This window comes from Phocoena phocoena, chromosome X (genome assembly GCF_963924675.1).
Source record: "Phocoena phocoena chromosome X, mPhoPho1.1, whole genome shotgun sequence".
Lineage (NCBI taxonomy): Eukaryota > Metazoa > Chordata > Mammalia > Artiodactyla > Phocoenidae > Phocoena > Phocoena phocoena.
In genome coordinates, this window is record NC_089240.1 from 26471087 (window position 1) to 26611078 (window position 139992).

The window sequence follows — 139992 nt, forward strand, 5'->3', positions numbered from 1 at the left end:
ATGATACGCAGTAGAATAAAAAGATACAGAATGCATAGCATTGAAGGATAAATACGGTTTTGGAAACATTTAAAATATATGTAAAAATATATAAAATGTATTTATATATATATGTAACTATATAAATTATAAATAAATGCGCGCCTGCGCGCGCACGCGCGCGCACACACACACACACACACACACACACGTCGGCACACAGGCTTGGGGTTGTTTTGTAAGCTATTTCTCACATTGGGTCTCGGTCCAGACTTTGAAAACTCCTGGAACATAGGATCTAAAAGAATCCAGCAAGGTAAATTCAAGGTCAAATAAGCAGGACTCTTTTCTCCTTTTGCTGTCCACATCATTTACCGGAGGGAGAAGAAAAGGGCCTGTGAGGGAGGAGACACCAGACTGAGGCCAAACGAGGGGCAAGGGCGCATCAGGACAGGGAGGACCCCGGCGACTTCTTTCCGGATAGTCTACTAATGACCCCAGGAGGTTGATTTTGAGCGCTTCACTTAAACGCTAAACCGAAAGAACTAACTCGTTCATTATCCCTGAAAAGCCTCCAAAGGCGAAGGATTCGCGCTGCTCCTGAAGGTGACACTACGTAGGGTCAGTCCCAGTAGAGAGGATTATTCTTTTCTTGGACAAGGAACCGGGAAGTGGGCGGGGCGTGGGAAGCGCGGGAAGGCCCGGTAGGGTCGGTCCAAAGAGTGACTCACGTCTTGCTCTGCACAGCCCACCAGAGGAACAAGCAGTTCTGCCCTTTGGGACCTATCCGCGAGCGGAAGCCCCAGGGCGCTGGTAGGGTTGTGCCCTTTCCGCGGGCCAGAGACGCTCCCTGACCGTGGGCACCACCTGCCCCAGCCCCGGCCCTGCGGCAGGCCGACTTGGCCGCCTGGTCGCCGGGCCCACGTGACCTGCCGCGCCGGCCACCGCCTCCGCCGCGCCCAGGCCCCGCCCCCGTGACGTCTAGCTACCTCAGATTGTCTGAATGTTCCTTCTCTTTCCGCTTTCGGTAATTGGTCGGCCAGGCAGACAGCGCCCCCCCCTCCGCCCCGCCCCCGGAGTCGTGGGGAACGCTGGTGGGGGCGGGGCCTGGGCTGGAGGGGCGGGGTGAGAAGGCTCCGCGCCGGTAAAGGGGCCGCCCGAGCGCGGTCCGAGCCATCTACTGCTGCCGGTCCCCCGGCCCTCCCGACTCGCCGCCCGCCCCTTCGCCGCCCGCCGCCGTCACTCAGGGAAACGGGCTGCGACCGCCCGCCGACCCCAAGCTGGTTTCATGGCAGCCACGAAGAAAGCAGTTTTGGGGCCGTTGGTGGGAGCCGTGGACCAGGGCACCAGCTCGACGCGCTTTTTGGTGAGCCCGGGGTGCCCCTGAGTAGGTGATGAACCGGGGCGGGAGCCTTGGAACGCCGGGGCTGGGTGTCGCGTCCCCATCCCGTTCTTCCCACGGCCCGGGGCCCCGGCCGCCAGGCAAGAGAAGGAGGCCAAGAGCCCCGGAGCGGGACTTGCCACGCTGGAGCTGCCCCGCCCGGGCCTGGGGGAACGCGGCCTCTCGCGACCCCCGCGGCTGAGCTGAGCAGCCGTGGCCTTGAAGGAGGAACCGGGCCGCCTTCTAATGGGGGACTCCTCCCCCGAAGGGAGCTAGGACTCGTCGAGCGTCCGTGCAGAGCAGCCCGCCTGCAGCCAGGGACAGGTGGCCACATTGACCGCTGCTGCAGTCTTCCCCAGAAGCATTTGGCCTGCCGGGGGCAGGACGTCCTTGGATGGGGGAAGCTGTGTCACGGCTGTGGTAGCCTAACAGCGTCCTTTGGAGCAGTGGAACGAATATAGTACTAGCGTGATGATGCCTTGTCATTCTCTCCCACAGACATTGCAGAAGGTAGAATGCTAAGGCGGGGGGCGGGGGCCGGCGAGTGGCAGAGCACATTAGGAAAAAGTCACACTACACTGCTTTTACCAGAGTCTTTATTTAATTTCGAAGATTCGTAAATTTCATTTCTGATACTTTGCCCATTACAAAGATGACTGTCCTCTCTGCGCTTCACAGCGTAAAGCGGCAGGGAAATTCTATTCCTCGTTTTATTTACCATGTCTGACAGCAGAGTTTTGCCGTAATGGAGTGCTATTTAAGTGACTTTCTGCTGATTAATTTGTTTTGGGCAATTAGGAAACTTGCTCTTAAAGTGATCTAGCACTGACTTCAGTAAGATAATTTAAAAGTAATTTTAAAAAACTATTGTTGTTTAAGAGCCCATGCTTTCAGTGGACATTTGACTAATCTGGCAAGTTGATGTAAATATTTAATGACTACTTAGCTCCCTCTTCACTTCTTTGTCTCAAATCATGTTTTCATGCATTATTTAGTATGTATATATACTGTATGTATACATTGTACATACAGTATATATATATTTTTCAGAGCTCTGTTTAGTTGACCACTTGACCAAAACCTGCATTTGCACCTTCATTTTTTTTTCTTTTAGTGAGTGAGTATTTTTGTTTTTTTTTTTAATTAATTAATTTATTTATTTTTGGCTGTGTTGGGTCTTCGTTTCTGTGCGAGGGCTTTCTCTAGTTGCAGCGAGTGGGGGCCACTCTTCATCGCGGTGCGTGGGCCTCTCACTATCGCGGCCTCTCTTGTTGAGGAGCACAGGCTCCAGACACGCAGGCTCAGTAGTTGTGGCTCACGGGCCCAGTTGCTCCGTGGCATGTGGGATCCTCCCAGACCAAGGCTCGAACCCGTGTCCCCTGCATTGGCAGGCAGACTCTCAACCACTGTGCCACCAGGGAAGCCCCTGTACCTTCATTTTGATACTCATCTCTCTTGTCTAAAGTCAAAAGCCTTCAGTCCAGTTTTAGCTTGGTTATTTAATGACTTACCCTGGTTTGAGCTGCCAAGACATAATTCTACCGTCTCTTACATTGTTTACCTTCTGATCACCCAGGGCAGGTTTCACTATGTCTTATTTTCATGTAAGTGTCTATAAAGTAATCCAGAATCATAAGTAAGAAACTTAGCCTACCTGGATTTGATTAATAAAATACACAATCATCGCTACCATCTTCCCAAATTAAGAAAGACCATTAAGACAGTGCACTGTTCATTGAGTTTTGAGGCCGTATTCAAGAATTGCCCACACAAATGCCTCCAGGGGCCAGGCAGGTAGAGGGAGGAGGGCAGACTGGAGAGCAGACTCAGGCTAAGGGGAAACCTATAGCTGCCAGGCAGGAACACTAGCCCCGTGCTGCCAAATCTTCAAATTCTTTAAGAAAAGCTGGTAGTCTAGAGTTTTCAGTGAAATCTTCCTGTTCTTAAATGTTGGCAACTAGTTCCTAATGGATTGTACGGGCCAAACCAAACATGGCAGTTGTTCTCAAGTTTATGCAGCCTTTGCCCTCTATGAAAGTGGGTAAAATATTTCATAACTCTGTAGGCTGCCTTTTTAGTTACCAGCCTGACTGTGCCTGTCTTCCTTTTGACTTTTCACTGTTGCTCTCCATATAGCCCAGCAATCTTCTTTATCTACTGCAGGTTGTTCCTGGTCCCTCAGATTTTGTTGCCCAAGAGGCATCTTTCTGCATTGGTGGGGAAGGAATGAAAACTTAGTATCATCACAATCAGTTGTTCAGTGTCATGAGCCTTTAAAAAGTTGGGTGCTGTTTACTGTGGCTTGATCTCAGTGAGTAAGCTAAGGTGCACATTCAAAAGGTTCCTGTCCTGCTTACAGAATGATGTTTAAAAGTTGATCAATAGGGCTTCCCTGGTGGCGCAGTGGTTGAGAGTCCGCCTGCCGATGCAGGGGACACGGGTTCGGGCCCTGGTCCGGGAAGATCCCACATGCCGCGGAGTGGCTGGGCCCATGAGCCATGGCCACTGAGCCTGCACGTCCAGAGCCTGTGCTCCACGACGGGAGAGGCCACAACAGTGAGAGGCCAGCATACCGCAAAAAAAAAAAGTTGATCAATAAAATTTCCTGCTGCTTGAGAAACAACTATGCAAGAAAGCTTCAGAGGTAAATTATAAAAGACTACCTGTGTGAAGGGATCCTGTGTGAAGTAGAGAAAAACTTGGGAATGGTTTAGAAAGGGTTTTTTTTTCCCTTGGTTATAAGGAAAGAGGTTTGCTAAAGCACTCCCTACAAAATACAGGTAATAGATTTGCTGAATAAGTGCTTCAGTCACAAGGCGATTCCCAGGAGTTGTTCTAGTCATATTGTTCCACATTGTAATTATGACTCAAAAATATTTGCTTACCTTCTCAGGAAAGAATACAGCGGGTAAGGACTGTCATAAGGAAGCTTATAGAGTGAAAGGTGTTAAAATAATTTCCTGACCATTATTCACTGAATTGTCATATCTCATTCAACATTCACAAGACCAATAACCTTGCTAAGTTTTCTTTTCCCTTTTTCTATGCCAGCTATATTGGCTTTCTCCCGTAAGGGACACAAGATTTCTTTATTCATGTTCTTTCATCCAAGGGAAATGCCTCCTCCCTGTGAAAATTTCCCATATCTGCTTCTTGAAATTGCGCTCTACCTCCAAATTTTACCTCCAAATTGTACTCTCCCTCCAAATTGTACTCAACTGCCATCTCTTGGTAGAAGTCTTCCTCAAACCCTTAGTCAGAATTTCTCCCCCTTCCTATAGCATTCTTTTTTATTTGTTAATAGCTCTTAGCACCTACTTCGTGTCATTGTATATCTGCTGTACTTGAAAGCAGGAACCTCCTTTTTAAGACTTGTTCATCTTTGCATTCCTTAAAACATCTTGGTCAACATGACAAATGAACATCTGTTTTATCTACAGGAGCACTTTTTACATATTTGTTGAATAGATTTTTATAGGTCAACTGAATTTTAAATCTGGTTTTCTTTTTTATCTTGTCAAAAAAATGTTAAAACTCTGACTTAGGTATGTTTGATTACTTAATTTCTTCTCTTTTAGTAGTAGACCTGCAATTTTAGAACATGTTCGTTTCTTCCTCTAGTTGTCAAAGACTTAAATCTTGGGACCCTATGCATATGTTTTGTACCAAAGGAAAATTTCCAACTTGTCTGATAGGAAAGTGAACTGGGCTTGGCATGTGTTTACCCAGATTGCAGAGTAGGAACTTCTTGGAAAGAGAATTAGTGTAACAGGTTTAAAGGAGGAGCCATTTCTTCGTAAGACAAAAGCTTCAGCTTAAACAGTCAACTTCCTTCTTTAATTTGGTAACTTTATTTTTTCCCCATTAAGTTGACTGCTAAAAAAAAACCCAAAAAAACAAAAAACAAAGGATTAGAATGTGTTGTGACTTGCAATGTGTCAGGCACTGCATTGAGGACTTTTCCAGCGTTATCTCATTTAATCCTCGTAACAAATACGATGTAGGTAGTATTATTAAGCTCCTTTACCCAGATGATTAGACCGTGCTGGAGAGTGTGCCCAAGGCTACAGAGTAACGTGGAACTGGGATTCAAGTCCAGGTCTGTCACAGTCAGAAACCTATCCTCCTAACACCTCCTGCCTTAGGCTCCCGAGCTACCTGAGTACAGTCAAACCTGGGTATCTAGGAGACTGGTTCCAGGACCCCTGTGGATACTAAAATCCTAGGATACTCATGTCCCTTGTATAATAAAATGGTGCATTATTTGCATAAAACCTATGCACATCCTTCCATATACTTCAAATCATCTCTAGATTACTTAAACCTAACACAATGTAAATGCTATGTAAGTAGTTGTGAATACAATGTAGATGCTATGTAAATAGTTGCTAGGCCCGTAGTTGTGAATACAATGTAGATGCTATGTAAATAGTTGCTAGGCCCAGGGCAAATTCAAGTTTGGCTTTTTGGAACTTTCTGGAATTTTTTAAAAAATATTTTTGATCTGTGGCTGGTCGAATCTACAAAAACGGAACCGTGGATATGGAGGGCTGACTGCACTGTGAAGGGAAGATGGGAGGCTGGGGAAGGCCATTTACCAGTTCTGATTATGGTCACAGATGAATCTTCACCAAGAAAAACATACTCACACACAGGTTTCACAATATGTAAAAGAATGTTGCCTTTGAAAAAGTCCTGCTGGTTTGGATCATCTTGTGGCTCAGATTAAGCGGGGCCTGGGCAGGGCTTAGGTGTAGTCACCATGGATAATGGTTGCATAACCATTTTGTTCCAATAGCCAGCATCTATGAAGAATGACCTGAATTGTAGCTCCGTGCTTATTTTGGCAAGAAACATTGCCTTGACCCCGGCTGTCTCATCATACTTAGAGATCTCAAGGTTAAGGGATAGATTTCCGCTTTCTTTTTTCATTCATGTATCCAACACATAAGTATTAGGCACCCATTAAGGGCCAGGAACTAATGAACAGTAAATTTGGTAAAACTAATTTGGCTCATAGCTCGAATGAGGCCCCTCTTATAATAAATGTAAATGTGACTGTTTTGTGTCCCCCCCCCCCACTAAGCTGGTTAGTTTTCTTGCCCATAACATTACAGACAGGGCAAGAACATGTTCTCATCAGAGAGCTGCCACTCTCTCTTGTCCTCTTGTCTCATAAGCATAAATGTTTAGAGCCTTCAGTTTTGAGTTCCTTGAGGGGCAGAATGGTGTCTTTTTTCCCCCTCTCCAAAGCCTAATACAGCATCTGGCGTCTGGTCGGTGCTCATTACATGAATAGACAACAGCAGAGAGAGGCCTCCAGGGCTTGATGTGTTGACTAGAACTCTTGGACTGAAAGACTAGAAAGGGAGAACTTGCGGGGTCTTGGAAAAAGTTGAATTTGGCAACTATAGCTATGTTAGATGTATGAATATGCTATTTAATATAATTTCCTTTTTTAAGAAAAATATAACGCCATTTGCTGTGTTTACTTCTGTGGCTTGTTGGAAGATGCCATTATGCCTTCTGTGGTCAAGTTTGCAATGTAACATGTTTGTAGCTAATATTTTTATTTTAGGTCCTGCAAATTTACATAGTGTTTTAGAGACGGAGTTTATATTCCTGAAAAATGTCTTACTTATCACACAGTAAGGTTGAGTGTGGCATGAGTAGGCTAGTGGGGAAACCACGTGGGGAGGGAAGTGAATGCATGTTTATGATGGGATGGCTGAGTTAGTCATAGGGTGAGTGAGGCAAGCGTGAAAGACAGTTACTTAGTAAGGACTGCATTTCGTCTTCATCTCTCCACTACTCCCCTTCTGCTGAGACAGAAGGCATGCGTTGTTTCAGAAAGTCCTTTTAAAACAATTTTTATAGAAGTAATTTTCCTTGTTTCTTCAGCTTTTTAACTGTCCCCCTCCTCCAAATCTGGAACTGACCATGATTTAGGCACAATGGTAAATATAGAGCTAATGACTTCTAATTCTAATTCTCCTCTTATAATAGAAGTAGTGAGAGTAGCAGTAGTAGTAATAATCATAATAAGTAGCAGGAGTAGCAGTAGTAGTAGCAGCAGCAGCAGTGGTGACATCTTTTGGGCTTATGCTATGCTATCTTTGGGTTTTGGGTTTATGCTATGCGCCTGCACTGTGCTGAATTCCTTTCCTACGTGAAGTTGTTTCTTCAGTTTTTAATTGCCCTCCCCCACCAAAAACAAAATCTGGAACTGAGACAGGATTTGGGCTTAGAGATGAATACAGAACTGGTGATTTTTTTTTTAATTTATTTATTTTATTTTTGGCTGTGTTGGGTCTTCATTGCTGCGCGGGCTTTCTCTAGTTGCGGCGAGCAGGGGCTACTCTTCGTTGTGGTGCACGGGCTTCTCATTGCGGTGGCTTCTCTTGTTGCGGAGCACAGGCTGTAGGTGTGTAGGCTTCAGTAATTGTGGCACGCGGCCTCAGTAGTTGTGGCTCGTGGGCTCTAGAGCGCAGGCTCAGTAGTTGTGACATACGGGCTTAGTTGCTCCGCGGCATGTGGGATCTTCCCGGACCAGGGCTCGAACCCGTGTCCCCTGCATTGGCAGGTGGATTCTTAACCACTGCGCCACCAGGGGAGCCCACTGGTGACTTTTTGAATCCTAACTCTTGTCACCTATCTGCTGTGCTGGTGGTAGTAGTAATAATAGGAACAGTAATAAAAATAGTACCAGTTGTAGCCACAACAGTAATGGTAACATCTTTTGGATACGTGCTGTGTGCCTGCCCTCTACGAAATACTTTTCATACATTATTTTTTTTATTATATTCTATATATTTTCGATGTTTTAAATGAAAAAATTTAAAACACACTGAAAAGTAGAAAGACAAACGTAATGAATGGCTGTGAATCTATCACCCAGATTTAACAATTATTCATACTTGTCATACTTTCTTAATGTAGTTTTTTGGTGAATTTAAACCTGGAGTCAGCTATTTTTCCAAATATTTCTCCAAGTTTTCCTTTAGTGATTAACCATATTTAGAGATGAAATTCTGAGTTCTAGTGTTGGTCACTGTCACAGAGATGTCACTGTTTCTAGGCTCTTTCAGGGGACGGATTTTAAAAGCCTCAGTTCATATTGATATTTCCAGTTCTAATTAACTTTACGGTTCACTTAAGTTCTTTCATTTTATATTTATTTCCTCTTGCACTGAAAAATCTTGGTTCCTGACAATATTAGCATACATTATTTTATTTAATCCTTTTACAGGTGGAAAAGTCCAGGCTTAGAGAAGTTAAAGTCACACAGCTGACATGGGCAAGGCTGGGCTTGACCCTCAGCCCCAGCTCTCCCAGGCCCATGCTCTTTGCCTCCATGTTACACCAAGCATAACGTTCTCAACTGCCTTTTCCGGCCCACATGAAATTCTAAGACTGGATCTCTTTTTTTTTTAATTGACATATAGTTGACATATAACGTGGTATAAGTTTAAGGTGTCCACCATGTTGTTTGATACATTTGTATATTGCAGTATGGTTACCACCATAGCATTATCCACGTAGCTCTACCGTGTCACATAATTACCATTTATTTTTCTGGTGGAAATAATTAAGATCTACTCCCTTAGCGACTTTGAAGTTTATGATACATTACCATTGGGTATAATCACTCCGCTGTGCGTTAGCTCTCCAGGACTTATTTATCTACTAGTTCCAAGTTTGTACCCTTAATGGATCTCTTTCCTTAAGCTTATGACCTAAAACATAAGCAATTGACTACTGGGTATCTCCACTTCTGTGCCGAGTTACACCTCAAACACATGTTATCTAAAATGAGATTTGCAATCTCCTTACCCCCTTCTGTACCCTAACTACTTCTCCTTGCCCTACCTTTGTCTTGTAAACACTGCCTACTCTAACTTGTAACCTGTAACCTGTCATCCTTGAGTATTCCTCCTTTTTTGTCACTCCTCCCCATCCAAGCCCTTGACGCATCTATTTGCTTATACCTCCTAAACTGAATCTCTCTCAGCAATGCACTTCATGCAGTCCCCACTGCTGCTGGCCTCCAAGTGGAGCCCTCTAGGTGTCTTACCTGGGTCACTGCAGACACATCTACAGCTGCTCTCCCTGCCTCAGCCTAGCTTCCCCACCGTTCCCAGTCCCACTCGGACTCCCTTGTATTCAGCCTTAAGTCTTAGCCTGGAAGTTACCTCTTCTGAGAGCCCTTCTCTGAGCCCACCAGTCTGGGTTGGATGTCCTACCTCCTCGTTGTAGCATAGGCAGCCCTGTGTTAGAAAACTCCTTTGTATTCACTGCCACTTAATGAAAGAAAAAGTCCTAATTAGTATCAGTCTGATTTTGTACTGGAAAAGCTCTGCATTGGTATTTAGAAAACCTAGAGTTTAGCCCTGTTTTGTCAGTATTATCCGATCTCTTGGAGCTCCCTTTGCAAATAAGAGAGCATTCCATTAGGGCCATGGGTTTCAGTGTGTGTTGTCATTTTGTTTTTTGCCTTGGAACTCCATCGTTAAGCTCTCTTCTGGAAGCTGAAGTCAATAAAATGTGAAATCTAAGGGAGGGCGTGGTCCAGAGCTCCCTGTCCTTCCCTCTCAGCTTCTGAAGGGTCCTAGAGATGCGGGCAGCACACTTTGAAAACACTAGCCCAGAGGAACTCTAGGATCTCTTCTAGATCCCATAGACTCTTGTGTCTTAAAGTATTTCTTTAAATTAATTTTCTTAAAGAGAGTTTTCTGTTCTGTGCCGTTGTGCGTCTGAAGTTTTAACTAATTTTTAAATTAGGTGAATTTCAAACTTGGAAAGGGAGAAAAACGAGGAGCATCTGTAATTCTGGGGTGTTTCTTCCTTGCCATCTAATGATTTTTAGACAAATGACTGTGCTAGACCTTTTATAAAGCAAACTCTATAGCCACTGCCATCTTTCATAGACAAGGGCTTTTGAAATCTACTTGAAAAGAACCGACTAGCACTCTCGCTACTCGGCAATGTGTTCTCATATGGAGTGTCTCATACTCCAGCCATAGAGTCTTATGGAAACATCATTAGCCTGCTTTGTATACTTGTCCGTCTGCAGACAAATGGATAATCAGGAGGCTTCACTACAGTTCCTCGCATGAACCTAGATATATGAGAAAAGCAGTACTCCACAACTTCACTGTCCAGTATGACAGCCACTAGCTGCAGGTGGCTTTTGAGCACTTTAAATGTGGTTAGTCTGAATTGAGGTGGACCATAAGTATAAAATCTGTACCAGATCTCAAAGACTTAGTACTAAAAGAGTGAAAGGTCTAATTAATTTTATATTGATCACCTGTTGAAATAATTTTAGCTATATTGGTTTAAATAAAATGTTATTAAAAATAATTTCACCTTTTTTTGTGTGTTTTTTTTTGGCTTCATTGGGTCTTCGTTGCTGCGCGCGGGCTTTCTCTAGTTGCAGCAAGCGGGGGCTACTCTGTTGCAGTGCGTGGGCTTCTCATTACGGTGGCTTCTCTTGTGGAGCACGGGCTCTAGGCGCGTGAGCTTCAGTAGTTGTGGCTCATGGGCTCTAGGTGCACAGGCTTCAGTAGTTGCGGCACGCGGGCTCAGTGGTGGCTTGTGGACTCAGTGGTGGCTTGCGGGCTCTAGAGCACAGGCTCAGTAGTTGTGGCGCACTGGCTTAGTTGCTCCGTGGCATGTGGGATCTTCCCGGACCAGGGCTCGAACCCGTGTCTCCTGCATTGGCAGGCGGATTCTTAACCACTGCACCACCAGGGAAGTCCCCATTTCCCATTTTATTTAATAATATTTTCCTAATAAGTACCTGATAGACCACAGTTTTTTAGATATTCAGCAAATATTTATTGATTATCAAACCCTATGCCAGGCACTATTCTAGGCCCTAGAGATGCTTCAGCAGATAAAATGGGACAGTTGGAGTGGACATCCTAGAGACCTACCCAATGCTAAGTTGTAAATTACTGGGCTATTACATGGGCTTCAGCCAAGTGCCTTTTATTTATGATGTATCAAATTAACCTTTGCCGTGTAAGATATTTTATCTCCTCAAAGGACTTGAGAATTTGCCTTCTTGCTTTCATTATGTTTATTACTTCCTCCCCCAAAAATGATGTGTGTGGTGGGGAGGGAGGGGAGCAGCAACCCGACCCACTGTGTGTTTTCCCTTATTACTTTCTTCCTTAGTCTGCATTCAGCAAGTAATTTTCTCCCACAGGAAACCTAGGCCTGGAAACACTTTCTTAATTGGATGTGACTTTACTGCTGCAATTATAGTGATTTTGGAAGTTAGTTTTAATTAAAACATGAATCCTTACTCTGAAAGACTAAGTAATTTGATACTTAAATATAGGTACACCCAGGTGAGAAATAAATATATCTGAAAAAAAGGTTGCTAAGTTTTTAAGAAGTGTTGTTTTAGTGGTTTTAAATTTCTGGAGGCTTGTACTGCACTTCTTCTCTGGTAGCTTTCATTCATTGGTTTTAATGTTTTATCATCAAGGGTCAGCAATTCATGACAAGCGTGTCACAGAGAGCACTCAGCTTGATGCCACGGCACTCATCTCCCCCTGCTGATATGGCTCTACTTACCTCTCCTAAGAGCTAGATGCATTGTTACACTTCCCTTCAAAGGAATTTACACAGTATACTTTCCTGCCTGGGCGTCTATTGACTCCTGTCTCCACATCCAAGGTAGATGCAGAATGGAACCATATACTATCACTATCAGCATTTGGCCAGCTCTCTTTTATTTTTGGTTTTCCTATTCTCTAAAAGAAATCCATACTATTAATTGGTTGATGTATTAAGTTTCCTACACCTAGAACCATTTGGTTTTTTTTGTTTTTTGTTTTTTTTTGTGGTACGCGGGCCTCTCACTGTTGTGGCCTCTCCCATTGCGGAGCACAGGCTCCGAACGTGCAGGCTCAGCGGCCATGCCTCACGGGCCCAGCCACTCCGCGGCATGTGGGATCTTCCCGGACCGGGGCACGAACCCGTGTCCCCTGCATCGGCAGGCGGACTCTCAACCACTGCGCCACCAGGGAAGCCTGAACCACTTGTTTTAAAGAATGAGGAATTGCCTCTTTAGCTTTATCTTTAATAGATTTTCATTTATCTAAAGAGAAGTTATTATTTCTTAAGCTACCTTATAACTTACATGATTCTATCTGAAGAGAAAGTAGAACATCTTGTAAGGCATTTCATCTGAAATGATTTTTCTATCAGTGAATAAGACCTTCAGTTGCTAAATAACTTTTTTTTTTTTTGTGGTACGCGGGCCTCTCACTGTTGTGGCCTCTCCCGTTGCGGAAGCACAGGCTCCGGACGTGCAGGCCCAGCGGCCATGGCTCACGGGCCCAGCCGCTCCGCGGCATGTGGGATCTTACCGGACCGGGGCACGAACCCGTGTCCCCCGCATCGGCAGGCGGACTCTCAACCACTGTGCCACCAGGGAAGCCCACTGAATAACTTTTAAACATCTTTGCTCTCTACCTGCATTTTTACCCTAATATCGCAATATATTTTTCAGGTTTTCAATTCAAAAACAGCCGAACTACTTAGTCATCATCAAGTGGAAATAAAACAAGAGTTTCCAAGAGAAGGGTATGTTTCCTAATTTAATATGTAAATGTACATCATGTTTATTAGTCCATCTCACCCCACCTGCCCTGTGCTTTTGTAAAGTAAACTTAACCAAACACCCTCCTGAGAAGACGTGAGGGATAGGTATTAGTCAAAAAAAGAAGCAGTAACTTGGTAGCTCAGCAAAAACATGTGGATGATTGATGGCTTAGGAATTCAGTGACAAAAGGAAGCGATAATAAAGTAATAAAGCAAAGGAGTATTAGATATCAGAAATTCCACGTTGACTTTGAAATCATTTAGTCCTGTGTCTCCATCATTGCCAAACTGCTGCTTTGCTGATTTGCATGTAAGGGTTTTTTCCTTAAATAAAGATATGTTTTTAAAAAACATTCATATATCTTATCATCTAATACTAAAATCATCCTTTTGGGGAATAATGTTCATATATAGTAATTGTGATATTACTACTTATATATATGTATTATATAGTACATATACATATATTATACAGTATTTTATTTAAAATTTGATATTCATAATACAACCACTTTGAAAAACTGTGTGGCAGTTTCTTATAAAATTAATCATACATCTGCAACATTCCACTCTTAGGAATTTATCCAAGAGAAATGAAAGCATATGCCTATAGGAAGACTTATCTACATGAACGTTTATAGTAGCTTTGTTCATACTAGCCCAAACTGGAAACCCCTCAAATGTCTGCCATCAGTAGAACGATAGCAATGAAATACTGTTTGACAGTTTTTCAAAAGTGATCTGATACATGCAATGACATGGTTGAATCTCTTTGATATCCTGGAGAGTGAAAAAAACTGGCCACAAAAGAATACATCCCGCATAGCTCTATGTGAAATTCAAGAAGAGGCTAAACTAATTAGGATGATGGAAATCCGAAAAGTAGTTGCCTGTGGAGTGTGTGATTGACTTGAAAGAGGCATGAAAGAACTTTTCTGGAGCAATGGAAATATTCTATATCTTGACTGGGGTGTTGGTTAGATTAGTATATACATTTGTTAAAACTCAACAAACTGTGCACTTTCAATCTGTTCATTTCATCATAAAATTTACTTCAATTTAAGAAAGAGAGGGAAAACAGTGTGTTACCAAATTTTCCGTTAAAAATTTTCTCCTATGTTTTAGAGAATTCCTTTGTTTAATAATAAAAGCTATTGATATGTTAGCAGCATTAGAATGACTGTCCACAGGCCTGATCCCAGGGCAATTTAGAGAGAGAATAGCTAGACTGGGAGGGACAAAAATTAGAAATATGTGGAAGGAGATTGGGTTTTGGAAAAAGAGCATTTAGAGGCAGAACTCAAAGCTCAGGAAAGCCAGGCAGACCTGAGGAAGGCAGAGAAGAAAGGCATTTGGAATTCCCTTGCTACTTCCAGATTCTAGCATAGGATTCTTTTAACTTGTGTCATTTCTACTTTTGCATAGAAAAAGTATGCCATTTGTTTCTCCCAGGTATTCTTCCTTTTCATTTATTATGAGCCATTCATCCTTCTGAGGTCCTTGTACCTTAACCACAATTGCACTGGGATTGGGTCTGAAAACTGGGACCAATCACTTGTCTACATGAAATAGTTATTGGAAGGAATGTACATTTTTCCCCTAAATTCTAACAAAACATTTTAGGAAATAAAATGACAAAAGAGATTAGTATACTTATTTGACTTCTTAGAATTTGTTTTGCTTCATAAATAAGTAAATACACAGATATATAAGTAAGTAAATCAGTGTATCAAAAGAATAATATCTATATCTAGTCTGTTTAAAACTGACTAATGACTAGTGAAACATAAAGATAGTATATCAGAATTCATCACACCCACAGAATATAAAGAATTGGGGAACCAGTTTCTTACTGGATTTGAAAACTAATTTTAAAATAGGTAGAATATTTGCCGTTTGTGGCCTGGTATTACTTACCTCCTTTCAAATAATTAATTACTATATGAAGAATAATAAAAATGTAAAGTAAATAGGCTCTTCTTTAAGTCATTCCTTTAGAATATTGGATATGCTCTGCTTATCTGTTTTTCTTCGATTTGTGCAGCCACTCCCTCATAAGTGAACATCTCTAGAGAAATAAATTATATGTGTCTTGCTCTCTTGTGGACTAACCAAATACATTCTTTTGTTTGAAGATGGGTGGAGCAGGACCCTAAGGAAATTCTGCATTCTGTCTACGAGTGTATAGAGAAAACGTGTGAGAAACTTGGACAGCTCAATATTGATATTTCCAACATAAAAGGTATTTTTCATATTTTACTCTATGTACGATTATCTCAATTAACTTCATTCATCCAGCACATACTTGAGTGCCCATGCAGTGGCAAGCATTTCTTTGAGAACTGAGGATACAACAATAAACAGGAAGATTAGGTCCCTGTTCTCATGAAGCTTTTATTTTGGTGGGAGTGAGACCAACAGTAAAAGTAGATAAGTACCAGCTAATTTCAGATGCAGATAAGTTCCATACAGAAAGAAGTAAAGCGCAGTGATATGCTAGAGTGTGCACAGAGAGGCTTCCTTTAGATTGGAAGGCCAGAGAAGTCCTGTCTGAAGAGGTGACACTTTTGCTGCGGTGTCAAAGGCCAAAAGGGGCCAGCCATGCAAACATCTGGGGGGAAAATGTTAGAGGAAAAGAAAGCAACACGTGCAAAGGGCCTGAGGTGGGAATAATTTTGGCCCATTCCTGGATCAGAAAGAAGGCCAGCATGTCAAAAATACAGTGGAAGAAGGGTGACAGGTGAGGTTGGGTGGGTAAGGGGTTTCAGAAGGAACTGAAATCTGAGAAGTGGACGGGGCCTTGTCGGCTACAGTTAGGAGTTTGGATGTTATTCTCAGTATCACACGGAGCCATGAGAAGACTTTAAGCAAGGCCATAGGGGATGACAGGATCTGACTTGCAGTTTAAAAACAACTTCCTGACTGCTGTACGGAACACTGTGGAGAGTGAACAGTAAAGGCGTAAGTGTGGACACAAGGAGACCAGTGTGGAGGCCGCCGTGGAAGTCCTGAGAGAGAGGACGATGACTTGATTGACAGTGGTAGCAGTGGAGGTGGGGAGAAAGGGCCAGAGCTTGCTGATGGATTGGATGTCAGGGTAGCAGAGAGAGTAGTGGGGTGGGGGAAAGAGATGGGTCACAGGTGAGGCTTGGGGTTTTTGCTGGAGCTCCTGGATGGATAGGGATACCCTTTACTGGGGAGAGAAAGACTAGAATAAGGAACAGCTTGGGGAGGGGGGAGGTTGTTTGAAATCAAAGCACTTCACTTTTGAAATCTCCCTTAAATAATTGTCTGAGAGTGTTAGGTTATTACAAGTATCTCCCTTATAATTCCTAGTAGTTTTAATAGAATATCTACCTGAGTTTGGCTTTGCATCATTCGTAAGGGAGAAAAAAAATAACCCAGTCATCTAAAATTGATACGCTACTAGTGTAAAGGGTGGAAGCATAATGCGGTAATTGCCATCTCCTTAGAGTTTAAATTTTTCAAGCTCACCATTCAAGGACTACTTTTTTTTTCTTTCTTAGGTAGTTTGACTCTAGATACGGGGAACCATCAGTTGGTGGTGGTGGTTCCTTAATTCATGTCATCTTGGCTCTGAAATTTACCAGCACTCCTGAGTTGAAACATTGATTTTTTTTCAGACTTTCCCTTATTTGTATAAATAAAACTCACTTTAAAATAGGCTAAGTATAATCAAAACCAGTCATTCAGCAAACTCGGAGTGCCTACGATGTGCTAGGTGTGCTAGGGAAACAGTGGAGCACAAATAGGGTCGTGCCGCTGTCCAGTGGGGGAAACATGTTAATCCAATCACAGATTAATGGAAAAATGTAACAGTGACATTTCCGTTACTGCAGATTTTTACAAGAAATACCCATGTACGATTTGATACTTTGTTAACAGTTTTTTAATATCCTACCTTCATTTTATCCCTACATCTAAGTGAAGTACTTCAAACTTCTTTTACAGTTGCATTCACCAAGTTTTAGATGAGTCCTCTGTCAAAGTGATTGTTGGTCAGTTTCCTTGAACTGTCCTCACAGCTTTCATGGTCTAAACAGTGTAAACATGTAAGAGGCATTCAGTAGCACACTCTGTTGTCGAAATATCCATTACCAGTGATGTAAATAATCTAGGTGGCGGAATGCCATGTTCACGATGTAGATTCCAGAGCCATTGGCCATGATTTTGACCTCATTCTACCTCCCTTTCAGGTGAGGTAGGCTGCGGCATGTTGGCCTTCTAGACCCACTCAGGTGGCATTCTTTTTTCTCTTGTTTTTGTGGTGGTCGTGAAGATGACACATAACCCCAGTGCAGGTCACTTGTCTTCCACTTGCACTGTCTGTAAGAGTACTGAGCACACAGCTCTCTGCTCTACGCTCCTCTCTGTCTGGCCAGTGTGAAACCCATACCTGAACCAAAGTGACCCAGCACTTCCTTCTCAACAACTACCAGCCTATGGCCAAGGAAGAGAACGTTCCACAAGCCCCTCCATACCAGGCCAGTTGTGTTAAAAAAATTTTTTCCCAGGTAATTTATTGAATTGGCCACTGTCAAGGGCCAAGCTTTTGCTTGCCTATATAGAGCTCTAGGTCACAGAACCCTAATGCTGTAAAGGATCTTCCATCACTTAGACCTAGCTGCAAATGAGAGAACAGGGACCCTTTGCAGGTCGTGTAGCTATTTAGTGGTGGTATAACATGAAAGCACAACTGCCCTGTCTCCTGGTCCAGTGCTTTCTTTCCTGAGCCACACTGATAATAACCTCAAAAACCACTTGAGTTTTTGGTTCCAAAGTGGCAAAGAAATGAGTTTTTTCCAGCTAAAGGGTGATTCATTTATCATCTTACCTGGTAATCATTGAGTTCATCATAGCTGGCTGTATTTCTTTGGCAAACTCCAGTTTCATTGGTTTTAGTTGTCCTCATCTGCCAAAGTTTGTTGATTTCAGGTCCCTATAAACAATGTCTCCATAATTAAAGTTCACTTTCCAGTTTAACAGCTCACTTGAGCCCAAGACAAGTAAATAGGCTGCTTCTTTCCATCTTGGCTTAGAGAGCTGGGCCGCTCTGTTTGCCTGTCACTGGACTGAAGGAAATACAAACTATAAAGAGATACAATACCACATAGTCTCATTCATCCTCCCTCATGAGATCCAAGCAAAATACAACATACACTGTTACAAAGTTGAGAACATCAAGTCCTCAGCGATTAGGTTAGATAGTAGTTCTCACACCCTTAGAGGACAGGGAAGCCCGCACACCCGCTGCCTCGCCCTAGCCAACACATCCACCCACCTTTCCTTCGCCTCTGAGGCTCGGCCTCTCAGAAAGGCACTCTTTGTCCTAAAGGGCTTCCCAGCAATGGCCATATCTCCCTTGCAAGTGGTATAACTTGCCACAGGCACACGTCTGCCAGACATGGAAGCTTTCTACCTCTTCCCAATGGCGCTTTTAGTAGCCCCAGAGCCTTCCTCTGGGGCTCATGTTGTTTTGCTATGTGCGTTTATTGGGTTGTTGTTGTTGTTTTCTCCAGAAATGTGTTCCAATTAGAAATTATAATTTTATTTTTAAATAAGGGTGCATGTCATCTATAATTCCACCAAGGCAACAATGATAACATTCTGGAGTATTTCCAAAGGCTTTTTTCGAAGTAAATTTTCTTAACTGCGATTATAACTTTTCACAGGCAATATTAAGCAAAATTTAACCCGATTTTGAATATAGCATTTAACTAGTTAATTGTACTAGTGACACTCAGTTTTGAGGGAAAAAAAATCCCCTGAAAAAGAATATATGGATGAAGCATGGACCTGCTAGATACGAGAGTAATGTGTTAGGTTTTATATTGTCCAGTGATTTTAGTATCTCTAGCTAAAAGACTTGCACGTCACATTCATTTGCTCTTATGGTAGGTGAACTAGGGTGGAGGATTGTAAAACCTAAACATGTTATTCTGAAAAAGAAGGAATTAAAATTAGGAACTATTAAGAGAAGCACATGTGCTGGGATTAGCAGTCAGAAAAGTTTTCTTTAAGAAACATAGAAAAACATAGAGGATTTTAGGGTAAAAATGCCAAGAAATTAGCACAATTAGAAGTTCAGAAGTTCAGAGGCAATGCATAAGGCCTGTGTCGGGAGAAACCGGTACTAGACTTGTTTGTGGCTGGAAGAGAATCCTGAGAAGCTGGTTCACTGGACTTCGATTGTTTGCAAGAAAAGCAATTTTGCTTGGCATGAAGGAACCAAATTAAGATAGAGGGGAAAGAAGAAGCGGTTAGAGTGAAACCCGTGACTAATGAATCAGATCGAAATAGCTCTAGATAATGTTCTGAATACCAGTTAGAATGAGCCAATAAAGAAAGGTAGCGTGAAGGGCATAGAATAGAAACTCCAGGCTTGGGACTTCCCCGGTGGCGCAGGGGTTAAGAATCCACCTGCCAATGCAGGGGACACGGGTTTGAGTCCTGGTCTGGGAAGATCCCACATGGCGCGGAGCAACTAAGCCCGCGAGCCACAACTACTGAGCCCACATGCCAGAACTACTGAAGCCCGTGCGCCTAGAGCCCGTGCTCCGCAACAAGAGAAGCCACCACAATGAGAAGCCCGCACACCTCAACGAAGAGTAACCCCTGCTCGCCGCAACTAGAGAAAGCCTGCGGGCAGCAGCGAAGACCCAACGCAGCCAAAACTAAATAAATGAAATAAATAAATTTATGTATAAAAAAAAGAAACTCCAGGATTGCAACTAAGGAAGCAGCCAGCTAGTTAATGGGAAATTAATGCAGTGGGGAAGAATAGGAGAGTTTAGTAGACCATGAATTCATTGTGAGCCCTCATTGTAAAGTTGTCACGTATCACATTCACAATACTCCACCTTAACAACCGTTGCCAAGGTCCCGCCGAGGTCTCTGGCCTCTGCTGTGCCCACAGTGCTGCTGCAGAATTCCTTTATGTGTCCCGCTTAGCTCAGTCCCATTCTTGGCAACTGGTACTCCAGTGTCTGTGTAACAATGATGACAATGAATGGCAGCAATAAGTGACACTTATGGAGTGGTTACTATGTCCCCGCCACTGTTTTAATATGCATTAACTTAGGTTTTCCTTTTTGTAACCCTGTAAGATAGGAACGTTTATCATCTCCATTTTACAGAAGATAAAACTGAGACCCAGGATCATGCTGCTAGGAAGCAGAAGAGTTGGAATTTGAAGCCCAGCAGTCTGGCTTCAGAGCCTGAGCTCTACTGAATAGCACCCAAGCTTCACAGTCCCTGTTTTCACAGATAACCTTGCGCTCTACTTCACAGAGAAAGTTGAGGCTCTGGGGTCTAAATTCCTCAACTTCCTGTCCCAGTACTTAATGTCTGGATGTCCTGCCCCCTTCCCTCCATCACAAGGGAAGCAATAGCCTTCCGCCCTACTGAGGCTCCTCCCTCCACCTGTGTATTAATCCCATCCCCTCCTGTCACTACAACAATCAGGACCGTGTCCCATTCATTTCCAGACCCCTTTCCCCCCACATTCTCCTTTCTCTTCCTTTATTCCTACAGACCTTTTGGCCTTCTATTTTTTAAAAAACACCCTCAAATCTCATCCTTTTATCCTATGCCTCTAGGTTTCCTGGTAGTAGAATCTCATTCATCTTTATACCTCTAGAAAAGGTGTTAAATAAAGTAAGTATATTTGCATTGGATAAAGATTATTTAGAACAAGGGAGCTGCTGGTCCCCTTCAGCTCTCTGTTGGTCAGAACATTCCTAGTATGTCTTATTCTGGGTGTACAGCTTGAGTAATTTGGACAGTTAGTTGCATGTTCCTAGGAGAGGTGGTGAAGGGACTTTAAACCATGCCCTATGGAGGTGGGGCAGTGGAAGGAAATTGGGCTGTTTAGCTTAGACAGGGGAAGAGAAGCCTGGAGGGACAGAATAGCTGCTTCAAGTGTGAAAGACTGACATGTGGAAGAAGGATTCACCTTATTCTTTGTATCTCCAAAGAATGTAACAAAGATCTATAGGTGGAAGCGATGAAGAAACGAATTCTTTTTAAATAGCAAAGCTGTACAGTAGAGATTTGTTTGCCTGGAGAGAGGTAGTGAGTATCTTGTCACTAGAAGTGCTGTCTGAATGGTCACGTAACAGGCAATTCCAGAGATTTGAGCATAAGGTGGGTTGATTATATAGCCTTTAAGGTCTGTCCTAATCTTAAATTGTGGAAAAGCTCCATCCTTTAGCCCAGTGTGTGCAACTCTGCACAGGAGAATCACCTGGGGAGTATTAAGAAAAAATACCAATGCTCAGATGCTACCCCAGGTTAGTTAAATCAGAAGATTTGGGTCAGGGCCTGGGCACCGGTATTTTTTAAAAGCTCTGCAGTTGATTCTAATGTACAACCAAGTCTGAGAACCTCCAATTTAGCTGAATCAAGCCGAACTGAGTAAGATGGTATGGAATAGTGTTTTACTTATAGTAACTTACTGTAACTATAGCCCTTGAGTTGTATATAGGTTAGTATAATGTAATTGCCATCACATACTGTACTTATGCCTGATTCAAACTCTATGTCTTTTGTTTGTTTGTTTTTTTTGGTTGCGCTGGGTCTTAGTTGCGGCTCACAGTCTCCTTAGTTGTGGCTCACCAGCTCCTTAGTTGTGGCACATGGGCTCCATAGTTGTGGCATGCGAACTCTTAGCTGTGGCATGCATGTGGGATCTAGTTCCCTGACCAGGGATCGAACCCAGATCCCCAGCATGGGGAGCGTGGAGTCTTAGCCACTCTGCCACCAGGGGAGTCCCTCAAATTCTATGTCTTGTAACATATTATTAAAATACATGAAGAAAACTGAATTTCTAACTAAGCATAATATGAGTTTGCCCAGCATGAAGGATTTTATCTCAAAATGAAGGACTATTTTCTCAAAATACAGGCATGTGTGCACACACACACACGGAGGGAAATTTCTTGTGGCAGTTAGTAAATAAACGAATGAGGTTATTGTTGGTCTCCTCAGCATGATAAATTGGGTATCGTAAATTTGGGAAGTTATTGCATTCCCTATTTATAAGGCAACCTGCGAGTCTTTTATTTGGCTATTGATCTGGGTCCATGTTATGGTGTGCTGGTAGTGAAGCAGGAAGAAGTCTGTAGAAAGAAAAAGAAGTAGTTGACATTGGTGGTTCGCTTTCCCTGGGCCAGTCAAAGAAAATCAACTCAGTACCACCACAGACGTTCCAAATGTTTTTCTTCAAATTTTTATGTTTAGTTGTGCCTGTAAAAAAAAAAAAGTGAGAACTTTCCTCAGATTTCTGCTTTTTTTTAATCCTTTCTGTTTAACTTTCTCTTTAAAGCTATTGGTGTCAGTAACCAGAGGGAAACCACTGTAGTCTGGGACAAGTTAACTGGAGAGCCTCTCTACAATGCTGTGGGTAAGCTCTTGTGCATGGATGTCAAACTCAAGGCCTTTCTCCACTTGCAGGAGTTGTCATACTAAAACATCTGGCTAACAAAGCATGTAGTCACGTTCCCTATAATCTCATGGGTTGGGCTGAAGAGTCCTCTAAGAAATGAGTTGTTACATATTTACCATTTTCAGATAGTTATTCCCAATTTGAATTAACTCTTTCCTATGCTTGCCCCTTCCTGATAATTTGCATTATACAAATGAGTCATTGTTGCCAGAACTTTTTATAATCCCTGCTGTTTCTGACACCTGAAAGGGATCTCGCCTCCTCCTCCCCTCGAAAATCAAGATTACAGATGTCCCCATTCCCTTCTCTACCTTTCCATAAAGTACTTGTATACTTGTTCTTCCCATCTAGAAATTTGAATCGACTCTGTTGAGCTTATGAAAATAAAATGTCAGAATTTTAGCTCCTCCTGCTACAAACTTGGCGATTTCAGCAGGGGTTCAAAAGCTCAATCTCAAATATACCACCTTTAGATATCACATCTTATTAAATGTAAATAACCATGGGTATATCTTAGCCTCACTCTTAGTAGCACATGACAGTTGAGCACTGAATGACACTGTCACTTGCTAAAAGGAAAGTTTTGTTCTAAATATACAGTCGCTAAAAGGCGTTATTCTGTCACAAATAGCAAAGCACAATTTTTTAGTCAATAAAATAACAGGTTGTGGGTTGGACAGTGGAGGCAGAAGTTGTCAGAGGTGGGATGATTTATAGAGTGAGCTCTTTTTACTTTACAGTTACTTTAGTAATATATTTAGTTACTTTAGTATTGATTGGAAAAAAGTGATATTCAAGCAGAAAATATACTAACAAGGTTCCTTGTAAGAGTAGTGTGAATTCCTTTGGAAATGATCTTTACAAAAAATGAAGGTCTTTAATGTTATTGTGTTATAAGAAAGCATTTAGTATGTCTTCTGTATCTGTGATAAAAAGTTCAAGATGCAAAAAAGGTCAAAGAATTGCAGCCAAAGGTTCTCTTACACAAAAGTACCTCTTTTAAAGCTTTATTTTGTTCTCATTCTCATGAGCAGCCCATTTTGAATATAAGCAGGGTATTACAATTTTAATGGCTAGTATCTAGGAGAGTATTCTTTCACAGACCAATGTTAGCCGACTTCTTATACTAGTTAAGGTTTTACTTTTTGTTTTCCCCCTCGTGAAAGGAAGGGCCTACTCACAGGAACCAGAAAGTTCCTGTTAAACTCTAAACTTGGAATTGTAAAAATGCAGCTTTGGACTTTGAGTTATCATTTTAAAATAATGCAACTAGGTTAGCTGAAGTTATGCATAAGTGAAGGATGTCAGTAAATATTTTACTAGAAAAACTTTTTGAGATGTGCTTATCTACTCATTGCTTTTTCTTCTACACTTTTTAGCTTTCTATTTAAAAAATATCAGGCATTCAAAACAGAATGACTGAAAACCAAAAGAAACAACTGACATTAGAAGCAGGCCAATAAGAAATCCTGATATTAGAGTTATCAGACTTTAAAATAACCATCATCTACACGTTCAAGGAATTCACTGAGATGAGTGATAATCTTAGCAAAGAAATGGAAATTTAAAGATCGAAATTCTAGGACTGTATTAAATTCAGTTGATGAGTTTTACATCGTATTAGACACAGCTGAGTTAGGGAACTGGAAGGGAGATCAGAAGTAAATATCTAGACCAAAGCACAGAGAGACAAAGGTTTAGAAAATACAGAAAAGAATCTAAGAGAAATATGGGGTAAGGTAAGAAGGTCCAACATATTTGTAATTGGAGACCCAAAAGAAAAGGAAAGAGAGATAGATGATAAAACTTTTTCAAAACTGTTGAAAGATATCACGCTACAAATTCAAGAAGCGCTATGATTCCCCAGGCAAGATAAATACACATAAAGCCGTATACAAACATATGCTGAGACCTGAAGATAAAAAAAAGGATTTTGAAGTAGCCAGAGGATATGACCTTCAAGAGACCAACACTAAAACTTTCAGCTGATTCCTCAAAGAAACAGAGTACAATGGAACGAAATCTTTAAAGTGCTAAAAGACAATAACGTGAACCTAGAATTCTATATTTAGTGAAAATATCCTTAAGAAATGAAGGTGAAATATAAAAGCAAAGACAAACAGGGACTTATAGGAATCATTACAAGCAAACACCGACTAAAAGAAAAACTAAATGGCGGAAGAGTAAGACACGGAGATCAACTTCCTCCCCACAGATACACCAGAAATACATCTACATGTAGAACAACTCTTACAGAACACCTACTGAACGCTGGCAGAAGACCTCAGACCTCCCAGGCAAGAAAGTCCCCACGTACCTGGGTAGGGCAAAAGAAAAAAGAATAAACAGAGACAAAAGGACAGGGACGGGACCTGCACCAGTGGGAGGGAGCTGTGAAGGAGGAAAGGTTTCCACACACTGGGAAGCCCCTTCACGGGTGGAGACTGCGGGTGGCGGAGGGGGAAAGCTTCGGAGCCGTGGAGGAGATGACAGCAACAGGGGTGCGGAGGGCAAAGCGGGGAGAGATCCCCGCACAGAGGATCGGTGCTGACCGGCACTCACCAGCCTGAGAGGGTTGTCTGCTCACCCGCCAGGGCGGGCAGGGCTGGGAGCTGAGTCTCGGGCTTCGGTCGGAGCGCAGGGAGAGGACTGGGGTTGGCGGCATGAACACAGCCTGCAGGGGCTTAGTGCACCACGGCTAGCCGGGAGGGAGTCCGGGGAAAAGTCTGGACCTGCCAAAGAGGCAAGAGACTTTTTCTTCCCTCTTCGTTTCCTGGTGCGTGAGGAGAGGGGATTAAGAGCGCCGCTTAAAGGAGCTCCAGAGATGGGTGCAAGCCGCGGCTAACAGCGCGGACCCCAGAGACGGGCATGAGACCCTAAGGCTGCTGCTGCTGCCACCAAGAAGCCTGTGTGCGAGCACAGGTCACTATCCACACCCCCTTTCCAGGGAGCCTGTGCAGACCGCCACTGCCAGGGTCCCGGGAGAGCGCACGGCGTGCCTCAAGCCGGTGCAGCATCATGCTGGCCTCTGCTGCCGCAGGCCCACCGCGCACTCCGTACCCCTCCCTTCCCCTGGCCTGCGTGAACCAGAGTCCCCGAAGCAGCTGCTCCTTTAACCCCGTCCTGTCTGAGCGACCCTCCCATGACCTACACGCAGAGGCAGGGCCAAATCCAAAGCTGAGCTCCGGGAGCTGTGAGAAGAAGAGAAAGGGAAATCTCTCCCAGCAGCCTCAGAAGCAGTGGATTAAAGCTCCACAGTCAACTTGATGTACCCTGCATCTGTGGAATACCTGAATAGACAACGAATCATCCCAAATTGAGGAGGTGGACTTTGAGAGCAAGATTTATTATTTTTTCCCCTTTTCCTCTTTTTGTGAGTGTGTATGTGTATGTTTCTGTGTGAGATTTTGTCTGTATAGCTTTGCTTTCACCATTTGTCCTAGGGTTCTATTCGTCCGTTTGTTTTTTCTTTTTTTTTAATTTTTTTCTCAATAATTACTTTTTTTATTTTGATAACTTTATTTTACCTTACTTTATTTTCTTTTCTTTTATCTTCTTCCTTTCTTTCTTTCTACTTTTTCTCCCTTTTATTCTGAGCCGTGGCGATGAAAGGCTCTTGCTGCTGCAGCCAGGACTCAGTGCTGTGCCTCTGAGGTGGGAGAGCCAACTTCAGGACACTGGTCCACAAGACACCTCCCAGCTCCACATAATATCAAATGGTGAAAATCTCCCAGAGATCTCCATCTCAACACCAGCACCCAGCTTCACTCAACGACCAGCAAGCTACAGTGCTGGACACCCTATGCCAAACAACTAGCAAGACAGAAACACAACCCCACCCATTAGCAGAGAGGCTGCCTAAAATCATAATAAGTCCACAGACACCCCAAAACACACCACCAGACGTGGACCTGCCCACCAGAAAGACAGGATCTAGCCTGATCCACCAGAACACAGGCACTAGTCCCCTCCACCAGGAAGCCTACACAACCCACTGAACCAACCTTAGCCACTGGGGACAGACACCAGAAACAACAGGAACTACAAACCTGCAGCCTGCAAAAAGGAGACCCCAAACACAGTAAGATAAGCAAAATGAGAAGACAGAAAAACACACAGCAGATGAAGGAGCAAGATAAAAACCCACCAGACCTAACAAATGAAGAGGAAACAGGCAGTCTACCTGAAAAAGAATTCAGAATAATGATAGTAAAGATGATCCAAAATCTTGGAAATAGAATAGACAAAGTGCAAGAAACATTTAACAAGGACCAAGAAGAACTAGAGATGAAACAAGCAATGATGAACAACACAATAAATGAAATGAAAAATACTCTAGATGGGATCAATAGCAGAATAACTGAGACAGAAGAACGGATAAGTGACCTGGAAGATAAAATAGTGGAAATAACTACTGCTGAGCAGAATAAAGAAAAAAGAATGAAGAGAACTGAGGACAGTCTCAGAGACCTCTCGGACAACATTAAACGCACCAACATTCGAATTACAGGGGTTCCAGAAGAAGAAGAGAAAAAGAAAGGGACTGAGAAAATATTTGAAGAGATTATAGTTGAAAACTTCCCTAAATGGGAAAAGAAATAGTTAATCAAGTCCAGGAAGCACAGAGAATCCCATACAGGCTAAATCCAAGGAGAAATACGCCAAGACATATATTAATCAAACTGTCACAAATTAAATACAAAGAAAACATATTAAAAGCAGCAAGGGAAAAACAACACACAAGGGAATCCCCAGAAGGTTAACAGCTGATCTTTCAGCAGAAACTCTGCAAGCCAGAAGGGAGTGGCAGGACATACTTAAAGTGATGAAGGAGAAAAACCTACAACCAAGATTACTCTACCCAGCAAGGATCTCATTCAGATTTGATGGAGAAATTAAAACGTTTACAAACAAGCAAAAACTGAGAGAGTACACCAAACCAGCTTTACAACAAATGCTAAAGGAACTTCTCTAGGCAAGAAACACAAGAGAAGGAAAAGACCTACAATAACAAACCCAAAACAATTAAGAAAATGGGAATAGGAACATATATATCGATAATTACCTTAAATGTAAATGGACTAAATGCTCCCACCAAAAGACACAGATTGGCTGAATGGATACAAAAACAAGACCCATATATATGCTGTCTACAAGAGACCCACTTCAGACCTAGAGACACATACAGACTGAAAGTAAGGGGATGGAAAAAGATATTCCATGCAAATGGAAACCAAAAGAAAGCTGGAGTAGCAATTCTCATATCAGACAAAATAGACTTTAAAATAAAGATTATTAGAAGAGACAAAAAGGACACTACATAATGATCAAGGGATCGATCCAAGAAGAAGATATAACAATTGTAAATATTTATGCACCCAACATAGGAGCACCTCAGTACATAAGGCAAATACTAACAGCCATAAAAGGGGAAATCGACAGTAACACATTCATAGTAGGGGACTTTAACACCCCACTTTCACCCTTGGACAGATCATCCAAAATGAAAATAAGGAAACACAAGCTTTAAATGATACATTAAACAAGATGGACTTAATTGATATTTTAGGACATTCCATCCAAAAACAACAGAATACACATTTTTCTCAAGTGCTCATGGAACATTCTCTAGGGTAGATCATATCTTGGGTCACAAATCAAGCCTTGGTAAATTTAAGAAAATCGAAATTGTATCAAGTATCTTTTCCGACCACAATGCTATGAGACTAAATATCAATTACAGGAAAAGATCTGTAAAAAATACAAACACAAGGAGGCTAAACAATGCACTACTTAATATCTAGAAACAAATGACAATGGAGACACGACGACCCAAAACCTGTGGGTTGCAGCAAAAGCAGTTCTAAGAGGGAAGTTTATAGCAATACAATCCTACCTTAAGAAACAGGAAATATCTCGAATAAACAACCTAACCTTGCACCTAAAGCAATTAGAGAAAGAAGAACTAAAAAAACCAAAAGTTAGCAGAAGGAAAGAAATCATAAAAATCAGATCAGAAATAAATGAAAAAGAAATGAAGGAAACAATAGCAAAGATCAATAAAACTAAAATCTGATTCTTTGAGAAGATAAACAAAATTGATAAACCATTAGCCAGACTCATCAAGAAAAAAAGGGAGAAGACTCAAATCAATAGAATTAGAAATGACAAAGGAGAAGTAACAACTGACACTGCAGAAATACAAAAGATCATGAGAGATTGCTGCAAGCAAGTCTATGTCAATAAAATGGACAGTTTGGAGGAAATGGACAAATTCTTAGAAATGCACAACCTGCCAAGACTGAATCAGGACGAAATAGAAAACATGAACAGACCAATCACAAGCACTGAAATTGAAACTGTGATTAAAAATCTTCCAACAAACAAAAGCCCAGGACCAGATGGCTTCACAGGCGAATTCTATCAAACATTTAGAGAAGAGCTAACACCTAACCTTCTCAAGCTCTTGCAAAATATATCAGAGGGAGGAACACTCCCATACTCATTCTACAAGACCACCATCACCCTGATACCAAAACCAGACAAGGATGTCACAAAGAAAGAAAACTACAGGCCAATATCACTGATGAACGTAGATGCAAATATCCTCAACAAAATACTAGCAAACAGAATCCAACAGCACATTAAAAGGATCATACACCGTGATCAAGTGGGGTTTATTCCAGGAATGCAAGGATTCTTCAATATATGCAAATCAATCAACGTGATACACCATATTAACAAATTGAAGGAGAAAAATCATATGATCATCTCAATAGATGCAGAGAAAGCTTTTGACAAAATTCAACACCCCTTTATGATAAAATCCCTGCAGAAAGTAGACATAGAGGGAACTTTCCTCAACATAATAAAGGCCATATATGAGAAACACACTGCCAGCATCGTCCTCAATGGTGAAAAACTGAAAGCATTTCCACTAAGATCAGGAACACGACAAATTTGCCCACTCTCACCACTCTTTTTTTTATGTTTTTGTTTGTTTGTTTTTGTTTTTACTTGTGGTACGCGGGCCTCTCACTGCTGCGGCCTCTCCCGTTGTGGAGCACAGGCTCCGGACACGCAGGCCTAACGGCCATGGCCCACGGGCCCAGCTGCTCCGCGGCACGTGGGATCCTCCCGGACTGGGGCACAAACCTGCGTCCTGTGCATCGGCAGGTGGACTCGCAACCACTGCGCCACCAGGGAAGCCCATCACTCTTATTCAACATAGTTTTGGAAGTTTTAGCCACAGCAATCAGAGAAGAAAGGGAAATAAAAGGAATCCAAATTGGAAAAGAAGAAGTAAAGCTGTCACTGTTTGCAGATGACATGATACTATACATAGAGAATCCTAAAGATGCTACCAGAAAACTACTAGATCTAATCAGTAAATTTGGTAAAGTAGCAGGATACAAAATAAATGCACAGAAATCTCTGGCATACCTATACACTAATGATGAAAAATCTGTAAGTGAAATCAAGAAAACACTCCCATTTACCATTGCAACAAAAAGAATAAAATATCTAGGAATAAACCTACCTAAGGAGATAAAAGACCTGTATGCAGAAAATTATAAGACACTGATGAAAGAAATTAAAGATGATACAAATAGATGGAGAGATATTCCATGTTCTTGGATTGGAAGAATCAACATTGTGAAAATGACTCTACTACCCAAAACAATCTGCAGATTCAATGCAATCCCTATCCAACTACCACTGTCATTTTTCACAGAACTAGAACAAAAAATTTCACAATTTGTATGGAAACAAAAGACCCCGAATAGCCATTGCAATCTTGAGAACAAAAAACGGAGCTGGAGGAATCAGGCTTCCTGACTTCAGACTATACTATGAAGCTACAGTAATGAAGACAGTATGGTACTGGCCCAAAAACAGAAATATAGATCAATGGAACAGGATAGAAAGCCCAGAGATAAACCCACGCACATATGGTCACCTTATCTTTGATAAAGGAGGCAGGAATGTATGGTAGAGAAAGGACAGCCTCTTCAATAAGTGGTGCTGGGAAAACTGGACAGGTGCATGTAAAAGTATGAGATTAGATCACTCTCTAACACCATACACAAAAATAAGCTCAAAATGGATTAAAGACCTAAATGTAAGGCCAGAAAGTATCACACTCTTAGAGGAAAACATAGGCAGAACACTCTGTGGCATAAATCACAGCAAGATCCTTTTTGACCCACCTCCTAGAGAAATGGAAATAAAACCAAAAATAAACAAATGGGACCTAATGAAACTTCAAAGCTTTTGCACAGCAAAGGAAACCATAAACAAGACCAAAAGACAACCCTCAGAATGGGAGAAAATATTTGCAAATGAAGCAACTGACAAAGGATTAATCTCCAAAATTTACAAGCAGCTCATGCAGCTCAATAACAAAAAAAACAAACAACCCAATCCAAGAATGGGCAGAAGGCCTAAATAGACATTTCTCCAAGGAAGGTATACAGACTACCAACAAACACATGAAAGAATGCTCAACATCATTAATCATTAGAGAAATGCAAATCAAAACTACAATGAGATATCATCTCACACCAGTCAGAATGGCCATCATCAAAAAATCTAGAAACAATAAATTCTGGAGAGGGTGTGGAGAAAAGGGAACACTCTTGCACTGCTGGTGGGAATGTGAAATGGTACAGCCACTGTGGAGAACAGTATGGAGGTTCCTTAAAAAAACTACAAATAGAACTACTATATGACCCAGCAATCCCACTACTGGGCATATACTCTGAGAAAACCATAATTCAAAACGAGTCATGTACCAAAATGTTCGTTGCAGCTCTATTTACAATAGCCCGGAGATGGAAACAACCTAAGTGTCCATCATCGGATGAATGGATAAAGAAGATGTGGCACATATGTACAATGGAATATTACTCAGCCATAAAAAGAAACGAAATTGAGCTATTTGTAATGAGGTGGATGGACCTGGAGTCTGTCATACAGAGTGAAGTAAGTCAGAAAGAGAGAGACAGGTACTGTATGCTAACCCATATATATCGAATTTAAGAAAAGAAAATGTCATGAAGAACCTAGGGGTAAGACAGGAATAAAGACACAGACCTACTAGAGAATGGACTTGAGGATATGGGGAGGGGAAGGCTAAGCTGTGACAAAGTGAGAGAGTGGCATGGACATCTGTACACTATCAGGCGTAAGGTAGCTAGCTAGTGTGAGGCAGCCACATAGCACAGGGAGATCAGCTCGGTGCTTTGTGACCACCTGGAGCGGTGGGATAGGGACGGTGGGAGGGAGGGAGATGCAGGAGGGAGGAGATATGGGAACATATGTGTATGTATAACTGATTCACTGTTATAAAGCAGAAACTAACACACCATTGTAAAGCAATTATACTCCAATAAAGATGTAAAAAATAAATAAATAAATAATGTTTTTCTGGGAGAAGGAAAAAATGTTCTCAGGTGGAAATTTGGCAATGCAGGAAGGAATGCAGAGGCCTAGATAATAAATCTAGGTAATAGATTTAAATCTTTTTAAATCTAAATAGATTTAAATCTAGATAATAAATCTAGTAAATATGTAGGTCAATCTAAATGAATTTTGACTGTATAAAGAAATAATGTATTGTGATATTCAAAATGTATTAAAATTTTAAGTATTACATGGCAACAGTAGTACATGAAAGGAATATGGGGTAGATGAGGTTAAAGTGTCTTGTGGTCCCAGTATTGTCAAGGATGCATATTGTAATCTCTAGGGTAAGCAGTAAGAGAGTGAATAGTGTGTAAGTCACAGGCTTATAAAGGGGGAAAATGGAATGACTGTGAAAAAGAAGGAAAGAAAAAGGAGTAGAAACAGGAAGGAAGGACAAATAGAAAGCATTTATATCCAGACATGTAAGTAATTATATTAAAAATGACAAGATTACTCTCTTCAGTAAAATCTAGCAAAGGAGTTAATTGAGACTGCTAATGAGCTAATGGGATTAGAGTGTAAGAATGGAGAGACAACTTTGCCAGACCTTTCAGAGGAAAGATGCAGCTGGTATGTTTGGAAATTGAATAGGGCATAAAGATGAGGGGAAAATAAAACAGGGCTGCAAGATTTTTAGCCTGAGAGAACAGAAGGAAATTAAGTAATACTGAAAGAGTACCAACGTGGGAGAAAAATGGCTTTCTTTCTTGGACAAGGTTAATATTGGACTTGCAATCAAAGCTCATTTCTGGACAGTTAGAATTTGTAGCTCTGTTGTAAAGAGGTTGTTCAAAATGTAGACTTAAAAGTTGCGAACTTAGATAGTCTCAGTTTATTACAGAAGAATTCACCATAGGAATGAAGGTAAAATTAATTGATTCAACAGAAGTTTAGGTACCTTTCTGTAGACAGGTTCTGTGATGACCCCTAGGCATATAGTGACAAACCAGGCAATCACCTTGCTTGCCTTTGTGACAGAGAGGCTAGGGATAGGAATTTGGAGGCTAGATTAGGAAGGGGCATAGAAAAGGAGGACAGAAGAGTAATTAGCTGGGAAGAGAAGCCACTAAGTAATGACAAGGGTAGATTCCACCTCCAGTTTTATTCCATCTAGGAAAACACTAAGGTGTCATATCTCCGTGCAAGTTTTCAGTTGAGAATATCAACACAATAATAAATCTTTAGCAGCTTTATCTTAAAACAACACAAGGTGGGATTGATGGAAACAGAATCAGATTTTTACATATCTTTGTCTTTGAGCTTCTTTGTCTTTTTTCATATCAGAGTCTGTGGGTTTTCTCCTTTTACCCCCCCCATGTTTTCTTTCTTCCTTGTCCCTCTCTTGTAAATCTCTGTCACTGAAGGCCTATCCTGCTCCTCTTCATTCTTCTCTCTTTACTTAGTAAATTATATAACTGATGAGCAGTATTTGTTATAGACAAGCAAATGAGAGGGGCAGTCTACATTTTTTTAATTGCCTTTTGTGTCGCCATTTTTATGGCTCGGAGTCCTCAATAAGCAATCCACGCACCCCCAGTACAGTAACAGAGAGGAGAATTTCAGGGGCCTATTAGTGGACATGAACTAGGCTAGGTGAAGAAGTTGAAGACTGAGAAAGGCTATTTGTTCTTCCTCGCAATAAAGGTGTATTTGTTTACTGACATCTTTTATAATGGTATGCTTATGAGAGTAGAGGTGGCCTGTTTTAGAAGTTTCATATTGTTTTAAGAATTCATGTGTTAGTTCTGTGATAGGCGAGGTGAACACTGGTGTGGTATCTGAGGTATAGGCAAAATGCATCCCTGCTTCCCAGTCACTGTGCCATGATGCAGCCATTTACCATGATGGCCTCACAGGTGGATTGCAGCAGCTTTGTGGCCCTGGATCTGAATGAAGCAGGCCTTTGACTTCTCTCCCCTACCTTTAGTTTTCCTCATCCCTCTGGCACTTTTTTCTCTCCCTCTTAGCATTGTCTTCATCACTATTTTCCAAAGGATTCCCTCCACCCCACTCTCCACCTTTTTCTAAGCCTTTTCCTTCCAAAACCAACTCTTTTTTAGTGGTCTACAGGCCTTGCTGTCTTCTAAGTAGTATTGAAAAGAAGGTTTGGGTTTACAAATGCACCGTAGACTAAATTGATAAAGAAGCACAAAACTACACAGGTGGTTCAGATGTTGAGTGGGGGAAGGCTTGAATCAATTGACATTTAGTGTGTTCATATTCACTAATGTTACCGGTGAAACATTCTGGCCTAACTAGGATGGCCCAGCTCTTTCCCCTCTTCTTGTCCAGGTTTCGTCACTCACTATTTAAGTTGATCGGTGTACATAGCAAGCCTAGTGCAATATGACCCTCATATCGGTAGCTTTCTGTAGAGCACAATTCATGATTTAATATAAAAATATTATTCGTAGTAGGGACTAATATCCAGGAAGGCAAGAGTCACTAATTTTGAGTGAGTATGGTATACTTAGTATACTTTAGTACAGTATACTTTACTATACTAATGAGAACTTTAGTATACTAAAGAAAACCACCAACAAAATGTGTCTCTGAGTCATTATTCCTTATTTAGTTGGGATTGCAAACATTTTTTTTAAGGTATTGGATTTAAAGTTCCCTATGACACATAACTCTTTATGCAGAGTATGGCAGTTTTAAACATTGGTTATCCTCTTTGCCTTTTTTTATTTTTACATGCTAGTTAACCCTGGGCCAGTGATTCAACCTGGTTAGTCATCTGTTGAGATCTGAAGGAACACTGAGCTCAATTCTTCTATCTCTCCTGGAACTGGGTTCTGTTTCAGAGTATCAGCATGAAAGAAAACCATAGATGGCAAACCACCTAAAACTCCTAAGCATGCTTGGCCTTAAACAACAAAGGTGTGGTTTTGTTTTTTATTGTTTTGCTATGGAAGGGAGCAGATTTTTTACTTTTGTAAAATCTAGAGTATTCAGCCCTATCACGATCCACTTATTTTTCATTTTGTCAAGTCTCTTATTACATGGTTCTTTGAATGCCTTACATCTCCATCAATCCTGGATAAAGAAATACTGCCATATTTTGCAGTGATTGAATTCCTCAACTCTGGCCAGTTTAAATAAAAAGAAACTAAATTAGAGTTCAAGTGTGAGGTATTTTTTCATGTTCTATTTAAGACTGACTTCATCCTGACTGTACCTATACCGTAGAGATTTCATTCTGGATTCAGACTCTGCCTTTTCCATTTACTACCATTCTGTGCCTGTTGCCTCAGCAGTTAAGCTGGAGAAAGTAAAAGTATGGGTCTCAAAAGCTTGAGGTGAAGATTAATGAGTTAATACATGTAGGACACTTAAAACAGTGCCTAGCAGACTATAAGCCTTCAGTAAGTGTTCAGAACATGGCCATTGTTCTGAATTAGATGATAGCCTTTTCAGTCCAGGAATGCCAGATGAAATGGCTGATTTATATACAACAGGTGTTCTTAGGGAAAATGCAGAGCTTACCTGGGGCCACACACACTCATGTCAGCCATTGGCATTTTGGCATTTATACACCTAAGAGCTGAAATAGGTTTCAGCCCCCAAAGTTTGACATGCATGTTTTAATTCACGCCCCCCTCCCCAACTCTCCATGTTTCTTTCGGCCCCACCTGATTTCTGGAAATGTCATCAGGTGAGGGACAGCCTCTTTCCCTTTGCAAATGACCTCTTACCCAGCTTAATTAATAGCTTAACTTTTGGCTAGTGGTAACACATAGCAGTTAAATCTGGTTTACTAGATGTAATGTCTACTGTGGGCAAAATGACCCGATAACACTTTGTATAACTGTCAGCAGTCCTTGCTTAGGGTGTGTTCCAAAACCTGGAGCCTTACCTTCATCTCCCTTTCTGTCAGGCCAGTAGCGCCTCATAGCAAACCATCCAGAGGAGATGTATTATTTGCCTTTGCTTCTAGGCAACTGAAAATAATTTAGTTTATATTTAGTGTGTTTGCTTATTTTTTTTTCCTTAGGTATATTTCCCTTCTATTGTTATGACTAACCAAAACTGATGCAAACTTCTAAATATTCTAAAAATGATTTCTTCCTCTATGCTGTCACTACATCACTGAACTAACCTTGGTCCGTGGGCTTTGAGGCAACTGCATTTTTCTTCATTCTTAAAACTTTGTTTTCAGAACAAACTAAATCCACCAGACATACATTGGATGTGACTTTATTTAGTACAAATAAAAATTTCAGATCACCCAAGTTGGGTTTTTTTTTAACGTATTCACTTGGTGGTCTGAACCATTTAAATCCAGTTTATTTGGTCTAAGTAAGGGACATGTGTTCTAGAAACAGGCTGTATGGTATTCTGGACTCTATTTTCCTTTTTCTGATGTTTTTCCGAATCACTTTGGAACTTAGCAATTCCCTGTTCCCTTTAGATATGCTGTTGCTTTTTGTGGAGATGAACTTCACCTCCTGCCACCCTACCAGGGAAGTGCTTTCCTGGAGCTGTGCCTTCCCAAAGCCACCCATTTATGCCTTTCTGCAGGTGACCCCAGCAGAGATTGCAGCAGTGCTACAATGCTAATGCTCCTTAGCATTCCTTTCAGAAGTCCCTTAGGGATGCACTCTCTCACTGCATCACATAGCCTTTCAATTCAGTGGTTGGGTGGAAGTCAACTGAGCCACTTTCCTAACTAGGACGTAGATTTGTGACAAGGTAGGGAAGAGTCATCCTGAACAAGAAGCAGATATTTACCTGGTCCTTGTCCAAACGGAAATGCTGTTGAACCAGAGACTCTGACTGGACTGCCTCTGTTCCCCTTCCACTCCATGTCTCTTCCTTCTCTTTTTCTACGCTTAAATGTGTAGGAAAATGTTCATCCTGATGAACTTGCCCATGTGATCTACCATTTCCTAAATGGTCAGCAAGAAAACGCAAACCTTGAACCTGGCCATCTCTAGCATGAATTGCCATTATTTCTCCTAATGCTCCAGCTGCTCCAGTTTCTCCTGGCCCTTCAGATCCAGTTGCCGTTGTTCCCTCTGGCTCTTCAGTTCCAGCTGCTGGCGCTGCCTCAGGTATTGGTGCTCTGGCCCTTGCTCCCTTCCCGGCCTTCCAACTCGGACCCATTGGGGGAAATTGACTGCTGCTGCTGGATCTGGATCTGGCCCTTCTTTTGATTGTTCTCAGAAATTATCTCCACGAGGGGCTTAGTCCTCCAGCTTGGGGTCTTCTCTTTGGCTTTTGGTCTCTTATTCTGCAAATGTAATTCTGCCATCTTGGCTTCTTTAATGAGTTGTCTAATTTTTTTTGTTCTTAATTCAGTTAATTTTGAGCATTTGTGAATTGCTTAGTAGTATACCGACCACTGACATTTTTCTCTTTGGAAGTTTTACTAATTCATCCCATGTATTCTAATTGCTTTAAACCCTGGGGTTATAAAAACAAAGTAAAAATTATGCCAGCCTTCTGTGATCATGGAATAATGGAAGGAGAGGCACTTTTGAGGCCATCTAGTCCAAACTGCCTTATTTTATATTCTGGAAACCCAGGCCACGAAGGGTAACGTGACTTGCTTGGGTCACATAGCTTGTTGGTGGCAAAGCCAGAAGATGTAGATTTCACCTCCAGTGTTTTGACTCCTTTTGGTGAGGGGCTTATTCTGCACATACCATTGTGGCTACTTGGAAGCTTTCAAGTGAGGAGTGTCGTGCCCAATTTCTTAAGTAGTCCTTGTCAAGGAGCAGTAGAATCACAGAGCCCCTGGAACTCAGAGAGCCACTTGATCATCAGTTTGTCTTTAGTTTCGTTTTTAAATTAATGATTGGAACAAATTCAGTATCCTAAAGAACATTCCCTAAAAAAGAGGTTCTCAAGCTGTAGTATAACACTGAATAACATAGGTAGAAAGACTCAGGCCTTCCTTGCCTGGACTTGCAACCAGAATCCTACAATGTAGGGACCGACCGGGATGTGTGATTTCAAAGTTTTCCAGTTGGTTCTGGTGTGCTTTCTGGATCAGAACCACTGATGTTGAGTCTTAAACCACTGCAGTGTTTCTTAAAGAGGAGGGGCATCTATTTAAAAGGTATATTTCTGGGCCCCCCTCCGCAGACCTACTAGCCAAGAATTTCTGGGAGTGGGGTTTATCTTTAATCTCCCTAGTGATTTTTATGTCCATTTAAATGTCGAAAAATGCTGATCTGGAAGGTTTTGAGTCAGTAAACAAAAAGCCTACAGCAGTGGTTTTCACGTCCCTTGGTAAGAAATAGATTTTACCTCATGATTCAACAAGCCAGCATAACTAAAACAGCGTTTCACAGGTCAATATTTATCCTACAGAGTCCAGTGAATGCTGGCATTTTCCATCCTAATGCATCTTAATTTCGTTTTTGTAAAGTAGGTAATGGAAACTATTAATACACTGATTTTTAAACCCCTAGCCCACTGTAGTTTCAAACACTTGAGGATTGAGATGTGCTGTTAATTCCACCTGTCATAGGTTTAAAACTTTTCTCTCGACCTCCTCTACTTTTCCCAACTCCTCTGGTTAAGCCTTTAACACCTGCTAGGGTTGCTTGCCTATGAGGAAGGTCTACCTCTGTCACAGTCGCACAACACTGCCACTGTGTACAAAGCAGATTTCCCTTGTTCCCTGGACATGGGAGACCTTGCCAACTCCACAGCGCTGCTGCTAATGGCTGTATCAGTCACAGGGCAAGTAATAGAAGACTGAACCCCAAGTAAGTGAAGTTATAAGGGGAAAAAAAGGAATTCTACAAGTAGCTTAGTTCAGGTGCTGTTTGATTCTCAAGTCAGACAGTATCGCCTGGATCCCCCGCAGGTCTGTCTCTTCTGGGTTGGCTCCAGATGTGGCCGATTCAGCTCTCTATTCAAGAGGGCAGCAGGCCCAGCTACGCACTCCCAAGCTGAGCTGAGAACAGGGACTCTTTCAGACTGAGCACAAATCTCAGTTGGGCTGATTTGACCACATCAGAGCACATCAGAGGCTGATTTGCTCCTCTCCTGAACCGCTCACTGGGGACACGATACTGGACCTGGGGGTAGGGTTGAATCTCAGGCTGAGGATGAGGGAGAGTTGACTTCCTAAAGAGAATTAAAGATACAGCTCCCAGCAGCAAGAGGAATGGATGCTGGGCAGCAAATGCAGATGTCATTGCGAGGCTATGTATTTCCATGGTCTTCCTCTTTGTGTCCTGTTTCCTTGGTTATGATGAGCCTTGTTTTCTTAAAGTTTTCCCCACCTTTGGGAAGAGCATAGTGTCCCGAAGCCCCTGATTTAATTCTTATGCAAAGTAGCCACTGTCACAATCAAGCACAGGCAAGCCCTCAAGGGAAATGATGCTTTAAGTAATTTAAAAGAATTGGTTAAAATTCAGGACAGGAAACAACTGGTTTTTGAATGAAGAGAAAGGAATAGTACAGTTAAGGATGAGCCGGACCAGACAGTAACTGCCGGCACTCACACGTGCAGTGGGCAAGTACGCATCATCTTCCTGGTGCCCTTTAAATAAACTGTGTTTTTAGGAGGCGTCTGAGCACAGTCAGCGCCTACAAATATCGAGTGACCACTCACAGATTAAAAGTTATAAAAGTTAAGTACAAACCTGAAATCTGACAAATAAAGCTCAGCTGATCCTATTGTTTACCTTTTGCAATTGCTCTGTATACTGTTTAATGCATTCTCTGTCTCAAGCCTTCTGCCGTAAAGCAGAACAGAACTTTCTACTGGGGGATCAGAAAGTGGATGATAGTTATTTAGTGAAAACAACATTGATCTGTTAAAATGGGGAGTTTTTTTACAATCTAGCATGGAGAAAGAATGGTGAGCTTTAAATAATTCTTGTAGCGATTCTGGATTCTAGCTTACCTTTAAAGAGTTTAATGTAAATAAGCAATTTGTACATAAGCGACCGAATCTTATTTTTTTCCCCCTCTATAATAGTATCAGGTTCTCTACTTTGTCACAAACTGCTACCAAGTTTTTCTAAGGTACATGCTTTATACATGGTACAGTGATCCTGGGCTGTGCATTTTGCCCTGGAAACTAGCCTGCCTAGCGTTTAGATTTTCTCTGCACTCATGTATGCATAGAAAATCCATATCCAAAAATTTTTTTCATTTTTTTTCTATAAAAAAGGATACAAAATCAGCACCCTCAGGTATGTATTGTTCTCCTAACTTGGCCTATAATTTTGCATAAAAGCTTCAAATTCTCCCTCATAAATTTATTCTCTCTTCTAACAATATGCCCATTCATTTCTAATTTTCTAATTTCTGTCTTTTGAAAGCCGTAGCATTTTAATTGCTTATGGAAACTAATCTGTCTCCTATCCTTGACAGTGATTTCATAAAGATCTGATTTTTTTAAATGAAGTTTTTCATATATATTATTGTATTTTGGTCTATAGTGTGGCTTGACCTAAGAACCCAGTCTACCGTTGAGAGTCTTAGTAAACGAATTCCAGGAAATAATAACTTTGTCAAGGTAAGAGATCTCTTCAAAAGTATACTATAAAAATGCCTGTTTAACAAAAAAAGTTTGGAGATTTCACCAGGCCTTACATCTTATTGCACAGTAGTTATTTGATACAATTGATAGAATATTTCTCCACAGATAATTACCTTTCTATCTTCCTTGCCCTGTGGTAGATTGGAGGAATAATATTCCAAGGTAAATAGGCTGGAGGGGGATAATGAGGTGTCCCAGTGGCTTAAACCATACTCCTCACGGAGTGCTTCCTGTAATTCAACCGTGCTTTCCAAATCCTTCTCTCTCTTATTTTTTTAACTGTCCATCAAAGAAAGTTCTGCGTGCTTTTGAGTTTTTAGGCATCTGGATTCAGGGAGAGAAACTAGAAGACACTCCAGCCTTTACTTGAACTCCTCTTCCACTTTCTTCGTATGAAGAAGCCAATAAAAAATGCCTAATTTTCAGTCCTTATATAGGTCTCTCTTCAGATAAATGAAGGGAGAGAAAATTTTTGAAACAGGCGAGGTACTTTTCTTAGCAAGGTCAAGGCCAATTTCTCCTACTGTCCAAAAAGAAATTCCTTTTTTTTTCTTTCTTTTTTATTTTTGGTTTATTCCCTTTATATTTGTCAGTGGGACTCTTAAATGGCAGTTTCTTGTGGTTCTTGGTTCTGAAGCTAGTGCTCAAATCCCATTCATTGCAGCAGTCTAACAAACCATCCCCTACCATTACCCACCCAAATAACCTCAGCCTTGTCCTGAGTATACCCTCACCCATTTCCTATTCTGTTCTCTTGGTCAACCTGCCCAGCCTTCACGCCTAACCTCCAGCTGCACTTTGCTTCAAGGGGTGCATGTTTTTCTCTCCAAAGCCATTTTCGGCAACTTTTACACCTTCTACTTAAATCATGAAAATGAGCTATTTATATGCTACCTCACTATTTGGTTTGTGGGATGACCCTTGGTCCTTCAAATCGAAGAAGCATATTCCCATATGTTATTTCCTTTTATTATTTTTGAGCATTGATCTTTTTTTTCTAGGAAAGCTAGAAAACTATGAGTTAAGATTCTTAACTTACAAGCTTGCATTAAAGTGTTATATCCTTTGGTTTGAGCTTTTTTTACTAAACATATCCATGGGAGATGAGAAGGAAAAGGGATCACTTTCTGTAGTTGGGTGATAAATGAGAATAGGGATCAAGAAGGGGAAGATAGTTGCATTATTTTGATGTATGTATTTTCTTAACCACTTTCACCAGCCCTTATAAATACAGTGTTTAATATACTAACAAAAATGAGTTGGACCTGATCCATTCTCAAGGAAGATTGATAAGCCCATGTTTCATTTTTACCCTTTAAGCTTTATTCAGTTCACCTTCCCTTTGTTCAATCTATTTGCTGAATTTAGGTAACTACCTTCTTTTATATATATATACTATTTTTTTTAGTTTATTGAGGTAACATTGGTTTGTAACATCATATAAGTTTCATGTATACAACATTATATTTCGACTGGCAACTACTTTCTTAAATAGAACAACTTTGTGTTGCTTTAATCTGGCGTGTCTTTGAGCTCTACTTTATTCTCCACCAATTTTATGCTATTTGAATATGTGTATTGAATATGTATTAGATTTTTTACACACATAGATATATTGTTAAGGCTTATATGTTTTAAAACAATCTTCTGGTTGTGGTCATTAGTTTATGAATTGATATTCTCTCTGATTTTCAATAGTTTAAATATCACTTTCATGGAATATAAAATAAAAAGCAGAGTTTTGGGCTAGCTTCTGTATGTAATCCTAACTTGTCACAAAAGTTAACATCTGTGTCTTAACTATCTAGATTGCAGGGCATGTGTCATTTAATTTTCTCTTTACCTTGCTATGTGGATGCTCTTTGAACTGCAAACCTACCACTCTGATCTTTTTTCATGAACATGCTTTCCTGTGCCATGAGATAGGAAAAGTATTTTTATCCATAATACTGTAGGATTGCCTTTAGGGCCATTGAATATTTTGTGATTTGTTGAGTTTTTTGATTTGGTGTTTTATTTTAAGCTGTTACGAATTTAATTTCCTGGCTGAATTTCATAACTGTTTTTAGTCCAAGACAGGCCTTCCACTTAGCACTTATTTCAGTGCAGTGAAACTTCGTTGGCTCCTTGACAATGTGAGAAAAGTTCAAAAGGCAGTTGAAGAAGATAGAGCTCTTTTTGGGACCGTTGATTCATGGCTTATTTGGGTACGTTTAAATATCATGTGTGTGTGGAGAAAACTTTTAAACTGCCTATCTTTCTTCTACAAAGAGTTTCAAACTTTTTAGTTGGCAGCATCATTAAGAAAAGCCATTCAAGAAACAGCAGAACAGTTCAGCCTCCATTTGAGAGGCATTTTTGCCTGCTTCCTCTTGATTTTTTTCTTGTCTTATTTCAGCAAAAATGGAGGATGATTACCAAAACCACATCTCATGTCTATTACCTTTAGACTAACTAATTTAGGTAATTAGCAATTAGTAAATTTAAGTAGCCTTTATCTGCTGCCTATCATACAATCCCTTGCTATGTGCAGGGGCTTGGTTCTAGGACCCGCCGTGGATAGTTAGCTGTCTGTATCTGCGGATCATGTAGTACTGTATTATTTATCTTTAAAATCCACGTATAAGTGCCCCTGCACAATTCAAATCTGTGTTGCTCAAGGGTCAACTGTACTTCTTTTCCACTAGTCATTTCCTAGAAGAAATTTATTTATTTCTTCTATTTTCTACTATTTAACATGATAAAACACCTAGGCTACGTTTGAACATTTGCTTTCAACATCACACAGCTGACTTTTACTTAAGTCACAATACGAAAAATCATAGTGGAAATTTCTGATGTATAGTCTTTTTGCCTAAGCTGAACATGGATGAGTAGAAACAAACATTTCCCAGATATCTATATATCTTAAAAGTACATGTTCATTCTCTTCGTTCTCTCTCCTCTCTCTCTCTCTCTCTGTCTCTCTCTCTCTTCCTCTGTTATTTTTATTAAGGGCATTTTCAAATACACCCAAAAAGCGGAGGGAATAGCGTCATGAACCTCTAGAACAATAGTCAGCTACAGTAGTCAGCTGTGGCCAAACTTGTTTCAACTGTACTCACTCTTTCTCCCCATGGATGATTTAAAGCAAATGCCAGACATATAATTTCACTTGTAAACACTGCTCTAAGTATATGATTATCTTTTCCAACATTCAGGGGAGCTTCAAGGGAACACTGCCCCTGTTCTCACTTGCCAGATCCACAGAGCAGATCTTTCAAACCCCCTATCAGGAAGTAGCGCCTTCTCCAACCCTCCCTGTGCTTGGCCAGGGCATGCTGTGCATTGTGCTCATGGCCAGCAGTTTTCATACGTGTCGGTCACAGTTGAAATAATTCTGACAGTAATTCTCACAATTGCCTGGAGCCAGACTAAGACAAGATGTGGAACTGTGAGCTGCCATTTCCCCACTTTTGTTCCTTTCTTACTTCTCACTGATTCTACATGAAAGGAAGGAGCAGTCCTTGCAGTTCAGGTACAAGGGTATTAACATTAGAGAGTTTAAAACTGCTTTCAGGATATGTGCTTGGGTCACTGCAGGCACAGCCCAATGAGAATTGTTATTCCAAAACGCGGACGCGCGCACACACATACACACACAGACAAATGCAACAAGAGCAACAACAGCAATACAGGGTTCAGTAAGATCCTAAGAGGCAGGCATTTCAATGTATTTTACTTTGCCAAATTTAATGAGACTCTGCATCTTCCAAAGATAAGAGGAGGAAAACAAAAGCTGAATTTTTTCTTTAACCATCAGTTAGCTAGAACTGCTGTCCAGTATGGTAGCCACTTCGCCACATATGACTATTGAGCACTTGAAATGTGGCGGGTGTGAATTGAGATGTGCATGAGTGTAAAATGTACACTGTGTTTCAAAGAGTTAGTACACAGAATAGAAGGTAAAATGTCTCCGTAATAATTTTTTATATTGAAAGGATATTTTGGATACATTGGATTAAATAAAATGTGTAGTATTATTAATTTCACCTGCTTCTTTATATTTTTAAATGTAGCTACTAGAAAATATTCAAGTACATACGTGGCTCAGTGTGGTTCAATTACATTATATTTCTGTTGGACACTGCTGAAAACTAAAAAATTAAGTAATTGAAATGTTCCATTCTCCTGCCTTATGTGCTCTGCAACTGATTATGGGTCTTGACAAAGTGTAAATTAAATTGCAAATAAGTACAGATTTAACATGTCCTTTTCATTCTGTCCAGAGCTTGACAGGAGGAGCCAGTGGAGGTGTCCATTGTACAGATGTAACAAATGCAAGCAGGACGATGCTTTTCAACATCCATTCTTTGGAATGGGATAAAGAGCTCTGCGAGTGAGTTGTATTTTGCCCTAAGAATAGTTTTCCAAGTGTGTTGCCCATTTATAACCTAAATCTTACTATTTACAGATGTTAGTGGAGCACCAAACTTTAACTGTTGATATTTCAACTACAATATACAAGTCTGTGTTGTATATCCTTTTAAAACAGACTTTTTTTGGGGGGGGTTGGGTACGCGGGCCTCTCACTGTTGTGGCCTCTCCCGTTGTGGAGCACAGGCTCTGGACGCACAGGCTCAGCGGCCATGGCTCACGGGCCCAGCCGCTCCGTGGCACGTGGGATCTTCCCAGACCGGGGCACGAACCTGTGTCCCCTGCATCGGCAGGCGGACTCTCAACCACTGCGCCACCAGGGAAGCCCCAGACTATTATTTTTTTTGTAACGTCTTTATTGGAGTATAATTGCTTTACAATGGTGTGTTAGTTTCTGCTTTATAACAGAGTGAATCAATTATACATATGTTCCCATGACCGTTTTTTTTAGTTTGTTTGTTTTCTTAGATTCCATATATATGTGTTAGCATATGGTATTTGTCTTTCTCTTTCTGACTTACTTCACTCTGTATGACAGGCTCTAGGTCTATCCACCTCACTACAAATAACTCAATTTCGTTTCTTTTTATGGCTGAGTAATATTCCATTGTATATATGTGCCACATCTTCTTTATCCATTCATCCGATGATGGGCACTTAGGTTGTTTCCATCTCCGGGCTATTGTAAGTAGAGCTGCAATGAACATTTTGGTACATGACTCTTTCTGAATTATGGTTTTCTCAGGGTATATGCCCAGTAGTGGCATTGCTGGGTCATATGGTAGTTGTATTTGTAGTTTTTTAAGGAACCTCCGTACTGTTCTCCATAGTGTCTGTACCAATTCACATTCCCACCAGCAGTGCAAGAGTGTTCCCTTTCCTCCACACCCTCTCCAGCATTTATAGTTTCTAGATATTTTGATAATGGCCATTCTGACTGGTGTGAGATGATATCTCATTGTAGTTTTGATTTGCATTTTTCTAATGATTAATGATGTTGAGCATTCTTTCATGTGTTTGTTGGCAATCTGTACATCTTCTTCGGAGAAATGTCTGTTTAGGTCTTCTGCCCATTTTTGGATTGGGTTGTTTGGTTTTTTTGTTATTGAGCTGCATGAGCTGCTTGCAAATTTTGGAGATTAATCCTTTGTCAGTTGTTTCATTTGCAAATATTTTCTCCCATTCTGAGGGTTGTCTTTTGGTCTTGTTTATGGTTGCCTTTGCCGTACAAAAGCTTTTAAGCTTCGTTAGGTCCCATTTGTTTATTTTTGTTTTTATTTCCATTTCTCTAGGAGGTGAGTCAAAAAGGATTTTGCTGTGATTTATGTCTTAGAGTGTTCTGCCTGTGTTTTCCTCTAAGAGTTTGATAGTTTCTGGTCTTACATTTAGGTCTTTAATCCACTTTATTGCATATACATTGAATAGGCCAATTTAAGTAATTGTCTTGATTATTTTTCAAGGAAAATTAGGTTCCTCTATAAAAGTACTTTGGTTTTTGTGTTCTTTTTATTTTGTATTGATTTGTTTGTATAAAGTTAGAGTGTTAAATACCCAAGCATACTGCTGGCTTATTTATTTGTTACTATTTAATTGTACACTAAAATACGTTCATTTTTAATTGTTGTTTACATGACTTTAAATTCATATAAATGTTTCCAGATGTTTATTTAAAATAGTTTTATATACCCAATCTTATTGTTTTTTAGATTTTTTGAAATTCCAATGAAAATTCTTCCAAATGTCCGGAGTTCTTCTGAGATCTATGGCCTAATGGTAAAAAATAATAATAATAATTTTTATCTTAAAAAAGGCTTTACTATTCAGAATTCAAAAGTCAATTGTGTTACGTTTTATATTTTGAGACCTGTACATTTTGTGAATGTTGACAGTATGTAAAATAAGAATTTAGTATTGTTTAAATAGTTTTATAACTTAAAATTCTTGAGTCCTACTTACCAGTTTATATTTTATATAAACTTTATATAAAACTGTATATAAAAACTTTATTATAAATTTTATTGGCTTTTCTTTGAGTATTTTAAAGTATTATTGAGATAATCTAACTACAGAGGGTGGTAAGGGAATGTTTGAGCCAGGTTATTCTTTTAATCCAAATAACTGTTTAGTAGTTGTGGTGCCTGCTTTTAATTTATGGGAAGGTCTCTTCACATTTTAGTGGTGTTCTTTTTCCTGTTGAATCTCCTTTAATGGCCAAACCATGTCTCATATTAGATTCTTCGTCAGCCTGAGCAAAACTTGAGCGAAGAAACTGAAAGCAAAGAGTCTGTTCTGATTTGTGATTGCTGATTAAACTGGTTTTCATCATGGACATTTTTACTGTTGCTTTCATTGAAACCCACAGAAAAAGTAGTCTAAGCAAAAAGTACACTTAGCATTACTGAGTATCTCTGATTACACATCAGGGATGAAAACCTTTAGGACCATTTGAACTGGTGTTTAAGCTCAGAAAACTAGAATTTATGGTAAAGATTAAGAAAAGTCTTAGATTAATTGCCAAAAAAAAATGTTTTGACATTTCATGAAAAACATTAGAAACTCTACTTATAGACTTTAATAATAATAATAGAGTAGAACACTAAGTGTTCTGGATAAAGCTTAAGCAAGAATTCTTAAATGTTTTATTTATAATAAAGCCCTTTAAGGCAAAATGGAATTTTGTAAGGGAAGCATAGTCATTGCTTATCTACAGTTTAAAAGTGCTTTGATAATTTCATAGCTACCTATAAACTGACTTGGGTCAGATAAAAAAAAACTATTCTTGAGAAACAGTTTCAGAGGATGGTTACAAAAACATTTAACTGGCCTAGTTTTCTCTTGCATTTAAAATATTATGCTTCTGTCCCCCTCTCTCCCCTTGCTGACTATAGAAAATCTCTCATAGTCTGGTGAGTAGGTTGCCCACCAATTATGCTACCCATTCATTTGGAAAAGATACAGTGCATTTCCATTTAGTTTTAGATAAGCAGAAGTCCACTTACTAAGTAGATTAATCTAGAGCCGTCCATGACCCTCCAAATTATTATAAGCTCTAGTCAAGCCTTAGGTGTTTTTAAAATGTAACCTTATTTATTTTTAAGTCTTCCATAAGGCTGAGGAAGACTAAGGTAGTTTTCTGGAATGAGAAATTCTGATGGTCCCTATTACAAAGTACAGTTGTGATGTGCTTTGGGCTTTAGCACAATAGGGAAATTAGGTGTAGTTTTTAGATGTCCTAAACATCTATCTTAAATGATATCTTGCCCAACCTTTCAGACCAGTTAGTTGGAAATGCACTGTCACTTTTTCTGCATGCTTCACCAGAGGATATTCCCAGGAATCCTCCAGAGGACCCCCCCCCCCCGTGAAGAAAAAAGAGCGCTTTCCGTGCCTGACTGCGCATAGTAGATTCTGCTGGTAGTTTGATAATAACTTCAGTAGTATAAGCAAAGACTTCTTTCAGTATTTAAATACATTAAGATATCTAGTCTATAGGTTTCCTGATTCACTTTCAGCCCTTCACTTATTATCCAGGTTCAGATTTTCTAAGAATTTATACAGTAAATAAGATAGGTCTTGGATTAACCCAAAAGCATGAAAGAAATAAAATGTCATCCACTAGATAGAGGGTATTTTTTATTTTGTAAAGGGTTTCCACACATATGCTATTATTTCCTTATCATAGCCATGTGAGGTGGCTTCTGTTCTTACCCTCACTGTCACAGATAGGGAACCCGAAGCTCCCAGAGGCCAGGAGACGGGCTTGCAAATGGCAGACTGAGGGGTCGGGCAAAAGCTTTAGTTTGGTGCTCTTCTAATACATCACAGGTACATCAGGGATCATATTCCTTTACCCTAATTCCTTAATATCAGTACAAATTGCTTTGTATTAGTGTAAGTTGTTTGGTTTTTTTTCACAATTAAGTTTGGTAAAGTCCACAGACAGTCACTTAAATCTCATTTTTTTTCCCCTAGAATGCTGGCAATACTTGATCAAAGTCAAAAGCACTATTCATGGCATAAATTAACTCTTGCTTATCAAAACTTGAAGAATGGTGTTGGCTATGAACAAATAATACCCAATACCCGAACCCTCTCTTGTTTCTTACTTATCTTCAGAGCAGTTTGGGTAGGAAGAACAGTTGGTAAAATACAGCCTTCCAAAACAAACATGTTCCATGCTGGTTTAATAGCTATTTATATGTTCATTTTAAAGGATGTGTTAGTCTTTTCTTAGTAACAACGATAATAGCAAAGAGCTAGTGGCCTTTGGCGTGCATATAAGCCCAGGCCCGTTTTGTAGATAAATAAATTGAGGCATAGAGAAGTTTCAGCGGCCTGCTCAGTGACTAACTAACTAACCAGGAGTAGAACCCGCGTCTCCTGACTCTCAGTCCAGTGTTTCACGTCCATGTCTCTTCTTGTCATTCTAGGAATATTTCTAGTATCTCTCTCTCTGAACCACTCATGTAGTTGAAACACTTGCTTTGTCTTGTCTGCCCACATGCTCTGGCATGTTGCTATTTGTGTTCATTCCTGTTGCAGTTATGTTAGTAGAGCCAAATTTGTGATTATTCATAATCCTTTTTTAAAATTTTATTAGAAAGCTGGGGCCTTGGAAGGTGTACCAATATCTGGGGTAAGTTTCATCACCAAACATCTCCCTGCTACCCGCCCCCTTCCATGTTATGGCTTTCCTTAATCAATCTTCCTCCTTCCTTAACTATGGAAAATAAGTAAGAGCAGCAGAATTGGCTAATTCTTGTTTCACTGTGACACAGTGTAGGCTATTGAGAATTTTTTCTGAATAAATTAATTCTACCTCTCCCTTCCTATACCTGTTTGCAGTGTTAACACATGGGGAAATGGCCAAATGGAGGCAATGCAAAGAACATAAGACAATTCGTTCCTTCATAAATAAAGAGGGGAAAATAAATCTTATGGCTGTCCTGGAAAGGAAATGAACAATATTGTCTTAGTCAGTGTTCTTTATTGTCATGTATACTTTCAGTGTTTGGGGGACCAATCTGCTGCATTGGTGGGACAAATGTGCTTCCAGGATGGACAAGCCAAAAACACGTGAGTTCTAAGAAACAGACCTGAAAACCAATGGTGTTTTGTTTGTTTTTCCCTTTGGTGCTTTGAATGAGGAAATGCTTTTGAAGTTCATCCAGGCTGAAAATTCATAGCTTAAGAGTTCCAGTACAGATATATATACTTTTCGCCATTTGTTTTTCTTCATCTCCTTCACATAGAATTCACTATATCATATGTAAACAAACTGATGAGGCTTGTAAAAACCTTAATTTGTAAAATTCAGTACCTTTTCCATCCAGAAACTAAATGTTGGTTTAAAGTATTCTTGCCTCGGGACTTCCCTGGCGGTCCAGCGGTTAAGACTCTGAGCTTCCACGTCCAATTTTCAACATGGTGTTCCTGCCCTAGACTTTCTCACTAATTATAAAGTCATGTTTTTGTGGGATTTTCAGTGTTATTTCCCTGGCACTGTGCTTTCTCCCCGTCATGTGGAGTTTCTCCTTCGACAAGAAGCAGAAGGAACGACGGAAGCAGAGATTTGGTGCATTTTCCTCCTAATCTCATCTTCTTACTGCTCATACGTGCAGTCTGTAACAAGCCCCATATTTAATAATGATAAGATTACTCCCACTTTAGGCTGGGAAAGATTCTCAGAGAGGTTAAGCTAGTAAGTGAGAGCAGCAGTCTTTGCACCCAGATGCAGCTGATTTAATTTAGCCGGGGTACTTTACCTCTGTACTTTACTGTCCTCCGTGTGGAAGAGTTCCATAGACCTGGCAGGAGACTATCTACGTTTAAGTGTTTTTTTCTTGAGGAATTTCTAATTCTCTCATTAATGTTAACTTCAGTGGTTACGTTCTTCTTTTGTCAGTAATGGAATGTCTTTACGTTTTAGATTAAGTGTTCTTGTACTCTAGTAGGGCCAGAAGTCCTCATGCAAAAGTGTGACATTATTTGTGTGAGAGTTTCTTTTGGAGGGAAGGTGGAAAAATTCTTTGCAGGTCACGATATCCTGAGGTTACCGTCAAGGAGTGTTTGAGTCAGCGTGCGTCTGGAAACATATTCTTTGAATTCTGGGTCCCAGGTAGCTGAGTCAGGAGTCAGAGAAACGATAGAAAAGCAAGCTGTCCCCTCCGCCCCCTTCTTTCGTCCTCTGCCAGACACCCTAATGCTAGCTAGTAAATCAGATGCTCTTTCTCTTTGTCAAGTACCTAGCATTACAGAGCACATGGGAGGCGCCCAATAAAGTTGCCAGATTTTCCCTCTCTTTATCCTCCCCTCCCCCTTAAGCATTATCAGCCAAGTCCCGAAATGATGAATTTAAGTCAGGGAGGGCTTGCTGAGTACCTCTGCAGCCGTTGCAGGTTGGCAGAGGGGAATAATAGCAAATTGTAAGATCTTTGGGCTCGTGTTTCGCTTCCTGAGGGGAAAGAACACAAATATACAGTTCATCATATTATAAATCAGAACTTACGTGCCATAAAAATCTTGGAAGTACTGCTGTTGGGTTTCAAAGGGAGGGGAGAACAATCACAAAGGATTGTTAGTAATGAGATGTTTTGAAGACTTAGCAATATTGGTGAATGCATGGAACACTGAACCAAGATGCAAACAGGGAAATGGAAGACTTTATTTAGAGAATGTGGAGAACATTTGGGTGGGAAAGTGGTTGTGGGAAAATAAGGCTAGGGTGGTGCTGTGAAACCCTAAACTTCAGACTGAGGATTTTTTTCTTGAAGGTGGTGGGACACTTCTGAAGGTTTGTGGGCTGCTGTTCAGAGATGACTGGGGCTGTTCATTAATGATATGGCAGTCCTGGGTTAAAGTGGGGAGAGACTAGAAGCAAAGAGGACGTGGCGGAGGCCACCATGGCCTCCGTAACAAGGACAAGGCCTCCGTAACAAGGCCTCAGTAACAAGGACAAGAACTAAGAAGGATGAGGACTGAGGGAGGCATGGGTGGATGTCCATGGCGCTACACAGGGACAAGAGACAGGAAGCAGGTATGGAGACTAGTCCCCTGGGCCCAGTGGTTAGATTTTGCCAAAGTAGGGAATGGGTCCAAGTAGAAGAATTTCTGTTTGGGACACGTTGGCAGTACTGGTAGACTGTACATTACACACATACGGTAATGGGGAATGAACTCAGTATAAAAGTAAGGGATTTTGAATTGCCCATATTTAGAGGTGATTTTTGAAGCGGTAAGAATAGATAAAATTACCGAGAAAAAGTATACAGGTAGAGGAGATATTTAGAAGAAGGAAGAGGTGAAGGGATGTAGAAGTCAGACAAATAGAATGTAGTTAGTCATTAAAGTGGAGATCCAGTGTAGAGCTGTTGAAGAGAGGGGCTTGGTCAGCAGTGCAAAATAGTACAAGTAGGTCATGGAGGCTGAGAATGAGAACAGACCGTTGTACATAGAAATCAGGTCTTCAGTGGTGACCTCAAAGAATGAAGTTTTAGTACAATGCTCAAGATGGAAGCCAGGTTGCAAGTGGTCAAAAGAGATGCGAGTAGGTAGAGAATAGAGACAGCAAGACAGAATGTGCTTTGCAAAAAGGCAACTATTCAGGAACGGGAAGTGAAGTACGTAGTTCGTTAGGTTAACAGGATCATGGCCAAGTTTGGGGAATTTTGTTTGTGTTTTTAAGTTAAGTTTGTGTTTTAAGTGCCTCCTCTCCCCAGAGGCCCTAAGTGTAATAAGAGGAGTCCTTCTGCCTGTTTCACAGCTTCGGCCAGGGCCACTCACGCTCCCGCTGTGTGCCATCTTTGTTTGGCCCCCTTCTCCGTGGAGAATAGCAAACAACCTTTAACTTTCCAGAGCTTAGAAAAGTCAGACGTCTTTCTGGGATGTTTGAGGAAGGATTGGTAGACCGTATAAATGCTGAAAACCCCATATAGGTTCGATGACTGGGAAGAAAAAAATAATAAAATTTAAGAGGAAAGTAATTGCCTGTACACTGTTTTGAAAGCTGTGGCCTAAATGTAGCAAGGAGGTCTCTTCATATATTGACAATACTCAGTAATTACTTACCAAGTATATACAAACTTAAGAATTCACTTTTATTAAGTACCTTGAGCCTCTGCGTCAGTTTCATACTTTAAGACTTGTACACTACCATTCAGTATACAGAGTGTTTATATGGGGACTGAATCAGTACAGATTTCTCCTTTAAATAGTGTGGAACAGAAAATTCACTTCCATTTTAATGAATATTTATTAAAGAAGATTGACTTAAAATATATAGCTTTTTCAGCGTCACAGAAGTAAAAAGGCGTAGCGATTTATGTGTTTGAATTCGTAAATATATTATTACCCATACCTAGTGTCATTTGACTGGTGTCTTTGAAAACTTAGATATTCATGAATCCCATGCAGGCCGACAATCGGGTAGAAGAGATAGACGGTCTTGGGCTAATTCTCATTCACAACAGTGGTGCCTGGAAAAATGTTTATCAGAAAAAATTGCCCTGGCTTTCTATTTGCCCCACAAGGCCCGTGGGGAGGGAATCCCAAACAGGGCAGGACAGCTGTGGAGAGCCAAGGATGATAGTCACAGCCAACTGATTTGAAAACTGTCGCCATGTGGCCCTTACTGATATCAGTTTGGGCTGCTTATCTGCCTGGCACAAGTCAAAACCACTCACTCATGTCCAAGCAACAGATTTGTTGCAGAGTCCGAAGGTTTTGCTGATAAGGCTGTCACAAAATAAATTCAGTTCTTCCATGGCAGCTGTGTTACGTGCTGGCTATGACTCTCCCACCAGTGTTAGTAGAATGCCCTGTCCTGCGCAGAGAATAGGGAAAGTAGACCAGCAATAGCTTTTCCCTCTGGGCCCCTCATTTTCCCAAAGTCCACCTACACTTTCCTGTACCCTGGACCTACCCCCTCTGCATGCCAGAAGTTTATGACTGTGCTAATGATGGAGCTAGGCTGGCCCGCCCCATTGCTGAATGCCTGTTAGTCATGATGCTTCACTCCATGGGGATTAGTAGCAATGTAAGTGTGACAGAATTTAGGATTTATTGTAACTCAGTGCTATTTTATAAACATGGCCCTGGGCTATGGCTAAGTGCCAAATACTATACTTGCATTTTTCCACTAGGATTGCACTAAGTACATTTTCTTCTAGACTGTTCTTTAAAACATTATTTCAAAGAGTTTGTGATGTTTGTTAGGTTTTAGAACTTTTCTAAAACTTTAATATAAATTACTTTTATTGTTCTAAGTTAAATGTTAGTTTTGTAGTATTAATGTTTCATCATTTACTTTTAATAAAATTGTCCTACTGTTCATTCTTCCCCCAACTATAGGTATGGAACAGGCTGTTTCTTACTATGTAATACAGGCCGTAAGGTTGGTTTTTTTCAAATTAAAAGATTAGTGAAAGTCTTCTTTAACTTCATATAAATAATACTTGAGCATAATTTGCTATTAAGTTACTTTTGAGTCAGGAGCTTTTATTTAATTTTTATCAGGGTTTAATTTAGAGCTCAGTAAAAATGATGAAAATCACTACATGTGAATGGTTCTTGTAAGAACCATTTTAGGTTCTTTGAATTTTACATGTGTGTTTTTAATTGTGTTAGTGGGATATCTACAGTAGGACCTTGTCAGATTCTTAATGCAAATCTAATTTGGAACGAGGGATAAATTTTTATACTGTTTAAGTGTACTGTTCTTAATACTGGTAATTTTGACTTTTAAGATCTATTTTCTAGATTGTTATATTTATTGAATTATGTTGTAACTAGATCATTTTTGCTTTAAAAATATTCTAATGCTATCTTTTTGTTTTCCTGACTAATGGAATCTTTTTCTCTTTCCTACAGTGTGTATTTTCTGAACATGGCCTTCTGACCACAGTGGCTTACAAACTGGGCAGAGACAAACCAGTGTATTATGCGTTAGAAGTAAGTACATTTCATTCAGTATAGATAATGTGACAAACATTCAAAGCTAATGAAAACCACAGTGTTGTCTGTAAGAATGAGAAGCAACTCCTCATCTGTTACAATTTTATAATGACATTGCAACAATTCAGTCACATCTTTATTTTTATCATTTATTTATTTATTTTTGGCTGCCTTGGGTCTTCGTCACTGCACGCAGGCTTTCTCTGGTTGCAGCGAGTAGGGGGCTACTCTTTGTTGTGGTGCACGGGCTTCTCATGGCGGTGGCTTCTCTTGTTGCAGAGCACGGGCTCTAGGCGCGCGGGCTTCAGTAGTTGTGGCACACGGGCTCAGTAGTTATGGCACACGGGCTCAGTAGTTGCGGTGCACGGGCTCAGTAGTTGTGGTGCATGGGCTCAGTAGTTGTGGTGCATGGGCTTAGTTGCTCCGTGGCATGTGGGATCTTCCCGGACCAGAGATCAAACCCGTGTCCCCTGCACTGGCAGGGGAATTCTCAGCCACTGTGCCATCAGGGAAGTCCCCAGTCACATCTTTAGGCTCCACTTCCAATTCTAGTTCTCTTGCTATTTCTAGTTACTTCCTAGAAATAGTGTTGAACCTCTCAAAGTCATCCATGAGGGTTGGAATGAACTTCTTCTAAACTCCCGTTAATGTTGTAATTTTGACCTCTTCCGATGAATCACAAATGTTCTTAATGGCATCTAGAGTGGTGAATCCTTTCTACTAGGTTTTCAGTGTACTTTGCCCAGAATAGACCCATCAAAGGAATCACTATCTATGGCAGCTCTAGCCATATAAGATGTATTTCTTAAACAATAAGACTTGAAATTCAAAATTACTCCTTGATCTACGGGCTACAGAATGTATGTTGCATTAGCAGGCAGGAAAGCAACACGAGTCTCATTGTATGTCTCCATCAGAGCTCTTGTGTGACCAGGTGCATTGTCAATGAGTGGTCATATTTTGGAGGGAATCCTCTTCTGAGCATTAGGTCTCCACAGAGGGTTTTAAATATTCAGTAAATCATGTTGTGAACAGATGTGCTGTCATCCAGGCTTTCTTGTTCCATGTATAGAGCACAGGCAGAGTAGATTTAGCATAATTCTTAAGGGCCCTAGGACTTTCAGAATGGTAAATGAGCATTGGCTTGAACTTAAAGTCACCAGTTGCGTTAGCCCCTAACAAGAGAGTCAGCCTGTCCTCTGAAGCTCTGAAGCCAGGCATTGACTTATCTTCTCTAGCTATGGAAGTTTCAGATATATCTTCTTCCAGTATAAGGCTGTTTCATCTACACTGAAAATGTGTTGTTTAGTGTGGCCCCCTTCATTAATGAAGGTGTCTTAGCTAGATCTTCTGAAGTATTTCCTGTGGCCTCTACATCAGCACTTGCTGCTTTACCTTGTACTTTTATGTTACAGAGACAGTTTCCTTCCTTAAACTTCATGAACCAACCTCTGTTGGTTCCAAACATTTTTTTCTGAAGCTTCCTAACGTCTCTCAGCCTTCATAGAATTAAAGAGAGTTAGGGCCTTGCTCTGGATTAGGCTTTGGCTTAAGGGAATGTTGTAGCTGGTTTGATCTTCTATCCAGACCACTCAGACTTTCTCCATATCAGCAACAAGGCTATTTCACTTCTTTATCATTTGTGTGTCCACCGGAGTAGCACTTTTAATTTACTTCAGGAACTTTTCCTTTGCATTCACAACTTCGCTAACCATTTGGGGCAAGAAGCCTAGCTTTCAGCCTATCTCAGCTTTAGATGTTCCTTCCTCACTAAGTTTAATTATTTCTCTCTAGCTTTTGAGTTAAAGTGAGAGACATGTGACTTTTCCTTTCACTTGAACACTTAGAGGCCATTGCAGGGTTACTAATTGGCCTGATTTCGTTATTGTTCTGTCTCAGGGAATAGGGAGACCTGAGGAGAGGGAGAGAGATGGGGAACGGCCACTTGGTGGAGCAGTCAGAACACACACACTTTTTTTTTTTTTTTTTTTTTTTTTTTTTTTTTTTTTTTTTTTTTTTTTTTTTATGCGTTACGCGGGCCTCTCACTGTTGTGGCCTCTCCCGTTGCGGAGAACAGGCTCCGGACGCGCAGGCTCAGCGGCCATGGCTCACGGGCCCAGCCGCTCCGCGGCATGTGGGATCTTCCCAGACCGGGGCACGAACCCGTGTCCCCTGCATCGGCAGGCGGACTCTCAACCACTGCGCCACCAGGGAAGCCCTTTTTTGTTTTTTTTGTTTTTTTTTTTTTTAGCGGTACGCGGGCCTCTCACTGCTATGGCCTCTCCCGTTGTGGAGCACAGGCTCCGGACGCACAGGCTTAGCGGCCATGGCTCACGGGCCCAGCCACTCCGCGGCATGTGGGATCTTCCCGGACCGGGGCACGAACCCAAGTCCCCTGCATCGGCAGGCGGACTCTCAACCACTGCGCCACCAGGGAAGCCCAGAACACACACATTTATCATTAAGTTCGCCGTCTTATATAGGCACAGTTCATGGCACCCCAAAACAATTACAATAGCAACACCAAAAATCACTGGTCTCAGATCACCTTAAACAACTATAATAATAAAAGTTTGAAAAAATGCGAGAATTACCAAAATGTGCCACAGGAACACAAAGTGAGCAAATGCTGTTAGAAAAATGGCACCAATAGACTTGCTCTGTGCAGGGTTACCACTAACCTTCAATTTGTAAAAAACACAGTACCTGTGAAGCACAATAAAATGAGGTATTCCCAGTGTGGGATTTGTGCCTCCGTGACCGTAAACACTGTTTCTGCTACTCTAGCCTGAGCGTTCATTAATTTAGTCTAATAACCCCACCATATCACTGGCTCCAGGAGCATATATTAAAATATCTCGCTCTTTTTCAAATGAATTATTATCAGGCCAAGTCGATGCCATTTTGTATTTGCACAGACGATCTTTTGTTAATCTAAATTGAGGTCTTTGTTTCTTCCTGTTAAATTTCAGGCTAGTAATTTCAGCCTGTTCTGACACTGTCTGAATGCTTTTTCACTCTTCCCACTGTTCCTCTTCCAGTTTTGTCTCATCTGGAGACTTAACACATAAGCTTTATGATTTTGTTTTTTTGGGGGTTTTTTTGTGTGTGTGTGTGGTATGCGGGCCTCTCCCTTTTGTGGCCTCTCCCGTTGCGGAGCACAGGCTCCGGACGCGCAGGCTCAGCGACCATGCCTCACGGGCCCAGCCTCTCCGCGGTATGTGGGATCTTCCCGGACCGGGGCACGAACCCGTGTCCCCTGCATCGGCAGGCGGACTCTCAACCACTGCGCCACCAGGGAAGCCCCATATGATTTCATTTTGATTCATGTCATTTTTTTTTTTTTTAGTTTCATAGAATTTTAAAGCAGAGAGGGGCAATAGATTAGATGACAACAGGCTTTGCTACACCCTGCTATCCCCTTGTTTTATACATGAAGAAGACAAGTGAAATTGGAGTCATTTGGCCAAGGTAGCTTGACAGCTAGTAAGTAGCCAATCGTCGATGCAAATCCTGGTTATTGGGCATCAAAGTCTAGATGCCTAGGCTGCTCCACTGTGCCATCTCCTTCCTTGTAAATCTGAGTATTCAGGGCTCCAGTCTACCAAGTCCAGTGTTCTTTTCACCGCATCTCCCATATGTCACACCCTTCTACTAACCTAGCAACTTGATCACAACACACACACACTAGTATATTAACAACAATAGATAGAATCTTTTTTCTTTTCCGAATTCTCTTCAGTTAACAAACATTTTGTAAAATTAAGAAAATCAAAAACGAGTGCAGAGAATAAAGTTAGGTGGGTAAAACTTTTTCTCAGTGAATTCATGCAAATTCCACCTGGTCACACTGCTTCCTTTTGGGGTTAAAGTGCTTACAAAGCAGATATTTAATACCCATTTCTTTCATTTGACAGATTGTTCTTAGGCTTGGCAATCTGAGGTATTCAAAAAGTAACTTTCTACCCTTTTTGAAAACTGAAACTATAACTACCCCTCTTAGTTTTTAGTCTTCTTTCATTCTCCCTCTGCTGATCTGGAAGCAACATAACGCATTTCTCATTTTTTGTTGTTGTTTTGGGGTTTTTTGCTAGTACCTTCAAAATAATAACTATATATTTTTCTAAGAGTGCTTATAATTGTTTAGTATTTTTAATAACCACCCAACCATGATGAGGACCTTGAATGCTTTACCCTTGCCACCTCCATCCATAATCATGTTATTGAGTATGAAATTTTCATTTCCCCTTTTTCTTAAACATTCAATAATTCATACTGTTTTCTGTTCAGTCAATCATAAATCATATCAATTGACATATTTTGTCAATTTCTGTGTCCAGTATCGTTTCCTTGGTCCCATACCTTTTATATCGTCCCCCCACCCCCAGTTTTTTCTTGCTGAGGGATAGCCTTTCACAGTTCATAGAGTCTGGTGCGGTGAGCCTATTCTTTTTTAGGTTTGTCTTTATTTTGCTCTCTCTCTGGGGTGGATATAAAAGTCAGTTGCTTTATCTGCATCCCTTCTGGCCATTTTTTGATGCTGATGAGACCTTCGCTGTTCTGATTTAAAAGTGGTTCCTTTGTAGATAGGTAATCTGGAAGTTTTAAACGTTATATCCTTATCATTGATGTCCCATAGTTTTACTATGATGTGCCTGAGTTTGGATTTATTTTTACTTATTCTGTTAGGTACTTGGATACAAGTCTGTCTTCAGTTCTGGAACATTCTCAACAATTATCTCTTCAAATATTGCTTCTCTACCATTACCTCCATCCTCTTCTGGAATTGCTATTGTACGGATATTGGAACCTTCCAACCCACCCTCCATGTCTCTTAACTGCCCTTTTATATATTTTTAATCTCTTTGTTTCTCTGTGCTGCATCCCTGGTGAGTTTCTCAGTATCTACCTTACATTTCCAAATTCTCTCTTTAAGACAAACAAAACAAAAATGTTTTAATTGTGAAATGTAACACATGTATAGAAAAGAATGCATAAAACATCAATGTACAGCTTAACAAATTATTATAAAAAGAAGACCCATGTAACCTCACCCAGGTCAGAAAACTACCAGGAACCTTCTATGTGCCCCTCCCAATTACATCCTCTTCCCTTTCCCCTAAGTTAACCCTGCCCTGACTTTTATTATGATCACTTTCTTACTTTTCTTTACAATTCTAACGCTTAAATGTGTAACCCTAAACACGGAAGTTAGTTTTGCATGTTGTTAATACTTTATATATTAAAAATATAAGAGAGAGACTGAGTAATACAGTATGCAATCTTTGATGTGGCCTCTTTCACTCAACATTTTATTTCGGAGATTCATCTGTGTTGTTAAATATAACTATTGTCCCATTCTTTTTCATTACCATGTGTAAATACCACCAGCAGTATATGGGAACACTACTTTGCCTATTTTCTGTCTATTCTACAGTTTATCTCATCTATTACATTTTATAATCTCACTCAGTAATTTCATTTCTACAATCTTTAACTGGTTATTTTTCATGTCCACCTGATTTTATTTCTCTTTTTTTTTGATTTGTAATTCATGGGGTTTTTTTTTCATGGAAATCATACCTTAATCTACCTCTTTGTGGTTTTTTTGTTGTTACTGTTTTGTTTTGTTGTTGTTTTTTTCTCTTTTTGGCGGTGCTGCGGACACACAGTGTCTTAGTTCCCCAACCAGTGATTGAACCCGTGCTCCCTGCGGTAGAAGCGCAGAGTCCTAACCACTGGATTGGAATGAATTCTATTCCAGATGTTATGTTTTGTTGACTGATGGCATTTTTTCCCCTTCCATACATTTTCATTAGAAGTGATGCTTGCAAGCTAGCATATGATATGCTGTAATGTCTAATTTATATAGTATATATACAAAGTATATATATTTTTTTAATTTAATCAATTTTTAATAGAAGTATAATTGACTTACAATATTACATTATTTTTAGGTGTGTAACATAGTGACTCAGTATTTTTGTACATTACAAAATGATCACCACAGTAAGTCTAGTTAGCATCTGTCACCATACAAAATTATTACAGTATTATTGACTATATTCCCAATGCTGTGTATTACATCCCCATGAATTGTTTATTTTATAACTGAAAGTTGTACCTCTTAATCTCCCTCATCTATTTCACTCATTCTGCTACCCCCTTACCCCCTGGCAACCAGCATTTTGTTCTCTGTTCCTATGAGTCTATTTCCGTTTCATTATGTTTATTCATTTGTTTTATTTTTTAGATTCCACATGTAAGTGAAATCATGCTATATTTTCTTTCTCTGTCTGATTTATTTCACTTAGCACAATACCCTCCAAGTCCATCCATATTTTCACAAATGGCAAGATGTCATAATATTCCATTTTATATATATTATAAAGTTATCCATTTTATCCATCTATTAATAGATGCTTAGGTTGCTTTCATATCTTGGCTATTGTAAATAGTGATGCAATGAACGTAGGGGTGCATATATCTTTTGTAACTAGTGTTTTTGTTTTCTTTGGAGAAATACCCAGAAGTGGATTTGCTGTATCGTATGGTAGCTCTACTTTTGATTTTTTGAGGGACCTCCACACTGTTCTCCACAGTGGCTGCACCAACTTAACATTCCCACCAACAGTGTCCAAGAGTTCCCTTTTCTCCACACCCTCGCCAACACTTGTTGTTTGTAGTATTTTTGATAATAGCCATTTTAACAGGTATCTAGCTCATTGTGGTTATGATTTGCATTTCCCTGTTGATTAGTGATATTGAGCACCTTTTCATGTGTTTATTGACTATCTATATGTCTTCTTTGGAAAAATGTCTACTCAGGTCCTCTGTCAATTTTTTAATCAAATTGTTTGTTTGTATTTGATGTTCAGTTATTTGAGTTCTTTGTATATTTTGTATATTAACCCCTTATGAGATATATCATTTGCAAATATCTTCTCCCATTCAGTGGGCTACCTTTTCGTTTTGTTGATACCTTCCTTCACTGTGCAAAAGCTTTTTAGTTTATTTTCAATTTTGTTTCCCTTGCCTGAGGAGACAGATCCAAAAAAATATTGCTAAGACCCAAGGTCAGAGAGCATACTGCCTGTGTTTTCTTCTAAGAGTTTTATGGTTCCAGGTCTTGCATTTAAGTTTTTAATCTATTTGGAGTTTATTTTTATATATGGTGTGAGAAAGTAGTCCAGTTTGATTCCCTTGCATGGAGCTTTTTTATTTTCCCAACACCATGGCTGATGTTTTAATAATAGATTTCTTCATGTATTTTGGAATTTTCCCTTCCAGACTCATTTTCCATTAAGCCAATAGCCCTAGTCAGCACGTAGACAATTGCTTGTTTTCCAGTACCCCTACACAAGCAGGAAAGCACTACCTAGCCCCTGGCTTCAGACACTGACAGTCTTCCTGATCTTACACCAAGCACTTCGAATCCCTTTCCTCTGCAGGAGTCAGCTCCGGCCACCACTCCTGCTCCCTGACACACACAGAAAAATGACTCGCAATCCATCATGCCTGTGGCCTCAAATCCTGCCTAGCCGTGCATTTCTGTTTCTGTCCACATTGATGCTATTCTCTGTCTGAGTTAGTGTGTGTTGTTTTGGTTTTCTCTTTTTATGTTTTGCGTGTTATCCTCTGTTAGGGACAGAGGTGATTTTTTTTTTTAACAATGTAGTTTGTTTATTTATTTATTTATTTATTTATGGCTGCGTTGGGTCTTTGTTGCTGCATGCGGGCTTCAGTAGTTGTGGCTCGCGGGCTCAGTAGTTGTGGCTCATGGGCTTAGTTGCTCCACAGCAGGCATGTGGGATCTTCCCGGACCAGGCCTCAAACCCGGGTCCCCTGCATTGGCAGGTGGATTTTTAACCACTGCGCCACCAGGGAAGCCCCAGGACAGGTGATTTTTAAAGTGCAAACTCGTCCATCTCTGTTGATAGGGATGTTTACCTCTTTTTTTATCACCAAGAATATTAACATCTCTGGGTCCTTATTTCATTGTTAGTAAAAAGGAATTGGGACACCTGATGCTTCAGTTGTTTTGAGACTTTAAACTCATATTAAACTGCTAAAATTTGTCCCACTCTTTTTTTTTTAAATAAACATTTATTTATTTATGGCTGCGTTGGGTCTTCGTTGTTGCGTGCGGGCTTTCTCTAGTTGCGGCAAGCGGGGACTACTCTTCGTTGCGGTACACAGGCTTCTCATTGCGGTGGCTTCTCTTGTTGCGGAGCATGGGCACTAGGCCCGTGGGAGGGCTACAGTAGTTGTGGCACACGGGCTCAGTAGTTGTGGCACGCGGGCTCAGTAGTTGTGGCTCGTGGGCTCTAGAGTGCAGGCTCAGTAGTTGTGGCACACGGGCTTAGTTGCTCCGTGGCATGTGGAATCTTCCCAGACCACGGCTCAAACCCGTGTCCCCTGCATTGGCAGGCGGATTCTTAACCACTGTGCCACCAGGGAAGCCCTGTACCACTCTTAATAGTTGGAAATTTTTCTTAGTGTTGGAAGATACTGAAGCAAAATAGACCAAGGATTACCAAAATAGAACGAGTAGTTCTGCCTTCCCTCTGCCATCTGTGCACGTCTTCCCCAAGCTGTGCTTTTCCCTTTCTTGTTCATCTTTTTCTAAATGTTATTTCACGAAACAAAATTCTTTTGGGGGCCTTTAATCTGATTATGAACGTGAGCTTACTTTGGATTTGAGACTTCCATGTTCTGTATTCTGTCACTAGGATATAAGTTCCCTGAGGTCAGAATATTTATCTGTCTTGTTCACCACTCTATCCCAGAGGCTGGCACATAGCAGATACTTAATAAATATTGTTTATATACCAAATCCTATGTTATGCCATTTTTGTCTATTTAAACATGAGCTTCAAAGAGGATTCCTTATATCCCCCCATTGTTTTCTTTGAATGTCCTTTTTCTCCTCTCTTTGGTATGACTTGTGATTATAGTGTTAAATTTTTGTTTTTGGAGTTTTTCATCCCTCTTCAGCCAGGTATTCCATTTCAGGTATAAGTCTCATATATTAGTTAACTGTTGCTGCGTAACAATATTACCACTGATGTAAGCGGCTTAAAACCTTACCCATTTATTATCTTATAGTTTCCATGGGTCAGGAGTCCAGGCAAAGCTTAGCTGGATCCTCTGCTCAGGGTCTCACCAGGCTGCAGTCAAGGTGTAGGCTGAGGCTACAGTCTCATCTGAGGCTCCATCTGCTTCCAGGTTCACTCAGATTATTGGCCAGATTTAGTTCCTTGTGTTTGTAGGACTGGGGGTTTCAGTTTCTTGCTAGCAGTCAGCCAGAGGCTGCCCTTAGCTCCTAGAGGCCGCCTGAAGTTCCTTCCCATGTGAGGACTTAACACCAGCAAGGGAGGGAGAGAGTCCAGAAAACAGGTGCGATAATCTTATGCAATGTAATCATATGCACATCATCACATACATCCCATCACCTTTGACATATCCTGTTGGTTAGAAGCAAGTCATAGTCCCACCTCACTCAAAGGGAGAGGATCATGGAAGGCCATGAACAGCAGGAGGCGAGGATCATGGGGGCCTAAAAACATTGTTTATGGACTTTTCTAAGGTACTTTCTTGGAAAGTGTACTTTCTGAGCAATAAGTGCTTTTAATTTTAATTCCCTAACTGGTTATCAAAGTATTAATGATACAGATTACATTTCATAAATGCTTCCCCAATTCAACTCTGTGCTCCTGTTCTCTTTTCTTTGCAAATAAAAATGCTATAGAGTTAGATTTTGCATTTGTAATCAGGCAGAAGTTAAGTACAATATAAGTTATATATGTAGTGTTACATATTACTGTAGCATACACAAAACTATGTTTACTGTGCCTAATGGTTGATTTTAAGGAATTTCAGGATAATCTTAATTTTACATAATTTTTCTCCACACTTACTGATTTTTTTTTTTTTTTTTTTTGCGGTACGCGGGCGTCTCACTGTTGTGGCCTCTCCCGTTGCGGAGCACAGGCTCCGGACGCGCAGGCTCAGCGGCCACGGCGCACGGGCCCAGCCAGTCCGTGGCATGTGGGATCCTCCCGGACCGGGGCACGAACCCGCGTCCCCTGCATCGGCAGGCAGACTCTCAACCACTGCGCCACCAGGGAAGCGCCACATTTACTGATTTTAACCATAACTGCATTGTAAGATACATCCTGCATCCTGAAATATCTACTTTATACAGATACTGTTCATGGCAGTGGCATTCATGTCAAGGAGCTTTTGAGGGAAAGTATGTTTGCCTGCTATGACATTATATCAGATCTACTTGATTATTTTTAATCTAATCTTTGCATAGCCTGTTCCTTAGCCTTTCACTATGTGGCTATGTGTCTAGTTTTTGAGTAATTTATTTCTCTTGTGCGGTTATCATAGAACTTCTTTTTACCCTCTCATTTCTATTATGTTTTTCTTAGAGAACCACTATTAGGTTTGTGTGCAGCTTTCCCAGTGGATCGTGACTTAGAATAAGGGTTGATTCATATTTATAGTTGATGAGCTGAAGTATTGAATGTTTATATTTATGATATAATTGACAGTAACTTATTTGATAGCAAGTAGACAGTCACCTTCTATCTATCATTTTAGGTTTCCATTCCTGTACTCTTTTTTTCTGCCCATCTTCAAAGCATTATACCATCTTCCACTTTATCTCCTGCCTCTGGATTCAGAAGACTACATCTTTTGTGAATTTGGAGATTTCTCTTATTTTTATTAATTTTTAAAAAGCTATACCAAGTATTATATCCTGTACCAAAATTATATACTTCTTTCAGATAAGTTTTTTTTATATTGAACCTACTTCTTCGTTCAGTAGCAAAACACTCCTGTGTACTCCTGATGACCAAATTTAGAATAATTTTCTTCTGGAGCCTTGACAGTGGCTTTGTATTTTTTTTCTATTGTTTTAATCTAAAATAATGCCCTCTGGTCCTCAACCAGTTACCTTTAATGAAAACCTTGATTTTCCTTTTACTGCAACCACGTTGCTTCCTCTCAAAAAAAATTGAGCATGTAAACATCCTGCACTTTTCAGTGGAAATGAGGTACATCGGCATTTGACTTCCCAAAATATAAAGTTCCACTAGCTGGTAGCTGCAAGACCACTCCACTAGACTTCTAGCTCAGTGGCTTTTTAAAATTCATTACTTACTCACCTAAAACTATTGGAAATATACACATTTCGTGGTTAGATGCCATGTAGGACCAGTGTCTTTTTGAGAGTATAGAACATCTGTTTTTCCATTTAGATCTAGAACTGTGCTGTCCGATATGGTAGCCACTAGCCACACGTGACTACTGAGCACTTGAAATGTGGCTAGTCCAAATTGAGATGTGCCGTAAGCATAAACGATATACTGATACCAAAGACTTAGTGAAATATGCACAAATAAAAGATCTCGAGTTTTATATTGATTACATGTTGCAATGATAATATTTTTAATATATTGGGTTAAGCAAAATATATTACGATTACTCTAACCTTTTTAAATATGGTAACTAGAAAATTTAAATTACATGTGTGGCTCACATTATATTTCTGTTAAACAGCACTGTTCTAGAAAATCTTATATATTTTCTAGCCTTTGGCAGCTACTCTCTGAATTGTTCGCTCGCAAAGGATGTGTGAGAGTTGAACTATTGTCTCCAAAAGCAAACAATTTACTTAGTTCTCCTTGATGGTCCCACTCTGTACCTAAATATATAATATATCAAAACTAGGAAGTGTATTAAGAACTTTCTTTTTGGGGGCGGGAGAAACACTGGGTTAGAGTCCCTTGTCAGGTGTTTACTGAATTGTCTTTGTCCCATTTTTAAAGTCTGGTTGTATTTGCACAGGGATGTCAAATCTGTTCCTCAAATAATTTTTTATAGCTGAAAATTCACTGTATAAAAAGAGCAACTGCAATGTTTTGCCAGCTATGCAGTAGCATACAGTGACCTGTTCTCATAGCAGCTATGAATGATAGGCTGTATCAACATATTCAGCATCTAGTTTGTTTACATCCTGAAAACTGATGGCAAGAAAGGGTAACCATTTGTAATTCAATCAATTTAATTGGGGACAGGGAGGCAGGCGACATATAAAAAACATTCTGCTTCCTACACTTAATATTACCTGATGTTTTGGTTTGGGGTGACTCTGTGGAAGTAATTTACATTAATAATGCATATGAAGAAAAAAAGAAGGAAAAAAAATAATCTATATGAATGAAACATCAGAACCAAAAAACTTTTTTTTTTTTGGAATTCCTAATGGTTTGCGCTGATACTTCTTTTGCCCCCAGAATCTTTTTATAAACATCTTTATTGAGATGTAATTCCCATAGCACATGATTCACTCTTTTAAGGTGTGTAATTCAGTGTTCTTTAGTATATTCACAAATTTGTGCAGCCATCACCACAGTCTAACTTTAGAACATTTTTATCACCCCAAAGAATAACTGCATCACCTCAACCCTAAGCAAGCACGAAACAACTCTTTGTCTCCGTGGATTTGCTTTTTCTGGACATTTCATATAAATGGAGTCATACAATATATGGTCTTTCACTTAGCATAATGTTTTCAAGATTCATCCAGGGCTTCCCTGGTGGCGCAGTGGTTGAAAGTCCGCCTGCCGATGTAGGGGACACGGGTTCGTGCCCCGGTCTGGGAAGATCCCACATGCCACAGAGCGGCTGGGCCCGTGAGCCATGGCCGCTGAGCCTGCGCGTCCGGAGCCTGTGCTCCACAACGGGAGAGGCCACAACAGTGAGAGGCCCGCGTAGGAGAATTTCTTGTCTTTTCATGGCCAAATAATTTTCCACTGTGGGGATATACTACATTTTATTTACCCATACATCAGTCAGTGGAATTTGGCTGATACTTTTTTAACACTTAAAGAATTAAAGAAGCTAATATTTACATTCAGTAAGAACCTTCCTGTGTACTCCTGTATACTTCCTGTATTGAGCCTCATCGTAATTTCTTTAGGTAACTGTTGTTATAGTCACCACCATTATATAGGTGAATAAATGGAGTCTCAGAAAGCCTAACTAATTTGCCTAAGATCACATAGCAGTTAAGAACTAGAGCTCAGACTCAAACCAGTTCATCTGACTCCAAGCCCCATCTCTTGGTGGTTTTGTTGGAAAGAATCATTACTTTGTAGTTAGCTTCTTTGCTAACTTTTTTTTGTGGTTGCTAGTTTTAATATAATGTTAGCTATGGGAAATGGGCTTGAAAAAACTCTCAGGGTGGCCTTTCCCAATAACTTTGTGGATAAGATGGGAATGTACTCTGGGTGATAATATACCTCAGTAGTTTAGCAACAGATAGAACAATTGTATAAGAAGCAAATTGCTCAAGACATTGATGTCCACCTACGGGCACAGGTCCAAGGGTGTACCGGAGGACTCTCTTCTCTGTCTCATTAAAAACTTCTGTAATGCCCTAGATAAACAATGTTTGTAGTAAAAGACCTAGTTTATGATATTTGTAGAAGTCCCAATGTTGAAATGTTTGAATTTTATCCATCTGGTAGTGTCATACACAGAGAATATGCTCAATAAAAACTTTTTATTGTGATAACTTATATTCTCTCTCGGATTCCTTTATTCCCGTAGGGTTCTGTAGCTATAGCCGGTGCTGTTATTCGCTGGCTAAGGGACAATCTTGGAATTATAAAGACCTCTGAGGAAATTGGTGAGTATGTTCTAACAAAGGGCTAGAGTCTAAATAATAAGAATTTTAAATATTTTACCCTTGCAATCTGTTAATACATGTGCTTTGCCCCGTATGTGACATTAAACTATATGAATCCCTATTATGAGTTTGATTTACACATAAAAGATTATTTTGTGAAGATTTATAAAACGACAAATTGACATAATTAGTGGTGGTTATTAATAAACTGGCACGGTAGGGCATAAAAATCACCCAAGTGTAAAAGTGAACACCAAAGATGGCCAGAACCTGCAGTTAAATTTATCTGATGAGAAAAAGCTTTAAGTCTTATTAGAGTGAGAATTAAAACTCCAGTACCTGTAATTTAAGTATTAATATGGCTATTTTCAGACAATGGATAATTATTTTGAACCATCTACTTTAATTTCGCCTGAAGGTGAGACAATCAGGAACACATTTCTGATTAGGGACCCACTGAAGGCCACTTCTTCATCTGCTAGTCAGCAACCTTAAAAATAGTGGAAATAAGCTAAAATACCTTAACGAAACTAATCCAGTTCCTTTATTTCTTGGGCTGGGTTACATTTTACTGGGGGGGTGGTATTCAATGTGGAGAAATTTGCTTTTGTTGCTCCTGACATTCTGCTGTAATTAGGAACATTTTGCTGTACTAAATAATAGGAAACCAAAAGCTCTGTCCTAATTTTTTAAACGTGTGTGTTTATTGACTAAAATAAGTAGCATATAGTAGAGTGATTTTTGTTTGTTTGTTTGTTTGTTTTTAACGTTAGAAAAACTTGCTAAAGAAGTAGGTACTTCTTATGGCTGCTATTTCGTCCCAGCATTTTCAGGACTATATGCACCTTATTGGGAGCCCAGTGCAAGAGGGTAAGAATTGAAAATAAGGTATGCTTTTGTCGGTCTTGATTTATTTACTATATTAGCTAATAACTTATTAGTTAATAGTTTTCTATTTTCAAACGATTTTAAAGTATTGAGGAAACCTTTTACACTTGGCAAGTATAATTTCAGAACCTTTAAACTCCAAGAAGTTGGGAATTCCCTGGTGGTCTGGTGGTTATGGCTCCGGGCTTCCACTGCAGGGAGCACGGGTTCGATCCCTGGTTGCGGAGCTAAGATCCTGCATGCCACGTGGCATGGCCAAAAAAAAACCTCCAAGAAGTTATAAATCATCTGACAGATAAGCCCCTGCCATATTCATATTCATGTTAGTGTTATTATCTTTTATCTTCAAGGTACCTGCAAGTTATGTCTCAAAGGGACATCATCTAGATGAATATTGATTTGGTTTTATGTTATTGTCATCTATCCGGATAGATCTTGAACTTTTTCGTATGTGGATGCAGCATTGTAGACTATAAGGACTTTCCAAGCTACTTAATGTTTATGTCCAGTTTTGTTTTTTTTAATGTCCATTCCCCACCCCCCACCATACATTTCTACCTACCAAATTCAGTCTTTCCATATTTAGGACATTTCCAGTTGATGACTCATTTATTCCACTCTAATCATAAAAATCTTTGTATTTTTAGGATCATCTGTGGGCTCACTCAGTTCACCAATAAATGCCATATTGCTTTCGCTGCATTAGAAGCTGTTTGTTTCCAAACTCGAGAGGTAATAAATATGAGCCCTTTTCTTGTACTTAATCCACCTTTATTATTCCTAAACAAATTATATATTAATGCCAGAAATTTATTACAACTTATAAGCTTACTAAATATTTAATCAAAAATTAAGCCTGCCTAAACATTAATGTAATAACTGCAAGTTTTGGTTCTTTTCCCAGCTGTCATTACTTTCTAAGTTCCTGTTAGCTGCCAGGTGCTGGGCATTTTACAGTTGAGGGGATGCTGAGTGGTGCATATTAGGCAAAGGGGATAGTTGCACAAACATAGGCACCATGGCAGGAAATCAGGGTGCAAAATAGAATTGTTTGGCTTGACTGGATATAGGGGTGAGTGCAGAGGTGTGGTGAGAGAAAAGGTTGGTTGTAACCAGATCAAGGAGGGCCTAGAAGACCAGCCTAAGAAATCTAAATTTTTATTCTACAGGCTTTGGGGAGCTTTTGAGTATTTTTGAGTAGAAGATGGCTATTTTCAGAGATGTTACTATGGAGTACTTTAATTATGTTCATTGCATTGGTTTATTTAAGATTTTGGACGCCATGAACCGCGACTGTGGAATTCCTCTTAGCCATTTGCAGGTAGACGGAGGAATGACCAACAACAAAATTCTGATGCAGCTACAAGCAGACATTCTGTATATCCCAGTAGGTTAGTAAGCCTTCATTCCTTTAAACTCCAAGACTAATGTTTCTTCGGAAGAACTGGTTTTTTTAGGCATATGTAACTGCAAAGATACTGACGTAGCTCTCTCCCCTCAGTGAAGCCCTCAATGCCCGAAACAACTGCTCTGGGAGCTGCCATGGCAGCAGGGGCTGCGGAAGGGGTTGGCGTTTGGAGTCTGGAACCTGAGGACTTGTCAGCTGTCACAATGGAGCGGTTTGAACCTCAGATCAACGCTGAGGGTACTTGTTTTTTTAAATTGAAGTATAGTTGATTTACAATGTTGTGTTAGTTTCAGATGTACAGCAAAGTGATTCAGTTATACATACATATATATCTATTTTTTTTCAGATTCTTTTCCCTTACAGGTTATTATAAAATATTGAGCCTAGTTCCCTGTGCTATACAGTAGTTCCTTTTTGGTGAGGGTACTTGTAAAGATTGAAGATTGGTATACTGTGAAAAGTGAGAGAGAGTTTGCTTTTCTGTTTATTCATAAGTTGAGAAAGTAAATAAGATAGCAAATGCTACTGTTTCAGGTTTGGCTACTAAGCATATTTGGATACACTGAATGAATGTGAATGAGAGGAATGGTTCCCTATTAAAAAAAAAACAAACTTCTATAATCACTTTTTTACCATTCACTTCTAGTGTTTACAGTCCTTTCATGTAGGAGGATAACACTGCCACACTATCAGTTCTAGCTTGTTAGTGTAGCCTTTCCTGACAGTGACAAGGGAGATATATCGGCCACCGACTCCTCATGTCTGCATCGGATCATCTTTGGTGCCAGTGGCCAGTTTTAGGACAGGATTATGTGGGGTAAGCGATATTCTGATAACTTTTAAACACAGCAGGGCTAGCCTGACAAAAGCAGCAACAATTTAAATAAATGAGCATTAAATATTTGACTTACTGTCGTAATAAACAAAGCTAAGCCACAAGCTCTGACCAATACCTGTATTAAATTTGTGTATGAAAATAAGGTTTTAAATACTGAATTTGGTTTTAAACCTTTTTTAAAAGCTGTGTATGTAAATAAGGTTTTAAATACTGAATTTGGTTTTAAACCTTTTTAAAAACCTATGTATAAAATAACGTCAAAGTGGATTTTGTATGATATCCCAAGCTCCTCCACCCTCCCAAAAAGAGAAAATAGGTCAAGTAGGATTCCCCTTTCTAATTCATCACCACTTGCTTGTGAATGGCCTGGTCTTAGCAGGTAGCCTGTTTCCCCATCTCCCTTCATCGTGCAGACCAGGCTGAATTTCCCTCCAACTTCCAAGCAAGCTTCTCTCCCAGTCACCGGTAGTCACTAGCAATGGTACTCTCCGGAGTCTGAGTCCTGGTAAAACTCCATGTCAGCTTAATACAGTGTAACAAACATCAGTTTAATATGTGTAACAATTTGTCAAGAATGCTGAATGAGGGACTTCCCTGGCAGTCCAGTGGTTAAGACTCCATGCTTCAAACGCAGGGGGCACAGGTTCGATCCCTGGTCGGATCCCACATGCTGCATGGCACAGCAAAAAAAAAAAAGAACGCTGAGTGAACATAAGTGTGGTACTTAGAACATCTCAGTAAACTGCCTTTCTTATGTGTGGTTTTCCTACCTTCTATGTCTAGAAAGTGAAATTCGTTATTCTACGTGGAAGAAAGCTGTGATGAAGTCAATGGGTTGGGTTACAACTCAGTCTTCAGAAAGTGGTAAAAATGTTTTTATTATTATTGCCACTTTGCCCTAGTATGTTAAATCGCTTCTTTAAGTATCTGGCCATTTATACGTAGCAAGGCTGCTCTGAAGAAAAGCGTTATTGTAAGTTATAGTTTCTAATGTTTTGAAAACACTTTAAAGTTCTAAACATAAAATGTAAATTATCATGTTGGTATACATACTTAACTCTGTCCTGCCATATCTTTCCTTATTAGTTTATTCCTGGTACTTCAATTGATAACTTAGTTTTCTAGAAGTAAAATTATTTCTAGTTTCTTCTTAATGAAAAAAAAAATCAACTAGACTTTTTTTTTTTCTTCTTCTTCTTAGTGTCTGACTTTGCCTTTCTGGGGGGCTGTCTTCATGACCTGAACCAACCGAAAGCTGTATTAATTTCAGAATATATTTCACTACTTCCTAGACTGCTTCCAAGCCCTTAGTGAGTGTATGTTATGAGAACTCATTTGAATCAGAGGAAGAAAAGTACCAAACATAGTAAATTAAAAATGTCATATTGGCAAATGCTCTTGGCAGAAAATAGAGGACTATTTTTTTTTCAACCTCTTAGGTGGGAAGGTATTGCCTCAAGTAAACTATTTAATTATAAACAGCCCTGAGCTGCCTTTAATGTAGAAACAGCCTTAAACATGCCTTTAATATGACATAATATTTTAATTCTTTGCTAAATGCAAGATTTCAAACATAGTGAATGAAACAATGGCCAATAATATATTGAAGCGTATAGTTTAATGGAGAAGAGAATATAAATGAAATATGGCCTGCCTTCCAACCCCAAAGGGAGTATAGAACCACTTTTAATGTATCTGGCTTTTAGGAGAAGCTTCTGGGATCATCTAGTACCACAGATTACTGTGATCTGTATTTTCAGTCCTGGGTGTTCCTACTTGAAGCTTTTGTTTATTCTCCTAAATAAGCTTTAAGCTTAATATCCGTTTTCTTTAAATCTTTTGTTCTGAGACTCACCTTTCTTTCTAAGATAGTGGCAAAGCCTTTCTTGCTAAGACTGTTTGCAGTTTTGAGACCCTTTATAGCTAAACTTCTCAATCATAGGTATTTTTGTAGCACAGTGCTAGTTGCTTTGAAAGATATAACAGACATGCACTCGATTTATTTTCTGGTTGCCCTTAATTTAATGGCTAATGAAAATGAGTTATATGTTTTCTTTGACAAGTTAGATTTTTTTTTAACGGCACAGGGACTTCCCTGATGGTCCAGTGGTTAAGACTACGTACTTCCAATGCAAGGGGCCCGGTTTCAATCCCTGGTCGGGGAACTAAGATCCCATATGCCACGCGGCATGGCCAAATAAAATAAGATGGCACAATCCTACCTGTGTTCCCGCACTCCACTGCCCTAGCTGCCTCCACGTCAATGCCACACGTTCTTCTCCTTACTTGCAGTTGAAGACTTAATTTTAATTGCAAAGTTCTTACAAGACCAATTGATCCTTTTCTCTCTGTTTGCTTACCTTACCTGTCAGTGAATTTAAAATGCCAAGAAAAAGTTGATAAAAGAAAATTACATGATTCTATTGTTTCTGCCATCAGCATTGATGATAAAGTAATTTGATTTTTTTGAGAGCTTTCGATTTTTCAAACTTTGTTTTTGTTTCAGTTAGGCTGCAGTGGATTTAAGGCAAAGTTTGAAAAACTTTTTGAGTAGATTTATGAAAAGCACTCATGTATAATATTTTGAGAGTCTCTAAACTGTGTAATAAACAGGCTAATAATATTCAATTAGTGAAATGCTGATTGTATTCCTTAAGCAATATAAGCTATATAACGGTATGATTTATCAATAAGCTATCTGATAATAGCAGTACAGACAGAATCTTATTTTGATGATCTTGAAAGGATATTGGAATTGCTACCTGGTCTCTTATCCTCTTTAAATAGGTTTAATTTATGGGAAGAATATTATGTTAGCTTAATTTCCAAAGCGTTTTGCCAGTTTTGAAGCATTAATATTTATTTTCTTGTTTGTAACTATATTTGAATGGAGTGTAAAGAATTTTTAACATACATTCAATATGTTTAAAATGTTGTAGAAGTGATTGGGGGTTTGATATTTTTTGGAGAGAGCTTATCATAAATGATGACTTCTTGGCTCTGTACTCCAAACCCACCAAAATATTTTTTCAAAGAGTGTTAAATATTCTAGATATATAATTTTTATATTCAAGAAAAGTATCTATCTATCTATTCTTTAAAGGAAGGGTTTCCAAGAGAATTCAGGTTGGAAAATATCAAAACAATCGTGTTCTCAGGCAATATTTTAAAATGTAGATTAATACAGTTTGGTTTTTTAATTATACTAACATGAATATTCAGGTGCATTTCCTTATACACCAAGTCTATTTAAAAAAGAAAATGAAACCAGTAGGGTTTGAAATTCATTTTTAATAGACGAATATAACTCTTCTCTGATAGCCAAAGGATCTATAATTTGAATTTGAGGGGAATTGGATTGCTCATTTAGTATCTTTTGGGGAAGAATCAAGAAAGCTAAAATCAACAGCCTCCCAAAAAGTTCTCCATCAGCTTTGGCTTTGCCAGTGGAAGGTTTATGTTGGTCTGTATGTTCTATGTTCTTGGCTACTTGTGGCATGCTATCTGTATTGTTTGTTGACTGTCATAAGCCTTGAATATTGATTCTGGTTTTGATTTGAAGTAAGAACTCTTTGCTAGCTTTTATGAATATGCTATTTTTATAACTTTTTTTGCTATCGTGTGATTCTTAACACCAATATTGTAATTATGTGTCTCTCTTTCGGTTTGCTTGACTGGAATTCCCTCCTACTTGGATGACCACAGGTGACCCTAGTATCTTCTGTAGTCTACCCTTGGGCTTTTTTATAGTGAGTAGCATGGTAATGTTAATCGGAGCAAGGTACCTCTCAGGTCAGTTCCTCTTTACATTAGACAATTGTATTAGTTAGCATTAATGTATTTGTGTATGACTCAGCAGAAAGTTTTTGGTGTTTTTCCTTCTTCCTATTCTTAGGAACCTGGAAAATCTATTAAAGGTCTAATTAGTTAGACCAATTGATCTTTGGGGGCAGTCAGAATTAAGGACTGTGACTCTGCTTTTATTCTCTTTTTAGTAGATGATGATTTTCTCTGAGGGGGCTACATTCTGCTGTCAGCTGCAACAATAAGCACAAGTGAAAGTACTACTGTCAATGTTTAAATGAAAGGACATTCAGAGTGATAGATGAAATTTATAGTATTTGAAATCAATTAAATTGGCTTTCAAATGTACATAAGTTGTTTTTCATACTTAATGAAAATCTGCTACACAAGTCTTAATATTTCAATTCTGGTAAGAATTTCAGCCAGAGTATGTTAGCAGAGTTTCTGTAAAACTCTACAGCTAGGGAAAATTTATCATCACTTTTATTTTAGTTAAAAGAATACATTTGGTGAAATGAAGTTTTTTAAAAAGTTATTATTGAAATAAATTGGGGTCTAAATTCAAACTGAATTATTATTTTGCATATTAACTTCTGAATATTCTTATAAGAGTAAAATTGCTCCGTATTTTATAAAACACATTGCATAACCTGTATTAATTTAAATATAATAATCATTTTTGGAAGATGTTGCTGATGATAGCTCTCAGTTTTTCTTCAAATTAATGGCCTAAATGGAAATGACGTATTTCATATGTTGCCAAGAAAGTGAAACATTTTAACAATCTTTGTAATTAAGGAAAGAGTTAAATTATTTTTCTTAATTAATTAGAAGATTACCTGGGTGTAAAATATAAAATTTTTTATTAATATGGGAGAATATCTGTTTATAGAAATCTGACAAGCGTTAATCAGCTTGACATCATCACCAAAGTGCTATATATAAATATGGAATGAAAAGTTGTTTACATCAGCAGAAATGGGATGAAAATTATTTACATTAGCAGAACATTAAATTATCTTTTAATTAATGATAAAACTTGGGTTACTTGCATGAGAATTTAAAATTAGATTGCCTTTTTCTGTATTCTTCACGTTCCTGATAAATTTGTTCAAATCTTCTACTTCCATAATAATCATACCTTATGTTGGTATTAGTGCTCTATACCTTACAAAGGGCTTCTGTATACATAAATCTATACAGAATTAGCAGATGCTTATTTTCTTTCTGCTTCTTGGGAATGTTTGGTGGAACAGTCCAAATATTCCCCAGAAGAACTGTAGTTTAAATTAATTTTTTTTAAAAATGCTGTTTGAGGAAAAGCTCTATTTTTTTCCTTTACCGTGAGTTTTTTTGGCTGCATAATGATGGTCTGGAAAAGGAAAGAAAATAACATTGCAGCTGAATGTTTTCATTGATTTTTTTTTTTTCACCTTCTGTTTCCCCTTTGATACCAGTACAGAATGAAAAGGCTTGGTCTATGAAAATTAGGATATGTAGCATATGTCTAAGCTAAAGGATACAGTAAGTGTCCAAATTCCTAGGCTTCCAAAATAGATATGATTGCCATCTTCAGGATCTCTCTTGGTAACATATGCTGAGATTTGAGAAGAATTGGGATGGCTTGCCTTGGTAAACAGTTAGCAATAGTGTTTATTTACTAATTTCGGAATTGGATCAGTTGTATTTGTTGCATTTTTACCTGTGAAGCAATATTTAAGAATCATATGGAATTTCTAGCTCAATAAATTATTGAATTGTCCTCATTGTTTTAACTCCTGAATTGCATGTATTTTATTATTGACATATATGATTTTTGTCCCCCATTTTAGGTATGCCATAAATACTACCAACTCATGGATTCCAAAGATGCGAGCTCTTTACCTACCGAGAGAATCCAGTGATTCTGTCTCTTAATGTGATGACACTACTCATAGACTCTGATTTTATTTATAAGCCACTAGCTGCATGACCCTCCAAGTAGACCTGTGGCTTGAAATAAAGTAAATGCAGCAGAAAGAATGCTATAGAAACATTTGGTGTGTTTTTTAACATCGGTAGTTAAGATTGGACCAGCCACCTTTGGGGCTGACCCGCTCCTTTGCCATCATTTCCTGCCTCATTCCCTCTAAGATCTAGGAATAATTCAGATCCTGTCCATTGGAATCTTTTATCACATATATTCAAACTCTGATGGGCCAGGATTTGATTCCTGAACGACACATGCTTGATTAAGGGGCTGTTACTAATGGGCTAAAAATTTGTGACCTTTTGTTTGCTTCTTTTTAACAGACCCCCCTCCCCAAAGTCCTCTTTTCTGCATATTAGGGAGACCACAGCATCTTCACTGAATGTTTAAATGGAAGCCTCTACTAAATTCTTAAAATGGAAATTTAGTACCCTCATTGCTTAGGTATTTCGCTGAAAAGTAGTTGCCAAAACTGAAAATTCTTCATATATTGTATTTAACGTGGTCTCACTAATTACACTGAATTGCTCTCTGGATCTTATAGGGAAGGACACTTTCCTTTTTTTTTTCTTTCATCTCTCCTTTTTATATATTTTTTTACTTTGTATGTCTAACATACATGCCTATATATTTTATATACCGAGGGTAGCCCATTTATAAAAAGAGTATGTGTTCTCACTAATTACACTGAATTTCTGTCTGGATCTTATAGGGAAGAACACTTTCTTTTTTTTCTTTTTGTCTCTCCTTTTTATATTTCTTACTTTGTATGTGTAACATACATGCCTTTATATTTTATATACTGAGGGTAGCCCATTTATAAATTAAGAGCACACTGTATTCGGTAGGTTATAATGGGGCTGGTCTTAAGTGGACCTCTATGTGTATAAATATTTTGGAGAAAACAGCTGTATACATTTTTGGGCAATGGTTATGCATATTATTTACCAGGAGAAACTTTTTCTTAAAGAGCCAACATTTAAAATTTAAGTATATGTTCTATGTCAATAAAAGAAAATGTACTTTATTGTGACTATAATTTCTTATACCATACTTTTATATGCTAAAAAAGAAAAGAGAAAAAACTGTGGAATACTACAGCAAATATTGTTTTCAAATACAAGCACTAGTTCATATAAAGTTATTTTTCCTTTGACGTAATTTTACACATATTTAGTATGTTTTGAGGGGATGTCAAAAAAGGTTAAAACACTTAAGTAGAAAAAAAAGCCAAGAATCTCTTTCTCTCCAAGTATGTTATCAATTGCTGATAGGCAATTAAAATTTCTATTTGAGATAACAGATAGCTATCTCTGCTTATTGTCATATTACAACTGAAAAAAAAAAGGTTTTATTGATAGAAATGGCTTCTAGTAAAACCAAGAATTTCTTTCTGCCCCCCACCGACAACCAAGAATTTCTCAAAAAATTTAATGTTATGTGTTGTAAAAACGTAACCTAATCTAGCTTCTTAATGTCAATTTTAAAATATCTTAAAATTAATTTGTTTTACTACCAACAAGAAGATACTGCCTTCTAATTATTTTCTTCAATCAGTGATGAAAATGGGAAAATATTTATATATTAATATAAAAGGTTTTGTTTTGTTTGGAATTAATGTAGCTTTCATTTGCAGTTCTGATTACGCTGTTTCTAAATCAGTGAGTCTGCTGGGTTTTATTGACGCAGCTGCCACTTTAGTGACGTAAATATTGTAGAAAGGTACTATGAAATTATTGCTTTGTGGCAAGGATACTTTTAAACATAATTACGTTTCTACAAAGGTAGGTTGAGTTAATGTAAATAGTTGTGAAAATCATTGTTCAAATAATTTTAAGATTACATTAATTTTCTATAGATTGCAATATTTATAAATGTTTGAAATTATACACATTGATATTTAATGATAAATTTACTTAAAATAAATCAACCCTCATTCTTACTTGCATTTCTCATTTGCAGACTAGAACTTAGATCAAAGTTAAATTGAGAAAGAAATTGCAGGACACGTGAAGCTCAGCTGTTAGCACTTGATCAGGCACACTCTGAAGAATTAACCGACAGCCGAAGAAGTAGTTTCTGGAATGATGAGCACCTTACTCGTTCTGTTAGAAAAGACTACAGTGTCCCATCTCAGCATCCAGAAAATACCCTGCTGAGGTCGGCAGCCTTTATCAATAGGGTCTTGTGGTCATGGCTAACCGTGACCTACTGGTTCCACTCTCTGCTTCAGTTTCTCTCTACCTGGGTGATTTGGTGGAATGAAGTACACCACTGTTCTCTGAACACAATAGCCAACACCTCAACCTTTTTTTTGTTCTCCAGGTAATCGGTAACATAAGTAATGCATTTTTGCTTCTGTAATAATATCTTAGAATTTTTTAGTGTGTTTCTTTTGAAATGCCTAAAGGTCAGTTCTTTGGCTTATGGCTTATGGGTATTTTGTATCATGTGGGAATGAAGAATGATAGCTATTTAGGAGGGACCACCAATCAAAATATGTCATAGCACAGAAACTGTAACAGTATTGGCAGTCTAGTCAGTAGTATTTACCTCACAGTGTCTACCTAATCGTAAATAGAAGTTCAAAAATTAATATTTTTATAGCTTTAATGAGTTATAATTGATATACAGAAAACTGTACATATTTAATGTATATACTTTGATGAGTTCAGACATATGCATACACCCATTATCCCATTACCACAATCAAGGTTATAAACATATCTGTCACCTCCAAAATTTTTCTTATGTCCCTTTGCTTGTTGTGTTTGTGTGTTAAGAATGCTTAACATGAGATCTACCCTCTTACATTTTAAAATATTTATTTATTTATTTTTGGCTGCATTGGGTCTTTGTTGCTGTGTGCGGGCTTTCTCTAGTTGTGGTGAGTGGGGGCTACTCTTCGTTGCGGTGCACGGGCTTCTCATTGCGGTGGCTTCTCTTGCTGTGGAGCACGGGCTCTAGGCGCGTGGGCTTCAGTAGTTGCGGCACACAGGCTCAGTAGTTGTGTCTCTTGGGCTCTAGAGCTCAGACTCAGTAGTTGTGGCGCACGGGCTTAGTTGCTCCGCAGCATGTGGGATCTTCCTGGGCCAGGGCTCAAACCCATGTCTCCTGCATTGGCAGGCGGATTCTTAACCACTGTGCCACCAGGGAAGCCCTACCCTCTTAAATTTTTAAGTGCACAATACCATATTGTTAACTGTAGGCACTATGTTGTACAACAGATCTCTAGAACTTATTCTTCTTGTGTAATTAACTTCATATCCACTGAACAACTCCCCATTTCCCCCTCACCCCAGACCCTGCTAGGCAACAATCTGTTTTCTGTTTCTATGAGTTTGACTTTTTAAGATTCCACATGTGAAGTAAGATCATGCAGTATTTCTTTCTGTGTCTGGTTGATTTCACTTAGCATAGTATCTTCCAGGTCCATCGATGTTGTCACAAATAGTAGAATTTCCTTCTTGTTTTAAGGCTGATCAAGATTCCACTGCATGCATATACCACATTTTCTTTTTTTTTTCCCCCACATTTTCTTTAACCATTCATCTGTCAATGGACATTTGGGTCGTTTCTATATCTTGGCTATTGTGAATAATGCTGCAGTGAACATGGGAGTGTAGATATCTCTTCAAGATCCTGATTTCAAAGCTTTTGGATATATACTCAAAAGTGGGATTGCGGGGTCATATGGTAGTTCTATTTTTAATTTTTTTGAGGAATCCTCATACTGTTTTCCACAGTGGCTGTACCATTTTACGTTCCCACCAACAATGTTACAAGTGTTCCAAAAATTATTTTTTAACTAGAACTTTGTAATAACTTGTTTTACCTAATAATATTTAAGTAATGAAGTTTACTTGATCCGTTCTAGCAACCTAACAATTTGTAAGGTCACATAACAGGCAATTATTGGAAAACTGAGTGGCTTTTTTAAAACCAACTTGGTTGCTACTTGGTCTATATTTTATAGGTACATATCTTAGTTCTGGTCTTATGATAAAGTATAAATTGTGTTAAGTATCATAGACAAAAAACTCTCGCAAGTGTTTCCAAACGTTTCCCTGTCATCAGATTTAGTGAAAATGACCTATTAAATTGGGGGACTTACAAAGATAAATACTCTGAGAAGCAGAAGATAGTTTAAAAACAAGTTGCTCAACTAGACCAATAGCTCTGTTTACCAGTTTTCATCCTATTTCAGGTAACTATTTCTACCTGACAGCATAATCGTTGAGGATAACAATATTTTTCAGTTTTCCTGTGTAGTATTAAAATTAAGTAGCTTCTTTTATTCCCCATTATTAAACCTGATATTATTTATCTCATTGATTGCTTATTATGATATGACTAGTTTACAAGTGGATTTCATAAATATCAGATCACTTAAATCATCTCCAAAACATTCATCAAAAGGAGACGACTGGTTAAATTAACTGTGCTACAGCCACACAATATAGAACATGTAGCTTTAGAAAAGCATGAGGATGCTGTCTAGAAACATGGAAACATCCAAGATAAGTGAAAAAGCAAGGTGCAGAGGAGTGCGTAAGTGTGCTACCTTTCCATTTAAAAAAAAAAGAAAAGGGAAAATCTAGGATGTTTGCCTGTGCCAGAAGGACACATAAGGAAATTGGGAAGCTGCTGCATAGCACAGGGAGATCAGCTCGGTGCTTTGTGACCACCTGGAGGGGTGGGATAGGGAGCGTGGGAGGGAGGGAGACGCAAGCGGGAAGAGATATGGGAACATATGTATATGTATAACTGATTCACTTTGTTGTAAAGCAGAAACCAACACACCATTGTAAAGCATTTATACTCCAATAAAGATGTGGGGGGAAAAAAAAGAAGCTGTTAAATAGTACTGGAACAGAACGCAGTGATCAGGCATGTGGGACACAGGAGTAGGGAAAAACATAAAAGTTATATATTTGAACCGTGTTAATTGCTAGTATGTGTAATATTGAACCATGTTAATATATTAACTGTTTGCAAAACTAATTTAAAATTTTTGAACTTAAATTCAGAGGCCATTGTACATGAATGTTCATGACAGCATTATTCATAACAGCCAAAAAGGAAATAACCCACATGTCTATCAGCTGATGAATGGATAAGTGAAAGTTGGTATATCCATACGATGGAATATTATTCAGGTATAAAAATGAATAAAGTACCAGATACATGCTACAACATAAATGAACCTTGAAAACTGCACAAAGTGAAAAAAGTCATGTACAAAAAGCCACATATTGTATGGTTCCAGTTGTATGAAATGTCCAGAATAGACAACTCCATAGAGACAGAAAGTGGATTAGTGGCTGCCAGAGTCTGGGGGGAGGGGAAAGGGGACGTGATTGCTAATGGACAGGGTTTCTTTTGGGGTGATGATTGCACAACTTTGTGACTATACTAAAAACTGAATGATACACTTTAAAGGAGCGCATTTATGGTATATGAATTATATTTCAATAAAAATGTAACTTTAATTTGCATTTACGTAAAATAAATACACATGACCAGTCCCTGATGGCATGTGAACTGGTAGGCCCTGAAATGAGCCCTCTGAAGGAAATAAATTTTATTTGCTCCTTGAAAAATGGAGGTTAATAAATTTATCTCCTTTTTATTTCACTTTCATTAACTATTTTTTAAGTATCTAATACTGGAAATAAGAAAAATGCTTTAGTCACTGATACATAAAAGATTATGATGAAGTAGAAGATCTGGCCTCCCATTCAGTTTCCCAGGCGTTTTCATGGTCTGTCCAATAGAATATAGTGATAAAAAGGGTACAGCTAACTCGTTTTCCCCAAAGACTTGGTAAATGAGGAGGCAGCCTTCTGAACGTATTAAGCAAATCATATCACTATTAATTACCAGTAACTTGACTTCTAGTTACGAAACTATGCTGTTTCCTAATTTTCTTGAAAGTTTAGCCTCATCTGTTTATCATCTTCTTTCTCCTCAAACTCATTTTAAACCTTCAACCTTTCATTAATTTACCACCACATCTTTTTCTTTACTGCTGTTTATAGGAGGAAACGATAGGTCTGTTTGTCATCTACCTCTTCAAATAATTGTAAATCTAATTCAAATGGCAGTGAATGTTTACAAGTTCACACTCTACATCACTGGTTTCTCAACAGCCCAGGGAGCGCTTTGTAAAATGAGCATTCCTGTCCATTTAGTTCTTTTGATCAAATTGTTTGTTTGGAAATCAGAGTAATACTGCTCTTAGAAAAATTAGAAGATAAGAGGTTACAAAGAATAGTAGAAAATCATTTATTTTTTCCCCAAACTTTAAGGTGGTATTTTCATAGATCTTGAATGTTCATAAATTTTACATAAAAAGTTTAACCTGCACAACAATACAACGTATCATGTGTACGGACACATACAGTTGAACTAGAAGTATGAAACTTGCATAGGGATGATAGATACCAAGTTTAGGATGGTGGTTACTTCTGGAAGGCAGAGCATGGAATCGGGGCAAGAGACTTCACTGGAACCTGAAAAGTTGTGTTTCTTAAAAAGTTAAAAGCTAAAGCAAATATAGCAAAATCTTAAGATTTGACTGAGTGGTGGGGTACGGATGTATTTACTATATTCTCTAATTTTCTGTATGCTTGAAATATTTCATAGTAAAAATGTAAGGTGTATCGTCCTCCTAATTTTATGTATCTAAGTCCACCACTCACTGTCCATTAGTGTAATTTTGTTTATCCTGGCACCCTTCCCAATTAAAAGGGCTGAAATCTTATTGATCTTCTGGCACAATTATTTCAAGCACCTCATGTGAAGCATCAATATTCAGAGTAAATAAGGTGTATTAGAAATTATATCCTTGCTTAGCCATTCATTTGTTATGAATTCCGTGACTCAATACTTGTCTTCTTTCCAATATAGAAACTTCCACAAATTTTAATAGATAATTGCGCTGCTGACAGCCCACCGCATTTATAATTACATATTAAGACTAGAAAATTTCTGGGCCGAAAAGTCTCAATTCTAGATTTAAGTTTAATATCAAGGGGAAAAGACCATTGCCATTATATTGGATTTCAAATCAGGCACAAGACCTGTTTTATTCTATTCCAGGTTCTAGTTCATTACAGTTGAAAGAAAGCACTAAATAATAAAATTGGTTGAAATTTGTTTCCTTCCAAGCATGTGTTTACAAGACCACAAAGACATGGGTAAAATAAAATGGTAGGGTGGCAATCAAAATGATTAGCACCTTCTGTGGAAGGGAAAATTGGGCTCTGAAACTGAACAGTTATCCCCGTAATTTTCGTTTTTTGTTTGTTTGTTTGTTTTTTGCGGTACGCAGGCCTCTCACTGCTGTGGCCTCTCCCACTGCGGAGCACAGGCTCCGGACGCGCAGCCTCAGCGGCCATGGCTCACGGGCCCAGCCGCTCCACTGCACGTGGGATCCTCCCTGACCGGGGCACGAACCCGTGTCCCCTGCATCGGCAGGGGGACTCTCGACCACTGCGCCACCAGGGAAGCCCTATCCCCATAATTTCAAAGAACTCTTAATGGATGTCATATTTCGTCTCAGGAGTTATGGTAATTTATTTAATCACTCTCAAAGCAATTACTTCTGTAAACTATTTTTTTTTAATTTTTGAATTTTATTTTATTTTTGTATACAGCAGGTTCTTATTAGTCATCCATTTTATACGCATCAGTGTATACATGTCAATCCCAATCGCCCAATTCATCACACCACCACCACCACCCCGCCACTTTCCCCCCTTGGTGTCCATACTTTTGTTCTCTACCTCTTTGTCTCTATTTCTACCCTGCAAACCGGTTCATCTGTACCATTTTTCTAGGTTCCACATATATGCGTTAATATACGATATTTGTTTTTCTCTTTCTGACTTAACTCTGTATGACAGTCTCTAGCTCCATCCACGTCTCGACAAATGACCCAGTTTCGTTCCTTTTTATGGCTGAGTAATATTCCATTGTATATATGTACCACATCTTCTTTATCCATTCGTCTGTCGATGGGCATTTAGGTAGCTTCCATGACCTGGCTATTGTAAATAGTGCTGCAGTGAACATTGGTGTGCATGTGTCTTTTTGAATTATGGTTTTCTCTGGGTATATGCCCAGTAGTGGGATCGCTGGGTCATATGGTAGTTCTATATTTTGTTTTTTAAGGAACCTCCATACCGTTCCCCATAGTGGCTGTATCAGTTTACATTCCCACCAACAGTGCGAGGGGGTTCCCTTTTCTCCACACCCTCTCCAGCATTTGTTGTTTGTACATTTTCTGATGGTGCCCATTCTAACTGGTGTGAGGTGATACCTCAATGTAGTTCTGATTTGCATTTCTCTAATAATTAGTGATGTAGAGCTGCTTTTCATGTGCTTCTTGGCTATCTGTATGTCTTCTTTGGAGAAATGTCTATTTAGGTCTTCTGCCCATTTTTGGATTGGGTTGTTTGTTTTTTTAATATTGAGCTGCATGAACTGTTTATATATTTTGGAGATTAATCCTTTGTCAGTTGCTTCGTTTGCAAATATTTTCTCCCATTCTGAGCATTGTCTTTTCGTCTTGTTTATGGTTTCCTTTGCTTTGCAAAAGCTTTTAAGTTTCATTAGGTCCCATTTTTTATTTTTGTTTTTATTTCCATTACTCTAGGAGGTGGGGCAAAAAAGATCTTGCTGTGATTTATGTCAAAGAGTGTTCTTCCTATGTTTTCCTCTAAGAGTTTATCCCTCTAAGGGATTACTTCTGTAAACTATTCTTTTTAGCCCAAGCTCCTAGGTCAGAGCCACTAGGGCGGCAGTGGGGGGGCAGACTCCTTTGGAGCTACTGACCCTCCTGCCCCCACCTTCCCGGCATTCACTGCCCTCGGCCTGCGCCTGCCTCCCTCGTTCCTCAGCTGGAATCAGTCGCCCTCCCTTCAGGCCCATCCCTCCTGCCCCATGACATCAATCAACCAATAAGCCACTACCAGGTGCCCAGCCCCATGCCAGTAGCTCAAGGGTGCCCAAGAGAAGAAGGCTTAACCTGCCTTCAAGGACCCTGGTGTCTGTCTGGAGAAGTAAACCATACACAGTAAGAACCAGGAAGGTGGCGCCCTGAGGGACGGGGTGCTCAGAAAAGCAGAGAGGATGGGTTGGTGGGATCTGTTCACCTGTGCTACATTTCTTTTTCCCCATTACGGCTGGATATTTCACTTCTGTTTACTCAGTCGGGGAGATGTGACTGCTAGTTAGTTGCTTTGTCTAATAGACTTGTAAAGGAAGAGCCATGACTAACGAATAAAACTAAATTGTTTAGATTTTTCCTTGACTTTTCAGTGTTATGTTTACATATCCATCCTGCAGAGTGGGGTAATTCTCTCATTCTCTTTGTTAAATATGTGTGTATATGTGTATCCTGCAGGGATACACATTCACCTCTCCCAACACACACACACACACACACACACACACACACAATGGGTTATAGACTTCTGTGGGTTATAGATAATACGAATTATTGGTGGGGAATTTTTGCCATGTCTCTAGTGTGTAAATGTGTTCACGAGAGCCACCAGGTGCCCCTTCCCTCCTTCTCAGAAAGAGGCACCCATGTGTGCCAGGCCTGCCCGGGACCAAGCCTCTAACACACAGGGCTTAGTATGCTCTGAAGCCTGTCGCTGCTTATTACTGTTTTTCTAATTAACTTTGATCAGTGTGTTTGGCTAATTGAACTGCACTCACTGGTAATTGCATGGGCCTCCCAGAAAGAATGTTGCCTTTCAGGACTAAGGCAAGGAAATCCCCATTCCCAGATTCTTGGCTTGAGCCAAACAACTGTGTAGTTCAAGCCAAGGATTTGTGTCCCACCACTAGTAGAAGAACTGGTGACGGTACAAGTGTTAACATGGGTTTCTTTAATCTGGTTATAGTAGACAGGATTTCAAACGTAATGTTGTGGTTTTGTTTTTCATTGAGTTACACTTTGGACACTGTAATGCCAATATTAAGTGATTATAACACGGATGGATGCTGAGCCATTTCTGATGAAAAGTCTCAGATATCCAATCACAATGTGTACCATACAAGATTCCCCTATGTTTCCAAAGTCCATCACTTGTAGTCTAAATTTTTTTATCGGCTTCCTAGAGGTCATGTGGAATAGAATCTAGTGACTGATTGATTACCTTTTGAAAAGCTGGCTTGTTATAAACAAATTCACCTTCTAGGTGGCGCTGTTTTCAACACTCAGGCTTTTTGTCTTCTCATGTAGCCTTCCTTTCCGTCAGCGTATACTGCAGAAGTGGCTGGGGTACTTGTTTTGGGTAATCATAATTACATGAAAGCATCGTAGTGATCATAGGAGATGTCCAGGATGCCTTCATGCTAGGATCATAAAAACCAAAGGCTTAAGTGAAGCCATCAATCCATTTATACTTTCCTGCCTCTCTGATTTTTCTTAGAATTTTCAGCTCATGAAAAAACTCAGATTTGTAGATAATTTTTTTCATCATCTATAATTTAACATTTAACGATTTAAAGACTGAAATATCTCTGCTAATTACACATTATATACTGTCCTAAATTTATTCAGTCATAAAGATCTTCATAGTTAGCCTATTTTCTTAAAAAAGCCTTTTTAGAATACCTCTCTTCGTAGTTGACTCTTGGGATGACATAGTAGAATCAGCCAATTCCAAGGCAATAGTGTGCATCCATTATTTTCCCTGATACCAACCAGATTATTTTTCATTCTTCCTTATTTTATTGTTTCTGCTTCACCTATGCAGTTCTAGAAAATTATAAAGAAATAATCTCTTTATAACAATCCACAAATAATGACCAAATCAAGGCAAAATTGTGTTAATTGTACCTTATGTTGATACCATCATTAGTGTCTCAATACCAAGCAGGTTTCTTAAAACTCTATTATCATTGTCATTAGCTTCTTACATATTGAGTTTTACAGTTATTAAGAAAATATTCTTTATTGCTACAGTCCTTCAGCACGTTGATCATATATCCACTATAAGCACTTGAGCATCCAAATATAACAAAACACGGGACTTCCCTGGTGGCCCAGTGGGTAAGAATCCGCCTGCCAATGCAGGAGACATGGGTTCGAGCCCTGGTCTGGGAAGATCCCACATGCCGCAGAGCAGCTAAGCCCGTGAGCCACAACTACTGAGCCTGCGCTCTACAGCCCGTGCTCTGCAACAAGAGAAGCCACCGCAATGAGAAGCCTGCGCATCGCAATGAAGAGTAGCCCTGGCTCACCGCAGCTAGAGAAAGCCCACGCGCAGCAACAAAGACCCGACACAGACAAAAACAATTTAAAAAATATATATATATATATAACAAAACATAGCTAATCTGGAAAATGGTGAATAATCTAATTTACGTAATAATTTGTAAATATTTTCCACATACAGTTGTATGAGGTAGAGGGTATACTTTGAAAAAAACGATCACTCATATCAATGTTAGTAAGCTACAAATAGGATTAAGTTCCTTTCATCATAAAACAGTTGCTGAATCAACAATTTGAACAATTTATTCCTTAGGTATCTTTTGGGTAAACTGTATTTTAAATGGAATTCTTTTTCTATAAAATAAAATATATTTTCAAAGAAATTTTGTTGAATACACCACTCTGAAAAGAATCATAAACAACTTTGGAATTGAGTAATCCAAATTAATGTTTATCTAAGAGAAGTAATGCTATTCTGCTTTGCATTGTACTATGAGTAAGAAATTTAGTTGTAGATGTATAGATGCTAAAAATACGTAAGCAGGAAGATGTAGTGAAAGATTCTTTTGCTCCCGAAATTCTTTTCGGAGCTTTGCTGTAGAAAGACATTAAAAAGGCTTTTATCCAAAACACGTGAGTAGGATGTTAACTTGAAACGAAGTGAATGGCCTTAGAATTATATTATTGCCTTCTCTACAGTCAGGTTTCTAGGTTAAAGAATGAGTTTTGTTTCTTTATTTTATTTTATTGAAGTATAGTTGATTTACAATGTGTTAATTTCTGCTGTACAGCAAAGTGATTCAGTTATATATATGTGTGTGTGTATATATATATATATATATATATATTCTTTTTCATATTCTTTTCCATTATGGTCTGTTACAGGATACTGAATATAGTTCCCTGTGCTATAGAGTAGGACCTTGTTGTTTATCCATCCTATATATATTACTTTGCATCTGCTAATCCCAAACTCCCAATCCTTCCCTCCCCCACCTCTCCCTTGGCAACCACAAGTCTGTTCTCTATGTCCGTGAGTCTGTTTCTGTTTCATAGATAGGTTCGTTTGTGTCGTATTTTAGATTCCACATATAAGTGATATCATATGGTATTTGTCTCTCTCTTTCTGACTGACTTTGCTTAGTATGATAATCTCTAGGTCCAGTGAGTTTTGTTTTTAAAATTGCTTTCAGTGGAGCTAATTTTAGTGCACTTGGGGAAGGGATTGGAGAAAGGAAGGTAGACTTCTTCTTTTCATGTTTTATTGATCAGTTGGCTTTAGTATATCCAAATGAACTTGGCTATTCTAATCATGTATGCTTAAAGATTTTCTGGAATCAAAAGGAAAAAGATTAGAATCCAATTCTGCCATCAAATATTTGGTTACTAAAGTAGAATATACTTAGATGATTAACAAATTTTGCGTAAATATCATCTCAAAATAATAAATAAAATTAAGTTAGTGACGTTGTTAGCATCAAAATTTCAGTTTAGGATAGTTGTAATTTTTAATAACTTGTGAGCTGGGTGTGTCAGTTATCTATTGCTGCATAGGAGACTGCCCCAAAACTTTGTGGTTTAAAACAACGACAATTTTATTGATCACAATTCTGTGGACCATCGGTTTGGCCTGGGCTCATTCGGGGCGGTTCTGTTGATCTTGCTTGGATCATTCATGGGCCTGCAATCAGATGACAAGTTGGCTGGGAGCTGGCTGGCCCCAGTTGACCCTAGTCACACATCTGACAGTTAGCTAAGACTGTCAGCCAGAGCACCTAAGTTGCTCTTAATTCTTCTCGTGGTGGCTGGGTTCCACGAGGACAGGAGTGGAAGTTGTAGGGCCTCTTGAGGCCTTGGCTTGGAAGTCCTACAATGTCACTTCCACTGCTTTCTGTTGGTCAGAGAGAATCATAAGGACAGCCTGAATTCAAGGGAAGGGAAAATAGTTTCCATCTCTTGATAGAAAGAGCTGCAGACAGTTTGTGGCCATATTTATCTATCACACTAGGTTATTTGGATCAAACTTCTCATTGAAAATGTTGAAATAATGCCTTAAAAGTATTGAAGAGCTAAGAAAACAATAGCGAACTCTCAGGTTAATGTTTAATTTGGGGATGTTAGCCTGTAATCCAAGGTATAAGCTATCAGAGCACCAAAGATGAATTGGCTTTACACTTCGGATCCAGATGTCCAGGACCAGGACACTTCAAAATAAAGGGAGTCTTACAGGTGATTCTGCAGCATTATGGAAGGACCCGGGAAGATTGCACCTCCAGGATAAGGACTAACCCTCACCCTAACCCTTATTCCCTATCGCAGGAGCCTACAGAGGAGGCCGCCTTGGCTCTGAGCACAACTAGAGAAGAAGAAAGAGAGTCCCTGAGAAGTTGGCACATGCAGATTTGTACCCCCAGAACTCATAGCTTCAATGAGCTGGGTCCCTCAAGGCCTGAACTTAGTTGACGCAGTCTGAACAGGAAGTGCTGCAAGGTGTCTGACCTAATCGAACCACAGAGCCTCTCCATCCTAGGCCTTTGGAGGCCACCAGAAATAATTTTCCTAAGGCATCAAGCAGCATGGAGTCCACGGTGCCACTAGAAGACAAGACATCATGAAAAAGAACCTGCTAAAATAACATCAGAAAGAGATTTTTATCGTTTCAGATATTATCAAACAGGTTTAAAGAAATCAATGACAAACTTGAAAACATCTGCAAAGCAGATTTGAAACAGAATCCGTCTGAAATTCTAGGAAAGAAAGATTCATAACCAAAATTAAGAATGCCGTGAATGTATTGAGGATTGGACACCTCAGAAGAGAGAATGAGTAAACTGGAAGACAGATCAGGACAAATTGTCCAGCATCGAGCACAGAAAGAAAAAGTGGAAAACCTCTTCCAGCCCAACAGGGAGTTCTGGAGGGCAGATTGACTGTTAAAGGAGCCCCGCATTGGGCAGCCACCCGAAAAAGCATGAGCCCAGTTCAGAAACTGAGAAGGAACCCAAAGGAGCCAACAGCTGCTAACTGCACTCCTCTCAGGTGAGCAGAGCCCCTTCCACGCCTGTCACAGACACCGTAAGAAGTGAAAACGCTAGTCAGGGAGGGGACAGATATTTGCGTCATATATGACCAAGAACTTGTATCCAGAATCGAAAAGAACTTCTCTAAGTCAATGAGAAAATGGGAGACAGCCCAATTTAGAAAAATGGCTAGAGGAATGGAGCAAGCAAGTACCTCACCAAAGAGGAAATCCCAAAGGCTATACTCTCTTTTTTAGGGAAGCATATGTGGGTAGTAAAAGTATTAAAAATGCAAGGGAGTGCAAGTCAGAATAGTGGTTACCTCTGGAAGTCTGTGGAGGGTATTGTGGTTGGGCCATGTCTTAGTCCATTCAGGTTGCGATAACAAAAATACCGTCGACTAGTGGCTTAAACAACAGATATTTATTTTTCACAGTTCTGGAGACTGGGAAGTCCAAGAGCAAGGCACCAGCAGATTCAGTGTCAGGAGAGGGCCTGCCTCCCAGTACATAGCCATCTTCTCACTCTGTCCTCACAAAGTAGAAGGGACAAGGGAGCTCTTTGGGGTCTCTCTTACAAGGCCAGTAATGGCATTCATGAGGGCTTCACCCTCATGACCTAATCATCTCCAAAGACTCAACCCCAACCACCATCACCTTGGGGATTAGGCTTCAACAATATGAATTTTGGGGGGACACAAACATTCAGTGTAGAGCAGACAGTAACGTGGGAAGCATGTAGGATGACAGCCATTGTATCTCATGAGTGGAGTGGTGGGTACATGGGGGTTCACCTTATAATAACACATCATTTATTTAATTGCATATTTACGTTTTATCTACTTTATGTAAATTCCATCTCACAATAAAAAGCCAAAATATTTAAAACAGCTGAGACCATAGAGGAAAATAACTTAAATGAGAAATAAGCAACATGATTAAAATCTGAAGCCTATCCAACCCTCTTTACTCTGATATTTTTCCTCCATAATACTTACTGCCTTCTGACACATTATGTATTTTATTAAATGACTTTGCTTTGTTGTCTTTTTCTCTTACCCTCCTCTGGAATGTATGCTCCATGAAGGCAGGGAGTTTTATTCTGATTTGTCTATTTCTTAATCCTAAGTACCTAGGAGTGTGTAGCACGTGGTAGGTGCTGAATATATATGTGTAGAATGAATGAATGAATGAATTGCATTCTAAGAATTTACCTTTAGCTGCTAAAGAGATTGTTCTGGTGGTTTGGGAATGGCCATTTTAGGATGCCACTTTATGAATGATGGAACTCCTGGTGGATTGGATAATAATTTTTCATCATGTGTATGGTGATTGGTCACTGGAGTGTTCAGCTTCCCACAGAGTTTGGTCTGAAGGAGGGCTCATGGGCCATTTTATCTCCTAGGAGCTGCCTCTGGAGTCACTTTTCTACTTCTAAATTCTCCATAAAGGTTGAGGTAAAGTGAAGAAAGTTTAACAAAAATAATCAGAACTCTGAAAGCAATTCTGGACATAGTTCCTGCATATTATAGTCATGCTATTAGAAACTCCATGATACTGGTTTTCTCCTACTATGGCCATTGTGATGTCAGTAGAGAATGCTATTGAGATTCATAAGAAAGGTCTACACTGAACAATTAATGGTGCTTTCCTAGTGAGGTGTGGGGAAGGGGACTTCACTTTTACTGTATAGACATCTGTATTGTTTGACTTTTTTTAAAAGGCTTAGTAAGAATTGCAACTGTATAGATAACAAACTGAAAGCAAATCACAACTTGTAAGAATCCTGAAGGAAAAGAAAATATGTTTTTAAAACAGAGGAAAACTGGGCTTCCCTGGTGGCGCAGAGGTTGAGAGTCTGCCTGCCGATGCGGGGGACACGGCTTCGTGCCCCGGTCTTGGACGATCCCGCATGCCGCAGAGCGGCTGGGCCCGTGGGCCGTGGCCGCTGGGCCTGTGCGTCCGGAGCCTGTGCTCCGCAGTGGGAAAGGCCACAACAGTGAGAGGCCCACGTACCCAAAAAGAAAAAAAGAGGAAAACTAAGGGGAAAAAGAATGTAGTGGTTAAGATCTTGGGCTCTCTGCCTGGATTTGACACACAATAATTAGTTGTGTGGCCTTTGTCTCGTTCGGTTTGTTTGCATCATTCCCTCGTCTAGAAAATAAGGACAGTAACAATCCCCAACTCTTAGAGTTGTCAGGATTAAAAGAAATAATACATACAAATTGCTTAGGACAGGGGTGTCACAGAGCAACTGCTCAATAAATGTTAACTATTATTATCTTTTAATAGGAAACATGGTAATGATAAGGTGTTACAAAAGGAAGAGGGTCTGTACTGAGTTTTTTCTCCTTTCTTTTGCTTCCTTCTGGTGCCTTTATGCCTTGTGCCCATGTTAAAATGTCAAGTGCCCCCAGAGGCCAGACAGGAAACTTAAAAAGGGAAGAGAGAAAGTAAAGAAAACAGGGAGAGACAGAGCTCTAGAAACAGAGGCCACACACCCTGTGTTGTTGCTATGGGGGAATTCAGGCCCCTGTTGCCTATCTTAATTAGCATAATGCTACTCATAGAAAGTAGACATTTGGGAAGTAAGAGTGGACAACCTCAAATTCGGAAGCTCTTGGAAGATAGAAGAGGTTACCAAAGCCTGAAAAATATTGCATATCCTTAAAAAGGGGGAGCCAGAATTTGAATTTAGACCTGTCTGTCTTCAAGGCGAAATGTCCAAGAGGTTCAATATCAAGCACTGACCCTCTGGTTTATGAGACGTTGCTCCTGTGAGGTAGACAATAGTAATAATATTTATTGAGATGTTATTATATATCCACATTAAGTGCTTTTATATACTTTACCATATATTATCACATTGAATTCTCATCAATAGCCTTAAAATTAGCTAGTACTATTTCACTCTGACTAGATAATTTATTGAGCTATTAGAATGTGTTTTGTTTCTGCTGTACGTTTTTTTTTTTTTCCTTTTAGCGATTGGAGGGTTTTATGCTTGGCTGGGCGTAGGCGGGTACAAAGATAAATGCTTGTAAGGGCAGTGAGTGAGGAAAGAAAGGACACAGAGCCCCATGTCTCCACCAGAGGGGAGACTCAGGTTCTTCTCCCTACAGAAACCGCAGGAGGGAAATTTAGAGGCCTCGTGGGTGGGCAGGGGTGGGGAGGGGCAGATGGTGGAGTGGTGCTCAAGGAGGCTGATTTTAGGACTAGAATCTTCCCCAGGACAGACAAGCTCCCTGAATCCCTAGTGGTGGCTCAGGGATGTTGAGTGATTTGCCCAAGGTCAAAGAGCAAGTGAATAACAGAACTGAGATTCAGGCCCAAGTACGTCAGACTCCAGAGCCAATGCTCTTGACCACACTACCAGATTTCTTAGCACTACTGACTCTCTTCTAATCGTGATTGACTGTTGTCCTGCCATATGCATTTCTGGGGCCAACATCTGGGTGATGTACACATTCAGACGTGTTACCAAGAAATGATGGTGGGAGAGCAGATGGTCACGTGCAATTCAGCCACACGCCCTGACGTCCTACTGGGTGAGCTTTGATTCCGCATTCTAGTCTATGACACGGGCTCGCTTCCTAGAAATGTGGGTCACTGTCATTCAGTAAAGTTACCATGATGAATATTTGCAGGTGTATTTACTTGCAAGCCTTTATTTTCTACTTCCATAACTTCTGCCATTAATGTTTATGATTAATCCATAAGGCATACGTAATCGTACCTAAGTAGGTGACCCTAAATTAGCAAATTCCTATCCCATCAACCACAGAAGATTTATTCATTCTAGGAGTAATTTATTTTTTCATCACTGATTCTCTGGGGGAGATTTCAGAGCTGCTTTTCATGGCCATTGCTTCTCCGATAACTGGCAAAATAGCCTGAGAAGCCTCTGAAAGTGCTAGGTGTTTGATAAATGTCTAGCTAGAACTTTCATTGAAAGTTAAGGACAGGGGCTTCCCTGGTGGCGCAGTGGTTGAGAGTCCGCCTGCCGATGCAGGGGACACGGGTTCGTGCCCCGGTCCGGGAAGATCCCACATGCCGCGGAGCGGCTGGGCCCGTGAGCCATGGCCGCTGAGCCTGCGTGTCCAGGAGCCTGTGCTCCGCAACGGGAGAGGGCACAACAGTGAGAGGCCCGCGTACCGCAAAAAAATAAAAAAGTTAAGGACAGAAAATGATCCTTCCTCTGTGAATAATACCCGAAAAGGAAAGAATGTCTTGATATAGTTGGAATAAAAAGGGCACAGTGAGTGATACACTTGATATCTTAGTTTAGTGAACAAATTTCTTACCCACCTATTCTGGCAATTGACAGGTGTAGAAACAATACGCAAACTAAAATGTCTCTATAAATTTCACGAATAAAGTGGATCAAAGAAAAGGCATCTTTTAAAAATCATTTTAAAAATTGGAAATAAAAAGTCAAAGAAACAAGCTACTGTGTCTTAAAACCTTTTAAAAACCACATTTTAGGGCTTCCCTGGTGGCACAGTGGTTGAGAGTCCGCCTGCCGATGCAGGCGACACGGGTTCGTGCCCGGGTCCGGGAAGATCCCACATGCCGCGCAGCGGCTGGGCCCGTGAGCCATGGCCGCTGAGCCTGCGCGTCCGGAGCCTGTGCTCTGCAACGGGAGAGGCCACAACAGTGAGAGGCCCGTGTACAGCAAAAACAAAACAAAACCACATTTTAAACACGGATGAGTGGGGTGAGGGGGGAGGGAGAGGGAGAGGGAAGGGGAGAGAGAGGCAAATTAGAAAACTAACAAGCAAACCAACCAACCGGGGAACTCAGTGTGGCCAGTAGATTTAAAAGATAAGTCATTACTGAAACATCCTTATTACCTAACCCTGCGGATTGAGGACAATAAGATATACCTGGAGCTGCCTCAGATGAGCTGAGATCAGCAGACTCCCCAGCTGGCCCACAGACATGTGAGCAAAATCAGTGTTTATTGTATGCAACAGATTTTGTTTTGTCAATTATATACTAATAGCTGACTGATACAATCGTTATGTCTGTTAGGAAATGGAAAGCTAACATAAGCAAATGTATAGCGATCCCAGAAACACTTTAAGTCAAGTACAAGAGAATATGGAGGCCAAAAAATAATTCCAAGTTTCCTCATTAGAAGCACAAAACCAACAGGGGCTGATACTGCAGGGGCTGGAGAGCTTGCTGGGAATCAGTGCATTAGAGTTGTGGTGATCCAGGAGGAGAGTATCCATGGGATGAGCGTCAATTAATTCTATGCTCTGATCTTGACTACTGAGGACACACATTATGTCAGCACAGCTAGCACCAGGTTTTTAGGCTTGCCACCTGTACTTGTGTATCTTCTCACTATTTTGCCCATTAGGTGAGTTTGTTCTTATAAACTGTTCATAAGTAGCTCGTCTGGTTTCGGGGTGTTTAACAAGTTCTCTTTGTTAAAGTTTTCTGGTTAAATCATTATACAAAAGGTAAAAGGGGTAAGCTTTGCTTTTTGCTGCTTTCAATGCTTCATTTAATTTACTTTTAATAGTTGAGCTTGGTGGGAAGTTTGGGCTAGTTTTAGTTCCAGATGTTCATACAGTATGAGATCTCCTGGGTGTAAACTAGGTGCTTTTGTTTAAGCCACACTTTTTGATTCATCCAAACACGTTTGGTACTTGTTAATAGGTTATAAGAAGTTTTCGATATTTGGGGAGGGTGAAGGGCGGTGCCTGTGTGCCTCCAGGCCTGATTCAAGTAAGCATTTGATTCTTAATTTACTACTAAGTCATCCTTTGGCTTTTAATTTCATTAAAACTGTCTTATAAAATATTTTATCTTCTTGAGGTAGAAGGTGTAGACCATTTCTTCCCACCCCATAGGTTACAGCTTGACCTAATATTTTTATGACTGATCATTATGCTTACTATTATTCCTGTTTAGGGTTTGTTGAGACGGCAGCATATAGACTGTATTAACAAAGGTTGGTGAGGTTTATCAGGGTTTATTGATTATAGAACAGGCTCCTCTAGAGGGGTATAAAGCACTGCCAAGTCCTTTGAGTTTTAGCCTATTGCCAGTAGTACTCTGGTGAATAATTCTGTTTTTAGAATTATTTGGGTATAGGGCTAAACATAGTGGGATATCTAACCCCAGTTTGGATCTTAGCCGTTGTGTAATCAGAAATGTTAAAGTCACTTTTGTAGCTTATTTTTATTTTGGCTATGGCTTATGGCAGCTTAGCTAGGACTTTATTTGGGGGTACTCTTTGACACGCTTTACACTGGATTTCTATTAATTTGGGTTACTTGTATGACTGCCGTGGCTGGTGTGAATTTACCAACCCTGTTTAGTTAATGTAACTTAGTCAAACTTTCGCTTACAGCTTACTTTTTATCACTGCTGTTTCCCAGGGGGGTGTGATTAAGCAAGATGTGAGCTACTTTTTAGCGTGCTTGATGCCTGCGCCTTTTAATCTTTTATGATTTAGAGGGCATTTTCACTGGGATGCAGCTATTTGGATGTGTAATTTTATTAGAAATTAACAGAAAGGCTGGGACCATACCTATGTGTTTTCGGAGTTAGTAAACTCATCTAGGCATTTTTCAGTGCCGTGCTTTAATTATTAAGCTACATTAACAGGTTGAGTTGCATTTTATATATATAAGAATTATGTATTTAAGTGATATATTGGCAGTCGGTATGGTAGTTTGGATTGTGTGTTAAAATTAGTATCGAAAGTTTTTTTCTTTTGGAGATAATTAAAATGTACTTTAATTTTGATTTTGTTGGAGGTGAATGGCAGATCTAGGGGGATGTCTGTCTATATGAGCTTTACATATCTAAGTAATGCATTGATATAGTTAGGAGGCTAGTTTTTGATAATACCAACTTTGGTCTGGTGAAATAAGGGTAATGTTTGTTAGGTGATTTAGTTCAATCTTGTATATTTTATATATTTTGCCTCGTTTTGAGGGTATAGCAGGGCAATAATAGACATACAAAGTATGAGATTTAGCAGCGGATAAGGGGTGTTTGACTAAGCAAACTATTTACTTGATACACCTGTGTGTGTGATGCTAGATCAAGAACACCAGGTCAAGTAGTAGTTGTACCTAGATAATGTTGAATGAAATAAAAACATATAACATGGGAGCTGTGAGTTTCAGTTTTATTTGGGGACTTACTGAGGACTGTAGCCCAGGAGACAGCTGTTCAGATAGCTCTGGGGAATCGCTCCAAAGAGCAGGGTTTTGTGATTATGTTGATTTTGCAGAAGGGCTCCGTGCAGTTAATGATTTTAGTGCTTTTCTAAGTATGGGAAGATGCAAGAAATTGGTTTCATAAAAATTTCTCCTGAAAATATCTGTTTGAAGTCCTGCTCTGCCAGTTTTCCCAGAGCACAGAGTACCTCATTCCTGATCTCCGCCCTGAACTCCTTTCAGGGGGTGTTGAAGGTCAGCGAGTGTAGTGGCTAATGACTGAATCCTTGCAGAGCCAGGTAGCGAGTTGTCGCGGTCCGAGCGCGGGTTGGAAAAGAATTTCCAGACACAAGACAGAATGTAAAGAAGGTAGGGTTTATTAGAGGGAAGGGGGTTGCTGCCAGAACAGAGGGCCGACTTCCTAGTAGTCTGGGAGAGTCGACCCCGAACATGTGCTATTGATCAATTTTTATAGCCAGAAAACAAAGGAATGGTCTGAGGTGAAAATTTCGTTTACTGATGAGTCGAGGCACATACACCTTCCTTCTACAGGGTGGGAGTGGGACAGGCCAGATGCCTTTCCTCATTTGGGACAGGTCCCATAGCCCAGGTGGGCTTAGGAATTTCGTAACCGTCGCAACGTGGCAGGGAGGGCGATTAAGAGTCCTGTAGGGGGTGTAACGCCGACACTTTGAGGCAGGGTCGTCCTTTGTCCTTGGAGCACCACAGGAGTGACATTCTTCAGTTGGCAGTAACATTGTTTTGTTTCTACATAAGCGTAAAAAAAATCCCTGAGATCATAGAAAATCCTCCCAGTTTTCAAGTCATTCATAGTTACAACAATGAAACCGTGTGTGGCAGATTGTTTCAGTAATTTGCCCCCATTTGGTCACATCTCCCTATATCCATGCCCCTTAGTGATCCTCTTGTACAATGAGGGCTTCACTATGTGACTTGTATTATCTAATGGGTCAAAAGTAAATGAAGTGCAAGCAAAAAGCTTGACAAGTGATAGCCCTTTGGGAATAGCTTCTCTTGTTATTCTTTGGAGCCCGAGACCACCATGTAAAGAAGCCAGGCTTGCCTTCTGGAAGATGAGATCAGGTGGAACAGCTAATAGGTCATCTCAGCTGAGAGCTCTTAGTCAGCTAAACTTCCAGCTGACTGCATTCACCAGCCTGAGCCCAGAGGCCAGCAGTAAAGGAACCACTCGTGAGCGCAGCTCGAATTGCCAAACCTCAAAATTGTAAGTAAATGATTGTTGTTTTAAGCCATTACATTTTGGGAGTGGTTTATGACACAGTAGAAACTGATATATCTTGTGGACGACCTCACGGATTGCCTCTGCAATTCTTACGCCAAAGAAAGTGTGTTGTTTCCATCTCTAACAAGTTGGTAATGTGATAGTGTGATTTATAATAAGAAATACAGTATATATATGTTTGGTCTTTGTCCTTGTTTCTGGCACCGAGCTCCTAAAGCCCTTGGAATTTCCTGTGAGGAGAGTAATCAAGGTGTCTTTTGTTATGTTAATGAGGTCATTTGGAAAGCACCTACGCGGGGGGGGGGGGGGGGCTGGTTGCCAGGGGAACCAACCACGTGATTAGAGGGTTGGAAGTTTCAGTCCCATCCCCAGATGGCTCTGGGAGAGGGGCGCTGGAGGTTGAGTTCTATTACTAGTGGCCAATGTAATGAGGCCTCCAGAAAAATTCAAAGGGACTGGGTTCGGACAGTCTTCAGGTTGGTGAAGATTGAGTAGAGTGGCGCACCTGGAGAAGGCATGGACGTTCTGCACCCCTTTCCACACGCCCTACAACCCTCTTCTCTCCGGCTCTTCCTGAGTTTTGTTCTTCTATCGTATACCCATGACCAAGTAAGTAAAATGTTTCTGTGAGTGCTGTGAGCTGCTCTAGCAAGTTAATCAAACCCGAGGAGGGGATCATGATCTGATGTATAGCCAGTGGGGTCAGAAGCACAGGTAACAACCTGGACTTGTGATTGGTGTCTGAAAGGGGGTCAGTTTTGTGGGACTGAGCCCTTAACCTGTGGCATCTTAACGCTGTCTCCGGGTAGATAATGTCAGAATTGAGTTGACTTATAGGGTACCCAGCTGGTGTCAGAGAATGCTTGCTGGTGCGGGCAAAAGACACAGATTGGAATTGGGTATAGTTATAGGCAGAAACCTTGCTAAAGGTATTATTGAACCGTTTGGGTACCTTGGAGTCAGCTTTGATACCTCCCTCTCCTTCAGCCCGACCACCCCCATCACCAGAGTCTGTTGTTTTTACCAACTATAATTCAGAAATCCATCTCCTTTTCTCCATTTACACTGGCACCACCCTCATCAAGGCTCCCACCTGGACTACTAAACAGGGATTTCTCATTTTCCTGCATCCACCCAGCCCCACACCAATCTCTGCTCCAACATGACAGAGCAGTCACTTCAAAAAGAAATCTGACAGTGTCCCCCTCCCACTTAAAATCCTTCAGCTTCTCTCATTTATCTTAAGATAAAAGCCCATGTAGTTACCATGACCCACAGCCCTTCACGGTGTGACCGAACGCAAGTTTGTGTGCCCAACGCACAGTGAGGCCAAACAAACCAAACTGTCGAAGTTGGGAGCAGAGAAAGGTTTACTGCAGGGCTATGCAAGGAGAGCGCGAGGCTTATGCTCAAAAATGCACGAACTCTCCCATGGTTTGGGGGGAGAAGTTTTTATAGGCAGTATTTGGGGTGAGAGCTGCAGAGCGTGTGACTTTCTTCTGATTGGTTGGTGGTGAGGTAACAGTGTGGTGTTTCAGGACTCTCGTGCTCAGCCTGAAGTTACCATCCTCCACGTGGAAGGGAGGACTTAGTCACAGTAGAAGAACTGAAAGATACACTGTTAAGTGTATTCCTTGAGGAGGAACCAAGGACACTGCCCCATCTCTGCACTATTGTTTCTTTCTTTCTTTCAGGCAAGGCTTAATTGGGACTCATGGAGGGAGGGAAAACAAGTAACAGGTGCCCTTGCTTGCGCCCGGGTTGGGGGGTGGTAAGTTGGTTCCTTATATGGGGTGAGTGAGGTTTGGGGGGAGGGTAGAGGAGGATGAAAAGATGAAGCACAGAAAATCGTGGGGATGATGAAGCTATTCTGTATGATACCATAATGGTGGCCACATGTCTTGCATTTGTCATTATTGTTTCGTGACTGCTCCTCCTTTGTTTCTGCATTCCCTCGTTCCCTGATTAGCAACTGTTTGCACCTGCCCTTTGAAGTGCAGGGAAGGTCTAGGGGGCTGAAGCCCTTTTCCTGCAAATAAGAAATGGGGGACACAGAAAAGCTTTTTGTACCCAGGAGGGTCCCACAGGATCCTTCTCAGTTTCAACAGCAGGAGCCATCTCCCATCAGCCACCTCGAGTCTCATCTCCACAACTTCTCACCTCAGTCTCTCTACCCCTCCCTTCCTTCAGTTCTGGTCACTCCAGCCGCTGAGGCTTTTCGTGTGCTGTGGCTTTTGCCCTGGATTCTTCTTCTCTCGTTCCCCCACTGGCTCTTCCCAGACCTCTAATCTCAGCTCAGGCATCACTTAGGAAAGCCTTCTGTGGCTCCCTAGTGCAGGCCCTTCTTTTCCTTTATTGTGCTTTTATGTCATTTTGTGATCGAATATACTGACGTTTGTGTGATTTTTCAGATTAATGTCTGTATTCCCAAGTCCACTGTAAACTACAGAAAGTAAAGAGTGCTGAGCTTTGCTCACCCTTGGAGCTCTGTCTAGCACAGTGCCTGGCACGTAACTGACAGTACATATTTGTTGATTGAATGTGTGAGTTTGATATGCAGAGTTATAATTGCGTTTGGCATATAAAATATACTCAGTAGATATTTGCTGAATGAATAAGCCTGGGATAGGGAGGGGATAGCAAATGGGAAAACCATATCTTACGTGGCACTGTGTTCCTTGCACATAATAAGTAAGCTAAGTAACTATTTTTGGAATGAATGAATAATTAGAGCACTTTGAAAAGATATTGACCAAAAGAACAAGAATTTGTTTCTTTTATACTTGAAATAATTGATTAAGTGGTCTCCTTAATGTAGAGAACTAACTTGTAAACCAAAAAATAAATTTAAATGGGTACTTCTCTGGTTGTAGATCTATAAACAGTGTGAAGTTCTAGGGGATCATACATTGTGATCATGATTACTTTATAGAAATATTAAGTCTACAGGATGAATTCTCTTGGTTTGTAAAACACTGAACTCTTCCCAGTGGAAAATGAGCATACATTGAAGTCAATTTAAACATAAATAGAAATCAAAACAGAACATACATACTTTCCTGTCCCCTGATTACCCTTCTCATGAGCCTTGTTTAAAGCCTCATCATCTCTCACATTAAAAAAAAAAAAAATCACCAGGGCCAAAGAAAATCCATCCACAATTTTTTTTTTTTTTTTTTTTTGGCGGTACGCGGGCCTCTCACTGTTGTGGCCTCTCCCGTTGCGGAACACAGGCTCCGGACGCGCAGGCTCAGCGGCCATGGCTCACGGGCCCAGCCGCTCCGCGGCGTGTGGGATCCTCCCGGACCGGAGCACGAACCCGCGTCCCCTGCATCGGCAGGCGGACTCTCAACCACTGCGCCACCAGGGAAGCCCTGAAGGAGTATCTTTTGTTGATGACGTGATTCCTTGATTTTTCTTCTTTTCATATTGCTTGTAGTTTTGCGTTACCATTTCAAATGTGAAAGCAAGCAGATACTTCTTTAAATCTTGGCTAGTTGCCTTAAGGTAGAGTATTCAGTTTGTTAGTGCTGTTACTATGCAGGGTTTTCTCTACTTCCCTATGGGTGCACCTGCTCCGCTCTTCCTGCTTCCTCTTGTGGCACAATTCTTGAGCTTTTATGTCGTCTCTTCTTACAAGTCGTCAGGGTAGCTATTGGAAACCTTTCTTGCTTTCCAGAAGGTGGCACTATAGCTCACGTTCTGATTTTTCCCTTGCCTGTAAACCCTGGCCTGTTTTCTGAGCTCACTCACTATCTACATACAGAGCTAGCTCTCGCTGCTGTACTTGGGAGTGTGCACAAGCCACCAGCTGCAGCATGGCGGGAGGTGTGTATTTAGCGTTCAGGGAATTGAAGGTGCCCACGGACCTGGTAGGTAGGTCCCCAGGTGTCCCACCCCCAGAGGCTTGACTTCCTGCTGAGTGTATTCGGCAGGAACCATGTCCCTTTAATGCCCTTTGATATGATATTCTTTTCTGCCTTTTTCTTGTTCTCTTCCCTCCTCCCAGTCATGGAGGTCCTGTCCCTGTACCCTGGGTGCTGGTAGAGAAAAATGGGTTTCTTCACCTGCATGCTATGCAACTGGAGTGGTCAGCATTCATTTCCTGCTCTTCTTCTTCACCACTAGAGAGGTTGGGAGAGGTTGACAACCCCTGATCGTTCAGCCCCGTGCAGCTTTGGCTGAAGAATGATCGGTGTCCTCCATACGAAAGCTTGCTTTCTTAGTGATCTCAATGTTATGAATAGCACGCCACAAGTAGCGTTAGCTGGAAGCTGCTAACTGTTCTCTCCTAGGAAATTAGCTTGCTTGTTAGTTACAGAATATTCCTTTTAGGGCATATTCTTACCCACTAGTATAAAACACAGTATTTTGAAAGCTGTACACACACAGACAAATCACCGTCAAAAGTTTGATTCAGGGCTTCCCCGGTGGCGCAGTGGTTGGGAGTCCGCCTGCCGATGCAGGGGACACGGGTTCGTGGCCCGGTCCGGGAGGATCCCACATGCCGCGGAGCGGCTGGGCCCGTGAGCCATGGCCGCTGAGCCTGCGCGTCCGGAGCCTGTGCTCCGCAACGGGAGAGGCCACAACAGTGAGAGGCCCGCGTAACACACACACACACACACACACACACACACACACACACACACACACACACACACAAAAGTTTGATTCATTTCACACAACCAAGATTTGAATGATATATTTCGCGTATTGCTTTAAATAGATCATAAATAGCAAATTATAGGTATGTATCAGCTGTTTCTGTTTACCTAACATTACTCGTACAGAAAAAACTGAATGGATGAAAGTGACCACATTTTGAAGCACTCCAGGTCATGCATTTGACTAAGTTCAGAGCAATACTGCAGTATAGCTGTAGTCTAGCAACTTGCTTCTCTTTATCTCATTTCTCTTTCTTTGAGATAAAATAGAAGGCCAAAAATAAAGGGCACGGAAAATGTGATTATAAGCAAGAATCATTAAGTTATCAAAACTGAGTTCCTAAATACTTGGTCATGCATCATGACCACAGACAAGAACGAGAGAATAGAATGATGTCTCTTTTATCACATGTTTACCTAGAATTCTTCTTTGTTTATTTCCTTTAGTAAATTACTCTTGAATTAAATTTTGTGTACTAAAGAGATAAAATTACTAAAAAGCATAACATACTACAGAGTTTAATGTGCTGAATAGGTTTTGCATAAAGTAGTATTTGATTATTCATCATTGATCACGTGAAAAGTATCTGTATCTGCTACTATTGAATACAGTTTAAAATTAACGATTCTGATTTCACTCAGTAGATTTGGCCTTTTTGAAACAGGCAATTTGGCTTCAAAGAGCATTTTCATGATTATTGTTTGCATATGCTAAAAAGAATTCATGCTACCAGTAAATTAAACTTTGGTCTTTTTTTTTGATTAGTGTTTACTTATGCAAAAACCTGTTTCATATCATCTAGAGTTTATTGCTTCCAGACTGCAGTTTTCTATTATTTGTGTGGCTTTTGTGTTTACAAATGACATCATTGCTTTACCACCTACATAAAGTCGTAATTATTATTTTTAAAATTAGCTTATGTCTTCTTGATTAAATCAGTGTTTTTCTTCAAGTCATTGCCTGGTATATCCCAAAAGTACAAATCATGTGTACTCACACATTCAGGTATATTAAATATTTTAAAGATTTCTATCACTGCATTCCTGTAAGCATGAACACTTTCATTATGAAACAGAAAAGCACTCCTTTCTTTCCAATAAAGTTTTAGAACAAAATTATAATGGTGAGGATGGCTGTTGGGTGGTACACTGTCTTCTTTGGCCAGAGTTCCATAACACCCTTCAAAGTACTTCATGATGTGCTAACTTATTGCGACAGACAGATCACACGACCTTATGGGAAAGGGTGGAGCAGAAATTTATCATCTCATGTAACCCACCAGCAGTGGAGCTAGATAGGCATCAGTGATATCTGCTCCCACTCCCACGCTTGCCAACACACGCACGCACGCACACGCACTACATTATCTCTGCTGCTGTCTCCCTACTGGTCTCATTCTCTTCCACAGCAGAGGGAATTCTCCACAGAGAGAGAACCTCACATGGGAACCCTGGGCACCCATCTCGACAGTTTTCTGACCAATGAGGAAGGAAAACTTCTTCTCTAGCTACAATCCAGAAAAGTCTGGGGAAGAACTTTGGCCCAGCTGGGGCCATTGGACTTCTTCTCAGACCACTTGCTGTGGACAAGGGGACAGAGACTATGGTTGGCAATTCCAGAAACGCCTGGGTGAAGTGAGAGAGGAGCATCTCCTTAAAGATTATTGTTCTGACGAGATAGATGATAGAAGTTCTCCAAGACAAGTCTATAATCCAGTTGTGAGCCAAGAGATCTAAAGAGAGAACAGAATACCATGTAAAAAGCCTTTCCAAAGATTTTTTTTGATGATTATTATGATAAAAGTTTCAGTATGCCAAGAAGTTAGAACAACTAAAAATTTTATATGTTTAGTACAAGACTGCAAATATATAGAGTCAAAATTGGTAGAAATGCAAGGATAAATCGCCAAATCCACGATCATAGTGGGAAATATTAACACTCTTCTGGTTTAATATATCAAAAAGATAAAAATCATTAAGGCTATGGACAATTTGAACTACACAATCACATTTGACCTGAGAGAAATACTGCACCCAATAGAGGCAAAATTACATACTCTTTTCAAACACACAGTTTATAAAAATGGGTCCATAAAAAAAAAACCAATTGGTCCATAAAACAAGTATCAACATAGCTCAAAGAATCAGTACCATAAAGGTCATGTTCTCTGAGCTAAATGTGATTCAGCAGGAATGCCACTTCCTGTGTGGCCAAGTAGGCTCCTAATAAAGTGACTGCAACAGAGAACTAAAAACTCTGAACAAAATATAAAAAACTGTCTAAAGGCTCCAGAGAGTGAACCAAAGCAGGCACATTTTGGATGGGAGTAAAATTTGGAGAAAAGGATTAGCCTAGAGTGATTTCACCATTTTTATGAAACTACTTTTTAAAAAGTAAACAATGCACAACAACTTTTGGCAGTGCTTCCCACTTATTCACGGATTGCTTGATGGGGGAGATTGATGAACTTGAAGTAGAGATTTGGTAACTACTAAGCAGATGTCTTTTGATTGTGAAAGTATATCCCTAACCTCATCCCAGCCGAAATAATCTAATGGTTGGCCAAAAAAATGTTTTTCCATTTCCCCCTAAAATCAATTCTTTGACTTTACCCCTTAGGCTATCTGGACTCCCTCAGCCCATTCCATCATGACTGTGATTCTGAAACTGAGTAGTCCTAGCTCACTTGGTTACCTTTGAAAATTCATTCCAAAAGGATGCATATTTACACAGACATAGAAAGATGACTTAATCCTTCATGACAGGGAAATTAGAAGTCACTCACTAGTCCTTCTTCCTCTTCTCCTCCCTTCCTCCCTTCTTTCCTTCCAGTAAGTTAGAAATAAATGTAATACCTCTGAAATCATCTTTGATAGATTAGTAGCATGTCACTAAGTCAATGATGGGTTTGTGGGACTTCCCTGGTGGCGCAGGGGTTAAGAATCCGCCTGCCAATGCAGGGGACACGGGTTCGATCCCTGGTCCGGGAAGATCCCACATGCCACGGAGCAACTAATCCCGTGCTCCACAGCTACTGAGCCGGTGTGCCACAACTACTGAAGCCTGTGCACCTAGAGCCCGTGCCCCACAGCAAGAGAAGCCACCGCAATGAGAAGCCCACGCACCACAACGAAGAGCAGCCCTCGCTCACCGCAAGTAGAGAAAGCCCCTGTGCAGCAACGAAGACCCAACGTAGCCAAAAATAAATAGATTAATTAAAAAAAAAAAGATGGGTGGTTGAGAATCCGCCTGCCGATGCAGGGGACACGGGTTCGTGCCCCGGTCCAGGAAGGTCCTGTATGCCGCTGAGCGGCTGGACCCGTGAGCCATGGCCGCTGAGCCTGCGCGTCCGGAGCCTGTGCTCCACAACAGGAGAGGCCACAGCAGTGAGAGAGGCCTGCGTACCGCAAAAAAAAAAAAAAAAAAAAAAAAAAGATGGGTTTGTAATTAAAGTTCTTTCTCTTTGCCCATATTACTTTTTTAACCATGTGTAAAGTCTCACTAATGAAGGAGAAATCTGGTAAATTGAGACAATTTAAACTACATTCATGTGGCTCGTGTATTTGCAACAATTTTGAATGGTAAAGACCCCAAGGATACACCAATACACTTGCTAAAAGTTCAATGAGAAAGTCAACTGGAAATTGATCAGGGCGACCAAGAGCTGAATAAGGAGCACATGAGAAAGCAGAAAGTGCTGACAGATTAGAATACAGTCTCTGTAAAAGACGAACAAAAACACAGAAAAAAACCCTTTAAAGAGGTGGAGCTGCTTTTTCCACTCTTGCATGGAGGAGATACTCTTAGCAAAAGGCACCTGTAATGAGTCAAGTAAAGGAAATGTTTTTGATTACATGAGGAATTTTTTTAAGAAAGAAAATAGGGTATATATATGACTTGTCAGTTATTTTGAGTTTTTATGGCTGTGACTTCTTGTTAGCTGCCAAACAAGCAAATTGAATGTTTTTCTGTCTCCTGGCAATCTCTCAGTCACCATTCCTGATGCCCTATTAACAAAAATTATCTGGTACGTCAGTACGTTTGGTTTTATTTCAACACACAAATGTTTTCAATAAGTTTTCAAAGTGGGGATCATCCATTTTCTCTTTTCAGAAGCTGTTTTAATTTTGCTTGTAAGCTCTTAACGAGTGAAATCTCTAGGAAAAAAATCCATAGAGAACAGGGTTGAAGAGGAATCTGTTGGGATGTTAAGAGCGGTTCTCTCTTAAGAATGGGATTTTAGTTAATTTTACTTTCCTTTGTACTTTCCTATCTCTTTCTACCCTGAAGATATATTTCTAAATCAGGAGAAAAAAGTCATTAAAATGGAAAACATCTCTGACAAAGGCCATATTACAGCCAGTCCATTTCTCAGGGCAGTCATTTTATTTCTATAAACAGATATTTACTGACACCGTTTGTTGTTTATCTTTATGGTCCTTCTTAGTTCCTAGCAAAGTAATATAACAATAGGTTTATGTGTAAGGCGCAATACTGAGCATTGCAAGAGATGTACAGAATTGACATGTAAAGAATTAAAAATTATTCGTCTTTACAGGGACCATACAATATAAATGGTATCTGCATTTTACAGATTAAAGAAACAGTGTCAGTGAGGTAAGTGACTTGCCCAGTGTCACATAAGCAGGAAGTGGCTGTGCTAGACTGTGGCAGTAATGACCCCCAAAGAAGGACATCTCCTTATATACATACCCTTTTATCCACACTGACTCTAGGCCATGTGACTTGTTATGTCCTAGCGGACACTAACAAAGAAGACACAGGTAGATACAATGTTATGTGTTAATTATACCTCAGTAAGAAAAAGACACAAACAGAGGCTTGAAAAGTACTTGCTCACTGGGGCTTGTCTTCTCCTACTGCTCTTTGGGACCCTGAGTCTGCCATACGAAGAAGCTTGGGCTGGCCTATTGGAAGGTGAGACACCATGTGGAGCAGAGATGGGCTTGGAGAGGAATGCAGAGCCTTGCAGATCATGACTGAATAATAGCCTTGATCAACAAGTGTAACAAACTAAGAAAGGAATTTTATTTTAAGTGTAGATTGCTAAGCAGAATTGTAGTAAGATGGCTCAAAAAAACATGCAGTCAGAGCAAGGAAGAAGAGATGGGCGATAATCGCAGCCATTTAGGGAAGAAGCAAGGTGATGGCCACATTTTTGGAAACGATGCACCAGATTCAAAGCCTGCTACAGAAGCTGAGATCTCGCGACTTAATGCCTAACATTTTGAGAAGTGTGTGGAAGGAGCAGTATTTTTTATATCTGCTCTGTGCCGAGCACTTTACGCTCAATGTCTCCTTTAATTTTTATACCAATCCTAAATAAGGTGAATATTATTCTTCCCGTTGTACGAAAGAGAAAACTGAAGCTTTAGACAGTTGGAAAAATGTGCCCAAGTTCAAGGGTGGTGAAGCCAGAATTTGAAACCAAGCCTGTGTAACATATCATAAACAAACGTGGGACAAGGTGGAGGGAAGAGTTGAGTTGAACTTGAAACCTGCATCTGAGACACTGATGAGCATTTAGGTGTGGATATTCAGCCACCAGAGGAAGGGAAACTTCCAAGGGTCTTGGGAGACGCCAGGAAGCAAACGGGGTCAGCTGAATTTGACTTCCCTCACACAATATACTTATATATACGCTGATAAATTCAAGTTATCCAAAAATGTCGTCTAAGCCAACCAAGTCAAATCTTTGTCATCTTGAACAGAGTGAATAAATGCTCTCGGAAACAAAAATAACTCATCTGCTAATTGAAGCATTCTTTTAATGTTTTCAAGTCAACAGTGGCACAAGTAATCAAGGTCTTATATTGCTGATGTTGATGTACCGTCTGCTGAATTTGCAGGAAGCCAAAAACCAGATAGTCAGTAAAACATTAGGAGGACATGATGAGATAAATAACAGCCATCTATATTTTATATAAACATTCTTCCTTTCCCCCTTAAATACGAGGTTGGCAAACTTTTTCTGTAAAGGGCCAGATAGTAAATATTTTAGACTTTGCAAGCTACAGATTCCGTCACAACTATTCAATTCTGTTGCAACTACTCAGCTCTGCCATTGTAGTAGGAAAACAGTCATAGAATATATGTATACAAATGGGTATGGCTGTGTTCCAATAAAACTTTATTTGTATCCAAACAGTGGGCTAGATTTGATTCCAATAAAACTATATCCAAACACTGGGTAGATTTGGTCCACAGGGTACAGTTTGCTAACCTTTGCCTTAGATAATTATGTAAGCTAGTAGTGTTATTTTCTGATTTACATGTACCTTCTAAACCTTTTCTTGGAGTGGATACTTGATTCATTTTATTGTTTTAAAAATTACAATTACGTTATCTATGAAACTAGAATACTAAGATCATTCAGATTTTGAGGGAAGAAACTATTTCTTTTGATCTCCTGCACTTCACTCAGGGTATGGAATATATTAAGTGGTCAGTTAATGCCCATTTATACATTGCTGAATTAATTGCATCTAGTCAACCCCCTTGTCTCAGAGGTGAGGATACGGTGCATTTGAAGAAGCACTGTGGCTACTAGGGTATGCTCAGAACTGCACAATGAGAAGGTGTAAGTTCTAGTTCTGATTCTGGCCATAACAGTAAATTGCTACAAGTCACCTCTTTTCTCTGGACTAATCTTCATCATCATTGAAACCAGGGAGCTGGCTTGTGGCAGACTCCGTTGACTGCCTAGTTGACTGCCATTCCCAGTCTTCTTCCTTGCCTGTCTCTGTACAGAGGCTGAAAATGCCAAATCTTCACTATCCGGCCAATTTTGCAGTCAGAATTGGCCATATGACACAGTTGTGGCCAGTGAGATAGAAGGGAAATTATAAGAGACTTCTGGGAAAGATTCCCTCCCACCCACCCCCACCATGAAAGGTGCAGGGCATGTAAGGAGAACTTTTCCTTTCCCACTTGTCCTTCCCCCCTGTCATGCATGAGCTGTGGCATCCATATCACAACCATAAGGCCATAAGCCTTGATGAAGCCATAGACACCTCTAGTTTGGTGCTGTTATTTTGCAGCCAGATTCGTTTCAACCAATATGATGAACTTTACGGTATGTTTTCGATCTGTGACTAAAGTCACATAGGCAGTTAATCAAGGAACAAAGCCTTGAACTCAGTCACCTAATTCGTGTGCTTTCACTCGTATATGAATCTGCTTATTTAATGTTCCATTTTATATTTCATTCATCCATTCATTTATTTAACTAAATTTATTGGGACTACTTCTACAATGTAGTCATTCCCTTAAGTAGACATTGATACCCATAGTTCATAGATGGTATTTTGCATGAATAAACTCAAAAACGACGTGCAATCAACTGAGCTATGCTTTGATTAAAGCTGAGGGTTTGTTTTTTTCCCCCCAGATATGTGATCCAATACAAAATCGTAAATGATTTTTAAAAACAAAGCCAGAAAATACTGAGCAGTGTCGTTTGATTTTTGATGAAAACCAAGCAGTTCAGTTCTAATTAGGCCAAGCAGAACAATTCTAGTTGGGCTGGGGGAAAAAAACAAGTTGCTGTGACAACTTCAAAACAAAAAAATACCCTCAGATTCCATTAGAAACATTTAGAAGCTATATGTTAATGAGTTTATTCAATCGCCCCCAATTCAGAATAACTTTTGCATTGGGTGTTTTATTTGTTTTCTTTTCATGTTGAAGTCAAGACTACTCTTGTAATAGTGAAGTATTTGAGACCAAATATTTAGGGAAGATTCATTTTATGCAGCCAATGGACCAGAGAGGATTTTAGAAAACTAGAGATAAACATAAGAGCGGGGTGGTGGTGGTGGTGGAAATTAATCAAAATCTGATAATCTGTCGTTAATGGGGCAGATGGGGAATGGCAGGAAATCAGAATATAAAAATAGTACTAAGCTGCTTCTTACTATTGAATTAATGACAATATGGCATCTTGGAATAATTTTTATAATATTTAATTATAAAAAGTTTACAAAATAGAGACCCAAAAAAATGAGGAAAAAGGAAAGTAACAAATTCATGATATAAGTAGGAGTAACAAGTTAAATAATGTATGTTCTTTGTAAAGAATAAATTATTTAGACTTTTTCAGTAGAGAATGTTTTTTTTGGTAGAGAAAATATCCTACCCAGTCTCTTTCATGGGTGACTCAGTTTTATAATTACAATAATAAATTGTTACCTGTTTTAAATGTCTTAATCTTATATACCAAAATATTAGTTTGGACATTCATCTCCCACGTCAGTTGTATTATAGAATGTCTCACTTTCAAACCATGTAACTAACCAAAAGTTATATGATGGACTAACATTTTCATTGACTCTGATATTCAGTCTTGCACTTGTTGGTCCCTGGATTTACATAGGAGGTTTCTATTTCCAAATGACTTCTATAATTTAAAAATTTTCACTTCACATCGTTTACCACAATGTAAGGGTAACTTTTCATTCTTGGCTTATAAACTTTAACAGTACTAAGCAAATACTGTTTAGTCTAGCTAAATTTTAGTCCAGATAATTTTATATTACACAAGTAGAGTTCGATATTTCTGCAAATTTGCTTTTATTCTGTTGTGCATATGTGGTAGATTACAAATATGGCTACAATCTTTTGCAGTTCTTCCCACCAAGAAGTGAAATCTGTTTTCTCCACCCTTGAATCTGGGCCGGCCAAGTGGCCTGCTTTGAAGAATAGAATGCAGTGTACGAAATGTCCAAAATTCTGAGCCTAGGACTAAAGAGTCCTTCCAGTTTTTGCTTTCTTGTGGCTCTTGGGACCTTTTCACCACCATGTGAGCTAGCCAGAGCTAGCTTGCTAAAGAATAAGAGACAAAATGGGGAGAGTGGGAGGGAGGGAGACGCAAGAGGGAAGACATATGGGAACATATGTATATGTATAGCTGATTCACTTTGTTATAAAGCAGAAACTAACACACCATTATAAAGCAATTATACCCCAATAAAGATGTTAAAAAAAAAAAGAATAAGAGACAAAATGGAGTAGAGATAAGTTATCCTAGCTGAGGCCCCCCAAAACCAAGTAGCCCCCAGCCAACCACAGAAACAAGAGTGAACCCAGCCAAGACCAGCAGGAGAAATTCCCTGTTGAGCCCAGCCTAAATGGCTGATCCGTAGACTACTGAGCTAAGTGAATGATTGTTCTTTAAAGGTAATCGATTTTGGGGTAGTTTGTTACACAGAAATAGCTAACTGGTATAACCTGCCTCTAAGGGACATTAGTGCATTTTTCCACTTTCATTTTTCCATTTCCACAAGCTTATCCTTTTGTAATTTGGTGAGGCTTAAAGATCATGTAACTGATTTTTTAAGTCATTTAAATTATAGTCCTGGGTATGACAAAAATAGATGTGTGCTGGACTTTGTGGGGGATCAATAATAAACACCTTCCCCTCAAACTCCCCCTCAAGTTTAGAACCAATTAAGTGACAGGCCCAGGAGTAAGGCAGGAGAATAAACTGTCACTGAAATCACTGGTTAGTCCTGGCGTGGAGGAGGTGGCCTAAATTATGAGCTTGATGCTACCGAGTTTACAGACTGAGAATTACATACACACTCACGGCCCCTGCTTGAATTGAATGACTTTCAGCCACTCTCTGGTGGGGAGCCAGCCCTTGTGAAACTTAAAGCAGGGGGGATCAAATTAGATTATATATGCCCTCTGTAGGCAGGAAGTGCCTGAGGACATTGAGGAAAAATTGTGTCAAGATGGGCAAGACGGGCTTCCCTGGTGGCGCAGTGGTTGAGAGTCCGCCTGCCAATGCAGGGGACACGGGTTTGTGCCCCGGTCCGGGAAGATCCCACATGCCGCGGAGCGGCTGGGCCCGTGAGCCATGGCCGCTGAGCCTGCGCGTCCGGAGCCTGTGCTCCGCAACGGGAGAGGCCACAACAGTGAGAGGCCCGCATACCGCAAAAAAAAAAAAAAAAAAAAAAAAAGATGGGCAAGACTATTTTCCCAGATTCACCAAGAGACGAGTCACCATCCTCAGCAAAGGAGCACAGAAAGGCCAGGGATACCACTTTAATGAATTGTTTCTCCCAACGTACAGCTATATCAGGAGTAAAAAATAGGTGCTGGGGCTTCCCTGGTGGCGCAGTGGTTGGGAGTCCGCCTGCCGATGCAGGGGACGCGGGTTCGTGCCCCGGTCCGGGAGGATCCCACATGCCGCGGAGTGGCTGGGCCCGTGAGTCATGGCCACTGAGCCTGCGTGTCCGGAGCCTGTGCTCTACAGCGGGAGAGGCCACAACAGTGAGAGGCCCGCGTACCGCAAAAAAAAAAAAAAAAAAAAAAAAAAAAAAAAAAAAAGGTGCTAACACTGTCACAAACTGAAAATGATATGGGTAACCTGAACATTACTTAAAAGATTTAAAATAAGAAGTAGGGACTTCCCTGGTGGCGCGGTGGTGAAGAATATGCCTGCCAATGCAGGGGACACAGGTTCGAGCCCTGGTCCGGGAGGATCCCACATGCCGCGGAGCAGCTAGGCCCGTGCACCGCAACTACTGAGCCTGCCCTCTAGAGCCCATGAGCCACAAGTACTGAGCCTGCGAGCCACGACTACTGAAGCCTGAGTCCCTAGAGCCTGTGCTCTGCAACCAGAGAAGCCACCGCAGTGAGAAGCCCACGCACCGCAACAAAGAGTAGCCCCCGCTCACCACAACTAGAGAAAGGCCCGCACGCAGCAATGAAGACCCAATGCAGCTGAAAATAAATAAATAAATAAATTTATTTATTTTAAAAATAAGTATATTGAGAAAAGGCAAAAAGCATTTTGTCATAGATGATGATAATAGTAATGATAATAGCAAATGGTTTTTGGGCATTTGCTATAGCAAGAAGTGTTCTTATGAAAGTATTTCATTCTCATATAACCCTATGATATAGGTATTCTTGTTATCCCCTTTTTACAGATGGGTATAATGAGGCACAGATAGCCTAAAAATGGCCCCACAATAGACAAGATGGAATAGGGTTGGAATCTCTTTTGGACTGTTTACATCCAAGAGTAAGAAGTATATATGTGTGTGTATATATATATTTTTATTATTATGTTTTGCGGTATGTGGGCCTCTCACTGTTGTGGCCTCTCCCATTGCGGAGCACAGGCTCCGGACACGCAGGCTCAGCGGCCATGACTCACAGGCCCAGCCGCTCCGGGGCATGTGGGATCTTCCCGGACTGGGGCACGAACCCACGGCCCCTGCATCGGCAGGAGGACTCTCAAGCACAGAGCTACCAGGGAAGCCCTAAGAAGTATATTTTGAAAGACAGATAACAAGTGTTGGCAAGGAAGAGGAGAAATTGGAAACCTCATATGTTTCTGATGGGAATATAAAATGTGATTTTATTTATTTCGGATGTATACTTGGAAGTGGGATTGCTGGATCACATGGCAGTACTATTTTTAATTTTTTTGAGAAACCTCCATACGATTTTCCATAGTGGCTATACCAACTTACATTCCTGTCAACAGTGTACAAGGGTTCCCTTTTCTCTACATCCTTACCAATATTTGTTATGTCTTGTTTTTTTTTTTGTTTTTTTTTTTTGTTTTTTTTGCGGTACACGGGCCTCTCACTCTTGTGGCCCCTCCCGTTGCGGAGCACAGGCTCCGGACACGCAGGCTCAGCGGCCATGGCTCACGGGCCCAGCCGCTCCGCGGCATGTGGGATCTTCCCAGACCGTGGGATCTTCCCAGACCGGGGCACGAACACGTGTCCCCTGCATCGGCAGGCGGGCTTTCAACCACTGCACCACCAGGGAAGCCCTGTCTTGTTTTTTTGATAACAGACATCCTAACAGGTATGAGGTGACATGTCATTGTGGTTTTGGTTTTGTTTTAATATTTATTTATTCTGGCTGTGCTGGGTCTTAGTTGCGGCATGCAGACTTCTTAGTTGTGGCATGCATGCAGGATCTAGTCCCCGACTAGGGATTGAACCTGGGCCCGCTGCATTGGGAGCACAGTCTTACCCACTGGACCACCAGGGAAGTCCCTCATTGTGGTTTTGATTTGCATTTCCCTGATAATTAATGAGAACCTTTTCATGTACTTGTTGGCCATTTGTATGTCTTTGATTTTTGTAGTTTGATGTAGTCCTGCTTATTAATGTTTCTTTTGTTGCCTTTGCTTTTGGTGTCAAATCCAAAAAATCAGCACCAAGACCAATGTCAAGGAGTTTACTCCTGTGTTTTCTTTTATGAGTTTTATGGTTAAAGATCTTATGTGCAAGTCTTTAATCCACTCTGAGTTGATACTGTATATGGTGTAAGACAGGGATGCATTTTTATTCTTTTGCATGTGGATATCCAGTTTTGCTAACACCATTTATTGAAGAGACTATCCTTTCCCCATTGTATATTCTTGGCTCCTTTGTCCTAAATTAACTGACCATATATGCATGGATTTATTTCTGGGCTTTCTCTTATGTTCCATTGATCTGTGTGTCTGTTTTTTGTGCTAATATAATACTGTCTTGATTACTGTAGCTTTATAAAATAGTCTAAAATCAAAAGTGTCATGCCTCCTGCTTTGTTCTCAAGATTGCTTCAAATTTTCTGTATCTTTTGTGGTTCCATACAGACTTTAGGATTGTTTTTTCTATTTCTGTGAAAAATGCCATTGGAATTATAATAGGGATTGTATTGAATCTGTAGATTGCTTTGTATATTGTGGACTTTTTAAAAAAATTAATTAATTTATTTTTGGCTGTGTTGGGTCTTCGTTTCTGTGCGAGGGCTTTTTCTAGTTGTGGCGACCACTCTTCATCGTGGTGCGCGGGCCTCTCACTGTCGCGGCCTCTCTTGTTGCAGAGCACAGGCTCCAGACGCGCAGGCTCAGTAGTTGTGGCTCACAGGCCCAGTTGCTCCGCAGCATGTGGGATCCTCCCAGACCAGGGCTCAAACCTGTGTCCCCTGCATGGGCAGGCAGACTCTCAACCACTGTGCCACCAGGGAAGCCCCTAGTGTGGACGTTTTAACCATATTCTTCCAAAGAATGAACACAGACATCCTTCCATTTATTTGTGTTTGTTTTAATTACATTACTGTTTTATGGTTTTCTGTGTATAGATCTTTTAGCACCTTGGTTAAATTTATTCCTAAATATTTTATTCTTTGTGATGTTATGTAAATGGGATTGTTTTCAAAATTTCTCTTTCCAGTAGTTCATTGTTAATGTATAGAAACACAACTGATTTTTGTATATTGATTTTTGTGTCTTGCAACTTACTGAATTCATTGATAGTTCAGTTTTTGGTGGAGTCTTTAGGGTTTTCCATATATAAGATCATGTCATCTGCAAGTAGAGAATTTTACTGCTTTCTTTCTGACTTGGAGGTCTTTTATTTCCCTTTCTTGCCTAATTGCTCTAAGATTTTCAGGACTATGTTGAATAAAGTGGTGAAAGTGGGTATCATTGTCTTATTCCTGATCTTAGAGGAAAAGTTTTCAGCTTTTCATCCTTGAGTATGGTGTTAGCTGTGGACTTGTCCTATATGGCCTTTGTTATGTTGAGATACATTCCCTCTATACTGAATTTGTTGTGAGTTTTTATCATGAAAGGACGTTGAGTTTTGCCAAATGCTTTTTCTAAATCTCTTGAGATGATCATATGATTTTATCCTTCATTTTGTTAGTGTGGTGTATCACATGTATTGTTCTGCATATGTTGAACCATCCTTGCGTCACAAGGATAAATTCCTCTTGATCATGGTGTATGATCCTTTTAATGTACTGTTCAATTCAGTTTGCTGTTATTCTGTTGAGAATTTTTGCATCTCTGTTCATCAGGGAAATTGGCCTATAATTTTATTTTCTTGTGTCCTTGTCTGGCTTTGGTATCAGGGTAATGCCGGCTTCATAAAACGAATATGAAAGTGTTCTTTCCTTTGCTATTTTTGGAAGTTTGAAAAGGATTGGTATTCTTTGAATGTTTGGTAGAATTCACCAGTGAAGCTGTCTAGTCCTGGACCATTGTTTGTTAGGAGGTTTTTGATTAAATCTCCTTACTAGTAATTGGTCTATTCAGATTGTCTATTTCTTCATTCTTTAATCTTGCTAGGTTGTATGTTTTTAGGAATTTATCTAGGTTTTTCTTCTAGGTTATGTAATTTGTTGGCATATAATTGTTCATAGTAGTTCCTTTTTTTTAAAACACTTTTTAAAAAAATTAATTTATTTTTGGCTGCGTTGCTGCGCACGGGCTTTCTCTAGTTGTGGCGAGCTGGGAGCTAATCTTTGTTGAGGCGCGCGGGCTTCAGTAGCTGTGGCTTGCCAGCTCTAGAGTGCAGGCTCAGTAGTTGTGGCGCACGGGCTCAGTTGCTCCATGGCATGTGGGATCTTCCCGGACCAAGGCTCGAACCCGTGTCCCCTGCATTGGCAGGCAGATTCTTAACTACTGTGCCACCGCGTGTGCTCCTTTGGTAAAAGAAGCATAAGGGATCCTTTTCTTTCCCCTCCCTTAATATTAGTATATTGGCTGGTAAGTCTAATTCTGCCTAACAAAGTCAAGTAAATAGCAAACATTCATGGTCTTCTGCAGCACAGGCTATTGGGACTTTTACTGCTTTATTTTTTTAATAAACTTTTAATTTTGGAATAATTTAGATTTATAGAAAAGTTGTAAAGAAGGTACAGAGTTCTCCTATACCCTTCACCTGGTTTCTCTTAATGTTAACATCTTACATAACCATGATACCTTTGTCAAACCTAAGAGGTGAATACTGGTACATTACTATGTACTAAAACTGTAGAATTTACTTGGATTCCACCAGTTTTTTCACTAATGTCCTTTTTCTGTTCCAGAATCCAATCCATTATACCATAGTGTATTTAATTATGACATTATTTAAATTACAGGAATTCATCATGTTAGACAATTAAAAAATTGTAGAACGATTCTCTTTTTGATGTTAAAATACTTGCATGTTAAGATGATATCCAAATCCATACATTTAATAAATAATACTGGTTTAACATTTTTCTAGGAAGATCTGCCTTAGTACCCAGAGAAAAAAATTTCAGCGAGTAAACTGATGGGCTCTTAGATATTTCAAAGTACTTAAGGAATTGTGTTCGTGTTTGTAATGAGGTGGATGGACCTAGAGTCTGTCATACAGAGTGAAGTAAGTCAGAAAGAGAAAGACAAATACCGTATGCTAACACACATATATGGAATTTAAGAAAAAAAATGTCATGAAGAACCTAGGGGTAAGACAGGAATAAAGACGCAGACCTACTAGAGAATGGACTTGAGGATATGGGGAGGGGGAAGGGTAAGCTGTGACAAAGCGAGAGAGTGGCATGGACATATACACACTACCAAACGTAAAATAGATAGCTAGTGGGAAGCAGCCGCATAGCCCAGGGAGATCAGCTCGGTGCTTCGTGACCATCTAGAGGGGTGGGATAGGGAGGGTTGGAGGGAGGGAGATGCAAGAGGGAAGAGATATGGGAACATATGTATATGTATAACTGATTCACTTTGTTATAAAGCAGAAACTAGCACACCATTGTAAAGCAATTATACTCCAATAAAGATGTTAAAAATAATATTTCGTAGTTATCTGCTTGAGAGAGAATTAGAACTGGAATATTTTTAAACAGAAAGTTTGAAGGTTCACAGAAACAAGTACCATTGTCTGTAGGCTTATTCCCACTTTCTAGGTGATGGGTATATAATATAATTATTTTAGAAGTCTTCCTTCAACCTTATTCATTATTCATTTAGTTCAACACTCTTTCAATCATATATTTGTTGAATGCCCATGTCAACTTAGAAAATATTCACAACCTAAAAGTTGAAAGTTACGTTTTATTCGGTGGGAATTTTTAGGACTTCAGGCCCCGGAGGCAGCATCTCAAGTAACCCTGGGAGAACTGCTCCGAGGTGGGGGCGGGCAGGTGATACAGACGTTTTGCAACAAGGGGCAGGTAGTTGGGAACATTAAAATATTGTTAATTAAAGAAAAGCAGATATCTCAAGTTAAGGAATTCAGCGCTTTTCTATGTATGGGAAGATGCAAGGGTCTGGGCTCACTGAAACCATTCCTTCGATCCGCACCTCAGCTATCTGCGGCCAGTATCCCGTGTTTTCACAGCCTGAGTTTCCTCAGGGCTCACCGGCTCACATTGCAGGGCTGCAATCCCTGATGAGTGTGAAGTCCTTTGTTTACTGATAATGGCAGGAAATATTCCATTTTTCACCTGCAATGTGCCCAGTACCATTTTAAACCCTTGGGACTCATCGGTACAGAGTGGACATCCTGATTATAAGGTGTTCTTGGTCTCCACTCACACATCACAGCAACTCTCTTCATCTTTCTAGCTTTTATTGATCCCACTTTCCTCTGCAGATAGATCTATGTTGGACTGAAATATTAAATAGTCACTCTCCTCTAATGGGACTATACCCATGACTGAATCCCTCTTGTCATAGAAACAGTGTTTCCCTTTGCAACTGCTGTGAGAAGGGTTTTACAGCTCACCCTGGCTTTTTTGGTAGGAGGAGAAGACTCCCAGAGTTAGACTTGGAAAGGGACTCCTTATACTGTACATTTATTTGTTTTTGTGTTCGTTTTCGCTTCTGAATCCCACCATTAAATGTCATCTGGGCTATAGCAACCTTTGTTAAAAACTGTCATCTCCACAAAAAACAACCATTCCACAAATTGTATGATTCCTTTATATAAAGTTTAAAATTGGCAAAACTAGTCTGTGATGATAAATTAAAATAATGGTTACCCTTTGGGGACAACCAACATGCAGAGGACACAAAGAAGTCTTCTAATATTCCATACTATGATGTGGTTGATGGTTACATGAGAGTCTACATATATAAAGTTTTTCAGGCTGTACACTTAAAATTTATGTACTTTTATGTACCATTAATAAGTTAAGGAAACAGTCCCTTATTATCCTCTCTCATTAAAATAATTCTTTTTTAAAAAAAATGTTTATGTATTATTTATTTTGGCTGCGCCAGGTCTTAGTTGCAGCATGTGGGGTCTTTAGTTGTAGCATGTGGGCTCTTTTAGTTGCGGCATGAGGACTCTTAGTTGCGGCATGCATGCGGGGTTTAGTTCCCTGACCAGGGATCGAACCCAGGCCCCCTGCATTGGGAGCGTGACGTCTTACCCACTGGACCCACCAGGGAAGTCCCAATAATTCTTTTCTTGCTATCTGTGATATTGTGATTTACAATGAGAAATATATATTTACTGTTTGTCCCTTTGCTGGCACAGAGCTCCTAAAACCTTTGGAACTTCCTAAGTAATGAGAGTGATAAAGGTGTCTTTGTTATGTTAATGGTAACTTGTTTTGTTTTGTTTTTTTGCGGTACTCGGGCCTCTCAGTGTCGCGGCCTCTCCCGTTGCGGAGCACAGGCTCCGGACGTGCAGGCTCAGCGGCCATGGCTCACGGGCCCAGCCGCTCCGCGGCATGTGGGATCCTCCCGGACCGGGGCACGAACCCGTGTCCGCTGCATTGGCAGGCGGACTCTCAACCACTGTGCCACCAGGAAAGCCCAATGGTAACTTTTGGAAAGCCCCTTTTTCTCCGAAAATGGGAGCTGGTTGCCAGGGGAACCAACCCAGTGCTGAGAGGGTTGGAACTTTCAGTCCCACCCCCAGATCTCCTGGAGGGGAGAGGGGCTGGAGATTGCGTTCAATCGCCAATGGCCAGTGATTTAATCAGTCTTGCCTATGTAATGAAGTCTCCATAAGCACTCAAAAGGACAGAGTTCATAGAGCTTCGGTGTTGGTGAACATGTGGAGATGTGGTGAGAGTGGTGTGCCCGGAGAGGGCATGGAAGCTCTGCACCCTCTCCCCAAGCCTTGCCCTACGCACCTCACGCATCTGGCTGTTGCCGATTATATCCTTCTATCATATACCCGTGATCTAGTAAGTAAAATGTTTCTCTGAGTTCTCTGGGCTGCTCTAGCAAATGAATCGAACCTGAGGAGAGGGGGTTGTGGGAACCTCTGATCTGTGACTGGTGGGTCAGAAGAACAAGTAACAACCCGGACTGGTGATTGGCATCTAAACTGTGTGTGTGTGTGTGTGTGTGTGTGTGTGTGTGTGTGTGTGTGTGTTGAGGGTGGGGACAGTCTTGTGGGACTGAGCCCTTACCCTGTGGCATCTGATGCTATCTTCAGGTAGATAGATAGTGTCAAAATTGAGTTGAATTGTAGGACACTGAAAATTGGAATGGTGGTATGAAAAAAAGGACAGACATTGGTGTCTCTCTTTTCCACTTAATCTCCTCATGTTTATTTACACATGTATGTGTATTTTCAAATCTCCTGTATATTCAACTCTTTCTTTAGCTTTGCATCATAGAACATTAGTAAAATCCCTCGTATGGTAATGTGGTAGGGATTCTGGAGTAGACTGGAATAATGTGGAGAATTAAAATTTTTTATTAAATAACAGAAACCCTCATATATACCACAAACAGAAGCCATATACTTATATGTCATAAACTAGAACTCAGGGGGTTCTAGAACTAAGAGGAAGATGTGGAAAGTGAATCCTGTAGGACAGTTAGGAGGCTGTAGAGACCAAGTGTTTCTGGGGATCCCAAACCCTTTATGTGTGTCCACAGTTCTGGTGGAGAAGGCCGTTTTGGCTAGAGCAGCTGGGGCTTCAGTGCTGAACCTCCACGCCACTGGAGCTGAAGTTCTCAGCTGTGCCTTCTTGTTCATTCCTGATAATGTAAAAAATTTTCCACCAGTTATGCTCCTAGAAAGAAAAGGCACAGGACCCTCGTTCCTTCTGTGTTTTTCTCAGTAAGAGAATGATCCCAGGGAAGGGTGCCAGGGCCTGGGAACATTGCGGTTAGTTCAGCTCGTGCCTGCAGGCTTTGTGCTCAGGGCATAGCGCGCACCTCCTTGGAGGTCAAAATTATCACTTCCTTTCAACCCTCAGCTGAGAAGCTGTACCAAGCTTCTCTTTCCCTTATGACAAAATCTCTCTCAGTTGCTCATCCCCACTCCCGGCAGCGCCCCCTGCTCATTGACCCAAGTATCCCAAACATTCCTTCAACTAAGTCTTTATTAAGTGTTTATTACTTACCAGGCAGTGTACGCACTTCATGTGTATACGTAAAACATCACTAGGGACACGGGTTGACTTGCTTTTGTCCTAAGTTGCTCCTCAGCAGTGCATAAATCAGGGGATAGAATTAGGTGGTAGGAAGGTGTTGCTTAAATCTACCTGCCAGAGAAGAAGATTCAAGTCCCAGCCCCAAGTCAGCCAGGATGCTCAGTTACATTTTCTTATAAGTGAGAGAGAGAATTAAGAATATTACACGTGGAAAGCCTGTCCATTACTCAAAGTTAATGTGTTTATAGTAGTCCCAATAACTAGATAGCAGAAAACAAGCCAGAATTCTGAATCTGATATTGCAAAGTAAGCCTGTGTGTGTGTGAGTGTGTGTGAGAGAATGTGTGAATGAGAGAGTTCTTTCGATTTGACTTTTTTTCATGCCAAAAACAGCAGCATAAAATTTGTCAGGGTTGAAAAAGAGTTAATGATGTAAGGGTACTTCAGGCCAAATATATTTTGATGAGCATCTGATTCAGCCAGATCCGTGAGTCACTTCCAATGAGCATACACTTGGAAGTCTCACAGGGAAAGAACCCCTCTCCCTCAGGATTGGCAAAGTCAAATTGTTGAGACGCTTGCTTCAAGCGCATAGGGTCTCAGGTATTTCACTTAAGTAGGTGGTATGTCAGGAGGACAAATCCTAGTGCTTGGACATTTTAAAGTAAAGAGGCTAGTCTAGTTCAGTGGTTCTAATCCTTGGCTAGAGATTAGAATTACCTAGGGAACTTTGTTAAAATATTGATCCCTGGGTCCCACAATCCATACATTCTGATTCAGGTGGACCGGCATGAGGCCTGAGTGAGATCTAATCCTGTGGAGAAACACTGTGCCTTAGCAGGTTGGGAAATAAATTTCTGTTATCCACATTGGTTTAAAAAGATGGTAAAGAGAATAAAAAAGCAATCCATCCATCAACTGAAATTCCATAACTCCAGCAATCTTAAGGGAACCAGTCATCAGGTGTCATGCTCCAGGCAAATGTCCTTAAAGACCAAAACGAGGACAAAGGTCATCTGCTCAAAGCTGGGGTATAAAACTTAATCTCATCGAGTTTCTAAAATAGAGACGGGCTAGTTCCATCCTGTTGTTGGAAATGAGACATGGGGCTCCCTCAGAGGAGACCTAGAGATCAGAAATGAGATCAGCAGGTGCTTTTGTCAAAATACTCATTTGTGAGTTACATCAAACTCAGGAACATAAGCAGTCCACTGGAGAGTCCTAACTTCAAAAGTTGTGAACTCACCTGCTGCCAGAGTTTACCTAATCCCCCTTCTGTGAAAAATTGTAATCATTTTTAGCTTGGTTTTAAAACTGTGGACTTCAGTTACAGTTTTGTAAAGCTATTTTTTTGGTGTGTGAAATAATTCAAAAGCCTTAAAAATTAGACACTTTTTAAGTGATGATGGCACTTTGAGACACACACACTTTTACACCTACAATACACATTGCTTCATTTATTTCATTTCTGCTCCCTGGGGGAGAGAGTATGTGGAATTAATTTCCAATTGGCGAAGTAAGGCATGATCTGTGAGAAATTCTTTTTAGGATACACACAGTGATCCTGGGGAAAAGTAGAAATCTAATCAGACAGGGTCCATCTTCTTGGTGTCCTGTATTTCTCTATGAATGGACAAAGTTGCACATTCCCAGCAGCACAAGTTCACGTAATTTTTTAAATTGAGGTAAAATCGGCATACATTATATTAGTTTCAGGGGTACAACACATAATGATTTGATATTTGTATATATTGCAAAATGATCACTAAAAGACTAGTTAACATCCGTCACTATACATAGTTACAGAATTTCTTTTCTTGTGATTAGCAGTTTTTAGATCTACCTGCTTTAGCAACTTCCAAATTTGCACTACAGTATTATTAACTGTAGTCACCATACATTACATCCCCATGACTTACTTATTTCATAACGGGAAGTTTGTACCTTTTGACTTCCTTCACCCATTTCGCCCGCCCCTATTGCCTCCACCCCCGTCGGTGGCAACCACCAATATGTTCTCTGTGACTTTGAGCTTGGTTTGCTTGTTTTTTAAAATTCTGCATAAATGTGAGATCATACAATATTTGTCTTTCTCTGACTTATTTCATTTAGCATAATACCCTCAAGGTCCATCCATGTTGTTGCAAATGGCAAAATTTCCTTCTTTTTTATGGTGAGTCATATTCTGTTATGCGTGCGTGCGTGTGTGTGTGTGTGTGTGTGTGTGTATATGTGCCACATCTTTATTCATCTATCAAAGGACACATAGGTGTTTTCATATCTTGCTATTGTAAATATTACTACAATGAATATAGGGGTGCATATATCTTTTCAAATTAGCATTTTCATATACTTCAGATAAATACCCAGAAGTGGAATATCTGGGTCAGAAGGTAGTTGCATTTGTAGTTTTTTAAGGAACCTCCGTACTGTTCTCCATAGTGGCTGTACCAATTCACATTCCCACACCAGCAGTGCAGGAGGGTTCCCTTTTCTCCACACCCTCTCCAGCATTTATTGTTTCTAGATTTTTTGATGATGGCCATTCTAACAGGTATGAGATGATAGCTCATTGTTTTGGTTTGCATTTCCCTGATGATTAATGATATTGAGCTTTTTTTCACGTACCTGTTGGCCATCTGCAGGTTATCATTGGAAAAATGTCTATTGAGATCTTCCGCCAATTTTTATTTTTTTTGCGGTACGCGGGCCTCTCACTGCCGTGGCCTCTCCCGTTGCGGAGCACAGGCTCCGGACGCGCAGGCTCAACGGCCGTGGCTCATGGGCCCAGCTGCTCCGCGGCATGCGGGATCATCCCAGACCGGGGCACGAACCCGTGTCCCCTGCATCGGCAGGCAGACTCTCAACCACTGCGCCACCAGGGAAGCCCTCTTCCGCCAACTTTTAAATTGGATTGTGTGGGGTTTTTGCTAGTTATATGTATGAGTTCTTTATGTATTTTGGATATTACCCCCTTATCAGATATATGAGTTGCAAATATTTTCTCCCATTCAGTAGATTGCCTTTTCACTTTGTTGTTGGTTTCCTCTACTGTGCAGAAGCTTTTGAGTTTGATGTAGTCCTATTTATTTATTTTTGCTTTTGATGCTTTTCTTTTGGTGTCAAATCCCCCAAAATTATCACCAAGACCAATGTCAAGAAGCTTACAAGCTTTGCCTTCTTTTAGGAGTTTTATGGTTTCAGGTCTTAACATTCAAATGTTTAATCCATTTTGAGTAAATTTCTGTGTATGGGGTAAGATAGTGCTCCAGTTTCATTCTTTTGCTTATAGCTGTCCAGTTTTCTCAACACCATTTATTGAAGAGATTGTCCTTTTCCCATTGTATATTCTTGGCTCCTTTGTCATAAGTTAGTTGATCATGTATGCATGGGTTAACTTCAGAGCTTTGTCTTCTGTTCCACTGATCTATGTGTTTTGTTTTTCTGCCAGTACCATACTGGTCTGATTACTATAGATTTGTAATATAGTTTGAAATCAGGATGTGACAGAGTTACATCCCCAACAGCAAAAGTACATGCAAATTTTAATGCCATAGTTTTTTTTAATGAGTGAAACAGTGTTTTCCTTACTTTTTAAAAATATTTTTCTTTTACTTATTTTTATTGAAATATATTCGATATGTGATGTGTAAATTTAAGGGGTAAAACATGTAAATTTGATACATTTATATATAGTAATATGATAGCCATTATAGCAGTAATTAGCACGTCTATCATGTTACATAATTATTCGTTCCTTTTGTGGTTGGAGTAATACTACAGTTTTACTGTTTTTGCTTTTTTAAAATTTTCAGGTCAACTTTTAAAAAAATTTTCAGGTCAATTTTTTTCTTAATTTTTTTTTGTTAATATTCAAGTATAGTAGATTTACAATATCAGGTTTCAGGTGTACAGCACAGTGATTCAGTCATACATACACACATTCTTTTTCAGATTTTTTTCTCTTATAGGTTATTACAAAATATTAAGTATAGTTTCCTGTGCTATGCAGTAGGTCCTTGTTCATTATCGGTTTTATATACAGTAGTGTGTATCTGTTAATCCCAAACTCCTAATTTATCCCTCCCCAACCCCTCTTTCCCCTTTGGTAACCGTAAGCTTGTTTTCTATATCTGTGAGTCTTTTTCTATTTCATAAATAACTTCCTTTGGGGCTTCCCTGGTGGCGCAGTGGTTGAGAGTCCGCCTGCTGATGCAGGGGATGCCGGTTCGTGCCCCGGTCCGGGAAGATCGCACATGCTGGGAAGCGGCTAGGCCTGTGAGCCATGGCCGCTGAGCCTGCGCGTCCGGAGCCTGTGCTCTGCGATGGGAGAGACCACAACAGTGAGAGGCCCGCGTACCGCTAAAAACAAAACTAAAATAAAAATAAGTTCCTTTGTATCATTTTTTAACTTCCACATATAAGTGATATCATATGATATATGTCACTCTGTTTGGCTTACTTTGCTTAGTATGATAATCTCTAGGTCCATTCATGTTCCTGCAAATGGCATTATTTCATTCTTTTTTATGGCTGAGTACTATTCCATTGTATATATACCACACATTCTTTATCCATTCATCTGTTGATGGACATTTAGGTTGCTTACATGTCTTGGCTGTTAAAATAATGCTGCAGGGACTTCCCTGGTGGTGCAGTGGTTAAGAATCTGCCTGCCAATGCAGGAGACACAACTTTGAGCCATGGTCTGGGAAGATCCAACATGCCACAGAGCAACTAGGCCTGTGCGCCACAACTGCTGAGCCTGCACTGTAGAGCCGGTGAGCCACAACTACTGAGCCTGTGTACCACAACTATTGAAGCCCGCGTGCCTAGAGCCTGTGCTCCAGAACAAGAGAAGGCACTGCAATGAGAAGCCTGCACACCGCAACGAAGAGTAGCCCCCGTTCACTGCAACTAGAGAAAGCCTGTGTGCAGCAACGAAGGCCTGATGCAGCCAAAAATACATATAAAAAAATAAAGTTATTTTTTAAAATGTTGCAATGAACATTGGGGTGCATACATTTTATTGAATTATGGTTATCTCTGGATATATGCCCTGTAGTGGGATTGCGGGATCATATGGTACCTCAACTTTTAGTTTTTTAAGGAACCTCCATACTGTTCTCCATAGTGGCTGTACGAATTTACGTTCTCACCAGTAGTGTAGGAGGGTTCCCTTTTCTCCACACATTTTTCCAGCATATATTATTTGTAGACTTTTTGGTGATGGCCATTCTGAGGGATGTAAATTGATACATCACTGTAGTTTTGATTTGCATTTCTCTAATAATTAGCGATGTTGAGCATCTTTTCATGTGCTATTGGCCACCTGTATGTCTTCATTGTGTTTTTTTTTTTAATTTGAGTCTTTTTCCTCTTCTGTCACAGTTCTTTCTTCTTTTTAAAAAATTTTTATTTTATATTGGAGTATCGTTGATTTACCATGTTGTGTTAGTTTCAGGTGTATGGCAAAGTGATTCAGTTATATATGTATGTGTGTGTGTGTGTGTGTGTGTGTATGTATGTGTATATATATACTTCAGATTATTTTCCCACTTACATTATTACAGAATACTGAGTACTGTTCCTGTGTGATAAAGTAGGTTCTTGTTGATTAAAAATTTTACATATAGTAGTTTGTATCTGTTAATCCCAAATGCCTAATTTATCACTCCCCTTTGGTATCATAAGTTTGTTTTCAAAATCTGTGAGTCTCTTTGTATTCTGTAAATAAGTTCATTTGTATCACTTTTTAGATTACACATATAAGTGATATCATATGGTATTTGTCTTTGTTTGACTTACTTCACGTAGGATGATAATCTCTCTGTCCATCCATGTTGCTTCAAATGGCATTATTTCATTCTTTTTATGGTTGTGTAATATTCCATTGTGTGTGTGTGTGTGTGTGTATACACACACACACATCATTTTTATGTATTGATCTGTTGGTGGACACTTAAGTTGCTTCCATGTCTTGGCTGTTGTAAATAGAGCTGCTATGAAGATTGGGGTGCATGTATCTTTTTGAATTAGAGTTCTTGTCTTTTCTGGATCTCTGCCCAGGACTAGGATTGTCGATCGTATGGTAACTCTATTTGTAGTTTTTTTTGTTTTGTTTTGTTTTTTATTTTATTTTTTTATTTTTAACATCTTTATTGGGGTATAATTGCTTTACAATGGTGTGTTAGTTTCTGCTTTATAACAAAGTGAATCAGTTATACATATACATATGTTCCCATATCTCTTGCCTCTTGCGTCTCCCTCCCTCCCACCCTCCCTATCCCACCCCTCTAGGTGGTCACAAAGCACAGAGCTGATCTCCCTGTGCTATGCGGCTGCTTCCCACTAGCTATCTGTTTTACATTTGGTAGTGTATATATGTCCATGCCACTCTCTCGCTGTGTCACAGCTTACCCTTCCCCCTCCCCATATCCTCAAGTCCATTCTCTAGTAGGTCTGTGTCTTTATTCCTGTCTTACCCCTAGGTTCTTCATGACATTTTTTTTTCTTAAATTCCATATATATGTGTTAGCATACAGTATTTGTCTTTCTCTTTCTGACTTACTTCACTCTGTATGACAGACTCTAGGTCCATCCACCTCATTACAAATAGCTAAATTTTGCTTCTTTTTATGGCTCAGTAATATTCCATTGTATATATGTGACACATCTTCTTTATCCATTCATTCGATGATGGGCACTTAGGTTGTTTCCATCTCCGGGCTATTGTAAATAGAGCTGCAATGAACATTTTGGTACATGACTCTTTGAATTATGGTTTTCTCAGAGTATATGCCCAGTAGTGGGATTGCTGGGTCATATGATAGTTCTATTTGTAGCTTTTTAAGGAACCTTCTTACTGTTCTCCATAGTGGCTGTACCAATTCACATTCCCACCAGCACTGCAAGAGTGTTCCCTTTTCTCCACACCCTCTCCAGCATTTACTGTTTCTAGATTTTTTGATGATGGCCATTCTGACTGGTGTGAGATGATATCTCATTGTAGTTTTGATTTGCATTTCTCTAATGATTAATGATGTTGAGCATTCTTTCATATGTTTGTTGGCAGTCTGTATATCTTCTTTGGAGAAATGTCTGTTTAGGTCTTCTGCCCATTTTTGGATTGGGTTGTTTGGTTTTTTTGTTACTGAGCTGCGTGAGCTGCTTGTAAATTTTGGAGATTAATCCCTTGTCAGTTGCTTCATTTGCAAAAATTTTCTCTCATTCTGAGGGTTGTCTTTTGGTCTTGTTTATGGTTTCCTTTGCTGTGCAAAAGCTTTGAAGTTTCATTAGGTCCCATTTGTTTATTTTTGTTTTTATTTCCATTTCTCTAGGAGGTGGGTCAAAAAGGATCTTGCTGTGATTTATGTCATAGAGTGTTCTGCCTATATTTCCCTCTAAGAGTTTGATAGTTTCTGGCCTTACATTTAGGTCTTTAATCCATTTTGAGCTTATTTTTGGGTATGGTGTTAGGGAGTGATCTAATCTCATACTTTTACATGCACCTGTCCAGTTTTCCCAGCACCACTTATTGAAGAGGCTGTCCTTTCTCCACTGTACATTCCTGCCTCCATTATCATAGATAAGGTGACCATATGTGCATGGGTTTATCTCTGGGCTTTCCATCCTGTTCCATTGATGTATATTTCTGTTTTTGTGCCAGTACCATACTGTCTTGATTACTGTAGCTTTGTAGTATAGTCTGAAGTCAGGAAGCCTGATTCCTCCAGCTCCGTTTTTCCTTCTCAAGATTGCAATGGCTATTTGGGGTCTTTTGTGCTTCCATACAAATTGTGAAATTTTTTGTTCTAGTTCTGTGAAAAATGCCAGTGGTAGTTTGATAGGGATTGCATTGAATCTGTAGATTGCTTTGGGTAGTAGAGTCATTTTCACAGTGTTGATTCTTCCAATCCAAGAACATGGTGTATCTCTCCATCTATTTGTATCATTTTTAATTTCTTTCATCAGTGTCTTATAATTTTCTGCATACAGGTCTTTTGTCTCCGTAGGTAGGTTTATTCCTAGATATTTTATTCTTTTTGTTGCAGTGGTAAATGGAAGTGTTTTCTTGATTTCACTTTCAGATTTTTCATCATTAATGTATAGGATTGCCAGAGATTTCTGTGCATTAATTTTGTATCCTGCTGTTTTACCAAATTCATTGATTAGCTCTAGTAGATTTCTGGTAGCATCTTTAGGATTCTGTATGTATAGTATCATGTCATCTGCAAACAATGACGCCTTTACTTCTCCTTTTCCGGTTTGGATTCCTTTTATTTCCTTTTCTTCTCTGATTGCTGTGGCTAAAACGTCCAAAACTATGTTGAATAAGAGTGGTAAGAGTGGGCAACCTTGTCTTGTTCCTGATCTTAATGGAAATGCTTTTAGTTTTTCACCGTTGAGGATGATGTTGGCTATGGGCTTGTCATATATGGCCTTTATTATGTTGAGGAAAGTTCCCTCTATGCCTACTTTCCGCAGGGTTTTTATCATAAGTGGGTGTTGAATTTTGTCGAAAGCTTTCTCTGCATCTATTGAGATGATCATATGGTTTTTCTCCTTCAGTTTGTTAATATGGTGTATTACGTTGATTGATTTGCATATATTGAAGAATCCCTGCATTCCTGGAATAACCCCACTTGATCATGGTGTATGATCCTTTTAATGTGCTGTTGGATTCTGTTTGCTAGTATTTTGTTGAGGATTTTTGCATTGATGTTCATCATTGATATTGGCCTGTAGTTTTCTTTCTTTGTGACATCCTTGTCTGGTTTTGGTATCAGGGTGATGGTGGCCTTGTAGAGTGAGTTTGGGAGTGTTCCTCCCTCTGCTATATTTTGCAAGAGTTTGAGAAGGATAGGTGTTAGCTCTTCTCTAAATGTTTGATAGAATTCGCCTGTGAAGCCATCTGGTCCTGGGCTTTTGTTTGTTGGAAGATTTTTAATCACAGTTTCAATTTCAGTGCTTGTGATTGGTCTGTTCATGTTTTCTATTTCGTCCTGATTCAGTCTTGGCAGGTTGTGCATTTCTAAGAATTTGTCCATTTCTTCCAGGTTGTCTATTTTATTGGCATAGGGTTGCTTTTAGTAATCTGTCATGATCTTTTGTATTTCTGCAGTGTCAGTTGTTAATTCTCCTTTTTCATTTCTAATTCTATTGATTTCAGTCTTCTCCCTTTTTTTCTTGATGAGTCTGGCTAATGGTTTATCAAGTTTGTTTATCTTCTCAAAGAACAAGCTTTTAGTTTTATTGATCTTTGGTATCGTTTCCTTCATTTCTTTTTGATCTGATCTTTATGATTTCTTTCCTTCTCCTAACTTTGGGGTTTTTTTGTTCTTGTTTCTGTAATTGCTTTAGGTGCAAGATTAGGTTGTTTATTTGAGATATTTCCTGTTTCTTAAGGTAGGATTGTATTGCTATAAACTTCCCTCTTAGAACTGCTTTTGCTGCATCCCTTAAGTTTTGGATCGTCGTGTCTCCCTTGTCATTTGTTTCTTTTCTAGGTATTTTTTGATTTCCTCTTTGGTTTTTTCTGTGATCACTTCGTTATTAAGTAGTGTATTGTTTCGCCTCCATGTGTTTGTATTTTTTACAGACCTCTTCCTGTAATTGATATCTAGTCTCCTAGCGTTGTGGTCGGAAAAGATAGTTGATACAATTTCAGTTTTCTTAAATTTACCAAGGTTTGATTTGTGACCCACGATATGATCTGTTCTGGACAGTGTTCCATGAGCACTTGAGAAAAATGTGTATTCTGTTGTTTTTGGATGGAATGTCCTATAAATATCAGTTAAGTCCTTCTTGTTTAATGTATCATTTAAAGCTTGTGTTTCCTTATTTATATTCATTTTGGATGGTCTGTCCATTGGTGAAAGTGGGGTGTTAAAGTCCCCTACCATGAATATGTTACTGTTGATTTCCCCTTTTATGGCTGTTAGTATTTGCCTTATGTATTGAGGTGCTCCTATGTTGGGTGCATAAATATTTACAACGGTTGTATCTTCTTGGATCGATCCCTTTATCATTATATAGTTTCATTCTTTGTCTCTTCTAATAGTCTTTATTTTAAAGTCTGTTTTGTCTGATATGAGAATTACTACTCCATCTTTCTTTTGGTTTCCATTTGCATGGGATAACTTTTTCCGTCCCCTCACTTTCAGTCTGTACGTGTCTCTAGGTCTGAAGTGGGTCTCTTGTGGACAGCATATACATGGGTCTTGTTTTTGTATCCATTCAGCCAGTCTGTGTCTTTTGGTGGGAGCATTTAATCCATTTAATGTAATTATTGATATGTTTGTTCCTATTCCCATTTTCTTAATTGTTTTGGGTTTGTGATTGTAGGTATTTTCCTTCTCTTGTGATTCTTGCCTAGAGAAGATCCTTTAGCATTTGTTGTAAAGCTGGTTTGGTGGTGCTGAACTCTCTCAGCTTTTGCTTGTCTGTAAAGGTTTTAATTTCTCCATCAAATCAGAATGAGATCCTTGCTGGGTAGAGTAATCTTGGTTGTAGGTTTTTCTTCTTCATCACTTTTTTTTTTTTTTGCGGGGCTGTCACTGTTGTGGCCTCTCCCATTGCGGAGCACAGGCTCCGGACGCACAGGCTCAGTGGCCATGGCTCACGGGCCCAGCCGCTCCACAGCATGTGGGATCTTCCCAGACCGGGGCACGAACCTGTGTCCCCTGCATCGGCAGGCGGACTCTCAACCACTGCACCACCAGGGAAGCCCTCCTTCATCACTTTAAATATGTCCTGCCAGTCCCTTCTGGCTTCCAGAGTTTTTGCTGAAAGATCAGGTGTTAACCTTATGGGGATTCCCTTGTGTGTTATTTGTTGTTGTTCCCTTGCTGCTTTTAATATGTTTTCTTTGTCTTTAATTTTTGACAGTTTGATTAATATGTGTCTTGGCGTGTTTCTCCTTGGGTTTATCCTGTATGGGACTCTCTGTGCTTCTTGGACTTGATTAATCATTTCCTTTCCCATATTAGGGAAGTTTTCAACTATAATCTCTTCAAATATTTTCTCAGTCCCTTTCTTTTTCTCTTCTTCTTCTGGAACCCCTGTAATTCGAATGTTGGTGTGTTTAATGTTGTCCCAGAGGTCTCTGAGACTGTCCTCAGTTCTTTTCATTCTTTTTTCTTTCTTCTGCTTTGCAGTAGTTATTTCCACTATTTTATCTTCCAGGTCACTTATTCGTTCTTCTGCTTCAATTATTCTGCTATTGATCTCTTCTAGAGTATTTTTCATTTCATCTATTGTGTTGTTCATCGTTGCTTGTTTCATCTTTAGTTCTTCTAGGTCCTTGTTAAATGTTCTTGCATTTTGTCTCTTCTATTTCCAAGATTTTGGATCATCTTTACTATCATTATTCTGAATTGTTTTTCAGGTAGACTGCCTATTTCCTCTTCATTTGTTAGGTCTGGTGGGTTTTTATCTTGCTCCTTCATCTGCTGTGTGTTTTTCTGTCTTCTCGTTCTGCTTATCTTACTGTGTTTGGGGTCTCCTTTTTGCAGGCTCCAGGTTCGTAGTTCCCGTTGTTTTTGGTGTCTGTCTGCAGTGGCTAAAGTTGATTCAGTGGGTTGTGTAAGCTTCCTGGTGGAGGGGACTAGTACTTGTGTTCTGGTGGATGAGGCTGGATCTTGTCTTTCTGGTGGGCAGGTCCACATCTTGTGGTGTGTTTTGGGGTGTCTGTGGCCTTATTATGATTTTAGGCAGCCTCTCTGCTGATGGGTGGGGTTGTGTTCCTGTCTTGCTAGTTGTTTGGCATAGGGTGTCCAGCACTGTAGCTTGCTGGTCGTTGAGTGAAGCTGGGTGTTGGTGTTGAGATGGAGATCTCTGGGAGATTTTCACCGTTTGATATTATGTGGAGCTGGGAGGTCTCTTGTGGACCGGTGTCCTGAAGTTGGCTCTCCCACCTCAGAGGCACAGCACTGAGTCCTGGCTGCAGCACCAAGAGCCTTTCATCCACACGGCCCGCCCGCTGTTCCCACGACTGTCGTAGCTTTGGCCGCTGGGGCCACTCCAGAGCCGGCATCCTCAGTGAGGCCACCCTCCCCTCGGGCTCCAGGGCAGTTCTGTGACGGTGGAGGGAAGAGACCCTGAGCCGGTATTTGTAGAATTTTTGATGATGGCCATTCTGACCGGTGCGAGGTGATACCTCAATGCATTTTTTTTGTTTGTTTTGTTTTGTTTTTTTATTTTGGCTGAGTTGGGTGTTTGTTGTTGCACGTAGGCTTTCTGTAGTTGTGGCACATGGGGGTTATTCTTTGTTGCTGTGTGCGGGCTTATCATTGTAGTGGCTTCTCCTGTTGCGGAGCACAGGCTCTAGGCGTGCAGGCTTTGGTGGTTCCAGCACGCAGGCTCGGTAGTTGTGGCACGTGGGCCCTAGAGTGCATGGGCTTCATTAGTTGTGGCCTACAGGCTCAGTAGTTGTGTGCACAGCCTTAGTTGCTCCGTGGCATGTGGGATCTTCCCAGACCAGGGATCAAACCCATGTCCCCTGCATTGGCAGGTGGATTCTTAAGCAGTGCGCTACCACGGAAGTCCCTCAATGTAGTTTTGGTTTGCATTTTTCTAATAATTAGTGATGTTGGACATCTTTGCATGTGCCTTTTGCCTATGTGTATGTCTTTTTTTTTTTTTTTCCTGGTATGCGGGCCTCTCACTGTTGTGGCCTCTCCCGTTGCAGAGTACAGGCTCTGGACATGCAGGCTCAGCGGCCATGGCTCATGGGCCCAGCCGCTCCGCGGCATGTGGGATCTTCCTGGACCGGGGTATGAACCCGTGTCCCCTGCATCGGCAGGCACGCTGTCAACCACTGCGCCACCAGGGAAGCCCTGCCTTTTTTTTTTTTTTTTTTTTTTAGTTTTTTTTGTCTTTCCTCACCGTCTTTTTTCCTTTATTTAAAATATTTATTTTGTATTGGAGTATAATTGATTTACTGTGTTGTGCTAATTTCAGGTGTACAGCAACATGATTCTGTTATATATATATACATGTACCTATTCTTTTTCAATATCTTTTCCCATATAGGTTATTACAAAATATTAAGTAGAATTTCCTCTGCTCTATAGTAGGTCCTTGTTGATTAACTATTGTACATATAGTAGTGTGTATAAATTTTCCCAAACTCCTAATTTATCCCTCCCCTTACCTTTCCCCTTTGGTATCATAAGTTTTCTAAATCTGTGAGTCTGTTTCAATTTTGTGAAACAGTTCATTTGTATCATTTTTAAGATTCCAGATATACATGATATATATAGTATTACTGTTTCTCTGTCTGACTTACTTCACTTAGGGTGATCATCTCTAGGTCCATCCATGTTACTGTAAATGGCATTGTTTTGTTCTTTTTATGGCTGAGTAGTATTCCACTGTATATATATAGCACACTGTCTTTATACATTCATCTGTTGATGGACATTTAGGTTTCTTCCATAGCTTGACTATTGTAAATAGTGCTGCAGTGAACATTGGGGTGCATGTATCTTTTCGAATTATGGTTATCTCTGAATATATGCTCTGTAGTGGAATTGCTGGATCATATGGTACTTCTCTTTTTGGTTTTTTTTTTTTTTTAGCTGTACGCGGACCTCTCACTGTTGTGGCCTCTCCCGCTGCGGAGCACAGGCTCCGGATGATGCAGGCTCAGCGGCCATGGCTCACGGGCCCAGCCGCTCCGCGGCACGTGGGATCTTCCCGGACCAGGGCACGAACCTGTGTCCCCTGCATCGGCAGGCGGACTCTCAACCACTGCGCCACCAGGGAAGCCCTCTTTTTGGTTTTTTAAGGAACTTCCATAGTATTCTCCATGGTGGCTGTACAGATTTACATTCCCTCCAGTAGTGTAGGGGGTTCCTTTTTCTCCACACCTGCTCTAGCATTTATTATTTGTAGACTTTTTGATGATGGCCATCCTGACTGTGAGGTGATACTTCATTGTAGTGGTGATTTGCATTTCTCTAATAATTAGCGATGTTGAGCATCTTTCATGTGCATTTTGGCCACCTGTATGTCTTCATTGTGGGTTTTTTTGGTGTTTTTTTTTTTGCGGTATGCGAGCCTCTCACTGTTGTGGCCTCTCCCGTTGTGGAGCACAGGCTCCGGATGCGCAGGCTCAGCGGCCACAGCTCATGGGCTTAGCCGCTCTGCGGCATGTGGCATCTCCGGACCGGGGTATGAACCAGTGTCTCCTGCATCGGCAGGCAGACTCTGAACCACTGTGCCACCAGGGAAGCCCCATTGTGTTTTTTTTAATTTGAGCTTTTTTCTCCTTTGTCACAGTTTTATTTCCTTTTAAAAAAATTTTATTTTATATTGGAGTACAATTGGTTTATTACCATGTTGTGTTAGTTTCAGGTGTACAGCAAAGTGATTCAGTTATACATATACATATATCTATTCTTTCTCAGATTATTTTCCCATTTAGGTCATTACAGAATATTCAGTAAAGTTCCCTGTGCTATACAGTATGTCCTCCTTGTCTGCCTGTTTTATATACATAGTAGCGTGTATATGTTAATCCCAAATTCCCAATGTGTCCCTCCCTCATCTATCCCCTTTGGTATCATAAATTTTGTTCTACATCTGTGAGTCTGTTTCTGTTTTGTAAGTCACTTCATTTGTATCATTTTTTAGATTCCACATATAAGTGATATCGTATTTGTCTTTTTCTGTCTTACTTCATTTAGGATTATAATCTCTAGGTCTTTACATGTTGCTGCAAATGACATTATTTCACTCTATTATGGCTGAGTAATATTCCATTTGTGTGTGTGTGTGCGCGCGCGCACATGTATACACACACACACACACCACACCTTCTTTATTCATTCATCCGTTGATGGACAATTAGGTTTCTTCCATCTCTTGGGTATTGTAAATAGAGCTGCTATGAACATTATGGTGCATGTATGTATCTTTTTAAATTAGAGTTTTTGTCTTTTCTAGATATCCGCCCAGGAGTGGGATTGCTGGGTCATATGGTAGCTCTATTTTTAGTGTTTTAAGGGACCTCCATACTGTTCTCCATAGTGGTGGTACAAATTTACAGTCCCACCAATAGTGTAGGAGGGTTCCTTTTTCTCCATACCCGCTAGCATTTGTTATTTGTAGACTTTTTGATGGTGGCCATTCTGACTGGTGTGAGGTGATACCTCATTGTACTTTTGATTTGCATTTCACTAATAATTAGTCATGTTCAGCCTCTTTTCATGTGCCTTTTGGCCATCCTTATGTCTTTTATTTTTTTTTTGAGGTTTTTGTCACCGTTTTTTGTTTCCTTTATTTAAATTTTTTATTTTGTACTGGAGTATAGTTGATTTACAATGTTGTGTTGGTTTCAGGTGTACAGCAGAGTGATTCAGTTATACATGTATCTACTCCTTTTCAGATTATTTTCCCACTTAGGTTATTACAGATTATTTTCCCATTTAGGTTATTACAGATTATTGGGTAGATTTCCCTACCCAATAATCTGCTATACCCTGGGTCCTTGTTGATTATCTGGTTTATATATAATAATGTGTATATGTTAATCCCAACCTCCTAATTTATTTCTCCCCCCACCTTTCCCCTTTGGTAACCATAAGGTTTTTTGGTTTTGCTTTTGATCCCAGCAGGGTACTCCTCTCTGTTCACTAGAACTATATGCTGTAGGGGTGCCCTCTGTGGGGGTTGCACAGCTCCTTCTGTTTTGTCAGGTAACTGCTATGGGTTGTCTTGTAGGCGTGGCTGGTCACTGGTCTGGTTGTTTGCTGGCCCTGCCTTGTATAGAGGCTGCTGGCCACTGCTTGCCTGGGCTGGGCCACGAGGTGGCCGGCTGCACAACCCAGCGGCGGGGGTGCACTGAGCCTAGTGCTGGCCTACTGGCAGGCACAGCCAGGTCCTAGGGTCTGGCTGCTGCATTCAGGGGTCCCAGATCTGGTGTCAAACCACTCGTGCTTGGGGCCAGTTTCTGACCCAGATGGCTGTGGGGTCCAGGGTGTCCCAAAGTTTGTGTTCACCTGCTGGTGGGCTGGGCTGGGGTCCAGCTGGTCCCAGGGCTAGTGCTGGCCTGCT

At 40.2% G+C, this 139992-nt stretch overlaps 1 protein-coding gene across 5 annotated transcripts; it reads left to right on the forward strand.

Moving 5' to 3' along the window:
• The first annotated feature begins 999 nt into the window (after positions 1-999).
• Positions 1000-77460, forward strand: GK (glycerol kinase). 5 transcript variants are annotated; one of them, XM_065900886.1, is made up of 21 exons: positions 1118-1345; positions 12888-12961; positions 15115-15221; positions 22326-22403; positions 40325-40401; positions 42495-42632; positions 44694-44803; positions 46548-46614; positions 47730-47747; positions 49442-49477; positions 49850-49917; positions 54190-54232; positions 54709-54789; positions 68422-68500; positions 69274-69370; positions 70036-70120; positions 70659-70779; positions 70890-71033; positions 72418-72498; positions 75340-75426; positions 77271-77460. In XM_065900886.1, exons 1-21 carry the CDS (start codon positions 1268-1270, stop codon positions 77279-77281), a joined length of 1680 nt encoding a protein of 559 aa, XP_065756958.1. In that variant the 5' UTR covers positions 1118-1267; the 3' UTR covers positions 77282-77460. The 5 variants fall into 5 exon arrangements, with proteins under 5 accessions (XP_065756962.1, XP_065756958.1, XP_065756960.1 ...); XM_065900888.1 differs by lacking the exons at positions 47730-47747; positions 75340-75426 and adding an exon at positions 36887-36970 and having other exon boundaries at positions 1158-1345; XM_065900887.1 differs by lacking the exon at positions 47730-47747 and having other exon boundaries at positions 1263-1345.
• Positions 77461-139992: the final 62532 nt, after the last annotated feature.

Bases quoted from the DNA above. Each gene is read 5' to 3' on its own strand.
- GK (XM_065900886.1), top strand. From the start codon at position 1,268: ATGGCAGCCACGAAGAAAGCAGTTTTGGGGCCGTTGGTGGGAGCCGTG. The intron at 12,962-15,114 runs GTATGTTTCCTA...TTTTGTTTGAAG, and splicing joins CAAGAGTTTCCAAGAGAAGG to ATGGGTGGAGCAGGACCCTA. The intron at 71,034-72,417 runs GTACTTGTTTTT...TTCTATGTCTAG, and splicing joins ACCTCAGATCAACGCTGAGG to AAAGTGAAATTCGTTATTCT.